The sequence below is a fragment of the Cibotium barometz genome, chromosome 59 (genome assembly GCF_041138505.1).
Source record: "Cibotium barometz isolate CiBa-2024 chromosome 59, ASM4113850v1, whole genome shotgun sequence".
In the NCBI taxonomy this organism is placed as follows: Eukaryota; Viridiplantae; Streptophyta; class Polypodiopsida; order Cyatheales; family Cibotiaceae; genus Cibotium; species Cibotium barometz.
Genome location: NC_141104.1, coordinates 35,385,310 through 35,514,587, shown reverse-complemented (window position 1 = coordinate 35,514,587; position 129,278 = coordinate 35,385,310). Strand labels below are relative to the sequence as shown.

The window sequence follows — 129,278 nt, the reverse complement described above, 5'->3', positions numbered from 1 at the left end:
ATAAGAAATGTAATGCAGAGTAATCCACATAGTGGAAAGACCAATGGGTCTTATATATCCATGCCCATACCATTCAAACAAGTCATCCATTCTATTGCTAGGCAACCATATGTCAATATACTAAGACCGTCACCATATTCCATAGAAGTGATGTATGATATATTGCCTTAGAATGCAAAGCACAAATAATGGAAAAAACAAACAAAGGGAAGCAACCAATAATAATCATGTAACTAAGTTCTAGTAATATATATAAATGCACCAGTAAGTAGATCCAACTAGCAATATATCATGTCAGGAGCATCAACCGATTACAAAAAACTAGATGTATATCCCATTGCTAAAAAATAGATCCAACTAGCAATATATCATGTCAGGAGCATCAACCGATTACAAAAAACTAGATGTATATCCCATTGCTAAAAAATATAAAAAATAATTCAGAGTGCCTAGTCGAAATTCAACCATGTTACTGCTGTAGACAGCATCACCCACATGTGTCTAGCTGATAATTGATTTATTAGTAATTCTAACAATCCAAGAGCATGCCATACAATTATCTCTACAACAACCACACAAGAGTCTATGTATCCACCATAAGCCCTCCAAAATCATGCAATGTTTTTAGCAATATATAATTAACTGGTTATGGCCAGATGAAGAGTTATTCAAAACAACATGCCAGCTTTGAGATTCAGTTATAGTACAGACATTCCAATATCCCCCTTCAACATTTATTTAAGGCTAATCAGTCAATTTATCCAAAAAAAGTGAAAATCCCCCAAAAAAACTCATTAAATGATATGCATCATGCAGTGTAATATAACCCCACAATCTACAATGTCGGGGGTTATTCGATATCTAAAACCTACCATCAGAATCGCCATCATCAAATATATACCAAATAGTTTGTAAACCAAGTAATCATAAGAATTTATAGAGGCAAAAATGAAATAATATCTATCCAAACAATGTAAGTGCAATTTTCAAGTTCAGACTCGCAGAACTTAAGGAGGTAAATAGTGATTATGCATGCAAGTTTTTTAGATATATGGTTTAGGGAAACGCCCCAACATCTCTAAGTTAAAAATGACTCAGGAAACAATGGCATGCAAACGCCATAACAAAATCCATAATATGGGATTCAAAAAGATTATTATCCCAAAAAGTACAGAGAATAGGACTCCGATAAAAAGTACCAAGTTACCTAAGAAGACGAACTCCTAACAAAAACCAACACCATTGTCATGGCTAAAAAAAACAATAAGACACAGCAAGCTAAGTGAGTATGTGAACTCACCTACATGTTAGCCATTTTATACCCGTCGTGTGGCCAAGGAAGCCAACTAACACCGTCGTATGCCATTAAAGGAGGATCCTTCAACAATTTTTTTGTAAAGCTCCATCATCACGGTTTGGTAATGCCTCATAAAATGGGTACTACCAAAAGAGAAATAAAACTAAGGTGTATATCTCTTAAAAACCTAAGTCAATGAAAGATAAGATATTTTGAATGTGTGTGTGTGTGTGTGTGTGTGTGTGTGTGTGTGTGTGTGTGTGTGTGTGTGTGTGTGTAAAGATGTACATACATCAAGTGTGTGTATTTGAAGTGAATTAATGCATTCATACAACTATCCGTATTTTAACTGAATTAAATGTATCCCATATATAACCTTCATCTCACAGCATAAATTGGATATATCTATAGAACATACACCTGACATCACCCATTGAATAAACTCTCTACCTTAGGCATTGAGACATGACATCTTTTCCAGTATCACAAATAGTAATTAAAGTCCAAGTATATTGAGTTTTCAAATACATAGGCATTTATCTCATAAACACCTAAGTTGGTTAAGATCATAGCTACTCGGAATGTGTTTTTGTGTGTGTGTGTGTGTGTGTGTGTGTGTGTGTGTGTGTGTGTACGCGCCCACCACCACCCAGGCACCATACACATTGAGGCAATAGGCCCAATGAGTATGGGCTACTACCTCAATACAACCACTTATTGTAGTCCAAATATTCCACCACAATCCTCAGAACATCAACCGTTGTTATAGAACTTATTGATTAGTTTAGATACACCTTCAAAGGCAACAAAAGGGTTACCGGAAGAGTATAAAATGAGCTTAAATGGCCCAAGAATGGTGTTCAGTGCCTGGGTAAAGAGATGATTACGTTTTCTTTTGACAAATTTTGAGGGTTTAATTGGTAGTTTTTCCCTTTTGACAAACCTTGACAAATTTTGAGGGTGTAATTGGTATTTTTTCCCATGTCATGTAACATAATTACAGTAAAAGAAATTAGGAGTGAAATTTCAATATTTAGATATGTGGTTTTGGTGAAAAAGAAGGATTGCCCAGAATTTAACCCATTTAACTATGTAGGTTCAATCGAAAGGTCAATTGGATAAATTTCTTTGAGAAGTGTACCAAACTTAGGATAATTAAGATTAAGGATATTATCCATATATCTAAGGAAATGTATGATGCTTTCAAGCATATTTTTATGAGCAATGTGTCTACATGAGAAGTGAAAAAGCAATATTCAAAATAAGCAAAAAATAAATATTACGCATAACCGGGGAACAAGAAAATCCCATAATGGGAATACCCTTCATTTGTCTAAATACTCGAGATCCTAGTTGAACAAAATTGTGATTAAAAAGCCAAAAGAGCAAATGTTGAATTTCTCCTGCATCAATTTTCCTTGCAAATACCGCTGATGATTGTTTAACCCATCTTGCATTGCCATAACATAGAGAAATCTTAGAGAAGCCATCTGCCTACGAGAAGATAGGAGTCCTCCATATTTTTGTTCTGATTTTCAGTCTTTTACAAAAGAGTTTACTAATTTTGGTTCACATGTATGCACTATAGATCTTAATATTATTTTAGATCTGACTGCTAGAAATCTTCTAGCAAAAGGGTTTAATCACATCTCTGTTGAACCACTCAATCCACATATGGCAATCAGTGTCTTACTAGAGTGTCTGGCTAACATTGCCACCAACAAACTCCAACTAGAGTCTTCGCAATGTAATATGATTTACTATGGCAGTCCCTCACATTTTTATGGATAAAATCAAAGGGATTCCTAAGAAATGGCTGTCAAATAATAACTCATGGACTAACCCTACTTCATGCTTTATTCATCACAACTACTTGAAAAATTCATGGGGATTGGGCTGGATAAAGCACCTAATAATGTATCTATCATTTTTTGCAAACATCTTGCATATGAGGCTGGGAAGAAAAGGCTATCTAGCGAAGAATTTTGCGGGCTTTCAAGTAATCCTTTTGAGATTGCTAAAGGTCTACAAGAAGAACTTAGGGGCAGGCATTTTGAATTATTTAATACTAGATTACCGGTGATTGTTCCTACTTTTAAAATCCATAAGACCAAATTTAGATGGATTTCTAATGCAGCCAATGGCATCTTCACATAAATTACTTCTATCATTAATAATGTCCTTAACCTGGTTCTTTAAGACTTCCACATGATCTATGGGATAAAGTAGCAAGAACTTAAAGTTTTTTAAGGTATCCATTGTAACCCTTTTTGGATCACAAGAAATGCAACTGAGGTAATCTTAAACCTTCTAGAATCTATCTTTCACATATTCACTGCAGACATCACTCAAGGGGCTATGAAAATATACCACTGATTGGAGATGTTTGCCTTATGAACATTTTATACAAGGTTTGTAATATGGTATTTGACAGAAGATCCTGCCTGCAAAATAATTTCTTTAAACATGCAGTATACATCCATCCAATTTTAACATTTTGTAAAACATCATGATTTTGTAAGACCAAATCAAAGGTAGCTCAAAATACTTCCATAGGTCAAGCATACTCCAAAATTTTATTCACAAATAGGCAATGAAAGAAATTATCTTTTTGTACATCATCTTTGGTACAAAGCATCCGTCTCCTAGTGGGACTTTTTAAAATATGTTAATCATGAAATCAACAATTAAGAGTCATGAAGATTACAGACAAAGAAACCACGCCCATGTCCTCTAGAAGTAAAAGATTTAGATTTGCTTCTAGTAGAACTAAAGCCAGAAGAGGGGGAGAGAAGAAGTAAAAGTACTAGGAGTTCCAAAAGATGTGATAGGTTTCTTTCTCGATGGGGAGAAAGAGGATTCAATATCAATAATTGGCTCATTAGAGAATGTATAAGCTTAATGCCTTTAAATTGTCCATAGCTAGTGAGTATGGTACCCGACTAAGTACCTTTAATTCATTGAGTACATCCAACATAATCTGTCTAAACTTGAGTATGGTACCCGACTAAGTACCTTTAATTCATTGAGTACATCCAACATACTCTGTCTAAACTGCATAAAGGCAATCTGTGCCAAGACCAAATTCCTAGCTTGTCCACACAGCCAAGAACATAGAAGAGAAATATGGAACACTTCCGGCTTATATGGAAATAAATCTCTCCGACCTCGAGCTCAACTCCAACCAGCTGAGCGGCTCCATCCCCACCGAGCTCGAAATGTTGCACAGTTGTCTTGTCAATCACCTCTCCTTTGATCATGGGCTTGCCAGCCACCATGACCAAGCCATGTGGCTGTCACACGGGATTGCACTTGCCAAATGCCGCCTTTCATTGGTAACTCAATCTCCTTCGGGGCCGTCAATCGCTTTATCGCTTCTTTGGATCGTCGATTAGTTTTCTCTTCTTATACCTTTCCCCGCTTTTCCTAGTCACTCATGAAATGGCACGCCCCATGCTACGTACACTCACTAGGGAGCAGTATTTCAAAATATTTCTTTGTTTTCCTACCCTGACTTGTCTTGAGAGGAGAACGCAGAAGGGCCAAGAGATGAGCTCATATAAGAGCCAAGGAGCATGAGGAGCAGTCTCGTCCCAGACATTGTAGGAGACTCATACTCTTAGAGGATGATGACAAGTTAAGAGATGTAGTTATGAGATTATCCCTTTGTGGATACATATATTGTATAAACTTCATTTTCATATTCATATATATATATATATATATATATATATATATATATATAGAGAGAGAGAGAGAGAGAGAGAGAGAGAGAGTGTGTGTTGTTTTCAACTTTTTTGATTGAAGTGTATAGATAAAATGTAGAATGGCCTATCACATGACCTGGAAAGCCTGAAACTCACTCTAAACACATGCAAACGATGCAAATAGAGCAAGGATCTTACCTCTTGCTATCGTGGGGGGAACATTGATTCAATCACTTGCTCACAAGAGCAACAACATCCTTGTGGGAAGCTTGCAATTTGTAGGAGCCTTTACTCCGTTGTCACCACAAAGCCTTCCAAGTAGAGCTTGGGTCATCTTTACTCCCATCATAAGAGATCCGTATTTGGCTTATCAATGCTTGTATTTGTGATTCATCATATGAAGGTATTCCTTCTGCAATCCTGTCCATAAGATCTTTTAATTCTTCAATACTATGACGCAGTAACTCGAAAGTGGAAGGCCTATCCAAATCACTTGTAGGGTCCACATCACATGTTGGCTCACACTCCACCCGCATTGCGTATGTTGTGTCAATGATGGGGAGAATGGCATGAAGGTGTGGGAAACCATTTTTCGAGATGAGACATACTCCATAGGGATGCTTACAGTCACTTGACCAATCCGGGCAATCAAACTATGCCGATTGGATGCTCACATGGTACTCAAGATCTTAAAGAGCATTGCTGATTTATCAATGATCTGAAGAGTGGATAAGTCACCTTCATACCTCCAAATTATACCCTCTCCACCAACTAGCCTAACTGTTTGTGACTTGTCGTTACCATAAATGTTGTATCATATGCAAGGGAAAGAAAGTCGGGTACTCAGATAAGCCTAAACACACAGATAAACCTAGGCACCAAAATAAACCCAGGCATAGTTGTCATCTTTACGTGTTTCCTACTTTTGCACGAAAAACTAAAGTGTTGTGCCCCCCATCCATGTGCATGTTCTTGAGTCACCCACCACAAGAGCATATAGAAGGTCCAGGAGGGAGGATGACCTATTGATCCATGCATCCAAGAGCGTCTACTTAACATACTGCCAAAGTATCTCAACCAGGTTTGTTGTGTCCACATTGCCATGTGGAAAAAGACAACCAAATTTTGGCCACATACATCGCCCAAGTGCACGTCTTGCTGCACCACCCATTGCTGATGTGTAACACACAACATGATTGTGCGCTGAATACTCTTGGATGAGTTTCTCATACATACGCTCAAACTCTACCTCGGTGTCAACGTGCATAAGGTTCGACAATGATGTGTACACATTATCCCACGTATTCTTTGGAACCTGTGAATAGAACGTCTTAGTTTGCTTACATATTCATTGGCCTCATTTAAATCAATGCAAACCCAGTCTCTGAATGTACCTGTGGAAGAAAATGCTCCATCCATGCCTTTTTGGTGTGAAACCAGCAAACAAACAAGCACCCTGCACGCAACCTGAAAACGAACCCCATTCCCATTTGCGGCCCAACAATGAGGATCATTCTCGACAACATCCATGATTGCTAGTAACTCTATGCGGCACTTGTCAATGACCAGCACTACATGGCAAATTTCATTCATTCTCAAACACCACTGTCACTGTGGTTTGTAAGGCAATGCTCTCTTGGCTTGTACCCGTATCATGGGTATGAACCATATAGGCATGCCAATCCCATGTTGATTTGGCAAAACTGCAGCATGTAAAGGCATCCCAAACACAGTTGTCTTGAATGTGGAATCTATGGCCCAAGAATTGTTCCTTGAGAAGAAGCACAAGGACATGTCCAACATCCAATCATCTTGGATAACAAGGATGAAGGGTCTATGCCTCTCATCCAAATCTTACGGGTTGCATGGTTGGTAGTACAACACCTTGTTTTGTGCCCTCAATTGTAGAGCCTCCATGTACATGGAGGTCCAATCGTCACCTACAAGCCGACCTGCAAGAAATGGTTGATGTTCAGAATTAGTTGTGCACATTCAAGACCTGCAACACAATATGGCACAATCTAGCCATACATTACCTTCGATGCACAATTTATTTTGTTTGCATTTTTTTCTTCTTATTTTTAGGATGTTTTGGAGGATGTCATTATCATTCAATTGGGATGCCTCTAAGAGATGGAAATAGTTGATTTTAGTTTTTAGTTTTATTGTCCCCCCTCACCCCCACCATGACTCGATGTCTCGATTCGGGCCCATGGTACTTCAAGAGACTTGCATGAAAAGCATTGTCATTCTCCAAGCAATTGACGGCCTTAAATAAAGGGCTATCTCATTATCGTGTGGCTAACTATAAAAAATTGTATTAGATACCAACAAAGAGCTTACGGTAAGCCCATTCCTTACTCTTTTTAATAAGCCCATTCCTTACTCTTTTTTAAAAAAATTGGTAGCACCCAATGCCCTTAAATGAGGTCTACCATCTACTTGACAGAAATGCTTATATGCCACCTCTTTGTAGAGCTCCATTATATTGTTCTTTTCAAGTCTACATAATATTTCTACCTAGGATAGATGGAGAAATTACTTATTTAGAAAACACCAAGGAACCTTCACATGTGGCGGAGTGTAGAGTAACAAGATTATCCCTTTTTTTTATGGGTGAAGTCATGTATATACACACACACACACACACACACACACACACACACACACACACACACACACACATATATATATATACATATATACATATATATATACATATATATGTTGATTTGAAGTTTCAAAAATGAAAAGTAGACTTGCATGTACAGTGGATTTTATTTAGGGTGTGTAGTGCGACCACGCCCATGTATGCTGAGGTGGTTGATGACAGTCCAAATGGTCACTATCCCTCAGATCATTACCCTTTTGTACAACATGATGAAAACCATATGAGAAATTTTGGTCCCTCGAGGGTGCCACATGTCAAGGCCAGCCAACCCTGAGACACCACCTGTGTGCAGCATTCTTAGCCAAGTTAACCAGGTCATGTCTTGGTTCAAAAACAAGAAAAATAACCTCCCCTAAAAATGGCAGTTCCTGGGCGGTTGTCATTACATTGACTTGATCACCTGATAACCTTTGCACAGAAATTTGGATTTGTCAAATTGTAAGCATGACCAATTACTTTTGATCACAATATAAACTGATTCTAAAATTTACAAGCATCGACACAATTTTACATATTACATTGATATCAATTTTTATCTTTGGTATGTCTACTTAATAGAATTTAGAAATTTGTAAGTAATTTATATTACTTTAAACCAAAAAGAAAATGATTGGTGACTTTATTGATAGATCCGGATTAGGGTCACTTTTTATCTTGCATTGTGGCTCTTCGTTGGGATCTCTTCAAGGATCTCACTAACCCCCTCCACAACTGCTAGGAATGCCTTCGTACATCCCCCAGTGTGGCCACCCCCACAAAAAGGTGTTTGGTCCTAAGGTGCTGTCCCTCCTATAATATCACCACACCAATACAATAGGGCAAGTGCATGGTTGAGTTACTTTCAAACCTGTTGTTGCAAAATCTGTACATCATGGTTGACCAATGACTGATATCACCTCTCCAACTCGCTTTCCCCCCCCCCTTGTTGTTCATCTCTTTTAGCCGTAGACAGTGATCGAGTCATCCAACCCAGCACATGTTCATCAGCAGGCTGGGCTAATGCCCCTCAAGCTAGAGCCTGATGGCAGACCGCCATGTCGACATTACAACTTTTTGCAGTCAAAAGTAACACAAAGGGAAGATAAACACGCATTTATACATTGAAAAACAGCAACACAACACTTGAACACAAAGGAAAGAACATGCGATCTTGAATCTTTTATGAGCAAAGCAGAAAAAGAACATCAAAGAGCATGCACACAGATGTGATCATATACTCCACCATGCATGCAGAGAGATGACATGGCAAATGACAAAAGCCAGTCTGATCATGTAACACCATAGACTGATTTAGGCCACCCAAGCCTTTTTCATACATAAATGAACTCTGCTAGATATAGTGTGGGCATTAAGGGCTTCAGGTAAGCCCTTGATCTTCATTGCATACATAAATATTCTGATGTTTCCACTCAGTTGTTGATAAACGAGTGCCATCTGAAGGATTCACATCTGCACGTTCGGTAGGCATGTTGCCCTGCATGACAAGGAGACAGTATACATACAAGGGTGCCCACTTACAAAGCGGAACTCAACTAAATATTTGCATTCTAGAAATGTTATTGTAATTGCATACACATGCCTGCACATTAAGATACTGAGTGATGGTCTGCTGATTTTTATAATTGTAAACCAACTCACTACTGCTCTTCAAAAGCTTCCAAGGGGAGTACACCACTTACAACCACATCATCCCCTTCATTTTTATCCACCACTTCTTCAGGAATGGGTGGCATCTCTACACAGTTGATTACAAGAGACTGTGGTCTCTCCTCCTGAAATAATCTGTAAAATAAACCAGAAATTAGGGACGAGAAGCGTTAATTGTGATGGATAAAATCAAATAAATCATTTTTGAATTGCAGAAGAGAAGAATCTCTTCATTTGTAAGCATATGCAGTTTTCTCTCCTTCTGGTGACACCTAGGTGGGTTGGTAGACCACACAACAGTTAGTTTGCCAGCCAGAATATTCAAGATCATGAAACTTCAGTCTTATTGGAAGAGCCCCTTTCTCTCCCTAAACCAATCACATCCTTCTTGTTTTTTTTTTCTTAAGAGTATATCCTTCTGTAGTTGCAATGTGGCACCCTCCCAGAGGTGGCTTTTCACATCCAAAGGCATGTTACAACTTGTGGCCGTAAAGTGGCCACAATACCAACAGGGGCCTGTGCGGATTTGAACTCGGGACCTCCCCAAGTCACAAGCCCACACCGCTGGGCTACACGTCCATTGGCTCCTCGTTTTTGTTTAGACGGGCATCAAAAGCTCTACGGTTGGGTGGACATAAGAATCTCATGTCAATTCTACGTCACGGTTTTGTTTCTACATGTAACTGAGATGAGACTCGTCGCTGTCCCAAAGTCTAAAGATGAGCATGACAGCAATGGTCTTACTTTTCATTTAACTTTAAAAAATAGAAGCCAGATTCTTATATGCTCCTGAATAACAAGGCCAGTTTATTGAGGAAAATGGATCTTACGGGTGTTTGCAAAGAACGGGTGCATGAAAAATGAGTGTGTATTTGCATGTTGAAGCTTCTGTGATTGAGTTGATCATGTTATTTCCAGTATCAGCGCAGACAAACCTCACCTACAAAATTTTGGAAAAAAAATCATGAGAACTTCAGCAAGAACTAAATTGACATTAATGTTGCCTCAAACTCTGCTCTCTCCTAATACCTCTGTTTCTCTTGGCTCGCTTGTAAGATCACACAACGTACCATTTGTGTATATTTGAGAATGATACCTGCAATAGAGATGATGATTATGTTAAACATGAAAAGGCACCTTTTCAGCTTCCACAAGAACAATCTACTGGACCTACTTTGCGAGTTAGAATGAAGGGAAAAAGTGATAATCACAATAGCCTCTTGGTACATGGATCATAGAAACAAAAAACAATTCAATTCCAGCCTGCAAAACTTCTGAAACATTCTAGTCCAAAGTTTTAGAAACCTTCTTGAAACCTGATTTTCCCTATTTTGCGTAATTTTATTTTACCACTTTGCTTTAAATTCCTCTTTTGCCTTGGTTTTTCCTTGTTTCACCAGGTTATACCTATTCTTGGAAAAGATCCTTCAATTAGTAACAAGAGAATGTTTGCCCCGGAAGCGAATTACAACACCCTCAAAGGAGAGAGATGCTAGAAGAAATGGAGGCACTCCCTCCATGGCTGGCTGAGGGACAGCATCCTTACGGGAGGAAAGCCACTTGGAGGCCTCTAATGCCAAAAAAAACCGCTGTTGTCCCGGGTGAGAAAAGGACTGATGCTTCACATGCATAAAAAAGCTGCTGCTGCATAATCTCTAAGTTGCCCTACAAGCGTTTCCAGCATCTCAGGAGGGTGTGGATGATGTCTGTCCAGATGAAGCGAATGGTCTCTCTTGGGGGGTGACCATACCCTCTATGGTCTCACTGCAGCACAGCCACCAAATGTGCCAGACCATGATGTTACTGATGAGCTCCCACGTCCGATTCGTGGGGAGTCAGTGTGATCCACGGGACCACCAAGACCACAGTAACGATGATGGTGATGGTCCAGAGTTGTATAAGTCTGAGGGCACGACTCTCATCATTCTCCATGGAGAGTGCCAGCCGTACTTCCATTGCCCATGCAATGGAGCCTCAGCCCTCAAGTAACATAACGAAAAATCTCTCTGTTCATTGTGAACAAGCACAGAACCTGCCACTAGACCAGCTGCGCCGTCAAGCGATCCTAAAGAACGGTGTGCCCTCAATCCATGACGCTAAATCCTCCTTTCCAATTGGGAAAAGTATGAGAAGAGGTGGCTAGGGTGCTTTTGGTGTGTGCATGTTTTTTTTTGGTTGTGAGGGAAAAAGGAAAAAGTTACTATTCAAACTCACTAGAGAGGTTGTATATGGCCTGATTGGAGTTTGCCACTATGGGGAATGGCTGAGTCTATGGGGGAGAGTTGATTGCAGTTTGCCACTAAAGGAGAATGGCCGAGTCAATGATGAGGATTATGCCGCGCACATCCCCCCCCCAACCAGGCATCAAAGTTAGATACCTCACTGGTTTTTTCTTTTTCCTGCGATGGGGGATGGTGGTAAGGCCAAGAGCTAGGGATTATGCCGGCATGGATCTCAGACAGCCCTAGGGAATGTGGGTGCGAGAACCAAGTGGATGTTGGTGGGGAGATGTATCATAGTGTTCCGAATCCAAGCTTGCCGCAAAGCATTGCTCATCCACAATTTGTAGCGGTTTTTTTTTTTTTTTTGGGGGGGGGGGGTGTGGTTGGTTGTTTGTTGGGCATAGTCACGTGGAACGGGGGTCTGTTCTGGAACGGCAATAGGAACCCGGAGAGAAAATGGGAACAATACGTCCTCACCATAGGTCCATATGGCTACCATTTGCAAGCTAAGGAGATGCAAGGGCATATATTTCCAAGCCTTTTAGATGCAAGGTCATACACCACTCTCATATGATATGATATGATCATCGAAAAACACAAAAATTCTCATTTACTAAAAAATTAGACCTAGAATGCCTTTAGCCGCCAAGGATGCACATTTGCGGAACGGGAATGGGAATGACACAGGTTATGGAATGTGTTCCCTCGTTCCCAAGGCTATGGAACGGCGTTCCATGTTACTATGGGGTGGGGGGGGTGGGTAAGCCTTGGAAAGATTTCCTACTTTTGTCGCAAATTTGTTCTTTAAAGGCGTGTGCTTGCACAGGTGGGACTCCATAAAGATTCCAAGGCCAAGGGCCACCTCTGGTGGAGATGCCATTGAAGATACAAGTAAGTAATCTTACCAAGTCTTACCCACCCCCCCCCACACAAAAACACACACCCCCCCAAAAGTTGGAGACTGCAGATGATGAGATTTCCCAAAAGCGCCCTACTTTGGATTGCCGGATCAATAATGCCTAACCCATCCTTACAAGGATGTTGAATGATGAAGTTTTCCAAGCCACCTTGGTACAGGCTGTGTGCATAGTTGCAATGAAACGTATTTCAAGCCATTTGAGACGTACGCAAAAACATTTCATAAATTTCAAACTAGTGTTTTTTTCCACCCCCTTTTTAAAACTTTTTTTGGGGGGGCTCCAATGATCCATTCCATACACACAAAAAAGCATACCTACATCTCAGTTTGCATAACGTGCAAGTTGCATCCCACTTGTTGTGCTGACTTGTGAGCGGAATCTTCTCCCTCCCCCCCTCCCCCCCCCCCCCCCCCCAAAAAAAAAAACGAAAAAATATGAAAAAGGTATGAAACGTGTTCCATGAAACACCCGAAAACTATATTTCTACAACTGTCACAGCCCAGTGATACGAAATTGTGGATGAGCTATTATACTTGCCCTATGAAAGAGCACAAGAAGGACCAACATGACCTGATTTACAATGATGTGCCACATTATGGCCAAGGAACCTGGTTGTTGGCCACAACAACTTGTCCTAACAAGAAAAAACAAGTTGTCCACCAATGCAAAAGCTTCTCACAAATTCTTAGGAGGGAGGCGATCCGCTACTCATGTTGAGAATTGTGATCTTGTAAACGGAGGGGAAGCATGCTGTCTTTATTTGTGTGTTTGGATCTAAGGTTATTCGTCACATTGGAAATGTAAGTGGATGAATGTAAATGGGTGAAAGTGAGAATCTAATTGTGTAAGCAATAATGAAAGTATCACATGGGAGTCAATAAATGGATCTTGAAGGTGGAGTTGTCTTGGAAGTTTTCTTGGAGGTGGAAGAAGAATAGTTTCTCTGTAAGTTGGCTAATTAAAGCCCTCATAGTAGTGGAAATATAAAGAAGAAGGTAAGGAATGGTACATGGCCTAGGCTCGAAAAGGCTGGCTCCAAATTTGTTCTTGAAAGGCATGTCAAGCTTGCACAGATGGGACTCTGTGAAGATCTGAAGGCCAAGGCCTATGCCACAAGTGGAGATCCCATTGACGATACGGGAAAGTAGGAAATCTTTCCATGCCTTGCCCACCCAACCCCCCCCCCCCCCCCCCCCCCCCCGCACACACACACACACCCAAAAGTTGGAGACCGCGGATGATGAGTTTGCCCAAAAGCGCCCTGCTTTGGATTTCTGGATCAATACGTTTATAGGGCCTAAAAAGGTACAAGTGAAAAGGCACATCCCCATTGTGGTTGTCCTTTCAAGACACACCTTTCACTAATAATCAGTGGGGTTAAGTTGTAGTTTAGAGACATTAAGAGAGATTAGTCACAAATCGTGAAACATTGTGCATCTCAGTCAGTGTGCAGCTGCTCCCATGACTATTGGATTCAGCACAATTGTGCAAGGTAGAGCCCAATGGGCTATATCATCAATCGTGTGAGTTTCCTCAATCTTTACACCCCTAACAGGGTGGTGGAGTGCAGAGTTTTGCATAATTCACTAAGACACTTTCAGGATAGCTGGCTCACCGCTGAGCAGCACTTTTAGAACGATGATCCTTTTGTAAAGATACATTTTTCAAATTCTGATGCATATATGCAGTCACGTCAGCATCATACACACCCAGCACAAACTCTTGAACAACCTGCAAAATCATAAGTGCAAATACATTAGCATCATTCAAAAACAGAGCAACAAAATCATAAGTGCAAATACATTAGCATCATTCAAAAACAGAGCAACAAAATCAAGCTTAAGAAAATAAAACCAGAATTGAGTGCAACACCATTAGCATCGTACAAAGGCAGAGCCACGAAATCAAGCTTACAAGATAAAACCAGGATTGAGTGGGACATTTTACTGACTATTAGCATCATTCAACGACAGAGCAACAAAATCAATCTTACAAGATAAAACCAGAATTGAGTGGGACATTTTACTGCCCATTAGCATCATACAAACCATTAGCAACAAAATCAAGCTTACAAGAGAAAACCAGAATTGACTGGGACATTTTACTGCCCATGTATAGATTGATACACCTCACTGTTAGCTGACATATACTTGGAGTGGGGTTGGATCAAAGGGTAGCACTTAGCAATCACCAGCTAAGCAATGGAGACAAAGGAGCATTTTCCATTATAGACAGCACCATTCACCCAACGATATCCAACCCTTCAAACAGTGGGAACAATTTAGGAACAAAGTTTTGGCATCATTGCAAAGTCATAATTAAGCACAGTGATAATCTCTAGTAGTGGAGAGCATTTAGCTTGAAGGACTTGGGGGTGCTCTCTACAGTCATGAAAAGAGATTCGTTTGCTTCAAATTTTTGTGTGAAAGGAATAACCCTAGCCTTAGTAATTTTTAAGCATGAGTGCAACTTCAAAGGAACCTTAATATGCCTTTAGAAAAGAGCCTCTAAGCATTAAAAAGAAGCCTTCGAACATCAAAAGCCCCAAACCACCCTTAGGCCACTAAAATTGTTGGTGAGAATCATGGTTTGAGTTTTCATGATCATTGTAAAAAGTAATAGACACTGACCTCAAATGAGTGTTAAGACCTCCCGGAATCTCCACACCATGGCTATTCTACTAATTTGATATAGAGAGGAGTTTCATCCTTGGCAAATGAGCATCAAGGTCCTCCTTATGGAGGAAAGATTATGGAGAACAGATGGGAGAGAGAAATCGCCAATGAATAAGGCAAAATACATGAAAAACATGTGATAAGAGAGCACTATCTATCATTGCATTTGGGCTCACATGTGACACACCTGCAGGCTAGCGGAAGCCTGCCCAAACAGGGATGAGCTGCCCCAGGGACTGGGCAGGTCGAACCAGTCAACAGCGTGGGCAGGCCACCAGATGCAAGGTGCTGATCTGGCAGGTTGGGCAGCCCAAGTGAGGTCGTAGGCTGGTCCGATGACTGACCAAACAGGCCGACCCCTAGAAAGAAGGTACAAATAGTCCTATGAATAGGCACGCCCCCCTCCCTCATAAATCATCATTAGATATTCAGCCTTCTAAGCCCAATTAAGGATGCATGAATCTAAGGTCAGGCAATATTGTTGAGCCAGTTGTCTCATCAGATGCCAATCTGAGCCGGTGCAATTTCTGGTTGATGAAGTGCACTACCAACCACCCATCAACACTAACAATGAGGAGGAACACCAAGATAACATGGTCTGGATGAGGTCTCAACATTTGTCAGTGTGTGCTCTTGATAGACCATGATATTACAGGCTGCTATCATTGTCTCTTCTTAGATAACTGTCACAGTTTTACAGATTTGGCCCATTGTCACAGTTTTATATATGATACCAGAGATGCTTAGCGCTATCAAGATTATTCAACAGCAATATGGTGTGGCATTACATCACACCAGACAGAGTGCCAGCTCCCAGGAAGTACGACGAGAGCACGAAGAAAACAAAATGATGCACGCCACTCATCCACATTCCATGGTGGAAGAAAACAATCAATATAAATCTTAACAGACTCCTTAATGGCTGCATGTCTTCTTGAAGGTGTTTACTGCTTTCTCTTATAAGTGGTGCACCAAATGAGACCACTTTGTATCTTCTCTTACAAAAAGTAGTTCTAATATTGAATATATATACCTGGATGAATCCAAGAACATGCCCAAATTCACCTTATAAGAAAGTGCAATTTATAACCTCATGGTAGTCATCCACAAGACAATAAATCATCAACTCCATCATGCTACATGCATAGTATGGACTAGATACTACGACATCCCCACCAACGTCATCAATGCCCAATAGTGGGTGTAAAACATGGTATCAATATATGCTCCCACACACCACACACCACCCCCCCCCCCCCCCCACGCACACACACACACACACATAAGAGCATACTTTCATACAAAGGTCTGTGTACTGAGTTTCTGTGTCAGAGCTCCGGAGATACACAGCAGACTCAGCCATAATGAAGCCTAGCACTAAGGATCATGACAAATAGAAAGAATTCTTACAACAAAAAGTTACTTGATAGGGCATATGCACCACTAAAGATAGAAAGAATTAACACAATATCAACTGGCTGCAACTTGGACGAAAACTTCACAAAGTGAAATCTGCATGTCCGCTAATACAACATAAAGATATACCTAGATGAATCCAAGAACATGCCCAAATTCACCTTATAAGAAAGTACAATTTATAACCTCATGGTAGTCATCCACAAGACAATAAACCATCAAGTCCATCATGCATAGTATGGACTAGATACTACAACATCCCCACTAACGTCATCAGATTGCATGCTAGCTAGGTGTTGCTAGAATTATTATCATGGAGTGCAATTTAAGTCTTAATGAATTAATCTCATGTATGTGAGTATAGCATATACATTCACAAGTAGCATATGTGCTGACTTTGTGCTATGCTTCTGTTAAAGAGAAAGAATCAGTAGCTGCTGACAAGGTTTATCTCCTTTCCTCTACATTTTCTTCTCAAGCTCCATATGAGAAGACTTGTAGGCTGTAGCTCATTCACTATTGAGAAATCAACCCACACACATTCACATAACACATGATTTTCAAACATCCAACAACATGGCTTTTCATAGAAAAGTGCACTTTAGCTTTTGTTACACCAAACCAACCTTCTTATTCTCGATGTGAATCTGTCTCACTTTTCCATGGTAACAGAACTCATAAGTCCACCACCCCTCATGCTACAAAACATACAATGCTATTGTCAAAGTGTGCTTGAGTTTATGCTTATTAGGCTTACACATAACAGAATTGAATTAGAAAAGTTAGGACCCAACGCACCCTATAAAAGCATGGTTCCTTCAGAATTGCAAGCAAATCATCTGGTGTCTTTAATATCCTTCTATCTGTCGTCAAACTGACACTGCTGCTATTTTGATGTGAAGATTCACCCTTAAAGATCTCTCGCTCTGCTGGCTTTGGCAAAGCACATTCATACTTCCGTTTGTCCCCATCGGTCATCACAATTATTTCCTGGTCAGGATCCTGTTGCAACTAATTGACACTCCTCAAAAACTAATCAAAATCAGCAAACAAAATTTTCAATGCCTCTAATGCCTTGTGTTGTGATGCATGAGTGTATTGAGTGGACCATTTCCAACAGAAAAGCTAGTATCAATGATGGGGATTTTTGAAAGGAGAGAAAGGTAAAGAATTTATTAAAAAATCGTAGCATATGCATATTGACAAGAGTTTCTCCCTATGGGAGTCCACATACAAAGAAAACACCCACAAGGGCGAAGATGAGGTCACAAGCACAGTGGTGTTGGTCTTACATCCCTCTTTCTTTCAGATCACCTGGGCCTTCGTGAGACAAAGTCTACTTAAAGAGGCCACAATTGCCATCTTTCACATCCATCTGTCTTCTATGCTTATCAGCAACCTTCTTGTGCTTTTCCATGACCTCTGTAGCGGGACTCCCACCACCTAGGCAAAGCAGTCTCAAGTTCACACACAGCAATAAAGCTCTTGTCCTTCATTCGAAAAATTGGTTTATCACCACGTAACCATAGAGAATCTTAAATGGAGCCTTTGCATGGAGGAATGCACAGCATCATTATATGCAAACTCCAATAGTGGAACTCCCACACTGATTCCCACTCCATCACACACAATTTCAGAAAACGTAATATGGCTGAATTTGCATGCTCTGTCCACCATCACTCAAAAATGATATGCAAATGAGAAATTCCGATATTATCAAATATCACCCTCCAAAGTACACTTGTTTCAGTCACTCAACCTTCTTGTGCGCCATATATTCAGAATTTTCTGTACTACTCGACATCTCCGCACAATGATGGCCAACAAAAATACCTCTCTGTGGCCTGTAGTGGCAAAAATTGTACGGTGTCCTGCATAGGGAGAAGCATGGCGTTTGTTCATTGCACTCTTTCTAAGGATGGCTAATAAGCATACCTGGTTTTTCATCATGAGAAAACCCTCTCTAAAACGTTATGATTCGATATGTTGTCCCTTGCTGTGTGGCTATCTAAACAGAAAAAATCACTCAAATCAGAAAGATATTCATGTTAAATCACTATAACTGCATGAACATGTGGTCTCATAGCACAAACATTGGGAACTGTGCTCTTACACCCAAGGGCATAAATTTGTAAGTGAAACATGGACAAGAAATTTGCCCATCTCATCTACTTCTCCAAAAGCTTGTCCAAGGGGATGCTGCCTGTCCAAGACAAGCTAGTCCAAGGAAGCCCAAGTGAGAGCCAAGATGACATCACTGCCAATGTTCAGCATACTGCCTCACAATGCAGCAGTTCCCAATCTTGCTGTTAGAATCCTTTGTATAAGCAGCTCCCATTTATGAAGCTCCACACAGGAAGTGAGAACATGCATCAGTTAGGCATAGAGCATGGGCATAGTATTTTTTCCAAGTACAGGTGAGATGCATCCTGGAGGTTAAGGAACTGCCTTAATTAGGAGGCAAAGGAACCACCTTACTGAGGAGGTTGAGAAACCACCCCTAGTGCCATACAAAAAGGCACCTTTTCCCTCCTCCAAAACACCTACTGAAAGGCCAAGATGCCACACAAGCGAAGGAGGCAGAGCAGACTTGATGTGCAGTTTTCCAACAAATCTGCAGAGACTTTTATAACAAAGTTAATTCGCATTTTTCTGCAAGTTTTTTCAAAGTTTCTGCTGTAATTTCTTCCATTACAGTACCCCTTCCTAGGCTTTCCTTTGCTGCATACTTCCACATTATTTCTGCATCGTTTTTGGGACCATTTCCACCTGGTATCAGAGCACATCAGCCTAGGGACAAATGAGGAAATGAAATCTGCAGAGCACCTCCTCTCTTCTTTCAGTCGTCTTTTAGGGAGACATAGCTTGCACCTTTGCCCATTGATGCGGTGAGTCTTTTTTGTATGAAAATCATAGTGGTAGTGCCGGGTGTGAACATGGGCTTATAAGGGGCACTTTTTACCTTCTATATTGAAGGGTTTTTTCCCTTGACTACCCAGTGTGAAAGGACACCATATGGACAGCATTTTATTAGTATGCCTTGTAACTTCTGGTTACACACAACCTTATCATCCTAATGCATTCACCTGTTAGAAGTCATCTCCTGTCTAGTTTTATACACCAGGGCCTTTGTTGTGGGTGTGCCCGCCCTTATGAGGTGTTTTCCCATTTTTCCCCACTCTCCGTATTTTTCCCCTATTTTTTCCCATTTTTCTGAGGCTTGGGAGGGCTGCCAGATGATGCCGGGAGCACCCCAGTGCTGGCCGACTGGATCTTCATCAGTCGTGGGCTTCAAGGCTGCTGGTCGACTGCCTTTTACCAGTCCTGGGCATCAGATAGCTGGCCGACTGCATTTATGCAGTCGTGGACCTCTTTCTTCAATCGTGGACACTTTTAGTGCTGGCCGACTGCCCTTCCAGGGAGGTATATATAGGTCCTCAGCCCCCATACCTCATTTGTATCATTCCTCGGGATCTTCTTGTGTATATGAGAGCAGAGTTACACGCCTACATCTCTCTCTCTCTCTCTTGTGCTGTTTTTCTGCCTGTGTTTTTGCTTTTGCTCGTGTTCCCAGATTTGGTCATCATCTCCGCTGCATATTCTGACATGGTATCAGAGCCTAGGCTCTAGATAGGTCTTGGGATTTGTGTGAGCAAGGGGGGGACTGTTTTGTGGCTGATTGGTGGACTGTTTTGGGCTGATCGGGAAGAGGAGAAGCAAGAGGAAGGCGGGCTGATTTGCTGGACAGCCACTTGCAGGTTTTAGTTCTTCTTTGTTCCCACCCACCCACCCTTTTCAGAGTACATCCCCGCTATGGCAGATCTGTTTGAGATGGCCGAGAGACATGTGAAGATCCCGACACTCCCCACGTTCCCGGTGGACCGTCAGTTGGACGGGAGCAACTACGGCATATGGAAGGTGATGATGGAATTCGTTCTGGAATCCTACGATCTCGCCGATTTCGTCATTGTTGGTGTTCCACGGCCGGAAGTAGAGGAAGGGGAGTTACCGTCGATCCGAAAGGACCGGGAGGCCCAGACACAGATGTGGGATCGTGTCAATGCCAGGGTCCGTTCGTTTATTTTCCTCAACTGCACACCACAGGTAATCAATCATGTAAAGCACATGACGCTGGCCAAAGGTATATGGCAGCATTTAGCCTCACTTTACAACAGGGTATCGCCCATGAAGAGGATTTCCTTGGAAGTACAGATGCGGGTTATGAGCCCTGCAAAGTTGTCGACGATGCGGGAGCATATTAACAAGCTGCAGGCTCTTCAGCAGGAAGTTCTTCAAGCTGGGAAGGAGATATCGTCAGAGGACATGGCCATCACGTTGCTGTCACATTTGCCCTCTTCGTACTCAGCATTTTACTCGTCTTTGATTACCAGTGGCAGGCTCAGCACCATCACGTGGGAGGAGCTTGTGCCCATGGTCCTGGACCATGAGGAACGATTCACGAACCCTCCTCAGGGTGGAGGTTCGGAGGCCTTTACTGGCCAACGGTCGAAAGGCCGTAACTCGGGCAAAGGGAAGGCTTCATCGGAGAAGTCTTCTGAGAAGATGTCCGACGCTGACCGCGAGAAGCTAAAGGCAGAGAGGACCTGTAATGATTGTGGCGAGAAAGGCCACTACTGAAGGCAGTGTCCCAAGCGGAAGACCAAGAAGGGTGAAGACTCCTCAGCAGCAATCATGAAGACTCCGGCTTTTGTGCACCTGGAGGTAATGGACACCGATGCTTCATTTTCTTCAGGCAAGGAGGAGATTGGAGGACTCTCCGCAACGGATACTCGGGAGGAGATTGGAGGACTCTCCGCAACGGATACTCGGGAGTGGATTCTCGATAGTGGTGCTTCCAGGCACATGACTCCTTCCCGTTCCGGTTTACAGGATCTCTGCAGGCTTTCTGGTCATATTCTTAATGGGGATACGTCCACTATCCCAGTTCACAGTGAGGGCAGGATGGAGATAGTTCCCGATGGCAGAGGGGGGAAGCATTCCTCCCAGGTATTGTATGTTCCGGCACTTGGTTTTCATCTGTTGTCAGTGCATCAGGTTTGCAAGACTGGCGTACGGGTGGAGTTTGATGAGCATTTTGTTGCTCTCCGGGACAAAGCAACAGGCCAAGTGGTTTGGGAAGGTGGAGTGGAGAATGGAGTTTACAAGCTTTCAGCACTCTCTCTCCCAGGTCCTCAGGATTGTCATGAGTGGCAGTTTGGTAATGGCTACTCAAGTGTGGATACGCTGCAGGTGCGGGCTTTCCGAGACCAGGTGGTGGATAGCTTGCCAATAGATGGCAACAGTTGGCAGGAACTTTCCAGTACTGATGTTGTTAGTTCTTGTGTTCGTGAGTCAGAGGAAGCTGAACAGGTCACTTATGCTCTGATGTCTCGTCATGTTCAAGACATAGAACTTCTAGTAGTTGAGGATGTTCTTTCCACGGGGACCTGTTGGAAAGCCAGGCAGGTGGCAGGTGCTTACTTGCAGAAGGAGGTGGTTTCTCCAGGCTTTGTGGTTCCGGATTCAGAGGGGGTGGTTGACAGGTTTCATCAGGTTTCCAGGACTTGCTTGTGCACCGTAAACAGGTGTTGATCCTTGTGATCAGTGTGATGTCTCTGAGATTCAGAAGCTGTATGGTTCATGGATCTGGTTGATGGACACCGGATTGGATGGGAGCTTCCTGATGAGGCAGTTGAGCTCTTGGTTGCAGATGTCTCTTTGTGAGGCAGGATTGCGTTTCCTGTGGTTTCTGCAGCAAGCGAAGGATCATGGACTCTTGTACACAGGAGGGGGATTGTTGGATGGAGTCCGACTCCGCGGTTGGAGTGACTCGGTTTGGGGAGGAGATTCAGACACGAGGAGATCTACTTATGGCCCAGGAGCAGTTTTACGGAGCAGGAGGAGGTTGCATGGCAGGTTTGGGCTTCCATTGGAGGAACCCATGGTCATCGAGAGGCACTTTGTTCATGAACAGATCGTTGCTGATGACATCTTGCTGGAGTTCTGTTCGACGGAGGACAGTACGATGCACCTCTTCACGAAGTCGCTCTCAGGATTCGCTCAGGCGGCACCCCAGCTCCCAGTGGTTGGTTTCACAGCCAGGAGCTGAGAGGGGGTGTTAGAAGTCATCTCCTGTCTAGTTTTATACACCAGGGCCTTTGTTGTGGGTGTGCCCGCCCTTATGAGGTGTTTTCCCATTTTTCCCCACTCTCCATATTTTTCTCCTATTTTTTCCCATTTTTCTGAGGCTTGGGAGGGCTGCCAGATGATGCCGGGAGCACCCCAGTGCTAGCCGACTGGATCTTCATCAGTCGTGGGCTTCAGGGCTGCTGGCCGACTGCCTTTTACCAGTCCTGAGCATCAGATAGCTGGCCGACTGCATTTATGCAGTCGTGGACCTCTTTCTTCAGTCGTGGACACTTTTAGTGCTGGCCGACTGCCCTTCCAGGGAGGTATATATAGGTCCTCAGCCCCCATACCTCATTTGTATCATTCCTCGGGATCTTCTTGTGTATATCAGAGCAGAGTAACACACCTAAATCTCTCTCTCTCTTGTGCTGTTTTTCTGCCTGCGTTTTTGCTTTTGCTCTTGTGTTCCCAGATTTGGTCATCATCTCCGCTGCATATTCTGACATCACCTATTAGCAATCATCTCCTGTCTGTACCATAGTGCTCACAAAGGGCCTTTGTTGTGGGTGTGCCCGCCCAGAGTATTTTCTCATTTTTCCCCATTTTTCCATGTATTTTTCCTATTTTTACTCGTCGTGGGGGGCTGTCTATACTGGCCGACTCACACTGTGCTGGCCAACTGAGCTTTTTGTGCTGCCCGACTGAACATGTGCTGGCCGACTGGTTTTAACCCAGTCGTGGACATGTGGGCAGCCTGTCGGCTGATTTTGGGCTGGCCGACTTGGTCCCATAGGGTGGTATAAATACCACCCTTGCCCTCACCTCCTTTTGTTGTACCGGATCTTGTATATAGCATAGTTTATACAGCTTCTCTCTCTCTCTCTCTTTTGCGTTTGCTCTTCTACACTCAGTTCTGCCTTTAGATTCAAGCTGGTGGTTCTCTCCTACATGTGCTTGTCTTCAGCATAGAGCCCTGCTGCGTGTGCTATCGGTTTCATATCCGCTGCGTCTTCCGCCATGGTATCAGGGCCCCAAGTGGCTTGAAGTTGGAGATATTGGAGAGCTTGCGGTACTAATGATTTCTTGAAGACCTTGGAGAGCCCCCGCGAGATTTGAAGAGCTTGCAAGACTGCTGGTTTTTGGTGCTGATTGGAGATCTCTTGGGCTGTTCGGGACGTGGAGATCGGGTAGAAGGCGGCCATCACCGTTGGACAGCCACCTTGCAAATTACTTGCAGCCCCTTCTTCATTTTTTTCCCACTCACCCTCCCTTCACAAGACCAAAGTAAACCCCCCGAGATGGCAGAATTGCTTGAGATGGTTTAGAAGCACGTGAAGATCCTTGGTGGATTGACAGTTGGACGGGACCAACTATGGCATCAGGAAGGTTATGGAGTCTGTATTGGAGTCTTATGACTTGCTTGATTTCATTATTGTTGGTGTTCCACAATCCGAGTTGGAGGACGGGGAGCTTTTACTCTCTACTCAGAAAGAACGGGAGGCTCACGCAGAGTTGTGGGATCATGTCAATGCCCGTGTGCGTTCTTTCATCTTCCTTAATTGCACACCATAGGTGATTAATCATATCAAACATATGACGCTGGCCAGAGGGATTTGGCAACATTTAGCTTCTCTCTATAACAAGGTATCAAAGTGCAGATGCGGGTTATGAATCCTGCAAAGTCTTTGACGATGCGGGAGCACATCAACAAGTTGCAGGCTCTTTAGCACGAGGTTCTTCAAACTGAGGAGGAGATATCTTCAGAGGACATGGCCATCACTCTGCTATCTCATCTGACCTCTCAGTACTCAGCTTTCTACTCCTCTTTGATCACTAGTGGAAGGCCCAGCACCATCACATGGAAGGAGCTTGTGCCTATGGACCTGGACCAAGAAAAGCGTTTCACGAACCCTCCACAAGGCGGAGGTTCTGAGGCCTTGACTGGCTAGCGGCGGTCACAAGGCCGCAGCAAGGGCTAAGGGAAGTCTTCACACAGGAGAAGCACTATTGGAGAAAATTTCCTAAGCGGAGTACCGAGAAGAGTGCAAATTCCTCAGCAGTAACCGTAAAGACTCCAGCTTTTGTGCACTTGGGAGATGGACACCAACGTTTCATCTTCTTCGAGTAAGGAGGCGGTTGGACTCACCGCTAGGGAAACTCGGGACTAGATTCTCGACAGTGGTGCTTCAAGGCACATGACTCCTTCCCGAGAGTTATTACAGGATCTTCGAAGGCACGCAGGTCGCATCCTAATTGGTGACGAGTCCACTATCCATAGTAACAGGGAACGGGGGAGGACGGGGGCCCAGAATGGGGGAACTTCGTCTCGAGTCGCATCTCCTGCAAGGACGGGTCTCCAAAATAAGGGGACGGCCCCTTGGCCGTCCCTCACAAGAGGACGCGTCCCCCTGTTAGGGGACGCGCGTCCCCTTGTGAGGGATGGCCAAGGGGAAGTTTTTAAAAAAACCCCCAAATGTGTACGCTTTTTGCACTTTCTACACCACGACACACAAACGCGATCCGTCGATATGCAATTTCTTCGCTCTCTACCTCGCACATCTTCTCACGACACAAAGAGTCACAGACACGATCGCTGATCAGCCTTCAGGGCCAACAAGACCGTAGGTGCCAAGGGGCCAAGGCCCAAACCTCCAAGGGTCCAATCACAAAGTCCAGACTCCAGTTTGCCACAGTGCCACATGTGACCTGTTGCCCCAACCTTGCGTCTGCACACAGGCTGCCTTGTTGCCCTACCGTCCTATCCATCAAAGTTTCAAACATGCAGGCCAGCCTTTCGGTGAAGCATTTTTCTGTATACCACCCCTATCCCCCCCAACCCCCCCCCCTGGCACGGTCCCTCGTTCCTTGGTTTGGGCGTCCCCCGTCCCCCCATCCCATGTGACTATGCCACTATCCCTATTCATAGTGAGGACAGGTTAGAGATTATTCCCGATGGCAAAAGGGGGAAGCATTCCTCCCATGTTCTTTTTGTCCCATTTCTTGGTTTTCATCTGTTGTCATTGCATGAGGTTTGCAAGACTAGTGTACGGGTGGAGTTTGATGAGCATTTTGTTGCTCTCCGAGACAAAGCAACAAGCTAGGTTGTATGGAAGGCAAAGTGGAGAATCAGATTTACAAACTCTCAGCACTCTCTCTTACAGGTTCTCAGTTAGGTGATGTGTGTCAGTTTCGTCATGACCACTTGAATGTGGATATGCTGCAGCGGCAGGCTTTCCGGGACCAGATGGTGGATGGCTTGCCAAATGATGGCAGCAGGCAGGAACATGTCAGAATACGCAGCGGAGATGATGACCAGATCTGGGAACACGAGCAAAAAACGCATGCAAAAAAATACAGCACAAGAGAGAGAGAGATGTAGGCGTGTAACTCTACTCTGTATACACAAGAAGATCCCCGGTATGATACACTAGTGGCAAGGGGACTGGGGGCCTATATATATGCCCCCACATGAGCAGTCGGCCTGCTGAAAAAAGGCTCCACGACTGCATCATCAGTCGGCCAGCACCATGCAGCCAGTCAGCCAGCTCTGAGGGTCCACGACTGCATCAAGTACAGTCAGCCAGCTCCAGTACACACATTTGATGTAGTCGGCCAGCAAATGGATCCTCCTGCCAACTCAGGGCTGCCTCCCAAGCCACAGAAAAAATGGAAAAAATAGGGGAAAAATGCGGGGAGTGAGGAAAATTGATAAAACACCTCATAAGGGCGGGCACACCCACAACAAAGGCCCTGGAGTATAAATCTAGACAGGAGATGACTTCTAACACCCCCTCTCAGCTCCTGGTTGTGAAACCAACCACCACAAGGAGCTGGGGTGCCGCCTGAGCAAATCCTGAGATAGCGACTTCGTGAAGAGGTCCACCGTACTGTCCTCCGTCGAACAGAACTCTAGCAAGATGTCATCAGCAACGATCTGTTCACGAACAAAGTGCCTCTAGATGACCATGGGTTCCTCCAGTGGAAGCCCAAACCTACAATGCAAACTCTGCATCCTCACCACCTCACAAGCAGCATCACAAACAGCTCGGTACTCTGCCTCTGTCCACAACAAGGCAAAAGATGACTGTCTCCTACTGCTCCAAAAACCTGCTCATGGGCCTGAAGAAGAGCTCCTCATGTCTGGATCTCCTCCGCAAACTGAGTCACTCCAACCGTGGAGTCGGACTCCATCCAACAATCCCCCTCCTGTGTACAAGAGTCCATGATCCTTCGCATGCCGCAGAAACCACAGGAAACGCAATCCTGCCTCCCAAAGAGCCATCCGCAACCACGAGCTCAACTGCCTCATCAAGAAGCTCCCGTCCAAACTGGTGTCCATCAACCAAATCAATGAACCATTCTGCTTCTGAGTCAAAGAGGCATCACACTGCTCACAAGGATCAACACCTGTTACGATGCACAAACAAGTCCTGGAAACCTGCTGAAGACCAAGCAAGGCCTTCTGAAACCTGTCAACCACCCCCTCTCAATCCGGAACCACAAAGCCCGGAGAAACCACCTCCTTCTGCAAGTAATCACCTGCCACCTGCCTGGCTTTCCGGAAGGTCCCCGTGGAAAGAACATCCTCATCTATCGGAGGTTCTTTGTCCTGAATACGACGAGACATCAGAGCATAAGTGACCTATTCAGTTTCCTCTGACTGACGAACACAAGAACCACCAACATCAGTTCTGGAGAGTTCCTGCCAACTGCTGCCATCTACTGGCAAGCTATCCACCATCTGGTCCCGGAAAGCCCGCACCTACAGCGTATCCACACTTAAGTGGCCATTACCAAACTGCCACTCATCACAAACCTGAGGACCTGGGAGAGAGAGTGCTGAAAGCTTGTAAACTCCATTCCGCCTTCCCAAACCACCTGGCCTGTTGCTTTGTCCCAGAGAGCAACAAAATGCTCATCAAACTCCACCCGTACGCCAGTCTTGCAAACCTGATGCACTGACAACAGATGAAAACCAAGTGCCGGAACATACAACACCTGGGAGGAATGCTTCCCCCCTCTGCCATCAGGAACTATCTCCATCCTGCCCTCACTGTGAACTGGGATAGTGGACGTATCTCCAGTAAGAATGTGACCAGAAAGCCTGCAGAGATCCTGTAAACCGGAACGCTAAGGGGTCATGTGCCTGGAAGCACCACTATCGAGAATCCATTCCCGAGTATCCGGTGCGGAGAGTCCTCCAATCTCCTCCCTGCCTGAAGAAAATGAAACATCGGTGTCCACCACCCTCCAGGTGCACAAAAGCCGGAGTCTTCATGATTGCTGTTGAGGAATCTTCACCCTTCTCGGTCTTCCGCTTGGGACACTGCCTCCAATAGTGGCCTTTCTCGCTACAATCATTATAGGTCCTCTCTGCCTTTAGTTTCTCGCGGTCAGAAACGGACTTCTTCTCAGAAGACTTCTCCGACGAAGCCTTCCCTTTGCCCGTGTTATGGCCTTTCGACCGTTGGCCAGTTAAGGCCTCCAAACCTCCACACCCTGAGGAGGGCTCGTGAATCGTTCCTCTTGGTCCAGGACCATGGGCACAAGCTCCTCCCACGTGATGGTGCTGAGCCTGCCACTGGTAATCAAAGACGAGTAAAATGCTGAGTACGAAGAGGGCAAGTGCGACAACAACGTTATGGCCATGTCCTCGGACGATATCTCCTTCCTAGCCTGAAGAACTTCCTGCTGAAGAGCTTGCAGCTTGTTAATATGCTCCCGCATCGTCGACGACTTTGCAGGGCTCATAACCCGCATCTGTACTTCCAAGGAAATCCTCTTCATGGGCGATACCCTATTGTAAAGAGAAGCCAAATGCTGCCATATACCTCTGGCCAGCGTCATATGCTTTACATGATTGATTACCTGTGATGTGCAGTTGAGAAAGATAAACGACCCTCGCGTTGACACGATCCCAAGTGTGTCTGAGCCTCCCGGTCCTTTCGGATCGACGGTAACTCCCCTTCCTCAACTTCCGGCCGTGGAACCCCAACAACGACGAAATCAGCGAGGTCGTAAGACTCCAGAACAGATTCCATCATAACCTTCCATATGCCGTAGTTGGTCACGTCCAACTGACGGTCCATTGGGAACGTGGGGAGTGTCGGGATCTTCACGTGTCTCTCGGCCATCTCAAACAGATCTGCCATTGCGGGGATGTACTCTGAAAAGGGTGGGTAGGTGGAAACAAAGAAGAACTAAAACCTGCAAGTGGCTGTCCAGCAAATCAGCCCACCGTCCTCTTGCTTCTCCTCTTCCCGAACAATCCAAAAAACAGTCCACCAATCAGCCACAAAACAGTCCCCCTCTTGCTCACACAAATCCCAAGAACTATCTAGAGCCTAGGGCTCTGATACCATGTCAGAATATGCAACGGAGATGATGACCAGATCTGGGAACACGAGCAAAAAACGCATGCACAAAAATACAGCACAAGAGAGAGAGAGATGTAGGCGTGTAACTCTGCTCTGTATACACAAGAAGATCCCGGGTATGATACACTAGTGGCAAGGAGGCTGGGGACCTATATATATGCCCCCACATGAGTAGTCGAAAAAGGCTCCACGACTGCATCATCAGTCGGCCAGCACCATGCAGCCAGTCGGCCAGCTCTGAGGGTCCACGACTGCATCAAGTACAGTCGGCCAGCTCCAGTACACACATCTGATGTAGTCGGCCAGCAAATGGATCCTCCTGCCAACTCAGGGCTGCCTCCCAAGCCACAAAAAAAAATGAAAAAAATAGGGGGGAAAATGCGGGGAGTGAGGAAAAATGATAAAACACCTCGTAAGGGCGGGCACACCCACAACAAAGGCCCTGGTGTATAAATCTAGATAGGAGATGACTTCTAACAGAACATTCTAGTTCTTGCGTTCGTCAATCAAAGGAGCCTTTACAGGTGAACTATGCTTTGATGTCTCATATCATTCGGAACAAAGAGCCTCCTGTAGTTGAGGAAGCTCTTTCCCAAGGGACTTGTAGGAAAGCCAAGCAAGTGGCAGATAGTGACTTCCAAATTTGCATGGGTTTACCCCATAAGGGAAACATCTGAGGTCTTCATTTGTTTTCAGCATTATGTTGGCATGGCTGAAAAGTGCAAACACTTCGTTCAAATAGAGGGGGGGAGTATATGTCTGACGCTTTCAAGGCATACTTGTCACAAAAGGGCATAAAGCATCAATATACAATGCCATATACACTGCAGCAAAACCGTGTTGCAAAGAAGAAGAATAGATCCCTCATGGAGATGGCACGGTGTATGGTGAAGGGCAAAGGATTGCCCCACAAGTTTTGGATGGAGGCAATTTTGTGTGCTGCTCATGTGTTGCACTGGAGCCCTACCAAAGCATTGAAGACTATTACACCTTATGAGGCTTGGTATAAGACGAAACCCAAAGTGGACTATTTTAGGGTGTTCGGTTGTCTTGCATATGCACATGTGCCTCAACAGATGAGAAACAAGCTTGATGATAAAGCCACAAAGTTCATATGTGGGTTACGGCAGTGAGAGTAAAGGGTACCGTCTCTACAATCCACTTAGGACAATGCCACTAACTTGTTCACAAAGGCATTGCCTCGAGATCAATTAGAGCACCTGGTATCAGCTCACAACCAAGATCTACAAAGGGGTAATAAAATCTTTTGGATATGCAGCTAGTGTTTGTTAGGCTCCAAGGAGGACAACGGGAACATGCACCATTTAGGCAATGGCATAGAACATGGGCATAAAAAATTTTCTTAGTAAAGGTGAGATGCATCCTAATTTTTAGGCAAGATTTTGCGGACCCCTCAGATGGAGAAAAGATCAGCCCGCGAGGTTATGGGAACCACCTTACTGAGGAAGTTTAAAGAATGCCCTTTCTTCGTTACAAAAAGGCACCTCTCCTCCAAATCACTTCTTGAAAGGCCAAGTTCCCATGCAGGTGGAGGAGGGAGAGCAAACTTGGTGAGCAAAGTTGCATAGGTTTATGTAGCTGTTTTCTTTCAGAACTGATTCACATATTTCTGCAAGTTTTATCTTCAAGTTTCTGCTGTAATTTCTTCAACCACACTCCCCCTTCTTGGGCTTGTATTTGCTGCATACTTATGCGTTATCACTGCATCATTTTTGAACCCTTTCCCACACTTTCTGCTGCTCCTTGAACCATTGCCACTACCATACAGCTCAAGATCCATTGTACAGCACAGCAGCATTCACCGGCCTATCCTATTCAGATCCAGCACAATTGTATCCGCTGACTTCAATTTTATGATAGCCGACTTCATTTCAAATCCCAGCCCTTCCTCGCCAGAGCTGCTTTCACAATTTAAAGTTTGAAACTTTAAGTGTTACAATCTTCATTTGGGTGCTCTCTCGCCCACAATCCTGGCAATCAGTGTAACTTCCTAGGGGTTCACATGATGAGAAGAAAAAGGCTCTTGCTTGCAGAAGCCTTAAAATATCCCCTCCTACTTGACCAAATGAGTGGGGAGCATCATACCTCCAACAGCAAATATCTAAGTTGCAGAATAAGAACCTATCATTGGAAGTAAGAATTCATGAACTCGAATAAGGACTGAGCGAAGCACAAGCATCACACAGAGATAATCTTGACTAAGGTAAAAGAAGTTGAGCAATTTATCTGTAAAAGCACGGGAAGCTTTCTGAAAGAAATTGCAGCACAAGTCAGCTCAATCTCAAGAGGATTTGGGGATTTGTGGGACGCCTAGTGCAATGCAAAGCCTAAGTTTAAAATTGTGAAGACATGCATTTGTCTTGACCCTATAGCCAAGTATGTGCATGGTCCACTCAAAACACCAACCAATAAGTATTTCAGTACATTCATTGTCCACTTCAGCCTTGCAAGTGAATTAAACTTCTAAAAAGTACCAATATTTCAACCTTGACGTGACACTCACCTTATCAAAAAAAAAAATCATACCTTTTGAAATCTTGACCCTGGTGAGTGGTACTGAATTTTATATCTTGGATCTTGAAGGCTTTGAACGAAGCCCACAATTGCTAATTTCACAAAACAGTTGTAAATTAATGCTAGTTCTCTCTCTCTCTCTCTCTCTCTCTCTCTCTCTCTCTCTCTCTCTCTCTCTCGGGGGGAGTCGGCCCAGGCCCCAGTGTGGTGTATTTGTGCATATTTCACTTTTCAGCTTTGCGTATGTTTTGTGCTATTTCCATTTCATTAAGTGTTTAAGTGATTGTTATTTACGAGACGGTACCCACTACGTGCTCACACCCAACGGGATGAATTACAATGCATCAAAGGCAGACCAACGGTGGGCACACAACGCAAGACCAAGGAGGGTATGAGGGTGGACGGACTCAGCATTCAGCAAGACTCTCTGCACAGCCAGCATTACCATCATCAGGGTGGCCTGTAGAAGCAAAACGCAGCCTTATAAGAGCAGTATAAGCACCCAAGCAAGGCCTTCAAGGGGCAGCTAGAGGGCTATAAAGGCAGCAGCCCAAAAGGGTAGCCATCTGAGCAAAAATGCAGCCCCTCTGTGAGGGCAGTCAAATTTGTCAAGCAAGGCTCATACAGGGCGGGCGGCCATGAGGCTATCAACACAGCCAGGATAGGAACGCACATATAGGCAGCCTGTAGGCGAGCGAAACACAGCCCAAACAACCAGCTAGAATGTGACACACCTCACCTATAGGATAGCATGTACAAGCCCATGGGCAGGCACAGGTGCCACGTGGCACTGCCACATTGCAATGACATGGTAATGATGACATGGCAGTGACGACTTGGTAGGTCATGGACCTTGCCGACAGCAATAAAACAAACCAACCAATAGCATTGGTACAAATATATATGTGGGTAGCAAAACCATCATAATCATCACTTTCCTCAGTGTCGGACTTCATAGAGCATTTCTCTATAGGCAAAGTGCTAGCCAGAAGTGTAAAGTAGGTCACAGGGCTGCAGTTGACGTTTTCACTCAGCCGAATCTATTCAGTTTAGGGCTCTTGTGTGTTGTGTGTGATTTTGCCAACTTGTGCTTGGGCTTGACAATTCGAAGGACAAAGTGGCGACGAAAGTTCCCACAGGAGGATTTTTCACTCCTTTGGATGCAGGTAGGAAAGTACCGGATGAGCTTCACTTCCGATCCAGCAATCATCATTCTACACCCATTCACCTTCACCCGCTCAATGTCAAGGTACTACCGAGTTGCTGAGTTCTTCCTCCATGCTTGAGGAACAAACTTAGTCATTGAAGCTTCTCAAGTCTCCCAAGTTCAACACGAAGATGGATGGAGAAGTCGTCACCAACTGGACCCACGAGATGGTAGTAATAGCAGGTTATTCCAATGTTTTTGAACTCCATTTGGTGCGTATAGCTTCATTGTGCCGCCCTCTTGTGGTGGGAAGACCACTTTAGCACCACTCCGTAACTTGTTGGGATGATTTCCACAAGGCCACTCTCCTCTTTTGCAAAAAGAGGTTGCAGAGTGCTCTGACTTGATAGTGGCAAGACTAAGTGCCACGGGGTCTTAAAGACCCTTTTCAGGTGACATCAATGGATGGCATTGATTAAAATCACAACACCTTTTTTGAACCATCGGACAAAGTAAATCGGCCGAGTAAACTAGGAAGTAAACTAGGGGTGAAAAACATAGAATATAATGGCTTGAAACCACATGGTTTCGTTGCTTGAAGGTATAGTGCAGTGGTAAGATGTTTCCAATGGTGACCCAAGGTCTCGAGTTCAAATCCTCTTTTGCACATAACATCTTGCTCCAAAATTTTCTAAGTCCCAAACCCAAATTCACCCTAATCCCATGATGTAAACTACGAAGTAAACTATGATTTGCTGAGTAAACTTGTCACATGCACTTTGCACTATAGTGCATGGTGACAAGATGGCTCATTGAAACCGGCCTCTGATAGAAAACCAGAGTGCGGTAGATTAGCAATCACCCGTCCACTTGTAGTCTAGAAGATAAAACAAAACAGATTGGAGCTAGAGTGCCCAAATCTGAAAACACAGCGACACCTGTTGGCCCCAAAGCTTGGCGCCCCTTGCGGTATTTCTTTATTCAATTATAATAAAATGAATGGCTGAGTACAACACAAAGATCAGCCAAGAGTTTACACCTGTAAGTCCAATCTGACGGCCCACAAATCCTTCTTAGCACAGAGGATCTATGCACACAGATCTGTGTCTCTAAATAACACACTATGCCTCCCTCTGATCAGCCAAGATCACTAAGCAGGCCAGCCTTGGGCATACATCTGGCATAACTCAAGTGCATGATACATCATCTCAGCTCAAACATACATGTGCTGTCCAAACTCTGTCTCAACCCTTGTCAATCTGCCATACCCCTCCTCTCACAAGGGGCCAGATAACACATATCTGCAACAGACATCAAGCAGTAGAAAGAGAGATAGATGAACAGAAACAAGGCTTACCAAGTTCAGCTCGTGAAACAGCACTGGAGGAAGCAACAGCACCAATCTCTACTTGCAGGCACTTGTATCCACAACCCTGCTTCACACATGTGCTTGTACTTGCCTGTATCCTCCTCCTGATGTTCACTCTTATGCTGTCCTTGAAAATACAGATCTGAAAATCAGCACTGTACCCGTCTGTACCACCTCGGGATACATGCCAAGAGTTGTACTTGCACAAACAGTCGGCTGTCCTGATTCTGGTCGCCTGAATCTGAGTAACCAGGCATGTCCAGCACCTGTCTACACCCCTGCAGCAACTGTACTTGCTGTACCTGGCTGCCCGTACACTGTACGACAGCCGTACAGTACTGTACTTGCTGAAAACCTGACTGTACAGCCTGTACAGGTCCTGTGCGCAGCCAGTCCAGCATAGAAGAAGAACACTTGCAGCAGATTTCAGCAGCAGCCTGTACTTGCAGTTGTACAGTGCTGTACGGACTGCACACGTGGGAAAGTACAGCTGATTAAGCAGAAGAAAACAGCAGCAAACACACAGAAATCAGCAACCGCCTCCTTCCTTGTGCTTTTCCACGCTTGTGTATCCCTTTTGCTCCACGACTCCCCAAAAGGGAAGAGTGAGAGAGAGAGAGAAGAGAGAGAAACTCTCCATAAGTGGCCCTCTTCCCAAAAATAATCCCTAGGGCCCCAAACTTTAATAAGTTCCCTAGGGCCACTAAGGCCTAGGGGCAAACTCCAATAAACATTAAAGTTTAATGTTTCTAGTTCCCCCCTTCACACCTAGGGATGTCCACACATCTTAAACGCTGTCCGGGCACCCCCCATGTGAATCATAAAATATTCTGACTCTGCAACCACCATGCCCACACTTGTACTGCTTCATTTTCACAGGGCCATGACATACCCCCCTCTTGAAAAATGGCAAGCGTCCTTGATTGCATTCTGGGGATGCATCAAAATATCCAAAGTGAAATATACAATATGGCAAGATCAGCGTTCCAATCTCTCTGAGCCATACACATGTATCAACATTCACTGCAAACCAATGGCATAGTAATAGTCCAAGTTGTATACCACTGTGAACCATACATATCCACAACAATCTCCATGTGACTAGTACACATATATCATAGAAGTCCCATAAACAGATGTACTGTCAGCCTCAGTACCTTCGGGTGAGATAAAAACTGCACCAAGCAACCTCTAGATGTCATCTGAGCCTGTCTGTATCAAGGGAGTGGAGGTGCTACCCCCCTCTTGAGCATCAGGTAATGCTCCAGACCCATGCTTTGCTGAACCTGAATGAGCCACAATAAGAGTCGGCTCTAACTCAAAGGCATCGAGATAAAGCTGCAAAACCTGAGGTGAATCTGTTAAGTCACCTTCCTCCATTCACTTCGCATCCATCGGTGAATAGTTCTTGAACTTCACAAGATAGCGACGGGAAACTTTACCTCGTACCTTCCTTTCTTTATGTGCCAGTATCTGCTCTGGAATCAGAACCTCATCAAGTTCCTCAACTTCCGGCTGAGCCTCATCTGATACATCCTCAGGCACATTCCCACAGAAAGGTCTAAGAAGACTCACGTGAAAAGCATTGTGAATCCTCCACTGATCTGGTAACTTCAAACGATAGGTTACCTCACCAATCCTTTCCAAAACCTGAAAAGGCCCATAATATTGCATGCTCAATTTAGGGAATAAGCGCTCTTTACCCTTCATCTTTTTGAGTCTAGCCTTTTCAAAGCGCAAAAGAACCCAATCACCCAATGCAAACTGTAAATCACGTCTGTGACGGTCTACGGCTTTCTTTTGCTTCTGCTGAGTTTTCTGGAGGGCCAACTTAACTCTCCGATAAGCTTCATCCAAGCTCTCCACATACCGATCAGCCTCAAAGATCTTATCCTTTGTATGCAAAATGGGTGGTACCTTCTTCCCTCCTTCTACAATCTCAAAAGGCGCCTTGCCTGTCGAGCTGTGTACAGTGTTTTTATATGCAAACTCCACCAAAGGAAGATATTTTTCCCATTGTTGCTTGTGCTCTGACACATAACACTTGAGAAGATCCAACACTGTAGAGTTAGCCTCTTCTGACTGACCATCTGTCTGTGGATGAAATGACGATGAAAACTTGAGAGTTGTACCCATGTTGTCAAACAACCCTCTCCAAAACAAACTCGTCATCCGTGGATCACGGTCACTAATGATAGACGTAGGCAAGCCATGATACTTGAAGATGTTCGCCATGAACAACTTCACCATATGATCCACTTTAATTGTCTTCCGCACGGGAATGAAATGTGCCTGCTTACTGAACCTGCATATGATAGTCCAGATGCCATCATTTCCCGTTTGTGTCCGTGGAAGATCAAATACAAAATCCATGGCAATGCTCTCCCAAGGTCTATCCGGAATAGATAAAGGTTGTAATAACCCTGGTGTCTTCTGACGGTCAAACTTTACCTTCTGACATACAATGCATTGCCTCACAAAGGCATCAACATCTCTTCTCAAGGTTGGCCAATAAAAGAAAGTCTCCACTGCTTTGACCGTGGCGTCAATACCTCTATGACCTGCATACGGTGGAGCATGACTTTCAATCATAACCTTGAGTCACAATGGCCTGGTAACACACAGTCTGCCATGCATCAATAAAAACCCATCTCTGAGAGTGTAATGCTCATGCCGCTGACCCTCAGACATCTGATCATACAACCTTTCAAAATCCTCATCATGGGCATACTGCTCTTTCATTTCATCAAGCTCATGATGATAAGCAAGTGAAACAGCAGAGACCTGTGGCTTGCGTGACAAAGCATCTGCCACTACATTCTTTTTGCCTTCCACATGCACAATCTGGAAGTGAAACATTGACAAAAAGTTTGCCCAACGCATATGCTTCTCTGAAAGCTTAGTCTGCGTGAGGAAATATCGCAAGGTCTGATGATCTGTCTGCACAGTAAAATCAGCCCCAAGCAAGTAGTGTTTCCAAGTAGAAAGAGCGTGAATTACAGCCAACATCTCTTTCTCATACACCTGTAAATGCTTCTCGGCATCTTGCAAAACTCTACTCTCATAGGCTATCACATGTCCCTCTTGCATGAGAACTGCACCAATGCTACTTCCACATGCATCACACTGGACAACAAAAGCCTTTCGGAGGTCCGGTAACACCAATACTGGGTCCGAAATAAGCTTTTCTTTGAGCTTTTTGAATGCTGTAATTTCCCGATCAGCCCATCTAAACGGAGTTGCTTTCTTCGTCAAAGCATGAAGAGGCGAAGCAATTTCAGCAAAGTGCCGTATGTAACGCCTGTAATAGGAACATAATCCTAGAAAGCTGCGTACATCATGCACGGTCCTCAAAGCTGACCAATTAAGTATTGCTTCCACCTTTGCTGGATCCATACGGACTCCATGACCAGACACAATATGCCCCAAGAAATGTATCTCCTGCAAGAAAAACTCACTCTTCTTGCCATTAACCACCAATCTATGGTTTCTGAGTTCTGCAAACACAATGGCCAAATGCCTTCTATGCTCTTCCTCAGTTTGTGAATGCACAATCATATCACCAAAGAATGTGCCCACAAACTCTCTATGAGGCCTAAAAATCCTGTCCATCATTCTGTTAAATGTGGCAGGCGCATTTGTCAAACCAAAGGGCATAACCAAGAACTCATACAACCCAAATGTGGTTCGGAATGCTGTCTTATGCACATCCTCAGGTCTAATGCGTATCTGATGATACCCGCTTTTCAAGTCAATACGACTAAAAACTGTGGAGCCCTGTAAGCGGTCCAAGATGTCATCGATCCTCGGTATGGGGAATCGATTCTTGATGGTATTCTTATTCAGCGCCTTGTAATCAATACACATGCGCCAAGAACCATCCTTCTTTTGCACTAAGAGCACAGGTGAGCAAAAGGGTGATGAGCTAGGCTGTATCAACCCTTTATTCAAAAGCTCCTGCACCTGACTCATAATCTCTTCCTGTTGGGCTGCACTAACACGGTACGGCGGTCTATTCGGTGGAGTACTACCAGGAATCAGATCTATGGCATGATCTTCTGGCCTCTCAGGAGGTAATTCTCCTGGCAATGACTCGGAAAAACAGTCTTGAAACCCACTTAAGAAATCAGCCCTGTCCTTATCTAACATTGACAAATTAGACTTAGACTCATCATCCTGTGCATCCTTTACATAAATCAAGTACGCGGAAAGATGCTTTTTCATTACTCATGAAATCGCCGAAGCGGATACAATAGGAACAGATTCCCCTTTGAGTTTTACATCCAATACATGCTCTTTCCCTCTATGAGTCAGAGTAATTTTCCTATTGTAAGTATCCACCACCGCATGTACCCTGTGGCACCATGGCATCCCCAACAAAACATCACAGCCATCCAAAGGCATGATGAAGAACTCTTCGCTGTCCACATAACCCTGCAAATGAAGCCGAAGCTTCCCAATGATAGGAGTAACGGGTTCTGCATACCCTGGACAAGCCATATTTGCCTCATGTAACGGCCCCATCTCCTTTGCGCAAATCCCCAATCGGCCAGCCAAATCTGGTGAAATGAAGTTGGCTCTAGCACCTGTGTCAAAGAAGATCAAAGCATTCTGATCTCTCACTTTGCCCCATGCCCTGCACAACTCTGTAGCTTCACCACCTAGCTGCTCCCCCACAAGATCAGGAACTAAGCCTACAGAAGGCTTTGGTTTCTTTGGCTTGGGCTCTCCTTTATTGTCAGGGTCCTTTTTGGACGTTCTTTTGGGACAATTGAATGACATATGCCCCTCTTCAGTACAGTAAAAACACTTTTGAGCATCTCTCAAAGCCTGTCTTTCCTCAGAAGTCCTCTTGGGCATTGGCAATTTCTTATACTTTGTCTCTGAAGACCCTTTAGTATCACGAGAAGCATGCCCAAATTTTTCAGCTTTCTTGCTCAATTTCTTACTGCCTTTAAACCCAGATGAACCACCTGTGAGTAACGCATTAGCTGTCATAGCATTTTCAATCATCTGTGACATGTTCGTTACTCTTGTCTTTATACAATAATCTCGTACCTCTTTGGGCAGCCCACAACAATACTTCTCTACCTGCTCAGATAATGGCACGGCACGATAAGAAGTCACTGGGAGTAAAGCTTCCCAGAACTTCTTGTTATAATCCTCCAAACTATCACACTTTGAAGCATCCAGCTTGTGCCATGCGGTCATAACATCCACCTCAAATGTAGATGTGAGCCATACGGAAGAGAAAACCTGTTTGAATTGGACCCATGTGGTGGGTGCTATGCCCTGCAAAAGAAGAGTAGACCACCACTGCAAAGCATTGCCCTTGAGAAAAGTGGCAGCTTTCCTCACCTTAGAGGACTCTGTGTAATTCCCACCAGAAAAAGCAGCATCAAACTGCTGTAAAAAGGTAAGTGCCTTCAATTTATCATTGGCCCCACTGAAAGTGTCAACTTCACTGCAGCTCCCCCTTCCTTGTAATCCTTCGCCTTTCCCATAGGCGTGAGATTGTCATATGGAAGCGGCTTCGCAAGATTGCTGCCTCCAACATTCATACCCATCATTGGGTCAACATTTCCCATTCCCACACCAGGCATACCATACATTCCAGCCATGTTTCCATACATTCCATTATGCATACCTGGCTGCATGCCACCAAACATATTGCCTTGCATCCCAAGTTGCATGCTTCCAAACATATTTCCTTGCATACCGGACTGCATACCACCATACATATTCCCTTGCATGCCAGGCTGAAAATTGGCTCCAAAAGGCCCATACATACCCATGCCTCCTTGAGGATAACCCCCAGTCATGGATTGGAACACCGAGCCACCACCAAAATAACCTGGATGCATATTCTGCTGAGGAATAGGTGGCTGTCCATAGAAGGAACTCTGAGAGTTTGCACCATAAGCATGCTGCATATTCGAAAACTGGCCAAAAGATGGTTCCTGTGGGATGGCACCACTATGACCCTGAGGAAGATTCTTCGAATGAACCTTCTTCTTCTTTTTCTGGGGCTCTGTGCGGGGCTCTGTGCGAGATCTCAAAAATTCAGCAAATCTCTCGCTTTGTGTGAGCTGCATAAAAGTATCCATAACACTAGCCAAGCGATCTTTGAACCGAGCATCATGATCCTCTTTACCATGCACATCTTCTGGCTGTGTTACATCCTCATAAGGCTCAACATCTGCAGCATGTTCTCTTGCAAAAATATCCTCAGATACATCTCTTTCAGGAGAAGTCTCTTGCTCTTCTTCTTCATGATAGAAGTACTCTTCCTCTGTATCAGACATGATTGCTGAATTTTCAGCGATGGCTTTCTTCAAAGCAACCACGAGCTCACCCCCTTCAGAAAGTTGATGATTGGTCCCGGGGACGGAACCTTGAAACCGGCCTCTGATAGAAAACCAGAGTGCGGTAGATTAGCAATCACCCGTCCACTTGTAGTCTAGAAGATAAAACAAAACAGATTGGAGCTAGAGTGCCCAAATCTGAAAACACAGCGACACCTGTTGGCCCCAAAGCTTGGCGCCCCTTGCGGTATTTCTTTATTCAATTATAATAAAATGAATGGATGAGTACAACACAAAGATCAGCCAAGAGTTTACACCTGTAAGTCCAATCTGACGGCCCACAAATCCTTCTTAGCACAGAGGATCTATGCACACAGATCTGTGTCTCTAAATAACACACTGTGCCTCCCTCAGATCAGCCAAGATCACTAAGCAGGCCAGCCTTGGGCATACATCTGGCATAACTCAAGTGCATGATACATCATCTCAGCTCAAACATACATGTGCTGTCCAAACTCTGTCTCAATCCTTGTCAATCTGCCATACCCCTCCTCTCACAAGGGGCCAGATAACACATATCTGCAACAGACATCAAGCAGTAGAAAGAGAGATAGATGAACAGAAACAAGGCTTACCAAGTTCAGCTCGTGAAACAGCACTGGAGGAAGCAACAGCACCAATCTGTACTTGCAGGCACTTGTATCCACAACCCTGCTTCACACATGTGCTTGTACTTGCCTGTATCCTCCTCCTGATGTTCACTCTTATGCTGTCCTTGAAAATACAGATCTGAAAATCAGCATTGTACCCGTCTGTACCACCTCGGGATACGTGCCAAGAGTTGTACTTGCACAAACAATCGGCTGTCCTGATTCTGGTCGCCTGAATCTGAGTAACCAGGCCTGTCCAGCACCTGTGTCTACACCCCTGCAGCAACTGTACTTGCTGTACCTGGCTGCCCGTACACTGTACGGCAGCCGTACAGTACTGTACTTGCTGAAAACCTGACTGTACAGCCTGTACAGGTCCTGTGCGCAGCCAGTCCAGCAGAGAAGAAGAACACTTGCAGCAGATTTCAGCAACAGCCTGTACTTGCAGTCGTACAGTGCCGTATGGACTGCACACGTGGGAAAGTACAGCTGATTAAGCAGAAGAAAATAGCAGCAAACACACAGAAATCAGCAGCCGCCTCCTTCCTTGTGCTTTTCCACGCTTGTGTATCCCTTTTGCTCCACGACTCCCCAAAAGGGAAGAGAGAGAGAGAGAAGAGAGAGAAACTCTCCATAAGTGGCCCTCTTTCCAAAAATAATCCCTAGGGCCCCAAACTTTAATAAGTTCCCTAGGGCCACTAAGGCCTAGGGGCAAACTTTAATAAACATTAAAGTTTAATGTTTCTAGTTCCCCCCTTCACACCTAGGGATGTCCACACATCTTAAACGCTGTCCGGGCACCCCCCATGTGAATCATAAAATATTCTGACTCTGCAACCACCATGCCCACACTTGTACTGCTCCATTTTCACATGGCCATGACACTCATCATCAGTGCAACACTGTACAGCAGTAGAACCCTTTAGGATTTGATATTTGTCGTACGTCGTGACCCCATTGTAATCCTCAGTCCCCAGGATATGTCAGGCACGAGCTACGTAAGTCATTCCTCAGCCTTAGAGAGTCAGTCAGTCAGTCAAAGTCCCTTAGCCCACTTGGAGAGAATCATTCATGCATGTAGAAGTTAGTAGAAGCCTTAGAGTTTGCATCAAGACATGTTTGCATTTTGCATAGCATTCATCCCATGTGCATGTAGATCACCTAAACCATTGCAGAAGCCTCAGGTTATCATCCAGTATTTTATACTAATTATTTGGCATTTTTTCCATATTTTTCCAGCATTTAATACCATTATTTCATATAATATTCATTCATATAGCTTTAGGGAACTAGTCAGCCAGCTCTACAGCCAACCGACCAGCCCTTAGACTCCATATAAATAGCATCATTCCCCATCATTCATTCATCTCATACTCTTCAGCCTTCAAGCGTTTAGTCTTCAGCCACGTGGAGCTTCATCGCTTGTGCATATAGAGCATAATTCAGCAATATTCAGCCAAGGAAGGAAGCGCTACAGAATCTGCGTTTTCAGCATTCATTCACTCATTGTTTTGCTACAGCCCTCCCGGTGAAGGTAAAACGCATTCATACATTCATTCTCAGCATTCATTCACAGCCTAGAAACAGTCCCAATCAGCCCATATCTCAGCCTCAGATTTGCAGCCTTCCTACATTCCATTGGAAGAGTGCATAGGCTTAAGATCGGTCATCATTGGTGCTTCTACAACCGTTTACAGTTCAGCCCGACTCTTGGTCTTTCATCTTGGTCTTTCACAGATCTTGTGTTTGGCTTATCTACAGCCCAAAGTCATTCTCTTCAAAGATAATAAAGCAAATACTCCTAGCAATAGGAGGGGGCTCTTCAATGGGTAATTTCGGACCCAATACGGTATACAATTCTATCTCTTTCTATCTCTAATCTCTTAAAGTTTGAAGTACTAAAAGTGGATTGCTAAAGACTCGCAAAACTCAAGATAAAGAAGGCCGTGTGAGACTTGTGTGACAATATCCTTCATTACGCATAATTCCGCGGCATGTTACATTGGCATCACATTCAGCTTGTCCACACACACCACATCCTAGCGTGAGAGCATCAGATTCAGCTTGTCCACACACACCGCATCCTAGCGTGAGAGCATCCTTGGATGGTCAAACTTCGCTCCGGCATGACCACCGACTTCAGTAACATGTCTACAGAGGAGAGTACACATCAGCAGGAAGATGTCTCCCCGAAGGAGACCTTACTCTTCCGCCTAACTACAGATACCATAGCTCTACTCCCAGCTGAGAACCAGCTTCTTATGGAGTGTCTCCAACTCTTGGAGACAACAACAACAAAAACCAACTCCTCCAGTTATCCCCGACTTCATCACCCTCTTCTTTCAGATGGAACAACAAAGACGAGAGGATGAAGCCAAGCGGCCGGGACTACGAGCAAGCCCAACGTAGGATCGATGAAGACCGGTGTTAGGCTGAACTCACCGCTCGGGAGCACCAATGAGAGCTCGATCGAGAACGCATGTTACTCGAACACCAAAGGGGAAAGGAAGCCATACATCTCAAGTATCAGCACCTCTCTTCAGTTTCCCCACCCATAGGTGCCACCAGCCAACATCCCACGACATCAACTACCGTCATCCGAACTCAACCGAGCTTTAGCAAGTATGATGGTAAGTGTGATCATTTAGCAATTAATCAATTTATTCATCAATTTAATGCTCATTTTCCTTTAGCTAGGATCACAGATCCTCAAGATAGAGTTGTCATGTGCATCACAGATGCCATGGACATTCTCAGGGCTAGATCCAGAAGAGGCAAACAGAAAAAGACCATGAACCAGTAGAAGATGAACATGGAGTAGGACTTGGAGCAAAACATAGAGCACTCTTGGCAGTGTAGACTGAAGCAAGGCTTGGAGAAGAACCAAAGGGATGCTGTCGGCTGCTCCCAGAACCAGTCGGCTGAATCAGAGGACATGGGCAGCATCAGGGCATCAAGGACGAGTAGATCCTCCAGTCGGGCAGCGTTTGCTAGTATGTGTGGACATGGAACTGGCCGACCAGCAGTCGGCCAGCACAAAAAGGGGTCCAAGACCCATATAAAAAGGCCCCCTTGCTCCTTGTTTTATTCATTCAGCCCACTAGGGGTTGGATCACTAGGGTCCTAGTCTAGGGCAGAATTTTGGTGTGTTATCACCTTTTCAAGAGGGCAGCCAAGGGCTGCAAAGATATGTACCTTTTTGTACCATAGTATATACTGAAATTCCAGCACCTCTCACTCTCTCTCTCTCTACTCTCTCTCTACCTGCGTTTTAGCATCAGATGGTGCGTTTTTGCATCAGAAGGTTTTCAAGAGTGTTTAGGGCTGAAAGAAGACTACCCAGAGCTTCCACGCGTTACATTGGTATCAGAGCATCAGGCTCAGCAAAGCTAAATGCTGAATCAGTCCCAGATGATGGTGTACGGGTCCAAGGTACAGGAAAATACACGGATTCGAAGCCCAAGGCGGGAACACAGATCGGGAAGAACTCCCAGGAGGTTTGTTGGTGGTGTTCCACAGTGCCAGATGGGGATGGCAGTTCCGAGAGCCAGATAGGTTCTCAGGTTACGGTCCCAAGGGAGGTTGATCCTCCAAGGGTGATGTGAGAGTGCCAGACTCAGTTCCAGGAACGAAGACCAAGACGGTGTTCAGAGTCAGGGCAGGAATGGATTGTGGACTAGAGGAAGACCAGATGCATAGATCTTCATCAGAGACAGAGTGGTTTAGAGAACAGAACGGATTTTCAGAGAAAAAAGGTTTGCCAGGGATGGATGATGACAGAGGGACTTCAGGACAGGATTGGGATGATGACAGTCAGCCAAGAGCAGGTTGGATTCCCGTCATCAAGTTTAGCAAAGGGGGATGTCATGTGCATCACAGATGCCATGGACATTCTCAGGGCTAGATCCAGAAGAGGCAAACAGAAAAAGACCATGAACCAGTAGAAGATGGACATGGAGTAGGACTTGGAGCAAAACATAGAGCACTCTTGGCAGTGTAGACTGAAGCAAGGCTTGGAGAAGAACCAAAGGGATGCTGTCGGCTGCTCCCAGAACCAGTCGGCTGAATCAAAGGACATGGGCAGCATCAGGCGCATCAAGGACGAGTAGATCCTCCAGTCGGGCAGCGTTTGCTAGTATGTGTGGACATGAAACTGGCCGACCAGCAGTCGGCCAGCACAAAAAGGGGGTCCAAGACCCATATAAAAAGGCCCCCTTGCTCCTTGTTTTATTCATTCAGCCCACTAGGGGTTTGGATCAGTAGGGTCCTAGTCTAGGGCAGAATTTTGGTGTGTTATCACCTTTTCAAGAGGGCAACCAAGGGCTGCAAAGATATGTACCTTTTTGTACCATAGTATATACTGAAATTCCAGCACCTCTCACTCTCTCTCTCTACTCTCTCTCTACCTGCGTTTTTGCATCAGATGGTGCGTTTTTGCATCAGAAGGTTTTCAAGAGTGTTTAGGGCTGAAAGAAGACTACCCAGAGCTTCCGCGCGTTACGAGTCCACGCGTAATGGCTCCCCACCTAACGGATGAGGCAGTCACTTGGTGGCAACATTGGTCTAGTCTTCATACAGACCCGACCACAGGTGTCACAGCTTTTAGCTGGGATACATTTGCCCATGACCTAAAGACCAAAATTCTCCCTCCCCAGTATTTGACCAGCCTGGCAAATGAGTTCTATGGACTTAGACAGAACGGGTCACCCGTGCTTCAGTTTTTCAGAAAGGTTATAACTTTAGCACAACAGTAGGGTTATCTGAGCAGGCTAAAATGGATCAATTCATTCGTGGATTAGATCCTAACATCCGGTTCACGGTTCGCAACTTTGAACCCAGCACATATGACCGGGCTTTGACTCTGGCTCAAAATGAAGAAATGAAGATGAACGGAGGCAAGCCTAAGCAATCACAGTCCAGTACCAAACTCCAGCAGCAGCAATCTGCTTCGCAGCCATGGAAAGGTAATGCATCTTCTAAAGATGCTAAGAAGGATGGCAGTACCAACTCTAGTTCAAGGGGTAAGAAGAATAAGGAATCCAAGCCTCCAAAAACTCATGAGGAAAAGGCTAAAGCAGGCATCACTGGAGACTATCTTAGCAAAGGAAGTACCAATCAGAGAACATATGTTTTTTCTATCATACGATTGGGCATGGTAAGAAGGATTGCCAGAAATGGCAAACAGAGCAAGCCTCCAAAGCACCTTCTTCCACAGTTGCCATAGTATCTCCTACTCCTCCAACCCCGCCTACTACCACAAACACAATTCAGCTTTTACCTTCTATGCATCCTATGCCATTTGTGGTATTTGATGCTAAACAAGAGGGTGAGAGCGATGCTGCACAGGAAAGCCTCATCCGAGCTTATGGCTTTGCCAAGGGCCGCCAGTTTATAGTTCTATTTGACATGGGCAGTTCTGAGGACGCCATCTCTCCCCAGTTGCCTAACAAAATGAGTTGTACATTCGTGATTTGGATGTGGACAGGTTCACACCTGGTCTCCGCACCCACATATCTCAAAAGGCACAGCAATTTGCCTTTGTAGTTCAAAAGGCCTCATTCCAACGAGATTTCATTCTCGCCTCTTTTGGGGTGTGACATGATCTTAGGAATCCACTAGTTTCGTCAATATGAGCCTATTCCTGATTGGGAATCATCTCTAGGCCCGACGAACTATCCACAAGGGTGCGGAAGGAGCATTGATTTATGTTCGTGCTCTAACAGCCTCTATCTCATCGGTAGCGGCCATCTCATCTTCATCCCCAGTCCCACAGTTAGCAGACCTCCTATCTAGACATCAGGACATTATGCTTAGGGACAGCTGGCCGACCTGCTCAGTAGGGGTCGTGGGTGATTTCTATGCTGGCCGACTGGAAGTACCCAGTCGTGTGGTCTGACGGCGCATCTCAGCACTGGCCAACTGCAATTTGGGGCCATATAAATAGGCCCCATTGCCCCCACATTGTTGTATTCAGTTTTCATTGCGGGATCTTGTGTATAGAGAAGAGCTACACGCCTATCTCTCTCCTTTTCTTGTGCTGTCTATATTCTGCACTCTACTTGCTCTTGTGATCTCAGATTTTGTTATCATCTCCGCTGCGTATTCTGACATGGTATCAGAGCCCAGGCACGTGTGGTCTTGGGCGGCTCAAGCGTTTGTGGTCCTGGGCGACCCCCTCGCGCCTCGGTGGCTTGCGGAGCTCGAATCGAGGGAGGGTGTTGGAAGGTTGGCGATTTCAAGCTTGTGATCTATGGCTAGAAGGTGCCTTCGATTATCCCATAAGTGGAAGCATGGGAAGTTGAAGAGCCATATATAGGCTAGAGTGGCACCTTGTCATAGTCATCTCCTCCGGCCGGTGTTTTGGGAGGCAACTCACCGGGAGATGGGAGCCCGATGGAGGGATGCTTCAGTGCCCGTTGGGGGTGTTCGTGGAGCTCGATGGTGATGCGTCTCCTACGTGCGTTATTCTTCCGTTGCGCATTCTGACAAGATAGGCGTGTAACTCTTCTCTATACACAAGATCCCGCAATGAAAACAAGATACAATGATGTGGGGGCCATGGGGCCATTTTATATGGCCCCATACATGGGGTCGGCCTGTGCAAAAGCAGCCGACTGGGCCTTCATGTCCACGACCAGCCCACTCCAGCAGTTGGCCAGCTGCGCACAGTCGGCCAGCAAAAGCAGGAGAGGTCGGGGACCAGAAGGGGGTAGTCGGCCAGCATCCAGATCCTCTGACCTGCAGTCGGCCAGCATCTCGATCAGCCAGGGTGCAGAAAACTGCCTCCCACACCGTGGGCAAAATAGGGAAAAATGGAAAAAAAAATACGAGGAGTGAGGAAAAATGAGAAAACACCTATAAAGGGCGGGCACACCCACAACAGAGGCCCTGGTGTCTGATAAAGACAAGAGATGGCTTCTAACAAGATCAACCTCAAGAGTGGTTACAATCAGGTCCGCATTTTTGAAGCTGACATCCCAAAAACAGCTTTCCGCACAAAGCGTGGTCACTCTACGAGTTCGTAGTCATGCCTCTTGGTCACTACGAGTTCGTAGTCATGCCTTTTGGGCTTACCAATGCACCCGCAACCTTCAATAAAATGATGTCCAAGATTGCAGTCCTCATTGGTAAGTGTATTTTCATATTTCTTGATGACATACTTATATTCTCAGCCGCTGCGGATTAAACCAGTGGGGGTTTCAGTTGGTAGCAGAAGCTAGACAATTGCTAGCGGCGGATTAACGTGGCCGCAGTCATTCGACCTCCCCATGCTATCTGAGTGGATGCACCTCACCCTTCCACTGGGCCAACGGGGACTGGACCGATGTGATCCCGCCTTGACATTAGCGGTCCAGCTTATGGAGAAGAGACCAAGGCCTTCTCCAACCAAGAGTAACACCTTCATGAAAATATTGCACCGCACTTGTGCCCGTTAGTTGACCGCGTTTCCAGCTAACGTTCCTTGTTATCGTGAATGACACCCGCGAAGCAGCATGAGAAAGAAGTGGAGAAAGTCTTACAACTTTTGCGAGATAATGGGCTCTACATAAACGCCAAAAAGTCTATCTTCGGTGTTAGAGAGGTTCAATACTTAGGCTATATCATTGCTTCTGCTGGGATTCGATTGGACCCCTCAAAGATTCAAGAGATCTTGGATTGGGACATCCCTCAGGCCGCCCAAGAGATCTGTTCTTTTGTAGGTCTTTGCCAAGCCTACGACACTCATGTTCACTAGTTTTCCAACCTTGCAGCACCTCTCACCGACTTACTCAAGCGGGTGAAGACTCGTAGACAAAAAGTCACAGTCACAGGCAAGACGCTCGATGCATTCCGTGCACTCCAGAAAGCAACCTCAGAAGCGCCTATTTTGAAGTTAGCATCTTGGGACAAACCTTTTGAGGTCATTACCGATGCCAACAATGTAGCCATAGGTGCAGTTCTCCAACAGGACAATAGACCCGTGGCCTACTACAGTCGAAAGTTGGATGTCGCCAAAAGGAATTATTCAGTTTATGACAAAGAGCTTTTGGGTGTGATCACAGCGCTCAAACATTGGAAGCCGTTCTTTTATGGACAGGTTTTCACAGTCAAAACAGACTACCAAGCACTTAAGTGGCTTCAAACCATGCCAAGTGCCTGGTGGAGTGATCAACAAGCCAAATGGAGTCAAATCTTCCAACAATTTGGCTGAATGATCGAGTACATCCCTGGTAAGCATAACCCAATCGCAGACCCTCTAAGTTGAAAGGCCAGCATCTAGGCCATGCAGGAGTCTACCATTCTCGAAATCATTGAAAAAGACTTAGATAGCATGAAAGATCAGTATGTCAATTCCTTTGAGTTGGATACTCAATACAGTTTGGCCCTCACCTCTGAGCCTGGCCATTACCCAATGCAGAACAGTTGGTTGTTCTACAAGAACCATCTCTGTGTCATTCGAAAAAAGCGAGCAGCTCTTCTCCATGATGTCCATGACTCCTTAGTTGAAGGACAAAGAGGTATCAACAGTACCCTCGAGAAATTGGAACGGTTCTTTTTTTGGCCAAAAATGAGGTGTGATGTTTATTCACATGTTCAAACCTGTAAGATTTGTCAAAAAGTTAAGGTTCCACATACGAAAAAGGCTGGGTTACTTCAATCTTTGCCTATCCCCGATGGACCTTTCATCGATATTTCTATGGACTTTGTAGAGCCTCTACCAGCATTCACCGGATCTCGTAACACTCAGTGTTTTACTATTGTGGATCACTTCAGTAAGTTCTGCATACTTATACCATGCAAGCATACGGCCACAGTTAAGGACGTATCCCACCTTTTTCTCAAGCATTGGTATTCCATTTGTGGTTTGCCTAGCACCATTACATCAGACAAGGATTCCAAGTTCACCTTGCATTTTTGGAGAGCATTATTCGAGAACTTTGGAACCACATTACAATTGTCTAGTGCATTCCATCCACAGACCGACGGCCAGACAGAAATCTATAACCAGTTAGCCTTTGATGTTCTCAAGTCATACTGTCATGACCAGCATTCCAAATGGGAACATTATCTTCCATTGTTCCAAGCCATCTTGAACGATACTTATCCATCCAGTGTCAGCAGACGGACTCCGTATGAGGCAACCTTTGGTCGCCGTTTCTCCTCTTTTAACAAGAATGGTATCTCCATCTGTTGAGGCTAACAAAACAACGGAAGCATTTTCCAAAATCTGGTTTTTTTTTTTAAGTTGGACGATTTTTATTACATGAGAGTCCCACATACCCGTCTTACAAACACACACACCTACGGGTTTAGGAGGTACAAGGTGACACCATGCAATGTAGGCAGCTGTGGATCGAACCCATGACCTTGGGTTACAAGCCATCCACTTTAACCAACTGGCCTACCGATTGCTAGTAGCATTCTTCAAAATCATTGAGTCAGTTAAAGACCGCTTGACCAAAGCCCAGGAAGCTTAGCAGACAAGCAAATAAGTCTAGACAAGATGTCCACTTCAAGGAAGGAGATTGGGTCTATTTGCGCATCATGAAACAGAGATTGAAACAAGTGACAAAAATTATCACAAGCCTTCTTTCCGTAGTTTTGAACCCATTCCTATAGTTAAAAAGATAAGTGATGTCTTCATGAAGTTGAAGTTGCCTAACAGTTGGACAATGCATGATGTTTTCCATGTTTCTAGGCTAAAACCATATGTTGGACAAGAAGTGTTTGATGTTTCAAATGAACAACAGCTAGACGTGGTAGACGAAACAAAAGTCATTGGGCCTGAGGAGATCCTTCATCATTGGAAGCATGGTTCGGATCAAAGACTCCGTCAGTTCTATACGAAGTTCCGAGATCGAGGTACCCACAAAGCAGTTTGGCTAGACGAATAGTTCTTTTAAGAGTACCCCTAGTTGTTGGCGGACTACTTGGAAGCCATGAACCTGCCGCCAAACTAAGCACGAGGGAATGTCACATGCACTCTGCACTGTAGTATCATCAATGCAACACTGTACAACAGTAGAACCCTTTAGGATTTGATATTTGTCATACGCCGTGACCCCATTGTAATCCTCAGTCCAAGATATGTCAAGTCATTCCTCAACCTTAGAGATCAATCCGTCAATCAAAGTCTTTTAACCCACTTGAAGAGAATCATTCATGCATGTAGAAGTCAATAGAAGCATTAGAGTTTGCATCATGACATATTTGCATTTTGCATAGCATTCATCCCATGTGCATGTAGATCACCTAGACCATTGCAGAAACCTCAGGATATCATCCAGTATTTTATCCTAATTATTTGGCATTTTTTCCATATTTTTCCAGAATTTAACACCATTATTTCACATAATATTCAATCGTGTAGCTTTAGGAAACCAGTCGGCCAGCTCTACAACCAACCGACCAGCCCTTAGACTCCATATAAATAGCATCATTCCCCATCATTCATTCATCTCATACTCTTCAGCCTTCAAGCGTTTAGTCTTCAGCCCACGGGCCCACGTGGAGCTTCATCGCTTGTGCACATAGAGCATAATTCAACAAACGCATCAACCATATTCAGCCAAGGAAGGAAGCGCTACAGAATCTACGTTTTCAGCCTTCATACAAAATTCAACATTCATTCACTCATCGTTTTGCTATAGCCCTCCCGGTGAAGGTAAAACGCATTCATACATTCATTTACAGCATTCATTCACAGCCTAGAAACACTCCCAATCAGCCCATGTCTCAGCCTCAGATTTGCAGCCTTCCTACATTCCATTGGAAGAGTGCATAGGCTTGAGATCGGTCATCATTGGTGCTTCTACAACCGTGTTCAGTTCAGCCCGACTCTTGGTCTTTCAGAGATCTTGTGTTTGGCTTTTCTGGAGCCCAAAGTCATTCTCTTCAAAGATAATAAAGCAAATACTCCTAGCAATAGAAGGGGGTCCTTCAGTGGTGGGTAATTTGGAGCCCAATACGGTGTGCAGCTCTCTCTCTCTCTCTCTCTCTCTCTCTCTCTCTCTCTCTCTTAAAGTTTGAAGTACTTAAAGTGGATTGCTAAAGACTCGCGAAACTCAGGACAAAGCGGTGTGAGACTTGTGTGACAGGATCCTTCATTACACATAATTCCGCTACATGTTACAAAACTAGGAAGTAAACTATGCTCGCTTAGTAAACTAGGAAGTAAACTATGCCCGTTTAGTAAACTAGGAAGTAAACTGTGATCGCTTAGTAACCTAGTTTACTCGGCCTAGTTTACTTTATCCGATGGCCCAAAAAAGGCATCACAATTTTTGATCAATGCCATCCATTGTTGTCACCTAACAAGGATCTTTAAGACCCCGTGGGACTTAGTCCTGAGGGGCAGCATGGTGCAGGTCCCCGCAAAGGCCAGCCAAGCCCCTTACATGCAAGCCCACAGGCGAGCCAAGTTATTGGGGCAACTCTTTGCTTTCACGTATCTATAAAGGCCAGCTATGATTAGCCACTTATAACAAAGCGCCTCAATACTTGATAGAATAAGTGCCACAGTATGCAATCCATACAGTAGTTGCCATCCAACTAAGATCTTGTCATCTGAGATGTGAGACGGGGCAATAGCATGGTAGATCTAACTTTGAGTGGGTGCTGGAGACTATTTAGACTACTTTATGAGAATGCCCAGCTTTTGCTACTATTTGTGCACGCTTCTCTCACTTCCTTGAGTAATGCATTGACATCTTTCCCAAAAGCAGGTTATCCATCCTTTTCCATTTTCATGTATAGACATGCACTTGCATGATTGGATCTCATACGCCATATTCCGCGTTAGAAGAAAATAATATCATCTGTCTATCATCTTGATCACATGGAAGTTCTGGAAAAGCCGTTGCATCTACTGGCTTCTGCAACGGGCGTCTGTGTTTCGTCGAGTTTAAAAGCCAATCCTCTCTTTTAACTAAATGGCATAATGTGGAAAAATACCTAAACATGAGCTTCTATTTTGTATTTATTAAAGCAAACAAGGATGCAATTAAGGGCAATGCTAAGCTAATTTAGGACAAGAAAAGTTCTCCCAGTGCATAGATTTCTCATTAGTATAAAACTAAGTTGCAATGCTTTCTTCTTCTTTTTTATGTGTAGAAATTTGCCTTGATGGGGTACCTGAGTTGGATGGCACGATGTCGGCTGCGGCCTTTCCGATCAGGGGCGAAACGACACAGATTAAGAGTGCAATTATGCTTGACAAGAGCTTTCGCACAGATAATCCAGCTGATCGAGGGGAAGCCATGGCGGCGATCTCTGTTGAAGAGACAAACACACAAGACTGAAAAATAGAGAATAAGAAGGCTCCGTTGATGAGACAAACATACACGTGTGAAAAAATTACTTATACACATAATAATAATAAATTTCGATCAATAAAAATAATTTAGACCATGTTAGCCCCATTACACATCGCCATACACTTGCCTGCCCATGCTGATGTGGTGGGGGTATCCACCGCCCATAATTCATGGGCAGGCAATCTCCCCCGCCCATACATGGGCAATGGGGTATGTGTAACAGGCCTTAGTGTAAGTGATCCATAGAGAGTAGAGTGTTGTCTTGCCTTTCACCCCCTACAGGCTAGGCCCTTTACAAACAGCCTACCCACCCATCCATCACTTTTCCAACTACCACAATGGGAGTGCATGATTAAGTATGGCGCACTATCCCGTTTACACAAAGCCTAGGGTAGTTGCCACTCACTTTTTAAGTTGGATGCCACCTGGTGCCCATAAATCAAAAAAGTATGGGCAATCATTTTCCCTCGACATAAACGAGCAAAGGGACTTGCATTTTCCAACATTCAATGGGAATGCACTATTGAGCATGGCCAACGGTGTCCCTTTTCATCTATATAAATGGAGTGACCAAGCTTAGGTGCCCATGTCAATGCTTTTCATGCCTAAGAAATGGGCAATGCTTTGGGTGCCGTAGCCCTCTGTAAAGGCCTTGGGTCAACCAACCAAGCCCATTCCATAGGCAAGAGTTCCCGATTCTGTTCATGCAACATGAGGGTGTATTCGACTCTCCCTTTAGGCACACTTCTGGATTCTAAGCGTCCATGGGAATTCCAAGCTGCATGATAGAATTGAAACGAAATCCTACTACAGATTGATTGGTGTGAGGTTGTTTGCCTCATCTCATATTGGATTGAGCACATGAGCAACATCTAAACAATGGGGAGGAACGCGATATAGGTACACATTGCAAATGACACCATTAACAAGGTCAAGCAATGGATTGAGCACATGAGCAACATCTAAACAATGGAAAGGAACTCGATATAGGTACACATCGGAAATGACACCATTAACAAGGTCCAACATCGCAAATGACACCATTAACAAGGTCCAACATGATGATTTAAAGTGGATTTCAAGTCTATATCAACCAAAGGTAGGTTCTCAATGCCAACATGTTAGAAAATGAAGTCATTTTTTGGCTTGAAGCTTCAATGAAATGGGTGATTGTAATGCTATACACCCATGATGGCATAAGTGCGATGCCCTTTATTTAGGGGCATGTATAAGTGCGATGCCCTTTATTTAGGGGCATGTATCTTTACACTCGATGCACTTCTAAATGCCATTTTTTCCTTTCAAAGCCCTGTTACCCTCTTTCCCTCTTTTATATGATCCTAACTACTATTCTTTCTCTCTTGGTATTTCTTGTTCCATGGTGAGTGCTTTATTTTTCATGCAAGCTCTTATCTTATTGCTTTTTACATGACTTTGTGGGTTTGCTTGAGATTTAAGGTATGTGTAAGTGTGGAAAGCTTGCATGAGTTCTCTAGCTAATATCGCATACAAGGGTGGAGTGAAGCTTGAGTATGGAAAGGGAGTGGGGCTAGGAAGAGAAGAGATTTCTTTAAGTCTATTAGTTAATCGCTATAGGGGATTTCAACATATGGTAAACGCCAAAGTTTATAGATATGTCCAATCAAAACAACTTATTAGAGGGTCTAGTAAGAAAGCATGGACATTTCATAAAGTTCATTCTTATGTTAATTGGTTCTTCCTATTAAAAACTTGACTTGGTCCACTAGACAATTTAGTCCCACATTAAAAAATCTACACAATAAAGATTATCCATGAAAAACAAAACAACCTCATCTCTTCATGAAAAAATTAAATGATGGGGAACCTTACAAACAAGAATACTCTCTTATTAGATATACATATCTATCTTTAGATTAGAAATTGTAGGGTAGAAACATTTGATAGACTCACTAAAGAAATGTTCAAGCTTCTCAAGGAACCTTACAAATAAGAATACTCTCTTATCAGATATAATGTCTATCTTTTACTATAAATGGCATGGTAGAAATATTTGATAGGCTCACTAAAGAAATGTTCAAGCTTCTCAAGGAAAAAGCACCTAAAAGCTTAATTCCTCATCTCTTGAAGCCTTATAACACTAGTAACGCCTTATGAAGAACAAAACATCTTACTTATCAAAGATTATTCAATCAATGTATCTCCTCTCCCTATAAAGTTTTGGAGGGCACACAAATAGCTAGAAAATCATTTAAAAAAGACACCACATACTAACAAAATCTGTAAGTGTGCATATTAATTGGTGCCCACCACGAATTAAGGTGAAGACTTTAGCTAAAGCTACGGTGGAAAAGAGGGTGTTCGAACATTACGCAACAACATATTATATTGCATTTTTTTTAAAGGACATATGATACTGCACGATAGATCTCTGTAAGGGACCCACACAAAGACCACGACATAGGGCCCATGTTTTATTCATAGTAAAACACATGGAAAAAAAACATCTCCTGTAGAGACCATACAGATTATTTATTTATAGCATAGTGGGGCAAAACGACTGCACTACGGAAAGGCCTTGCTGCTGCTGAGATCATGCCGTGGGGGGACAAGTATAAAGTCTTCCCCTTCGCTCATAGCTCTGAGGAACTCAACAGCCCTCTCTTCAAAGGAGTTGATGTACGAATCGTTGGGGTCGACGTCTGATGGACTTTCCTCGACAAAGATAGGATTGGCCGGACCACTAGGTTGGTCGCTTGAGAGGTTATCGGGCTACTCCTCCAATTGGCCATCTCCTTTCTCTGCATGCTCATCTTTCTCTTGATTCTCATTAAGAAAGTACGTGGTTGCTTCCCCCTCTATGTAGTGATCAAGAAGACCTTTCTGATATCCGAGATATCAGCGAAGTCCGGAGTTTTGAGGCACTTCCAAACAGCTCGAGCTCTAGCAGAGCCCATGCCATTCCCAGTTTTAGGGATTATCCATTGTGCACTAGGGAAGTATTTTCCACTTCTCATCATCTTCAAGAGTGTGACACCAAGAGTGACAGGCCACTTATTGAGAATATAGTTTTCCATGTAGACGAAAGCTCACTCAAACACATTTACCAGTGTTAGGCATACCCAGTATTTGAGGTCTCCCTGACTGAATTGCACCTACAGTGTCCTTCCTCTGGACATCTCATCTACAAACACATTATGAGCATGAAAACGAATACGAGGTTTGTGCAGATCCTTGAGGAGACAATAACCCACCATTCCCTCAAACGTGTGCATTTTAATTTGGCGAAGCACCCGACACACAATCGCTCCAGCGGACTTGCTTACATTCCACATGAGGTGCTGCTTGACAGACTTGCCAACCGCAATGATAGAAGTAGACAAGATGCAAGCCACCATTTGAAAGTGCAAATGGTGAAGCGTTCCACCTCTTTCGAGAGAGAAAAGTGCTTGTGTACACTGTTGCTAGGAAAACTCGACGAGGTTATCCCACAAAGAAGTGTCGACATCGGTGTTGCCAATGCCAATGGTCATAGACACCTCGAGCATCTTTCGATTGCCACGAGTCAGGAACTTCGGACAGGGGGGAGGAGTATCGATCAGATGAACAATACACGAAACTGATAAGTCCTCCACCTTCTTCCTCTTCGTCATGGCACACGACGTGTTGCTGCTGCCTATAATCCACATTCACATACAGTCAAAGATTAAACACAGAATATACATAATATTATACATGTAATAGTAAGCATCACAACACAATAGCACCTAAAGAAAGGGCTCTCCGTTTGACACCCTTGAGATTCTGCAAACCTACCGAGCCTTCAGGCGATGTGAGGATGCGAGGAGGAATATTTTCCTTGTTAGCCTCACATAACGTGGCTTCACAAGGAACAGGGTTGACAGTCAGAGGCATGGAGAGCATAGAAATGCCAGCAGGCGCGTTAAGGTGGCGGTACCGGAGAGAGGACCATACATGCAAGAGTAGATACACACACACTTGGACTGACACATGACAACAAAGCACTTGGACATAGTGCAAACATCATGGAACATAGTCTGCCCAAAAGCAGCAGATATAGCTTGCCGAAAGGCACCAAACATAGCAACATGACGCTAATGTGAGGACAACGTAACGCATCTAGAGAACTCCAACCTACACTGAGAAGGCGAATCTCGGTGAGGCATGAAGAGCGTGCATGCCTACTTCGCGCATCCAAAAAACTCCAAAGAAGCAGAACCTGCATCGAGAACACGAATCCCAACAAGGTGTGAAGAGCATGCACGCCTATGAAGCAGAAGCTCCATCGAGAGCATCCAGAGAACTCCACCCTGCATCGAGAACTGCATCGAGAACACAAATCCTGACGACGCATGAAGAGCATGCAAAAGATGATGCTGACACGTGTAAAGAGCACATGCTACTCACATGTGTCAGCATTATGCTCTCTTTGAATTTTCAATTAAGGCTCACACATGGAATCGATGCCGCATCATATTTGTTAATTAAATAAATGTGAGCCTAAAACAACATTTGTTCACATATTATGTAAGGCTCTTGCTAGATTACTAGACACTCCTTTCTACCATAAATAATTTGATTCTACAATAGCGTGATAAAAGTGTTGTGGAAGGGGATCATCAAATAAACATCATCGCAAACAAGCTAGAGTTCACTCATCATGAATAGAAGAGCATAAACTTAACTCATTTCTTGTGTATTGAGTGTGTGTGGTGTATATCAAGAGGAATGTCAAACTCTGCTTCCTCTTCTAGAATAATGACTCTTGCTCCACTAAGTTGATCCATTAAGCACCTGACATCATTTATATGAGAAGCCATAGAAGTCTTCTCATCATTTTCTAATCTGTATAGTTTCTTTCTTAAAAACAATCGTGTTGCTGCATTGGTTTGACCAAAGATTACTATGAGACGAACCCATGCTTCATTGGGACTAGAGGATGAACTCACTTGATGAATTTGAGTCCACTAATTATGTAGGATATTGCTTTGGAGTCACTTTTCTCCCACTTCCTCATCAAGTTTGGGTTCCTACTTGACGGTTTTCTCTTAGATCCATTTATAATGCCCCATAGTTCTCTATCCATTAGTGCCATTTGCATTTTGATAGCCCAAGTATGATACTTGGATCCATCAAATCTATTGGCTTTATCAAAGAAACCACCCATATTGCTTGTCATTATGCTAAAGGATAACCCTTTATAAACGAGGGTTTATACAAAGAGAATGTGAATGACATGCAATGAAACAACTAGAAACTTCCCTCCATATACAAATGAAGATATTTATTTTAAAAATTTGAAAAACCCTAAGCGTTTTTGTTAGATCTCCGTAGCGCAGGTTTGCTTATAGGTTTTGATCCTGGCATAACTTCGATGCCATGGTCTACTTCTCTAGATGGTGGTAAGCCATCTAGCAAATCATCAGGAAAAACATTCTGAAATTCCTCTAGTAGATTCATTAAAGTATCTATGTACTTTTTCTTTAATGTCTCTTTCGCCTTGGATTTTTTCTTGTTTGAATCGCATGCATGCCAAACAGGGTTTTCAAACAGTGGGTCTCGTCCAAGGCTATTCTGTTTTCAAACAGTGGGTTTCGTCCAAGGCTATTTTGTTTTCTTTGTTTGTCTACGCAAACATCATCTACAGTTTCATCTACGGAAACAGAATTTAAAAGAGGGTAACAAGCATATACCTCTGCTATCTGGCCTCTGCGGACCGCTGTGCACAGCTCCATGGAGGAAATAAGTGGTTTGGCGAGGACAATACGGTCGCCCTACAGCTGTCGTCGACTGTCGATTTGTGTTGCGCTGCGAGCCTCTACAAGCGTCGCTACTCCGGGATGCTCCGATCCGAGAGAAAGGTGCCTCAAGATGAATCTACATTCCCATTCTAGTCTGCATTAGAAACTTGAGAGACCTCAGCACGAGCAGCCATTTCACATCTGGGTGCTCCTTGACTTTTGTTGATATGCCAATGCACCTTCTGCTTTCTAGAAGATGGACCACCTCCGATGCAAGACATTCCAAATACCCGATGCCAGGCCCAACATAATGTCATATGAATCCGGTTGGCGCAAAAAGTCCATTACAATAAATGTATGATGGTAGCGGAATGAAAAGATATTAAGTTTGATGTTTTTTAATAACTCGATAGGTCTTGAAGATGTTTCATCTGCCATTTTGACGATTAGATCTGCTCCATCCAATTATGGTTTACCCGAGTTTTCCCAACATCGTTTTGTAATGATGCTCACCCCCGCTCCTCCATCCAAGATAGCCAGTGTGATTGGTATCCGTTATGGTGAATTGGGATCATAGCATTTGTATCATCACTCTCATAATACATCGGCCCAGTTGATTACCAAGTATTTTGACAAATCTAGGAGTTCCTTCCTCCTCAATAATAATAAAACTCTAGTTTGATCTCTGCGGGCTCCTCATAGTAATTATTATTGATTTCTACCGTACGCATGACTTCACCCTCGTCCAAGGGCTCCTCAATCAACACTTGGTTGATTTTAGCATGTGGTGGTTGTGGTGGTAGAACACATGGCGGCAAAGACGACGTCTTGGATTTTGGAACATCCTACTTAGTAATACGTAGGATGGGTTTGGCTACCTTGCAGCCATAGTGGTTTGCACTGGTGGTGGTGGTAAGGCTAGCGGCGCTCTAGGTTTGGCAGTTGTGCTAAGCGCTGGACACACTTGGATATCGTCACATGGCAATGTCATGGTTCCCCAGTCTCACACAATGAGCACAATAGAGTATCTACCTTTGTCTTAGGTGAGGGCATTCGGTGCTTGTGTGATTTTGTCTGCAAATAGAGCTCCAAATCATATCTCTCCGGCGGGGGTAGAGATGAGGATTCCTTAATGCTTCTCTCTCATCTGTGACCTTTAATTTCTCTAAGATGGCACTATTGAGCTCTTCCACTGTCATATTTCCATCTTGGTTGCTCCGGGTTCCTGTGTCCTGGTGACTTAAAACTCGCGATGCTGCCACTACTGAAGTTTCCTTGGCATCTTCGAGTTGTGGCAATTCATGCATATTGTCCTCATATTCTATTGCCAGCTTACAGCACATATCTAAAGTAGCCGATTGAGCTAACACTAGATAATCATGCATTTTTATGATCTCAGACTCCTCTCTAGAAGCAAGGCAATAACTGATCATCAGTTAGCCTCTCCCTTAACTTGCGTCTTGAATTCAAGTGCTTGAGTCGAGATACATAAAATCACATGGACTCATTTTCTTTTTGTTTGATATTGTGAAGCTGAGCCATAGGACTCCATTTGCCACCACTTCGAGCAAAGCTTGGTATGAACACATTCTTAAGCCTAGTGAAGTTGACTTTATCCTTTGGCTTTAGGGTTCAATACCATTGGTGAGCCTTTCCTTCTAGGGTCAGCCAAAGAAGCATGGATCATGGTTACATCACTCACTGATCCACGAGTTTCACAAATTGACTCAAAGACGTCTATATGCTGGATCGGGTCCCCATCGCCTGAGAACTTTTACATAAGCTTGAAAATAATATGTGGCTTCATTTGGGATGGTTTGGATTCTAGGGCAGTGCCTAGTTCCCTAACCATACCTTGGCCCATTTTCACAGCCATATTTAGCAAATTCGCCCTTCTGACAACGTTCAAATCTGTATTTGGATCCACAATTGGTCTTAGAGGAGATACTCTCCCCCTACCTAGACCTCTTCCTCTCCCTACATTGGTTCTTCTATTTAATTCGGGTCTATGGCTAGGTCTAGCCAACTCGTCTCATCGCCTCGCTCATTATTAGCGGCTTCGGCGCCTTTGTTAGATTAAGAGCTCCATGCCCTACAAGAATGTGGGATCATTGATCATTTCTTATATATCTTTTCTTGTATAGAGGCGATCCTCACCTTCTGCACATACCCTAGGTAATTGTCCTCCTCTTTTTGCATCTCAAGGCCTTCATTCACCCTTGATTCCTCATTGATGGGTTCTAGAGTTGGTATTGCTCCTTTTGTTATGCCCATCCACATACTATCAGTGGCATTTCTAGATGTTTCTGGTTCTTTGCCACGTGATTGAAATGGATTTACGTTCTCCATTTACCTATGTTCCTCCCTTGTTCTTCGAGTAACGAGCTCTTGTTTGCTTAAGCTCAATAATCGTAATTGTTGCTTTGCCTCAACCCTCTTCAAGTCTGTTTTTATTTCCTCCAATTTTGGGAAGAAGACTTGACTTGTCCTAGCCGCACTTTCCTTATCCCTCCTAACCCTGGGGGTCATCCCACTAATCCTCATTATGTTAGTATGCCTGGAGCTAGAAGGCTGGGTTGGTAATTTTGGTTGGTAATTTTGGTATTAGACCATGTCCAGCGCTGGTTGATAGGCCCGTGCCCACCACAGATTGCGTGTCATCTTCCATGCCATGTTGGAGTCCAAACATTCCCATGGCCATATCAAAGATTCCACTAGATCTTGCAAGGAAAGATGGTTTTTCTTACTCTCCAAGGTCAGAGAATCGTAGCCCTTCTTCCATGGATTCTTCACTTGTATCAGATTCCTCCGAACTGAAACACTCAATTGAGTGCTCTCGCTTGAGCGGCTTGAACCAACACTCCTTTTGTAGGAAGAACCTGGCTAGTTTGATGCACTGTCATTGGGAGTAAGGTCGTCTCGAATGCATTTACCGGACCTCAAGTGCATGAGAGTGTATTTCAATAGGTAAAATTACCACTCCAACATTTTCAAATGGTTTTCTGCTGAACAATCTCTTCTGGCTGTGAACTAGCAGTAATCTGAGAATGATTCACATCGTGAAGTAGTAGAGAACAGTTCATGCCATGAAGTAATAGGCAATGGTTCACGTCATGAAATGTTCCTCGCACTGCGGGTGGCTAAGAGTTCACATTTCAAATTTTTTAAGCTCAAAATTACTTCAATTTGAGTCGAATAGACCCAAATAGTGCAATTAGAGTACCTCTTTTACAACTGATATGACAACCCTTAATTCATGAAAACTAAGTCTGTGAGAGCTTAACTCGTGAACTGCTAATGTGTGAAGTGTTAAAGCATGAACTGTTAGGCTGTGAAGGCTTAACCCATGAAGTAATAGGCCATGGTTCAAGTCGTGAAACAAAAAATGATTCACATCGTGAAACGCTTCACTGCTATCTCACGTGATAAGATTCTTCAGTTTCATTATGTGAGATGTGTCAGGATAAGGCACCCTATTTTTAGCAAGGTAATCCCAAAAATCTTGATGCTGATTGCGGAATGCGCTTCACACCCCGTGAAGTAACAGGAAATGGTTCACGACATGAACCGTTTTCTGCACTTTCACATGTTTAACTACTTACATAAAGAGAATGATGTTTTGGAGTGTTATTTCCCTATCCAATTGATCTAGAATGGTCGTGCTAAGGAGTGGAAATGAAATGCAAGTTATTAATACAACCAATGGTTCTTTATTTTTGTAATTTTTATGAATTTTTAGAAAAAACAAAAAACAAGGTGTCACCCCTACTAGCTCACGGTAGCACGATTGGTGACAAAAGTATCCAAATTGAAAGAAAAAACCAATGTAGCTTTCCTCTAGGCTCTAAAAACCAATGTAGCTTTCCTCTAGGCTCTTCCAAGTACTCACCCACACATTCAACACACGATTTTCTGCAATTTTTTTATCTACTATTCAAACCTTATCTACACAGTTTCTTCACATTCTAAATGCAAAGGCAGTGGTGAATCTTGCATAGTGGGAGCTGAAGCTCTAAGAGAGTGGAAGAGACAAAGGTGTTTCCCCAGCAGCAATGCCAAAAACGTTATGGGCTACCGCACCTCCCAATCACAAACAGGAGAAGCAATAGATACAACAATCATTGGGTACTTATTACCAATGCTTCGAGCTGCATCCCTTGAGGCTCCCCAAGCTCACTTTGGAATCTCCATTCCTCCGAATACCACCTCCATGATGTCGCCGCCGCGAAGTCGCTCACACCACCAATGCAAGGCAATCAACCTCTCACTCTCTCACACACATGCGTGCATGAAAGGGGGACATGTACTAGCTGGTTGCCGATTGTACCATTTCTCTTTTTGGGTTGATATAAGCAAGATCGTTCTTTTTTGTTCTCTCTCTTGTACATTTATCTTCGTGATTACATCTTTGTGTATTCATTTGCGCGTCATATCTTCGTGATTACATCTTTGTGTATTCATTTGCGCTTCATATGTTATGATTACTAGAGTTATCTGTGAAGTTATCATGTTTTTGCAATGTTGCAATCAGTCTAGTAGTTTTTAGTGATATGTGTGGTGCATTTGTTTTGTGTTAGATCCCTATTTGTTTGGTGTATGTTGCATGCATAACCAACGATTCTCACAGTAGGTTGTTGTGGGAATAAGCGGTGATATTCCCCTGCCAACACTTTGGCGGTCTTGTTGCCATTTCGCTTATTGCCTGATTGCCGTTGTGTTTGAGTCTCTTCCTCTTATTTTCAAACCTATCCCTCATGTCAGCATGTGAAAAGCACTACTTGGAGCGCAACCAAGCTTGACAGTTGAAGACCAACCCATCGTATCTGAACTAGAACAACCCGCATCCCACTCAAAAGAAGAACCACTCACCCCTACTACCCCGACCTCACCACCACTGTTCATACCACCTCCACTCACCACCACCCCCTGCTGCTGCAGCCTTGCACCCTCCGCTACCACAGCATGATGCACCAACCAGCTGTCAATGTAAAGTATTCCAAATTTTATGGAAAATCCTTGGTTGGTGTAGATGCTCACATCCTGATGCTCGACACTGCTTGGTATAACAATGTACCTGGCCCGATTGACTAGTATCTCAAAAAGGCTACCTTTGTTGCCATACACCAGAAGAGTGCCGCTCTTTGGGTTGCTCAATATGAGTATGCCTATTTCCCCACTTATTATGCCATCTGCCTTTAACGCTTCAGAGAAGACAAGACATCCGTGCTTGTGCTGGATAAGCTGTGCAGAATGAACCAGAGGAGAATGACAGTGGAATATTATGCTACAAAGTTTTGGAAACTCATCCGCAGGCTAGATGTAGCTAACTGGCCTATGGAGGAAATTCTGAATTCTTATTTCATGAAGGGCCTCAACAAGCAACTCAAATGCTCCATTGCTAGCGCTGACCTTGCTACCATCACCATGGAGCAGCTCATAGACTTAGCTCTCAGAGCAAAGAGGGTGTTGGTAAGCCTGGGAAAAAGCAAGGAAAAGTCCAAGAGTAAAAGGAAGTCCAAGACGTCCTTATCCAGAACTTCGAACGAGGATGATGATTCCGATGATTCAACACAGCGAGTGAGGAATTGGAGGAGGAGGAAGATCGCAAGACTAGGTCCAAGAGCAAGAAGGCTAGGAGGACAGCCAAAGAACTGGCTGCTGCTGTGCAGTCATGGCTCAGTTGGCCAGTGAAGGTGGGAAGCCCACTCCTATCGTCCGGTCACACATTTGGTGTGTGAAGTGTCGCAATTATGGATCAATGTGGCTTGAATGAACTCTAGTGCACCATCTGTAGCACAACCACACATACAACTAAAGCTTGCCGCCGCTACAATGGTAGGAGAGCCCCTCTGTAATAATCGGTAATCCAATCCCCCATGGTGGCTATAGTCCAATCCACCCAACCAATGGCTACGCCTGACCAGTACTACACACCCCAATTCCGCCCACACAGAAACTTTCCACCCAAGGACATGGTTGGTTCCCCAAGGCATGTCCTCACATGCTTTTATTGCCATGGCCAAGGCCACCAGAAGTTTGAGTGTGAAATATGGAGAAAGCATAAAGTAGAAATAGAGGGAGCCCAGGCTTCCGCACCCGATCAACCTATAGTAAACGTGATGGAAATCCAAACTTTGGATGAGCAAGCAGTACCCCGACCAACCACACAAGCGGCCAAATCATCAGCCATGGCGGTGACCAGATCCATGCAACCCAAGACTCTAGAGGTGTGCAAGAAGCGACCTCAGATAAGAAGGGGAAGCAAAAAAGGGTCACTTGGCAGGGACAACACAAGGTCTGGAGGATGGAAGCAACAAGCCAAAGAGGCGCTGCAAAAAAAGCACTCGAAAAAGTAGAGGCCAATCTGTTGGCCAAAATCACAACTCAGTTTTATGGAGATGAGCCCAAAAGAAGAAGGCAAAGTGTCCTCACTAGTCAAGATGCAACGGCCAATATAAGGTGCAGAGACACCAGGGCCAGAAGAATGTGCGAAAGCACAGAAGCGGGTGGATTACCTACCAAGAAAGCTCACAAAAGCAGAACTATTATATGTATATTATGTGTGCTATGTTATATACACATTATGTGTGCATATACTAGGAGGCTAACCCACATTAGGCTTGTGAGCATGGGAGCATGGGAACAAGCTCTAGTGGAGCATGGGTTAGGACTAACCTTAACGGTTAAGGTTAGGGTCAGGCATCCAAGGGTCACACATGAGAAATGGAAAGTCAAGAGTCACTTGAGGGCCCTCCTATATAATAGGGGCATGGGGCACACTCAAGGGAGCTTGGGGGCTTGGAGGCTTAGGCTTATGAGGCCAAGGCTATGTTATGCTCTCTTGTGTAGAGGTTCATATCTACTCTTCTACCATTTCACACTTTAGCTACATGCTATTGGATTGGAGTTATACCTCTTGATGGTATGGAACATCAAGGTAGAGGTATGATGGTAGAGGTATGATGTATTTCATTATTATTCATGTGTGCATCCCTTGGGCTTGTGGTTGGGTGGTTGAGTTTATGCCTGATTTATGCATGTTTATGCATAACAATTATCAAGAGAGATCTTAGGGTTTTAACATTGGTATCAGAGCAATCTCTATTTAATTGTTATTGTTTGATTTTTTTAGTAAATTTTAATATTTATTAATAAAATGTTATTTTGTTGATTTGTATTGATGAATTGCACGTGGATCATCGATATGGTTATTGGAACGTGTGTTACTACAATTCAATGGACGAATCGACGTTGCGGGAGAATTCCGTGAGTTAATGCTATTTTTTCCTTTTTTTTATGGTTAAAATCGAGCATTAATAGAATTTTTTTACAAAAATACCATAAAGTTTATGGTGGATATTTTTGATAGAATGGATTCCCTGAATTTCTATAATTTTTATTTCTAATTTTTTAATGAAATTTTTGGAGCATTTTATGATTAAAAATGTATTTTTATACATTTTCGTGAGTTCTTTCCGCGAGAATGCGATCAAATTTGTGTCAATTTTCTACTAAAATTCAGTAGTAGGGGACAGCGTGTTGATGCATGAGATGCTCTCCTGTGTGCATGGGACTCTCTCCGCCTCTCAAATATGATTTTCCCTTCTTTTTTTCGTGAGAAAATCTCTTAAAGATGATTTTTTTAAAACATTAATCATAATTAATGATAATTATGATTAAAAAAAGTTTAATTAAAAACTTTAATCATGGATTAAAGTTAATCTCTCTGATTAACAGAGAGAGAGAGAAGAGATAGGAGGAGAAAGAATGAGGGTGGAGAGGAGAGGAGTGAAGAGCTCTCTTCACTCATCTTCTACGCGCAAGCGACCGGGGGGGGGGAGCTACGCTGCAGTTGGGCGAAAAATATCGCCCCCCCCTTAGAAAAATCAATTTCCAAAGTAAAGCTTAAAGCTTTTTTATTTTTTATTTTTTTAAAAAATAAGTTTTTTATTATTTCAAAAAAAAGCTTTTGAATTTATTTCAAAAAAAGCTTAAAAAAGCCTGGAAAATAGTGGAAAATTACTAGATTTGAGTAAAAAAATCAAATTTCTGTCAATTTTCTATTGAAATTCAGTAGAGGGGACAGCGTGTTGATGCATGAGATGCTCTCCCGTGTGCGTGGGACTCTCTCCGCCTCTCAAATCTGATTTTTTCTTCTTTTTTTCATGAGAAAATCTCTTTAAAATGATTTTTTAAAACATTAATCATAATTAATGATAATTATGATTAAAAAAGTTTAATTAAAAACTTTAATCAAGGATTAAAGTTAATCTGTGATTATAACAGAGAAGGGAGGAGAAAGAGAATGGAAGGGAGAGGAAGGAGAGGAAAGAGGGGAGAAGAAGGAGGGGAGGGATTTATTATTTACTCCCTCCCTCTCTCCTTCCATGCGCGCAGACACCGCCGGGGGGAGGGGGTGTGCTACAGCCGAGCGAAAAAAATCACCCCCCCTTAGAAAAAAATCAAAACCATGCAAAAAAGCTTAATTAAGTTTTTTTAAATTTTTTAAAAAAAAAGTTTTTTATTTTTTTTAAAAAAGCCTTTTGATAATATTTCAAAAAAAAGCTTGAAAAAAGCCTGAAAAATATGGGATTTGAGGAAAAAATCTCTGAATTTTTTTTGAAAATTTCTTCTTGAAATTTTTTGGCTTTTCATCTTTCGGAAAACCTTTCGCTTTCCGGTTTCCCGAAACCTTTTGGCTTTCCGAATTCCGGAAAAACTCTTGACCTTCTGTATTCCGGAAACCTTTGACCTTTCACATTCCAAAATTTTTTTGCCTTTTCATTTTCCCAAAACTTTTGGCTTTCCGTATTTCGAGAAAACTGTTGGAATTCCGAAATTTTTTGACCGTTCGTATTCTTAATGCGTTCGAGGCAATTTAAAAATTTCAAAAAATTCTTGAAAATTAGTGAAAAATTAGACAAAGGTTATTTTAAATTTTGGAAAAATGTGGGGTTGGTGTTTGGCATGTGGTGTGTCCATTCTGGCACCCGTGACCTTTCAAATTCCTTTAAAAATATATTTTTTGATCCAAAAATTTAGAAAAATCCATTAAAATTAAAAATTTTCATTGGATTTGAGAATGTTGGACGAAATTGAAAATTTCGTGAACGATGGGATTCTCAGGAAAAATTAAGAATATTCTAGATATTATTTTTAGAAATCCTAAAAATTGGTATATTTTAAATATCAATGGTATTTTGGTAAATTAAATTGCTAAATTTTTTTTGAAAAAATTTAGGTTTGGAATGCCATAAGATAGGTTTGGTAGAATTCAAAATTATTATATTTTGAGGCCCTAGAAAATTAGAAAAAAATAGAAAAAAATCATGATAATTCTTTTTCTCGAGAATTTAATATTTTCGAGGGTTATTTAATGTTGAAGTACGTTTTCTCGTGCTGACATTAGATAGATGCGGGTTATTCGCATATTATTAATAGGATTATATCTCGTATTAATGGATATTTATGTTTGGATTAATTCTAAACAATGTATTCACGATTTTTTACCATTGTTTAGCCATTCTTTTTGGACATGTTCCTTAATTTCTTTTGATGGCTATAATTTGCGTTCAAAGTGTGTTTCACCTTTGACACTTTTTCATGATAACTTATTTTGCACTTGTTTAAGTGTGGTTTGTGCTTAATTTCTTAAGCCTAAGACAAATTCTATCATGGGTCAGTTGATCGGTTTGTTTTTGGTGGATTTTATTGGATGTTTTCCAAGTTTTATATGGACTCATCAGGTTCTGCTTAGATCACTTGTGTCTAGGGGTTTTTTATTGAGTGCTACACACATGTGTTTCACTTGTTTACTTTGGAGTTTTGCTTAAACGACACCACGTTCATATACTTCGGGGATTGATGAGTTGGCCTCTAATTTTAATGCTTCTTTTGGCATGATTAATGTCCATTAGATGGTATGCATTGATTTTTATGATCAACTAAGGTTTTTATGGATTCAAGAAGCTTCTATGCTTTTATCCATGGTTTTATAAGAATCTTTTGATCTTTTGGATAATTTCATGTGCTTTGAAGGTAGCATTTGCCTTCATTTTTTGCACGTAATTTTGGACTCTGTTCCTTGTACTCTTGTACATATTCCAACTCGGATACCTACTTGCTTATATATCTAGGTGAGTTATTTTTCTATCCTAGCTTTATTGTGTTTTGGGTAGTTATCATTAAAAAGGTGCCAATAATTCAATTTCTTTTCTAATGATGTACTCAGAAGGAGTTATTCCTTGATGTAGTCTCAAGTATATAGAAACAGGTTTAGTATGTGAAAGTCTGGATAAGGCCATCCTATTCCTTTTATACAGGATTTTATTCATATTTTCCTAGACGGCATACTAGGGAGTTTCAAATTGTTAAGGTATGTATGGGTGGTATCATGGTGGTATGGGACGCTAGTGATCCCTCACATATATTATCTTATGGGATAATTTGGGCTCAAGATTGTTGCTTTGCTTACATCACTTAGCATGTTGACCTCAACATTCAAAGACAATCTTATTTTCTAAATTCACTAGAAGTTATAGTGTGGGCATTCTTTAGATAAACTTCTTTTATCTATAGCCTGCATGTTTTGATGAGGGAAATCTCGTCGGTATTTTCACTTGTTGAAATCTTTTTTTTAGAGTTCAAACAAGTTTATCTTATTGTGTTCGGATAAGGAAATTTGGATTCTTTCTTTGTTGGCATTTCTTTCTCTAGTTCCGTACTTTAGGTGATTTATATAGTTAACCTGATTGTTTACGAATGGACATATGTAACTCATCGAGACGTTGATGACTCTCTATGTTGATATGGATAACTTGAGACGTCGATTATTCCATATGCAGATGTGGGTATGTCGGGGTGCCGATGAATCCCTGGTTTCTGCTGTTATAATGCCATGCTTTCCTACTTTATTCCGAAAGGTTTACAACAAGGAAGTTACTTTGAACGTGAATTGCTCTGATCATCCGCAGTCTAATGGGCAAACAGAGTGTATGAATGAGATTATAGTGTATATGCTTCGTGCATATGTCTCTAGAAAATCATCATATTGGGAAATATTCCAATGATGAAATTTACCTATAACAGTTTTAAATATACGGCTATTGGTTTTAGTCCGTGCATACTTATGTATGGGTATTAACCCAGGGCACCTATTGATGTCGGTCTTAAGGACATCGAGCTTGATGCATCGAGGGATTTCTTGCGTGATATACAGGAAATGCTGACCAAAGCTCGGGATTCTATTAGGAGTGCTCAAGATAGGGCACGGTTTTATGTTGATAGGGGACGCTCATCTCGGTCTTTTGAACCAGGAGCGTTGGTTTATTTTAATGTTCCTAAAGATTCTCAGACTTTGTCAATGGAAAATGCTTGAATTTATCTCCTAGATATTGTGGTCCATTTTCGAGTTATACATCGGATTGGCACGGTTGCGTTTGAACTTTATCCAGTCTTTCATATCAATATATTGAAAGGGAAACTGGGAGGTGAGGATAACACAATTACTCCTCAAGAACTCGTTGAAGTCAAAAATTTATCTTATGTTCCACATGAACCTGATATAGGTACTTGAATTCAGGGAAAGGAAACTTTGTAGTTGACTAATCCCTAAGATAAAAATTAGGTGGAAAGATAGAGAAATTGAGGATTCGACTTGGGAGTCGGTTGAGATTGTTCATCGCAGTTCTCCTTCTTTTCATTGCAAGAGTGCAATGTTTTGAGAGAGGGGAAGTATGTTATATGTGCATTATGTGTGCTATGTTATATGCACATTATGTGTACATATACTAGGAGGCTAACCCACATTAGGCTTGTGAGCATGGGAACAAGCTCTAGTGGAGCATGGGTTAGGACTAACCTTAAGGGTTAAGGTTAGGGTCAGGCATCCAAGGGTCACACATAAGAAATGGAAAGTCAAGAGTCACTTGAGGGCCCTCCTATATAATAGGGGCATGGGGCACACTCAAGGGGGCTTGGAGGCTTGGGGACTTGGGGGCTTAGAGGCTTATGCTATAATCTCTTGGGGGCTTGGGGGCTTAGAGGCTTATGCTATAATCTCTTGTGTAGAGATCCATATCTACTCACCTATCATTTCACACTATAGCTACATGATGCTATTGGATTGTGTTATACCTCTTGATGGTATGGGACATCAAGGTAGAGGTATGATGTATTTCATTTATATTTCATGTGTGTATCCCTTGGGCTCGGGGGTGGTTGGGTGGTTGAGTTTATGCTTGATTTATGCATGTTTATTGATAACAATTATCTAGAGAGATCTTAGGGTTCTATTTTTGTGTTTCGCTTCTTAATGTCTTTTACATACAGCAACAATGCGTGATGTAAGTACTAGTATATATAAATATAAGACATACTTAAAAAAATAAAACGAGAAGATTATTGTTTACAAAAATTTAGGATATCGATCGGGTTTAACGAGCTTAGCGAGAAATAGTTTTTTTGTGATGCGAGATTTTTATTTGTGCCAAGCAGTGTCGTTACAGATGAGAGGTGGAAGTAATACTTGATCACAAGACCTTATTTGTGCCAATCATCCCCTTACTGAGAGGTGGAAGTAATACTCGATCATCACTGGACCTTACCCCAAACACACACACGCTTCATATAGAGTTTTTTTTTCCCCAAAGGTACAAGAAATTTTAAGAAAACACACACTCAGCCTCCGTGAGGTGAAGGCGGCCCTGCCGCCCTGCCGAGACGAGGGCTGGCGAACCCAAAGTACAAGCTTATAATCAACCCATCAAGGGTAGACTTGAACCAAGACCTTGGGAGCAGAGACCAACGCTCTACCAGATAGCACTCGTTGGTTCATATAGAGTTCATATAGGGACAACGACTGCAATAACGAGAGAGAAGGCAACAGAGAGAGAATGCAGCAGCCGAGCCCTGCCTTGTCGTCGCCAAGCACGGGCTTCTTCGGCCCGAGGGCCTCTCCGCTCTTCACACAGTCGGTGGATCAGCTGGACCCTCCGTTAACAGGCGATGCTTCTTCCGCCGCTCCGTTGTCCGCTGTCCTTTCCTCTACCTCTTCTTCCACAGAGAACGGGCAACAGGCGCCGCCCAAGCAGCTAGCGCAAGCCATGGAAGGTCTCGCCCACGCCCTCCGGCTAATCGCCGAAATCCGTCTCGGCTCCGACATCCTTCTGGAGGCCCTCGAGCGTGCTACGTCCCTCAAGGCCGCAGAGCCCCCTACCGCGGCCGCTGCCTCCGCGAAGAAGGCTAGTGACTTCGTAGTCCGCATCGGTGATGCCATCGCTGCTTCCATGGAAGCTCTCCGAACTACCGGTGAGTGTGAACCTTGCTTTTCTTCCTCCCGCTGTTTACGTCTTGGGTAAAGTTCATAAGGAAACCATACACCTTTAGAATTTAGGGATCCATTTGGACGAACTCAAAAGACGTTAAAGTAATGAATTTTACAGACATACAAACAGCCCCTCCCCAGTCCTTCCCTATTGCAGAGCCGTCCATGCTAGTTCCGCGGGGAATCTCCTCTGTCTGTCATAGGATGGGCGGGGCTTTTGTCTGTAAGAGCAGCACTTGCTAGGCATGGCATCATCAGGGTCTATCATGTATTACTGTCATTTCTTTTTGTTTAAAAAATCCACATTTACCACACGATGTTTGCAGTTCTGTTAGTTCAGCTTTAGAGGTCATGGCCCACAAGCAAGGGATCATTTCTCTGTTACCCCATACTTGCACTTAGCTTCTTGCATACTAGCATAGTCTGGTTCCACAAGAGAGCCGATGATTTCTCTCGGTGTTACCCAAGACTGGCACTTAGCTTCATACATGCTAGCATAGTTTGGTTCCGGCCTGAAAGATTTAGTAGAGGATCTTTCCTGCAGGCAGTTAGTTTCTCTGTTCTTGCTAGGCAACCTCAATTCTCCCAATATCCCTTTGATTTGCGGTGAGATTCACACACACTTTTTGGGTTGCAAGTTTTATGGTTATCCAATGCAATGTAAGTATGAAGACAAGTTACCCAAACAAAAGTATGTCGGAGACTTGTCGAATGAGTCAAAGTGACGTGACGGCCAACCTCAGACACCTGGAGCCGAATGAATGTGTAAGTGTCGCTTTGAGACCATGCACAAATGGGTGCTCTCGTACTAGGGCTTGGCTCACTCAACTCGCAAAGATTGTAGTACAAGTCTTTAGGGTTTGAGTACACAAACAAGTACTCATACAGCATCAAGTACACGAACATGCACTTGTTAAGGAATTGATACTCAATACATATAGAGTTATCGTCATTGGTACTCAAACAGGTACACGAGTATCCCATACCACTAGGCCGAACCACCACCTAACTGTGTACCTGGTGTACTTACAATACCTGTGTTGTACTTGCAGTACCTAATTGCACCTGGTGTACTTGACATGTACCTAATGTGTACCGGTTTCATTTGACCGGTACTTACAATGTACTTGCTCCGAATGTACTTGCAATGTACTTGCTCTGAATGTGCCGAGTTAGCATCTGTAATTGTACTACTATCTACATCAGTTGTATTTGCTGCCGTCGGTACCAAGCAGGCTCACGAGCAAATTAGACCTCAAGCTCGGGGTTGGTTCGAGGCAGTGAAACTATGGTTGTGTGGTGAGTCACTAGCCACAATCCATCGTGGTCATGCGATGCATACGACGATGTTGGGCCTATGCAACCTTGTTAGGGTTTTGGTTCTAGGTCAGATAATCCTTGGGTGTGGTCTGTGGAGACCTTACTGTCAGAGGGCAGCGGAAAGAATGCCAAAATCGCTGAAGCTCCAAGAGAGAGATGAGAGAAAACAACAATATGTTGATGCACTAATCCTCAAGAGAAAAGAGTGGATACAACCAACCTGTAGGTGAGGAGTGGACTCCGTAGGCAGAGGGTTGAAGGTGCTCACCAAAGTGATCAAGAAAGAATATATATATATACCGAGATGAATCGAGGAACATGCCCAAATTCACCTTTTAGGAACGAGCATGTTATATACTCGTGGTAGTCAACCCACAAGACTATATAACTATCAACTCCATTATACATAGTATGGACTAGATACTACGACATCCCCACTAACGTCATCTGTGCCCAATAGTGGGTGTAGAACTCTGTATCAAGATATACTCACACACGCACTCCACACACACACACACACACACACACGAGCATATATTCACACAAAGCCCTTTGTACTGAGTTTTTGTCAAACCTTCGGAGATGCAGGGCATGTTGAGCCATAATGAAGCCTAGAATGATCAAGAATGATGAAAAGTGAGGAAGAGGGCAACATATATATACACTCCTATATGAGCTGGCCGATTGCCTCCTAGGCTCCTACACGACCTGAAAATAGGTAAAATATCCATAAAAAGGGTGGGCAACCCACATCAAAGGCCCATAAAATAGGAAAAAAATGGGGAATGCCAAAGCATGGAAATGGCCCCATAGACACCAGAAAAGCCACCACCAAGAGATGATATATGCTAGCACCCTCTCTCAGGTCCTAGGTCCTAGGGGTGGCCCAAGACCCAAGGAGTTGCTATGAATGCCGATAGCTGATTGAGATAATCCTTTGGTGAATAAGTTTGTAGCGTTGTCGTGGGTAGGACAATATTCAAGGATAGTGTCTTCCTCACAAAGTGGTACTGGATCTCGATATGCTTGGTATGCACATGAAATACCAAATTCTTAGCAATAGCCAAGCAACTTTGGTTGTCTCATGAGATAAGGGTAGGTTGCTGCTGTTGAAAATTGATCTACTTAAGCCGCCGCCGCAACCAAATCACCTCACAAGCAGTTGAACAAGCCGCTCGATACTCTACCTTAGTCGATGAAAGCGCCACCGCAGGTTGCTTTTTACTTGTCCATGAAATGGCTCTAGATCCAAGAGTAAAGTAATACCCTGTAGTAGATCGTCGGGAATCCACATCCCCAGCACAGTTGAAGTCGCTCCTATCAGAATGCATAGCGGAAAAATGAGACAAGTGCTGTAGAGAACAAAACGCAGAAGTGTAGAGAGAGAGAGGCTGTATAAACACTGCTATATACACAAGATCCGGTACAACCTGGAGTGGGAGACTAAGGGTGGTATTTATACCACCCTCAAGTGCTGGTCGGCCAGCCTAAAAGCAGTCGACAGCCTACATATCATGTCCATGAGTGAAGAAAGCTAGTCGGCTAGCGCACAAACAATTGGCCAGCAAAAGACATGTAGTCGGCCAAATCAGAAGGAGTCGGTCAACACAGGACAGCCCAACGACCAGAAAAAAATAGGGGAAACATGGAAAAAATGGGGAAAATGAGAAAAGCTCCGGGTGGGCACACCCACAACAAAGGCCCTCACTATATAGACAGGAGATGACTGCGAACACCCCCTCTCAGCGGGGCTGGATGTGGAACCAACCCCAGTGAGCTGGAGTGTTGCCGGAGCATAGCCTGAGGTAGAGACTTCGTGAAGAGGTCCACCGCATTGTCCTCTATCGAACAATAAACAAGCAAGATGTCACCAGCCAAAATCTTCTCACGAGCAAAGTGATATTGTTGTTAGAAGTCATCTCCTGTCTAGATTTATACACCAGGGCCTTTGTTGTGGGTGTGCCCGCCCTTATGAGGTGTTTTATCAATTTTCCTCACTTCCCGCATTTTTCCCCTATTTTTTCCATTTTTTATGTGGCTTGGGAGGCAGTTCTGAGTTGGTAGGAGCATCGAGTGGCTGGCCGATTGACCCATCAGCAGACAGGTGATTGGCCGACTGCCCAACAGTAGTCGTATACCTCTGTACTGCTGGCCAACTGGATGTATGTAGTCGTGGGCCTCATTTAGTGCTGGCCGACTGATGATGCAATCGTGGAGTGCCTTTTTCAGCAGGCCGACTGCTCATATGGGGGCATATAAATAGGCCCCCAGCCCCCATACCATTTGTGTATCATACCCGGGATCTTCTTGTGTATATAGAGCAGAGTTACACGCCTATATCTCTCTCTTTCTTGTGCTGTATTTTTTTGCATGCGTTTTTGCTCGTGTTCTGAGATCTGGTCATCATCTCTGCTGCGTATTCAGACATGGTATCAGAGCCCTAGGCTCTAGATAGTTCTTGGGATTTGTGTGAGCAAGAGGGGGACTGTTGTGTGGCTGATTGGTAGACCGTACGGGACTGTTCGGGAAGAGGAGAAGCAAGAGGACGGCGGGCTGATTTACTGGACAGCTACTTGTTGCAGGTTTTTAGTTCTTCTTTGTTCCCACCCACCGACCCTTTTCAGAGTACATCCCCGCAATGGCAGATCTGTTTGAGATGGCCGAGAAGCACGTGAAGATTCCGACTCTCCCCACGTTTCCAGTGGATCGTCAGTTGGACGGGTCCAATTACGGCATCTGGAAGGTCATGATGGAGTCGGTGCTGGAGTCATATGACCTTGCTGATTTTATCATCATCGGGGTTCCACGGCCGGAAGCAGAGGAAGGGGAGTTACTGTCGACGAGGAAGGACCGAGAGGCACAAGCACACATGTGGGATCGTGTCAACGCTAGGGTCCGGTCGTTTATTTTCCTCAACTGCACACCACAAGTGATCAATCATGTAAAGCACATGACGCTGGCGAGAGGCATATGGGAGCACTTGGCTTCTTTGTATAACAGGGTATCACCCATGAAACGGATTTCCTTGGAAGTGCAGATGCGGGTTTATGAACCCTGCAAAGTCCTCGACGATGCGGGAACACATTAACAAGCTGCAGGCTCTTCAGCAAGAAGTCCTACAAGCTGGGAAAGAGATATTATCTGAAGACATGGCCATCACTTTGCTTTCCCACTTGCCTGCTTAGTATTCTGCTTTCTATTCCTCGTTGATTACGAGTGGCAGGCTCAGCACCATAACCTGGGAGGAGCTTGTGCCAATGGTCTTGGACCAGGAGGAACGTTTCAGGAACGGGCAACGGGAAGGCGTCGACGGAGAAGTCTTTTGAGAAGAAGTCCGTTACTGACCGCGAGAAACTAAAGGCAGAGAGGACCTGTAATGATTGTGGCGAGAAAGGCCACTATTGGAGGCAGTGTTCCAAGCGGAAGACCGAGAAGGGTGAAGATTCCTCAGCAGCAATCATGAAGACTCCGGCTTTTGTGCACCTAGAGGTGGTGGACACCGATGTTTCCTTTCCTCGGCTACTGGAGGTTTTGTCCCGAATACGACGAGACATCAGAGCATAAGTGACCTGTTCAGTTTCCTTTGACTGACGAACACAAGAACTACCAACATCAGTACTGGAAAGTTCCTGCCAACTGCTGCCATCTACTGGCAAGCTATCCACCATCTGGTCTCGGAAAGCCTGCACCTGCAGCGTATCCACACTTAAGTGGCCATTACCACACTGCCACTCATCACAAACCTGAGGACCTGGGAGAGAGTGCTGTTGTCATGTGCACAGTGGGTATCTACCGTGTGCTATACGCATGCAAGACTAGTTTCGAGGCTTGGGGAAGCTTGGAACTAGGCAGGCTGATTGACGAGCTGAGTTAGGGATATACTAACGGGCGGGCACCCAAGTATGGACGGGCGGGCGGCCAAGTGTGGACGCCCGATGACCGGCCAAGAGCCTATAAAAGGGTGGCCAAGGTTAGTTATTGTATTATAGAGAGTCTCGCGAGTTTGTGAGAGCTCTATGGTCTTGGAGCCTGGATCTAGTGCAGACGTGCACCTGCTTTATGCAGCCGAGGCTCTTGGCCGGTCATCGGGCGTCCACACTTGGCCGCCCGCCCGTCCATACTTGGGTGCCCGCCTGTTAGTATATCCCTAACTCAGCTCGTCAATCAGCCTGCCTAGTTCCAAGCTTCCCCAAGCCTCGAAACTAGTCTTGCATGCGTATAGCACACGGTAGATACCCACTGTGCACATGACAGCTGTTCTTTCCACGGGGACCTTTCGGAAAGTCAGGCAGGTGGCAGTTGATTACTTGCAGAAGGAGGTGGTTTCTCCAGGCTTTGTGCTTCCGGATTCAGAGGGGGTAGTTGACAGGTTTTAGAAGGCCTTGCGTGGTCTTCAGCAGGTTTCGAGGACTTGTTTGTGCACCGTAACAGGTGTTGATCCTTGTGAGCAGTGTGATGCCTCTTTGACTCAGAAGCAGAATGGTTCCCTTGCTCTGGTTGATGGACACCAGATTGGACGAGAGCTTCCTGATGAGGCAGTTGAGCTCATGGTTGCAGAAACTCTTTGGGAGGCAGGATTGCGTTTCCTGTGGTTTCTGCGGCATGCGAAGGATCATGGACTCTTGTACACAGGAGGGGGATTGTTGGATGGAGTCCGACTCCACGGTTGGAGTGACTCAGTTTGGGGAGGAGATCTACTTCAGGCCCAGGAGCAGTTTTTTGGAGCAGTAAGAGGCAATCATCTTTTGCCTTGTCGATGACAAAGACAGAGTACCGGGCTGTATGTGATGCTGCTTGTGAGGTGGTGAGGATGCAGAGGTTGCATTGCAGGTTTGGGCTTCCACTGGAGGAACCCATGGTCATCCAGAGGCACTTTGTTCGTGAACAGATCGTTGACATCTTGCTAGAGTTCTGTTCGACGGAGGACAGTACGGTGGACCTCTTCACGAAGTCGCTATCTCAGGATTTGCTCAGGCGGCACCCCCGCTCCTTGTGGTTGGTTTCACAGCCAGGAGCTGAGAGGGGGTATTAGAAGCCATCTCCTGTATAGATTTATACACCAGGGCCTTTGTTGTGGGTGTGCCCGCCCTTATGAGGTGTTTTTATCAATTTTCCTCACTCCCCGCAATTTCCCCCTATTTTTTTCATTTTTTCTGTGGCTTGGGAGGTAGTTCTGAGTTGGCAGGAGCACTGAGTGGCTGGCCGACTGACCCATCAGCAGACAGATGATTGGCCGACTGCCCAACAGCAGTCGTGGACCTCTGTACTGCAGGCCGACTGGATGTATGCAATCGTGGGCCTCATTTAGTGCTGGCCACTGATGATGTAGTCGTGGAGTGCCTTTTTCAGCAGGCCGATTGCTCATATGGGGGCATATAAATAGGCCCCCAGCCCCCATACCATTTGTGTATCATACTCGGGATCTTCTTGTGTATATAGAGGAGAGTTACACGCTTATATCTCTCTCTTTCTTGTGCTGTATTTTTCTGCATGCGTTTTTGCTCGTGTTCCTAGATCTGGTCATCATCTCCGCTGTGTATTCTGACAATAGCTATACAGCTCTGGTTATCGCATTGGATGACCATGGGTTCCTTTTGTGGAAACCCAGTCTCGCCAAGCAACTTTCGTAGCCACACAACTTGCAAGCAGCGCCACAAGCAGCCCGGTACTCTGCCTTTGTAGATTACAAGGCAATAGTTGGTTGCCTCTTGCTGCTCCATGAAATAGCTCTTGAGCCAAGGGTAAATCCGTAGTCTGATGTAGATCTCCTCCTCAATGTAAGTCACTCCAACCTTGGAGTCCGACTCCATCCGTCATTCCCCCTTTAGTGTCATAGAAGAGTCCAAGATCCTTCGTACCCTGCAGATACTGCAAGATCCGTAATCCTGCATCCCAATGAGTCTTCAAAGTGAGCGAATGTGCAGCGGAAGAAGGGAAAGTGGAAACACAGGAGAGAGAGAGAGAGAGAGAGAGAGAGAGAGAGAGAGAGAGAGAGAGAGAGAGAGAGAGAGAGAGAGAGAGAGAGAGAGAGAGAGAGAGAGAGAGAGAGAAAACTATATTAACGTCCTTTAGAGGCCACATCTGACCTATAGGACTAATCAGATACATCCATGTGATTACATTCCACGTCGGGGGCAACAAAATGAAAATAGAGATAAAACTAAAAATAGTTCAAATTCCCTACATGACCGTAGGAGAATCCTAGATAACATGAAGGATTTCTCTAGCAGCTACTCTTCATTACTACCATGTTTGGTTGTCCTGAAATCTGTTTTTTAGTTGTGGCTGTGAGTTCATCCGCCATCCACACCTTCGTTCCCTTAAGTGACCTTGTTTGCTTCATGACTTTAATTTTGTCTTTCATATCTGCGTACCTCAAAACCACATGTTTTCCTTTGATTGCCACTGAGGGATCTCCAATGTCGATGAAAGGGATAGCTCTCCACAGCTTTCTTTGTAGAATCTCGCATTCCGGGACATAAGTATCATTTGCAATCTCCTCGTCCTCCAATACCTCCACTTGTTCCCAACCCTCTGACAAACCACCCACCCTTATTTCTTTTGCAATCCATTGCTGCTCGTTCTCTTCATTAATCTGTGATATTACTTCTTTAATGAGAATTTCTTTAGGCTGTGGATCAAGTAAATTTACCTCTGTGATTTCCTCCTTGTTTTCTTTTTCGTGTTGTTGTTCCTTAATCTGTTTCTCCAGGGTTGAAAGATGTTGTTTTGTCTGATGTAGTTCATTTTGCAAGGCTGAATATGTTTGCTGAAGATGTTGAATCATGCTCAGGAGGTATCGCTCCCATGGTGATGGTTTTTCATTGGGTTTGGTAGGAGGGGAGATAAGGGTTTCGGAGAAGGTTTTCTTGCTGGCCATGTCAAACTGCTGGACTGTTTGAGAGGTTGCTCTTCACGAACCCCACTAATATGAGGTGCAAGCCCTTACTTGCTTGGGGGTGGGTTACAACCCTACCACTAAGGTGCGCAGGTGGGCAATAGGTGCACAGGTGCGTATGTGAGTAGCAGGAGAGATGGGCAACGAGAAAGAGAGAGAGGGAGAGTTATGTTGCTGCCTTGGGGGCATGGGCAAGGGCTGGTGGAAAAGGGTGGGAAAGCGACACGAGTAGAAGCGGGGAGAGAGAGAGAGAGAGAGAGAGAGAGAGAGAGAGAGAGAGAGAGAGAGAGAGGGCGGGCGGCGGAAGCGAACAGGGGCGGGTGGGAAAGGCGGGGAGGCGACACGAGCAGAAGCGAAGAGAGAGAGAGAGAGAGAGAGGGAGAGAGGGGGGGGGCGCGGGGGTGGGAAAGGCGGGGAGGTGACACGAGCAGAAGCGAAGAGAGAGAGAGAGAGAGAGAGAGAGAGAGAGAGAGAGAGAGAGAGAGAGACTCAGGTGAGAACTTGCTTTCAATATCATCACCAAAAAGAATACATGTCCCGAGCAAGAGGGGAGAACCTCGTAAGTGAGGGACTGCAGCTAGGCAAGGAGTGAATATGTGAGGGAGGCATGCCGGCTATAGATACTACTACATGTAGGTAGCCGATTGGAGCAAAAGGCCTCCATGACTGGGAAAAATACCCAGGACAATAAATGGGGAATAAATATGGGTAAAATATGAGTGAGGGGTGACCAGGCCCTCTGACTAACATGGTCAGTACTAGAGGCTAAAATAGAACACCAAATAGGAAGCCAGCAAGTAGGGGATGATGTCTAACACCCCCTCTCAGCACCGGATGCTGAGCAAACTCCAAGAAGCCAGAGACGCCGTCCTCGATCAAAGATGAAAGACTGCAGAAACAGGTACCAAGAAAGCTCCACGAGCAATCTCCTCAGCAACTCAGCTACAAAAGCAAGAGAACAAGTTGCCAGGTACACCGCTCCTCTGTAAGAAAACAACCATATAGGGTGCGATGTGCTGCTCCAAATAATGGTTCCAAACCCAAGTGTAAGAACACTCCCCGAAGTCGAATGTCGTGTATCCAGCCTAGAGAAGGTATGAAAAACCTCAAAACCAACCAAGATCAGATCTTGTATATAAGCAATCCTGGGAGAAGCAAACTGCTCCTCACTGGAACCCTCAAAAGAAATAGAGTCAATCTGCTCCCAACTTTGTACAAAGAGTAGCCAAATGCTGTATAAAAGCATCCTCTGAAAAGGTCGGCATCACAAGATGTAAAGACTTTGTAGAAAAGATGGGGTCCATCTGCTCAAACTCAGTACCATGAGTTGCCCAATGCTGTACATAAGTACACACCATTGAGGTGGGCATCGCAAGATGAAAGGACTCCACATCTCCCTCTGAAAACTGATGTCGTCGGACTGGTACAAGCCCAACCTGATTCTGATCGAAATCCAAAAAACTCTGGAAGTACCATGTGCCCCAGGCATAGTTAGCAACTGTGATATGCAGCGGAAGTCTTTGTATTGGAAGATCCTGTCACACAAATGCTCACACCGTCTTCTGTATCTTGAGTTTTGTGAGTTTAGCAATCCACTTTAATACTTCAAACTTTAAAGAGATGAGAGAGAGATATGAGAACTGTACACCAGATTGGGTCCCGAATTACCCATTGAAGGGCCCCCTATCCCGATTGCGAGATAGTATTTGCTTTGTTTCTTTAGAGAGAATGACTGTGGACTGTAGATAAGCCAAATGCAAGATCTCGGAGGATCGGAAGCTTGGCTGAACTTTACACGGCTGTAGAAACACCTCGATGAACTGATCTCGAGCCTATGCACTCTTCCCAAGGGCATGAGGAAGGGCTGCACACCTGAGGCTGAGAAAAGAAGGCGGTGGACTGTTCTAAGCTATGTTAATATGCTGAAAATGCTTATGAATGATATGTTACCTTCACCAGATGACTGTTGCATGTATGGATGATGCACAGAAGGCGGGGTACTGCTGTAGAACTGATGCAAGACTGAAAACGCAGGTTGTAGGACTGAAACGCAGGGCTGTGCTGATACTGGACAGAAACGCAAGCTGCAGGCTGATGCTGGACAGAAAACGCAGACTGTAGGCTGCTGCTGGACAGAAAACGCAGGTCTTCTTGCTGATTCAGGCCTGTAGATGCACTGTATGGCTGCGCTTATGGCTGTAGGGACTGCTGAACTGCATGTGTTGGAGAACCAGGGCTGGCTGAAGCAAACTTAAGCAATCCATGGGTTGGATGAGACTAGTCTAGTGCTGAAGGCAAGGGAACTCCTAGGGGTGAGGAGGAAAGCTCTTAGCACACTGAAGATTGAATGAGAAACTAAGCCCTATGCAAGCCTATTTATACTAAAACTAGAGGCTGGTCAAGTTGGCTGGTTATTTATTTAATAAAGTTTATATTTATAAATGACAATAAATGCTAAATAAATACCAAAAAATATGGAAAAAATACCAGATAAATCCTAGTAAATTCCTTAAGGCTTCTGGGATGTTCTAAATGATGCACAGGCATATGAATGCATATTATGCAGGATGTAGAGTGCTTTCTGATGCAAACCCTAAGGCTTCTACTGACTCTACATGCATGAATGATTCTCTCCAAGTGGGGTAAGGGACTTGACTGACTGACTGACCCGCTAAGGCTGAGGAATGACCTACGTAGCTCGTGCCTGACTTATCCTTGACTGAGGACGTACAATGGGGTCATGGCGTACGACAATTATCATCCTACTGGGTTCCAATTGTTGCACTGCTGATGATGAGCCAGTTTGTCACCATGCACTGAGTGCAGAGTGCATGTGACAGCAACCACAGATCCAAAGTACCCCACCGGGTCCAAAAAACCATCCTCCAAAACAACAAGCCTGCAGAACTGACAGGGGGAGGGGCATCCTCAGAAGCATCACAAAGAGATGTAGAGATAGACTCCTCACAACGAGGAAGGGAAGCAGGAATAAAACTGCAGTGGTAACAAAGTCCTCAAAAGCATCACAGATAGCAGAAGACTGTTCCAAAAGTAGAATCAGATCCCAAGAATCAGCAACAAATAAAGGATCCATGTGAAAGGATCACACCGCAAAAGGGCAAAACACTCTCCTTGTTTTGCGAATACTGCAAAGAACACAAGCTTGGACAAAATAAACTCTGCTCAGGATCTCTGAAAAGATCACTGCTCTCCTCCCAATAACTGTAAACTCCTGTCACAAAGAAAGTCTCCACAAATACAAAACAGCTCCCGAAACTGATCCTCAAGTGAAGTAGTTGGAGAAAGGTCCCCTGTCAAATCCCCACCGGATCTCCTCGTGGAACGCTCCTGGTACGAGACTCGAAACCTGCAAACAAACCAAACAAACAAGAAGGGGGTGCAAGCCTGACTCACCTCCCAACCATGACAGTCGTGGGCAAGCCCACAATTGTCCCCACCGAGCCACGAGCTGAGCTAACTAGGTTGACGTACCGACCAATCCCCACCTCGCGACGTCCCATACTTCCACGAAGCTACCCTCGCGGGCCTCGAGATTGTTGCCGGTCTCGACTGCGTAAAGTAGGTGCACGTCTGCACTAGATCCAGGCTCCAGACCATAGAGCTCTCACAAATCTCGCGAGACTCTATATGACTAATGACTAACCTTGGCCACCCTTTTATAGGCTCTTGGCCGGTCATCGGACGTCCACACTTGGGCGTCCGCCCGTTAGTCTATCCCTAATTCAGCTCGCCAATCAGCTTGCCTGGCTCCAAGCTTCCCCAAACCTCGAAGCTAGTCTTGCGTGCGTGTAGCACACGGTAGATACACACTGTGCACATGACATACTCCCCTTCCTCTAAGAGCTCACTCCTGAGCTCACTAAAAAGCCAGGGTAATCTCTCTGAAGAGTAGTCAATGTCTCCCATGTAGCGTCCTCCTTAACACGATCCTTCCACTTGATCTTGTATTCCGTGATAAGCGTATTACGCAATCTTCTTTCACGAAATCCAAGAATCTTTTCAGGTTCGTGTGGAACAAATGTCATGTCCTTGACATCTATGATTTCTTGAGGAATAACTAACTGGTCTGTTCCACCTAGTACTTCCTTAAGTCTACTGACATGAAATGGTCCACAGTATCTAGGGGATAATTTTGAAGATCGACCTGCCCGTTAAGTCTCGGAATCTTTCGGAACTCGCAAATACACCATCGTTCCTTCAGAGAACTCTCTGGGTGAACAATGTCTATTGGAATAAAATCTGTCTCGGTCTTGAGCACTTCTAATAGATTCCTTCGTAACTTGTAACATTTCTTGCATATCTTGCAAAAAATTACGTACTGCATCATGCTGAAGTCCTGAGAATCCTACTGTAACAGGTGATCTAGGTTGAAAACCATACTTAAGCATGAAAGGACTAAAACATGTACTCGTATGCTTAGTACTGTTATAAGCAAATTCTAACATAGGAAGATAATCCTTCCATGAACTCTGTCTTTTTTTTTTCCCCCCCTGAAAAACGATCCTTCTATTAGTTAATGAGAAAACACGCCATAAGGCTACAAAGCTCACCTCACAAGGAGGGATAAAAAACACACAGTGAACACCTGAGCTCCACCCCCGCCGTGGCTGGCCGCTCTCTGGGGGGGGGGGGGGGGGGGGGGGGGGGGGCTACCTAGTAGTACATGTGGGAGGTGAGAAAAGCCAAACTGGAGGCCTATAGTGCCAAGTGACATCCTCGCCCCTCGCGATGAGGAAAGGGCCAGGCTGCCAAGTGCGGAGGAAAGCCTTGCGGCGACCTCTCATGCGATCCGAGTCGCCCTGAAGCTTCCCCCAGGTGTGAATGATGTTCACCCAGAGGGCCTGTATGACCTCCGCCGGTGGAGTCGCCTGGCGGTCAATGGCCTCCCTGCATCGGGCTCTCCATATGTGCCTAGCCGTCATGCTGCTGATCATCTCCCATCTGTGCCCGTCCCCCTCGTGAGGGACTGCCGAAGAGAAGTCTGGCGTCGGAACCACCGCCATCGCCTTGTCAGAGACCTGGATGGTCGCACTGCCAGGGACGTCCTCATATCCAAGGGCCGGGCCGTTGTCCGTGGCCCAAGCCACCGCACCCCACGTCACCGGCATCTCACCTGGTGAGCGTGCAAAAACCATCCTGAGAGCGCGCTGCCAGACCTGCTGTGCTTGTGGGCAATCCCATAAGCAGTGCCGCTGCGACTCATGTGCATGGCCGCACCGAGGGCAGGACGCTGGGTGTCTGCCAAAAGCTAGCCAGGCCCCCACAGCCAATCCTCTATGCGCTGTGAGCCAGAGAAAAAGCGTCACCTTCCGGGGCCGGAAGCTGGCCCAAAGGCGCTGCCAGAAGTCCCTAAGAAAGGCAGGGAGAGCCCCTGTCGCGTCGCCAATGCTCGGCCGCCGTCGGGGTGCTCGCTATCCTGTGCCTCTGAATCCGCTGCCCCAGCCTCGCTGTGTACTGAAAAAAGGGGATGCCTGGGCTGGTAGGGGCCGAGTAGGGATTTCGCCAAAACCACTCACCTGGATCCCACTGAAGGCGAATAAGAGGCCTGCTGTCCGAAGCCCATAATCTCCAAGAATAGTCCTCCCCTATCGAGGCCGGTGAGGGGTCTACATGCCATTGTCTCTGATGAAAGCCGACCACCCGCACCCTCTGAAAAATACAACCTTGGAGCTCATCCAAATCTAGTCGTGTCCTCTGAAGCTCGCCACCCTCTCCCACCTCAAAAGTGAGTGGGGCGACTCTCTCCGCTGTGCCGCAGACCGCTAGAAGGATCTCATGCCGAGTAAAGACGCCCATCCACTGTGGAGGTGGAGGGTCCTGTACTGGGGTCCGCCACTCCCGGGGGATGGCCGTCTCAATGTCCTGTCTCATCAACTCTCTGCCCCTCATCCCACTGAGTCTCCTCTCCTGAGCCTCTAGAGGCAGCTGCTGAAAACAAATCCAGTCGTCTAAGGACTGGGCTGGGCCGGAGCTCAACGGGCCCCACGACACGTGAGACCGCGATCCAACCATATGGCCACCGGGAAGTCGGATCAAGGGGTTCCAAATCAATGGCTGCCTCAGGCGCTCCTCATCGGTGCTCGGGGGAGTCTGGAAGAGTGACAGCCTCAGATGCGCCCAGGCCCTCAGAAGGCTAGCTGCAAAACGCTCCTCGAAGCCAAGGCCCACTCCTCTGGATCGCTGCTCTGTAAAGATCCACCTGATGCTGGGGGTCCAGGGGCCTCTAAGAGAAGGAGTGCGGCTGAGCATCCTGGAAACAAGAAACTCCTTCCACGGCTCAGCGCCTGGTAGGAGGCCACGAACCACCAACTTGCCAAGCAAAGCTCGGCTTTGGCAAATAGGATCAACAATGCCCAGGCCGCCTCTCTCCCTCGGCTGAGTGATCACAGCCCATGCCACCTTGGCCCTGGCGGGCCGGCCATTGCCACCGGACCAAAGAAAGGTCCTGATGAGCCTCTGCACCTGGCCAATGCACGCTCGAGAGAAGGCCCAGCAAGAAGTGATGTACCACATGGTAGCAAGCAGAACTTGGTTGGCCACAACTACTCGGCCAGCTAGAGATAAACGAGCGGTACTCCAATACAGAAGCTTCTTCCGAATGCTCAGAAGAAGGGGGGCTATCTGCTGCTCCGGAGATATGTCAATGCCCACATAGCATCCCAAATAGCGCACTGTGGTGCCAGGGGGCAGCCAACCACTGAAAACCATCAACTGGCCTCCAAGTCGGGGGGGACATAGAACTGACCCACAACCCACATGACTTGTGCCAGTTGATCAAAGCGCCCGAAGCTCTGCAAAACCTGTCCATGGCTGAGGCGAAGCGGCGGAGGTTCTCCTCTCCTCCCTGAAGATAGACAGCAGTGTCATCCGCAAACTCCGAGTCTAGGAGCTCCTCCGAGGTGCGGATGGGGAGCTGGAGGCCCCGCAAACCTGTATCCTGTGCCGTCAAAAAAGTGCTCATGGCCTCCGCCACAAAAAGAAAAAGAAAGGGTGCCAAGGGGCACCCCTGCCGCACCGAGCGCGAGAGCTGGAACCTCTCTCCGCGCATGCCCTGTATCATGACCTGGCTATGAGCCGATGTGTAGAGTGCAGAGACCCCACGGATCCAGTGAGGGGGGAAGCCCATCCTCTCCATAGTGCCTTCCAAGAAGGCCCAGTCCACCCGATCATATGCCTTCTCGAAGTCGAGAAGGAGCACTGCCAGATCCTCCTGCCGAAATCTAGCCAAAGCCGTAGCCTCCCAGAAAGAGAAGATGTTATCCAGGATGCTCCTATCCTGGATGAAGCCTGTCTGCGTGGAGTGGATGATGTCCGGAAGGTGAGGCTGAAGCCGCTTGCTGATCGCCTTAGCTAGGACCTTGTAGGCCGTGCCTAGCAAGGTGATCGGTCTCCACTGTCTAATCTCCAGTCTGTCTCCTCCCTCTTTGGGGATCAAGTGAATCAACCCCTCTGCCATGCTGTCCGGCATGACTCCCGACTCCATAATCTCCCCGAATGCCAATCTGAAACCCCTATGTAAGAGACCCCAGTACCTCTGGAAGAAAGCCACTGAGAGATCGTCCTCTCCTGGGCATTTGCTCCGAGGAAGTGCCTGAAGAGCCTCCTCCAGTTCCGTATCCGAGAAGGGGGAGAGAAGGGAGTGCTGCAAATGGGCCGGCACAACCGGTCTCGTGAAGCTCCAGACTGCCTCCCGAGCCTCTCTCACCCTTTCATCTGCTGGCTCAGCAGAGAGCAGATCCCCGTAAAAATCTGTGGCTATCGCCCGAACCCTGGGGGGATCCACCACAACCTGGCCATCAGCCTGCCGAAGACGCCTGAGACCCTCTCGTCTGAAGCGAGGCCCTGTCGCCTCAAAGAAATCTCGAGTCACTCTGTCTCCAGCCTGTGTCCAAAAAGAAGCTCGAGCATGGAATCGGAACTCCACCCTCCTCTCCTCGATGGATCTGATCTCTGTGCGAGCTGACTCCATCTGCTCTGAGATCCAAGGGCTCGTAGGATCCCTCTCCTGGAGTCTCTGAAGGGACGCTAGACTCCTCCGCAGGCTCCTCTCTTGCTCTCTGAAGGCCTCCAGACGGTCCAGGGCAGCCTGTCTGAGCATCCGACTGATCTCCTGCAAGCCCCTGGCAAGATCGCTGGCTTCCGATCCTCTCCTGAACTGCAGCTCCTGCCAGACCTGCTCAACTCTGGTCGCAATCTCGGGCTCCTCTATGAGACAATCTGGAATCCGGACGCTCTGGCCTCGCTCTCCTCTCGTAGGGTCCTCGATCTGGAGAAGCACTGGAAAGTGGTCTAAAAACGAGGAGCCTGCAAGTATGCCCACAGTGCCACCTCTATCACAAGCCCACTCATCAATGTAAAACCTGTCGATGCGGGAAAGGTTAACTCCTGTGGCCTGTCTATCCAAGCGCGAGAAAGATAAACTCCCCTGCAACCTGCCAAACTCCGGGAGAGTCCACGGATCTTGGCCTCTCACCTGCAGCACGAGTTCCTCCCAGGCAGCGAGCTCCGGCCCATGAATGGTCTCCTGGCTGCCCCCCATCCTGTCCTCTGCATCCTCCAGCATGTTGTCCAGAACTCGGCTCTCCCGGTCGCTCCATTAGGGGCGTAGAAGTTGAGGAAGCCAATGCGGTCTTCCCCAACCCGAAGGATGATCCACTGCGCTCGACCTTGGACCAGAGTGCCAGAATCCACAACCTCGGATAGAAGCTGCTCGCTGACTGAGATGCATACTCCACCCTGGTTCGCCTGGGAGCCATATGCTGGTGACCAAAAAGTGTGACTCCTGCCTGGCAAGATCTTCCCGCAAGTGCGGGTACGCCCGGCAGAAAGGTGGTGCTCCTAGATGAAAAGGATATCTATGGGTCCTCCAACGAGAGCCCTCTGGATCTCCTGGCGAAGTCTGCCCCGACCAATGTAGCAGCGATGTCCACCGAGACCCTGGATGAAACCGGCCTCTGATAGAAAACCAGAGTGCGGTAGGAGCAATCACCCGTCCACTTGTAGTCTAGATGAGAAACAAAACACAGATTGGAGCTAGAGTGCCCAAATCTGAAAACACAGCGACACCTGTTGGCCCCAAAGCTTGGCGCCCCTTGCGTTATTTCTTTATTCAATTAAAATAATATGAATGGCTGAGTACAACACAAAGACCAGCCAAGAGTTTACACCTGTAAGTCCAATCTGACGGCCCACAAATCCTTCTCAGCACAGAGGATCAATGCACACAGATCTGTGTCCTCAAGCAACACACTGTGCCTCCCTCTGATCAGCCAAGATCACAAAGCAGGCCAGCCATGGGCATACATCTGGCATAACTCAAGTGCATGATACATCTTCTCAGCTCAAACATACATGTGCTGTCCAGTCTCTGTCTTAATCCCTTGTCAATCTGCCATACCCCTCCTCTCACAAGGGGCCAGATAACACATATCTGCAACAGACATCAAGCAGTAGAAAGAGAGAGAGATGAACAGAAACAGAGCTTACCAAGTTCAGCTCGTGAAACAACACTGGAGGAAGCAACAGCACCAATCTGTGCTTGCAGGCACTTGTATCCACAATCCTGCTTCACACGTGTGCTTGTACTTGCCTGTATCCTCCTCCTGATGTCCACTCTTATGCTGTCCTTGAAAAATACAGATCTGAAAATCAGCACAGTACCCGTCTGTACCGCCTCGGGATACGTGCCAGGAGTTGTACTTGCATAAACAGCCTGCTGTCCACTCCTGTAGCAACCTGAACCTGTGTATTCAGGTCTGTCCAGCCACCTGCAGCTACAGCACTCAGAAAAGCGTGCGTCAGCCCTGTCCGTACACTGTACGGCTGTCGTACAGGGCTGTACGGGCTGTGTACTTGCTGGTACAGCCTGTACTGGCCTGTGCGCAGAGAATTCCAGCAGAGAAGAAGAACACTTGCAGCAGATTTCAGCAGCAGCCTGTACTTGCAGTCGTACAGTGCTGTACGGACTGCACACGTGGGAAGTACAGCTGGTTATACAGAAGAAATCAGCAGCAAAAACTCAGAAAACAGCAGCCGCCTTGCTTCTATGCTTTTCCACGCTTCTCCCCATGCGCATGAAGGCCTCTCCACTTTTGCTACACGACTCCCCAAAAAGGGAAGAGAGAGAGAGAGAAGAGAGAGAAAACTCCTCCCCAAATTAATCCCTAGGGCCCCAAACTTTAATAAGTTCCTAGGGCCACTAAGGCCTAGGGGCAAACTCCAATAAACATTAAAACTTAATGTTTCTAGTTCCCCCCTTCACACCTAGGGATGTCCACACATCTTAAACTCTGTCCGGGCACCCCCCATGTGAATCATAAAATATTCTGACTCTGCAACCACCATGCCCACACTTGTCCTGCTCCATTTTCACAGGGCCATGACATACCCCCCTCTTGAAAAATGGCAAGCGTCCTCGATTGCATTCTGGTGATGCATCAAAATATCCAAAGTGAAATATACAAAATGGCAAGATCAGCGTCCCAATCTCTCTGAGCCATGCACATGTATCAATATTCACTGCAAACCAATGGCATAGTAATAGTCCAAGTTGTATACCACTGTGAACCATACATATCCACAAAAATCTCATGTGACTAGTACACATATATCATAGAAGTCCCATAAACAGATGTACTGTCAGCCTCAGTACCTTCGGATGAGATAAAATCTGCACCAAGCGACCTCTAGATGTCATCTGAGCCTGTCTGTATCAAGGGAGTGGAGGTGCTACCCCCCTCTTGAGCATCAGGTAATGCTCCAGACCCATGCTCTGCTGAACCTGAATGAGCCACAATAAGAGTCGGCTCTAACTCAAAGGCATCGAGATAAAGCTGCAACTGAGGTGAATCTGTTAAGTCACCTTCCTCCATCCACTTCGCATCCATCGGTGAATAGTTCTTGAACTTCACAAGATAGCGACGGGAAACTTTACCTCGTACCTTCCTTTCTTTATGTGCCAGTATCTGCTCTGGAATCAGAACCTCATCAAGTTCTTCAACTTCCGGCTGAGCCTCATCTGATACATCCTCAGGCACATCCCCACGGAAAGGTCTAAGAAGACTCACGTGAAAAGCATTGTGAATCCTCCAGTGATCTGGTAACTTCAAACGATAGGTTACCTCACCAATCTTTTCCAAAACCTGAAAAGGCCCATAATATCGCATGCTCAATTTAGGGAATAAGCGCTCTTTACCCTTCATCTTCTTGAGTCTAGCCTTTTCAAAGCGCAAAAGAACCCAATCACCCAATGCAAACTGTAAATCACGTCTGTGACGGTTTGCGGCTTTCTTTTGCTTCTGCTGAGTTTTCTGGAGGGCCAACTTAACTCTCCGATAAGCTTCATCCAAGCTCTCCACATACTGATCAGCCTCAAAGATCTTATCCTTTGTATGCAAAATGGGTGGAACCTTCTTCCCTCCTTCTACAATCTCAAGAGGCGCCTTGCCTGTCGAGCTATGTACAGTGTTGTTATATGCAAACTCCACCAAAGGAAGATATTTTTCCCATTGTTGCTTGTGCTCTGACACATAACATTTGATAAGATCCAACACTGTAGAGTTAGCCTCTTCTGACTGACCATCTGTCTGTGGATGAAATGACGATGAAAACTTGAGAGTTGTACCCATGTTGTCAAACAACCCTCTCCAAAACAAACTCGTCATCAGTGGATCACGATCACTAATGATAGACGTAGGCAAGCCATGATACTTGAAGATGTTCGCCATGAACAACTTCACCATATGATCCACTTTAATTGTCTTCCGCACGGGAATGAAATGTGCCTGCTTACTGAACCTGCATATGATAGTCCAGATGCCATCATTTCCCGTTTGTGTCCGTGGAAGATCAAATACAAAATCCATGGCAATGCTCTCCCAAGGTCTATCCGGAATAGGTAAAGGCTGTAATAACCCTGGTGTCTTTTGACGGTCAAACTTTACCTTCTGACATACGATGCATTGCCTCACAAAGGCATCAACATCTCTTCTCAAGGTTGGCCAATAAAAGAAAGTCTCCACTGCTTTGACCGTGGCGTCAATACCTCTATGACCTGCATACGGTGGAGCATGACTTTCAATCATAACCTTGAGTCGCAATGGCCTGGTAACACACAGTCTGCCATGCATCAATAAAAACCCATCTCTGAGAGTGTAATGCTCATGCCGCTGACCCTCAGACATCTGATCATACAACCTTTCAAAATCCTCATCATGGGCATACTGCTCTTTCATTTCATCAAGCTCATGATGATAAGCAAGTGAAACAGCAGAGACCTGTGGCTTGCGTGACAAAGCATCTGCCACTACATTCTTTTTGCCTTCCACATGCACAATCTGGAAGTGAAACATTGACAAAAAGTTTGCCCAATGCATATGCTTCTCTGAAAGCTTAGTCTGCGTGAGGAAATATCGCAAGGTCTGATGATCCGTCTGAACAGTAAAATCAGCCCCAAGCAAGTAGTGTTTCCAAGTAGAGAGAGCGTGAATTACAGCCAACATCTCTTTCTCATACACCTGTAAATGCTTCTCGGCATCTTGCAAAACTCTACTCTCATAGGCTATCACATGTCCCACTTGCATGAGAACTGCACCAATGCTACTTCCACATGCATCACACTGGACAACAAAAGCCTTTCGGAGGTCCGGTAACACCAATACTGGGTCTGAAATAAGCTTTTCTTTGAGCTTTTTGAATGCTGTAATTTCCCGATCAGCCCATCTAAACGGAGTTGCTTTCTTCGTCACAGCATGAAGAGGCGAAGCAATTTCAGCAAAGTGCCGTATGTAACGCCTGTAATAGGAACACAATCCTAGAAAACTGCGTACATCATGCACGGTCCTCAAAGCTGGCCAATTAAGTATTGCTTCCACCTTTGCTGGATCCATACGGACTCCATGACCGGACACAATATGCCCTAAGAAATGTATCTCCTGCAAAAAGAACTCACTCTTCTTGCCATTAACCACCAATCTATGGTTTCTGAGTTCTGCAAACACAATGGCCAAATGCCTTCTATGCTCTTCCTCAGTTTGTGAATGCACAATCATATCATCAAAGAATGTGCCCACAAACTCTCTATGAGGCCTGAAAATCCTGTCCATCATTCTGTTAAATGTGGCAGGCGCATTTGTCAAACCAAAGGGCATAACCAAGAACTCATACAACCCAAACGTGGTTCGGAATGCTGTCTTATGCACATCCTCGGGTCTAATGCGTATCTGATGATACCCGCTTTTCAAGTCAATACGACTAAAAACTGTGGAGCCCTGTAAGCGGTCCAAGATGTCATCGATCCTCGGTATGGGGAATCGATTCTTGATTGTATTCTTATTCAGCGCCCTGTAATCTATACACATGCGCCAAGAACCATCCTTCTTCTGCACTAAGAGCACAGGTGAGCAAAAGGGTGATGAGCTAGGCTGAATCAACCCCTTATTCAATAGCTCCTGCACCTGACTCATAATCTCTTCCTGTTGGGCTGCACTAACACGGTACGGCGGTCTATTCGGTGGAGTACTACCAGGAATCAGATCTATAGCATGATCTTCTGGCCTCTCAGGAGGTAATTCTCCTGGCAATGACTCGGAAAAGCAATCTTGAAACCCACTTAAGAAATCAGCCCTGTCCTTATCTAACATTGACAAATTAGACTTAGACTCATCATCCTGTGCATCCTTTACATAAATCAAGTACGCGGAAAGATGCTTTTTCATTACTGATGAAATCGCCGAAGCGGATACAATAGGGACAGATTCCCCTTTGAGTTTTACATCCAATACATGCTCTTTCCCTCTATGAGTAAGAGTAATTTTCCTATTGTAAGTATCCACCGCCGCATGTACCCTGTGGCACCATGGCATCCCCAACAAAACATCACAGCCATCCAAAGGCATGATGAAGAACTCCTCGCTGTCCACATAACCCTGCAAATGAAGCCGAAGCTTCCCAATGATAGGAGTAACGGGTTCTGCATACCCTGGACAAGCCATATTTGCCTCAGGTAACGGCCCCATCTCCTCTGCGCGAATCCCCAATCGGCGAGCCAAATCTGGTGAAATGAAGTTGGCTCTAGCACCTCTGTCAAAGAAGATCAAAGCATTCTGATCTCTCACTTTGCCCCATGCCCTGCACAACTCTGTAGCTTCACCACTTAGCTGCTCCCCCACAAGATCAGGAACTAAGCCTGCAGAAGGCTTTGGTTTCTTTGGCTTGGGCTCTCCTTTATTGTCAGGGTCCTTCTTGGACGTTCTCTTGGGACAATTGAATGACATATGCCGCTCTTCAGTACAGTAAAAACACTTTTGAGCATCTCTCAAAGCCCGTCTTTTCTCAGAAGTCCTTTTGGGCATTGGCAACTTCTTATACTTTGTCTCTGAAGACCCTTTAGCATCACGAGAAGCATGCCCAAATTTTTCAGCTTTCTTGCTCAATTTCTTATTGCCTTTAAATCCAGATGAACCACCTGTGAGTAACGCATTAGCTGTCATGGCATTTTCAATCATCTGTGACATGTTCGTTACTCTCGTCTTTATACAATAATCTCGTACTTCCTTGGGCAGCCCACAACAATACTTCTCTACCTGCTCAGATAATGGCACGGCACGATAAGAAGTCATTGGGAGTAGAGCTTCCCAAAACTTCTTGTTATAATCCTCCAAACTATCACACTTTGAAGCATCCAGCTTGTGCCATGCGGTCATAACATCCACCTCAAATGTAGATGTGAGCCATACGGAAGAGAAAACCTGTTTGAATTGGACCCATGTGGTGGGTGCTATGCCCTGCAAAAGAAGAGTAGACCACCACTGCAAAGCATTGCCCTTGAGAAAAGTGGCAGCTTAGGACTCTGTGTAATTCCCACCAGAAAAAGCAGCATCAAACTGCTGTAAAAAGGTAAGTGCCTTCAATTTATCCTTGGCCCCACTGAAGGTGTCAAACTTCACTGCAGCTCCCCCTTCCTTGTAATCCTTCGCCTTTCCCATAGGCGTTAGATTATCATATGGAAGTGGTTTCGTGAGATTGCTGCCCCCAACATTCATACCCATCATTGGGTCAACATTTCCCATTCCCATGCCAGGCATACCATACATTCCAGCCATGTTTCCATACATTCCATTATGCATACCTGGTTGCATGCCACCAAACATATTGCCTTGCATCCCAGGTTGCATGCCTGCAAACATATTTCCAGCCATACCGGACTGCATACCACCATACATATTCCCCTGCATGCCAGGCTGAAAATTGGCTCCAAAAGGCCCATACATACCCATGCCTCCCTGAGGATAACCCCCAGTCATGGATTGGAACACTTAGCCACCACCAAAATAACCTAGATGCATATTGTGCTGAGGAATAGGTGGCTGTCCATAGAAGGAACTCTGAGAGTTTGCTCCATAAGCATGCTGCATATTCAGAAACTGGCCAAAAGATGGTTCCTGTGGAATGGCACCACTATGACCCTGTGGAAGATTCTTCGAACGAACCTTCTTCTTCTTTTTCTGGGGCTCTGTGCGGGGTTCTGTTCGAGATCTCAAAAATTCAGCAAATCTCTCGCTCTGTGTGAGCTGCATAAAAGTATCCATAACACTAGCCAAGCGATCTTTGAACCGAGCATCATCATCCTCTTTACCATGCACATCTTCTGGCTGTGTTACATCCTCATAAGGCTCAACATCTGCAGCCTGTTCTCCTGCAAAAATATCCTCAGATACATCTCTTTCAGGAGAAGTCTCTTGCTCTTCTTCTTCATGATAGAAGTACTCTTCCTCTGTATCAGACATGATTGCTGAATATTCAGCGATGGCTTTCTTCAAAGCAACCACGAGCTCACCCCCAGGAGTTGTACTTGCATAAACAGCCTGCTGTCCACTCCTGTAGCAACTTGAACCTGTGTATTCAGGTCTGTCCAGCCACCTGCAGCTACAGCACTCAGAAAAGCGTGCGTCAGCCCTGTCCGTACACTGTACGGCTGTCGTACAGGGCTGTACGGGCTGTGTACTTGCTGGTACAGCCTGTACTGGCCTGTGCGCAGAGAATTCCAGCAGAGAAGAAGAACACTTGCAGCAGATTTCAGCAGCAGCCTGTACTTGCAGTCGTACAGTGCTGTACGGACTGCACACGTGGGAAGTACAGCTGGTTATACAGAAGAAATCAGCAGCAAAAACTCAGAAAACAGCAGCCGCCTTGCTTCTATGCTTTTCCACGCTTCTCCCCATGCGCATGAAGGCCTCTCCACTTTTGCTACACGACTCCCCAAAAAGGGAAGAGAGAGAGAAAACTCCTCCCCAAATTAATCCCTAGGGCCCCAAACTTTAATAAGTTCCTAGGGCCACTAAGGCCTAGGGGCAAACTCCAATAAACATTAAAACTTAATGTTTCTAGTTCCCCCCTTCACACCTAGGGATGTCCACACATCTTAAACTCTGTCCGGGCACCCCCCATGTGAATCATAAAATATTCTGACTCTGCAACCACCATGCCTGTCACCAATTGGCCGACCATTTGGTCCATTCCCACATTTTTGCGTCTCGTTCACTTGAGGCCAGGCCAGTGTCTCGTGTGAAGAGGCCAGTATTTTGCTGACATGGACGGGAGCCAGACTGGTGCCACCCGTGTGTTAGCAGGATGGTGTCGTATGGACGGGAGCCAGATCAGTGCCACCCGTGTATGACCTGGACTGTGTTCGATCCATGGGACTGTCACGCCATGGAAGAGCCAGTATTCGTGCCGTGTTTTACCTATGGGACTGTCACACCTAGGGAAACTCGTGCCTGGAACTGTGTCTTACCTATGGGACTGTCACTCCATAGGAAGACCAGGATTTTTATGTAATAAATGTCGTGCCAGTTTTGTGCCGACAAATATTTTGTACATGTTCCATGAACGGGAGATATGTCCATGTTACTTTTTGCACATGCACACATATTTTGCATGTTTGAAACTGTTTTCGCATGACATGTATTCGTGTGTTTGCCTGCCTGACGTGTTACTTACTGAGCGGGGACGCCTGCCAGTGAGTCGTGAAGTGTGCCCTGTATTCTGACAAGTTTCAGTGCATGTGAACAGGTGGTAAAGTATATCGTACATGTTTGTTTTAATGTTTTAAATACTAACCCTTTGATTTATAAGGTTAGGGGTCCACACTTATTTAAAAGTGGGCACCCCCTTTGGGCACCCACTTTGGGGCCAAGGTGGGGAGCCTCACTTTTAAGTGAGTGTGGGGGTGGGCATGGTCACCAACCCCCACTAGTCCCCTTCATGCATGCGTGGGAAAACTTTAGTGAAACCTTCACTTAAATTTTATTAAAGAAATCCCTCTCTCTCAAGTGTGGATGCATCGTTTTTCTATTTGGCGCATGATCATCAACCTGGAGTCACCTTCGTTGGCTTCCTGGCGGCTGGAGTTCACCTTGTTGCTGCTTCAGGATACTACAGCTACACAAGAGGCGGCTGCCCCTCCATAGGCTGGCTGCAACTGCCCCTCTACAGGCGACTTTTCCCATCTCTTCTGCTGGCGTTGAATTACCTACAGGCTGCGCTGCCCTCTGTGCGCTGGAGTTACCTACAGGCTGCGCTGCCCTCTGTGCGCTGGAGTTACCTACCGGCTGCGCTGCCCTCTACTGTGCGCTGGTGTAATCTGCAGGCTGCAAACTGCTCTCTTTTCCCTCTCCAACGGGCGGCTGACTACCCTGCACAGAAGTTGCCACCTTTTGAGGGCTACGCCTCTAATCCTACAGCCAGCCGGCTCTTTGCAACAAGGTGCTTCCTAGTGGTTGTTTTCCCTCATCCTCTCAGGCGGCTGTGGTTTTCTTTTACGGAGATATCTGCTTTGGTGGTTCACCACGAGGCAACTGCTTCTTCATCACCTGGAAGACTTCATCATTCCACAAGTCTTGGTCTTTTATCAACCAATTACAAGTAAGTGATTTTCAGATTTGAGTAAAGCATTTAATGTTTAAAATCTGGTAAAAGATTCGTCCCGCTCGGCCTACACCCGTTCGGTGCCGGGTTGTCCAAGCTATATGGGCGAACCTCGGTCCAAAGGTGCTGAGATCGGGAGAGCCAGGCGTTAGTACGAGAGCGCCTGTCTGTGCGTGGTCTCGGAACACCAGTGTGGTGCTCTCCGCGGAGTCCAGTGAAAGCACAGGACCGTAGCGATTGGACCACACCAGTGGTCGATCTTCTTCGAGTTTCTACATCGAAATTCGAGCTATTTGTTTAGTACTGTTTTCATATGTACATGGACATTATCTGGTTCTCAGAACCCATGGAGCATTGTATTCTTTAAATACTCCCAATAAATATATCATATATTGAGGGGGGGGTCGGCCCGTTCCGGCCCCAGTGCTGGTGTCCATCTTTCCATTTCTGTTCATTTAAAGTTCAAGTTATTTTTAAGTTGTCCATTTTATATTTGTGGTTTTAAAGTTGTGCTATTAAACGTGTAGGTGTCCAATTGAGTCTTTCCCACTTGACGGGATCGGTTTCATTGGTATCAGAGCACGGTTGTTTCCCTCTTCCTAGTGGGGAAACGAACCTGTGTACTGGACATCCCGCTTTTAGCAAACTTTGAACACAATGGACAGCCAAGGCAACCCTTTGGAAGTACCAAATTCGAGGGGTCCCTCTAGTGCTTCTCGTGGGTCTGATGCCCTGCGAGGTAGACACAAGCCCCTTGAAAGGGTTATGGATAGTGAATCCAAAGGTCAACTGTCTCCAGGAAAGACGGTTATGCTTGAACAAGACCCTGATGCTATGAGGGCTGAAATGGAACATATGAGAAAACTTTTGTAGGCTCAAGAGCAAGAATTGAAGTTTTTGCATGAAGATCCTCATCTGCAAAGTGCTATTGAAGCCAGGAAGGCTGAGGCTATGGTTGATGTAACCTTTGAATCTATGGCTCGTGAAGTGGGCAAGAAACCAAGGGAGTTGGCACTTGCCTATCTCCTTCGCAAAGGTGATATCAAAGAGGGGGATGACGGAGAGCTAAAATTCAGAAATCCACCTCGTTTAAAGCATGGAGATCCCGCATCCCAGAGGCTGAAATCTTATATGCAAAAGGAAGAGGTGACTGTCACCTCTCGTCATGCATCCTCTCCCCAAGGCACTAAGCCTGACAGATTTATGTATGCCAGTGCTCATGGAGGGCACGAAAGTCACATGCATGCAAGATTTGTATCTCATGGTGACAGGTCTGCTTCCAGAAAAATTTTGCCTTCTGAGTTGTCTCATGGAGAGACCATGCCATATGCAGGTAAGTCACATGCATCTGAGCTTCGAGTTCGTGGAGCACATGCCACCGTGCCCCATGAAGCTTCTATGACGGCCCATGGAGCCCATGCAGACAGGGCTACCCCGTTGGATAAGGGGAAAAGAAAAAGAGAGGACCATGAGCCTCATACCAGGAAGCTCAAGGAGTTCAAAGCAGGTGATAAATCTGTCAAATTTGATGTCTTTCATGGTGAACACGATGCTTCTAAGGTGCTAGCGTTTGTGGCACAGTTCGACATTGCTTTTAGCGATGAAGACTTTACAGAAAAGTCGAAGGTGCGCCATGCTAGTATGTTTCTGAAAGGCACTGCTGCTCATTGGTGGATCACCGAAAAGATCACCAAGGATCCTATCTCTACTTGGAAGGAATTCAAAGATAGGTTTTATGCTCAGTTCCTGCCACCCAATGCAGAGCAAACTCTCACTCAAAAGTGGGACAGGCTGGAACAAAAAGATAATGAGAGTGTGCAACAGTATGTGAATAAATTTTGGAAAGTGTTGCTGGAAGTGACTCCCTTCATGCTAATCTCTGAGGAGGAAAGAAAGAGGAAGTTTCGTTCTGGATTGCAACCTGCTTATAGATCGGGTATTGAATTGCACCCAAAACATACGTTGCAACAACTCACAGCTTCTGCCCTTGCTACTGAGCAATTGGTGCTCAAGATCAAGCAAGATCAAGGAGGTTCCAAGGCGAAGGACAAGGCTGTCCCAAATCAGCAAAAGGGCGGACAGCCATCTAAAAAGAACTTCCGGGAGCCTTACAAGGGTGGTAAAGCTGAAAATCAAGAACAGGGCCCAAGAAAGAACAAATTTGGATTAACTCCGGAGCAAAGAGAGCAATATGCTAAGGATGGAAAATGCTTTTCTTGTGGTAGCAAAGACCACATGTTCCGGCAATGCCCAGATCGCAAACCAAAGCACGAGGACAAGAACACCAAAGCAAATGTTCATGCAGTTCCTGATGTGCAAGGTAATACAGGTCATGATGCTAAAGAGAGAATGGTTTGCAAGGCATGGGGGCAAGTTAAGGATCAGCCCGCACTTTTCATGTTTGATGACTGTGCAACTGACAATTTCATCTCTATGCAAATGGCAGCTGCATTGGGTATTGAGGTTGAAAACATGGGACCTCAGATTGAAGCTGAAGCTGCATTTATTGGCAAAGAGGTGCAGGTTACCCCTTTGATTGGGAAGTTGCGTATTCATATACAGGGCTATCTTGACAATGAGCATTTCTTAGTTGCTCCTCTGAATGGATGTGATGTATTGTTGGGCAAGCCGTGGCATCATAGGCTTGAGCCCCACAAAGACTACAAGTCTAATATGATCTCTTTTATGCATAAAGGCCGCATGCACTTTATTGATGCTGGCAAAGAAGGGGATTCTATCCCAGTTGTATCACACATCCAGATTAATAAAGCAATGAAAAAGAGTCTTTCAGCGTACTTGGTTTTTGTGCGTGATAGTCTTGTGCCAAATCATCAAAATGTGGATGCTATGTCTAATGATAGGCTGAATTTTCTTAATGCATTCAAAGACTGTTTTGCTGACTCATTGCCAGGTGAACTACCTCCCCAAAGACCCGAAGATCATTGCATAGATCTTGTGCCAGGTAGTTCTCCACCTAACAAACCCGCATACCGAGTGAGTGCTCCACAACAAGAGGAAATTATGAAGCAGGTAAACGAGCTTTTAGAGAAAGGTTTGGTTCAGCCCAGTTCCTCACCTTACTGCTCTCCTGTGCTTCTAGTTCAAAAGAAGGACGGATCATTCCGTATGTGTGTGGACTATAGGGCTTTGAACAAGCTTACCATCAAGAACAGATTTCCTATTCCACGTATTGATGATATCTTGGATAAGCTTGATGGCTCAGCTTGCTTTAGCAGACTTGATTTGAAGAGTGGTTATCACCAGATACGTGTGGTGCCACAAGATGTCCATAAGACTGCATTCAGGACAGCCTTCGGATTATATGAATTCTTGGTAATGCCTTTTGGTCTCACCAATGCTCCTGCTACTTTTAATCGTATGATGGATAGGATATTCCGATCCCATCGCAAGTTTACAGGAGTCTTCTTTGATGATATCTTGGTTTTCTCCAAGAATGAGCAGGAACACAGAACTCATTTGGTCACAGTGTTCGAAGAGTTGCGGAAGCATAAACTTTTCGTCAATGCCAAGAAAAGTGAAATTTTCCTTTCAGAGATTCATTATCTGGGACATATTGTATCCAAGGATGGAGTTACAATGGATCCTGCAAAGATAGAGACTATTCGGAATTGGCCCGAATTGCAAAACGTACATCAAGTACGTAGTTTTCTGGGATTATGTTCGTATTACAGGCGTTTCATAAGGCATTTTGCTATGATTGCAACTCCTCTACATGATCTCACGAAGAAGAAAACTGTTTTCAAATGGACTTCAAAGGAACAGGATGCTTTCTTGCAGCTCAAGCATGCGATCATAAGTGGTCCAGTATTGATTGTTCCTGACTTGCACAAGTCATTCGTGGTTGAATGTGATGCTTGTGGTGATTGCATAGGAGCCGTCCTAAATCAAGAAGGGCATGCAGTTGCATACGAGAGTCGTCGTTTGCATGATGCTGAGCTTCATATGGATATCTATGAGAAAGAGCTCTTGGCTGTAATTCACGCCTTAAAGATTTGGAAACACTACCTTCTTGGGGCTGAATTTGTGGTCAAGACAGATCATCAAAGCTTGAGATACTTTTTATCTCAAACCAAGCTTTCAGAGAAGCAAATGAGAATGGCGAATTTTCTTTCCATGTTTCATTTTCAGATTGTGCATACTCCAGGAAAGAAAAATGTGGTGGCCGATGCATTATCTAGGAGGCCTTATATTGCTGCAGTCTCAGTGGCCTCTCATGGAGATCTATCTGCTATGAGAGATTTGTATCATTTGGATGCTGATTTTTGCCATATATGGACTGATTTGATGGCTGGTCATTCACATGCCTCTTATGTTATCAATGAGGGTTATCTCATGAAGGATAATTGCCTATGTGTGGTGAAGGATTTGCGTCCAAAGGTTATGGACGAATGTCATGCTCCACCTTATGCTGGTCATAGAGGTATTATGCCTACTACTCGCATGATCCAGAGGTATTTCTTTTGGCCAAGCATGCGTAAAGACATTGAGGCTTATGTGCGTGCATGTATCACTTGCCAAAAGGTGAAATTTGATAGGCAAAAGCCTCCAGGTTTGCTTCAGCCATTGCCTATTCCCTCGCAACCTTGGGAAAGTATCACGATGGATTTTATTATGGATTTGCCTAGATCCCAGCATGGGAATGATGCTATTTGGACTATTGTGGACAGGTTTAGCAAGCAAGCTCACTTCTTGCCCGTCAAGAAAACCATTAAAGCTGATCATATGGTAAAGCTTTTTCTTGCTAATATTTTCAAGCATCATGGTATGCCTAAATCCATTGTTGGGGATAGAGATCCCAGGACTACAAGCCTATTTTGGAGGGCTCTATTTGATAATATGGGTACTAAGCTTGAATTTTCATCAGCTTATCATCCCCAAACGGATGGCCAAAGTGAAGCTGCAAATTCAGCTGTGTTGGATTTATTGAAGTGTTATGTGGCAGATCAAAAGAGTGCATGGGAGAAGTATCTTCCACTTGTTGAGTTTGCCTACAACAATACAATCCATGCTTCCACAGGAAAGGCTCCGTTTGAGATTATTTATGGCAGAGTGGTCTTGCCACCCATCCTTCGTACCAAGGATGAGATTTTTGCTGCTGATGAATATGTTCGTGACTTGGATGTTGCCTTTGGACAAGTGCGGACAGCCATTGCAAGATCTCAGGATAAGCATAAAAAGGCTGCTGACAAGCATAGAAGGGACATGGAAGTCAAAGAAGGTGATTGGGTATTGCTGAAATTTGAGAAGGCTAGGCTTCGGAAGAGGCCAGGACGAGAAGGATCATATCCTAAGCTTTCTCCTCGCTATTATGGACCCTTCAAGGTGATTCACAAAATCAATGAAGTGTCATACAGGCTTGCTTTACCTAGTCATTGGAAGATTCACAATGCTTTTCATGTGAGTCTATTTCGGAAATATGTGGGGCCAGATCCTGATGAGCCTGTCACAGAAGATCCGCCAGAAAGTGAAGAGCTTGAGGAGATCCTCCAGCCAGAACAGATTGTTTTTCACAAGGAGAGAAAGCTACCTGCAGGAAAGCTTTCCAGGAGATACCTTGTGAAGTTTAAAAATTATTTGCCTATTGATGCCAAGTGGGTAAATGAGGATTATTTTGCAGATTATCCACAATTGTTGCAGGCATATCTTGAGGCTTTTAAGTTGAGGTCAACTCTTTAGAAGCCCGGGGGGATGTCACCAATTGGCCGACCATTTGGTCCATTCCCACATTTTTGCGTCTCGTTCACTTGAGGCCAGGCCAGTGTCTCGTGTGAAGAGGCCAGTATTTTGCTGACATGGACGGGAGCCAGACTGGTGCCACCCGTGTGTTAGCAGGATGGTGTCGTATGGACGGGAGCCAGATCAGTGCCACCCGTGTATGACCTGGACTGTGTTCGATCCATGGGACTGTCACGCCATGGAAGAGCCAGTATTCGTGCCGTGTTTTACCTATGGGACTGTCACACCTAGGGAAACTCGTGCCTGGAACTGTGTCTTACCTATGGGACTGTCACTCCATAGGAAGACCAGGATTTTTATGTAATAAATGTCGTGCCAGTTTTGTGCCGACAAATATTTTGTACATGTTCCATGAACGGGAGATATGTCCATGTTACTTTTTGCACATGCACACATATTTTGCATGTTTGAAACTGTTTTCGCATGACATGTATTCGTGTGTTTGCCTGCCTGACGTGTTACTTACTGAGCGGGGACGCCTGCCAGTGAGTCGTGAAGTGTGCCCTGTATTCTGACAAGTTTCAGTGCATGTGAACAGGTGGTAAAGTATATCGTACATGTTTGTTTTAATGTTTTAAATACTAACCCTTTGATTTATAAGGTTAGGGGTCCACACTTATTTAAAAGTGGGCACCCCCTTTGGGCACCCACTTTGGGGCCAAGGTGGGGAGCCTCACTTTTAAGTGAGTGTGGGGGTGGGCATGGTCACCAACCCCCACTAGTCCCCTTCATGCATGCGTGGGAAAACTTTAGTGAAACCTTCACTTAAATTTTATTAAAGAAATCCCTCTCTCTCAAGTGTGGATGCATCGTTTTTCTATTTGGCGCATGATCATCAACCTGGAGTCACCTTCGTTGGCTTCCTGGCGGCTGGAGTTCACCTTGTTGCTGCTTCAGGATACTACAGCTACACAAGAGGCGGCTGCCCCTCCATAGGCTGGCTGCAACTGCCCCTCTACAGGCGACTTTTCCCATCTCTTCTGCTGGCGTTGAATTACCTACAGGCTGCGCTGCCCTCTGTGCGCTGGAGTTACCTACAGGCTGCGCTGCCCTCTGTGCGCTGGAGTTACCTACCGGCTGCGCTGCCCTCTACTGTGCGCTGGTGTAATCTGCAGGCTGCAAACTGCTCTCTTTTCCCTCTCCAACGGGCGGCTGACTACCCTGCACAGAAGTTGCCACCTTTTGAGGGCTACGCCTCTAATCCTACAGCCAGCCGGCTCTTTGCAACAAGGTGCTTCCTAGTGGTTGTTTTCCCTCATCCTCTCAGGCGGCTGTGGTTTTCTTTTACGGAGATATCTGCTTTGGTGGTTCACCACGAGGCAACTGCTTCTTCATCACCTGGAAGACTTCATCATTCCACAAGTCTTGGTCTTTTATCAACCAATTACAAGTAAGTGATTTTCAGATTTGAGTAAAGCATTTAATGTTTAAAATCTGGTAAAAGATTCGTCCCGCTCGGCCTACACCCGTTCGGTGCCGGGTTGTCCAAGCTATATGGGCGAACCTCGGTCCAAAGGTGCTGAGATCGGGAGAGCCAGGCGTTAGTACGAGAGCGCCTGTCTGTGCGTGGTCTCGGAACACCAGTGTGGTGCTCTCCGCGGAGTCCAGTGAAAGCACAGGACCGTAGCGATTGGACCACACCAGTGGTCGATCTTCTTCGAGTTTCTACATCGAAATTCGAGCTATTTGTTTAGTACTGTTTTCATATGTACATGGACATTATCTGGTTCTCAGAACCCATGGAGCATTGTATTCTTTAAATACTCCCAATAAATATATCATATATTGAGGGGGGGGTCGGCCCGTTCCGGCCCCAGTGCTGGTGTCCATCTTTCCATTTCTGTTCATTTAAAGTTCAAGTTATTTTTAAGTTGTCCATTTTATATTTGTGGTTTTAAAGTTGTGCTATTAAACGTGTAGGTGTCCAATTGAGTCTTTCCCACTTGACGGGATCGGTTTCAATGCCCACACTTGTCCTGCTCCATTTTCACAGGGCCATGACACTGGATGTTCCATGAGAGGATCCTCATGGATGAGCTATGGCAAGTGAAGCAACCGCCACTGGCTCACCCCTCTCAGTCGGCGCGGATGATCTGCCCTCCACTCTGTGAGTCTTGGGCGCCGGCTTGGAGGGAGAATAGTCACTGTCTGTCCGGGTGCGGAGTCTCTCCAAAAAGAGGGTGACCTGTCTCTGTGTCCAGCCCCACTCCACCTTCGCCCTGTCCAGGGCATAGGCGTGAGACCAATCCTCTTCATATATGTATCTAAAGGTAGGCTGCACCCTCGGGGCGGCATGGAGGAGAATCAGTAGCACCGCCTCAACTGAGGTGTGTACCGGATCTGCCCGCCAATCTCCTATACCAAACAAGCTCATGCGGGTTGAGTGTAATCGGGTCTGCAAAAGGTCCGTGAGCCCCAAGTCACTGAAGTGGTGAGAAAACTCCAGTATCTGATCACGCAAAACTTCCTCTATAGAGTTGCAATCCCATGCTGTGTCTGGGGCAACACTGAGAGGAAAGGAGAAGGCCACCATGCTGCTCACCACTGAAGGAGAACGAGAGGGATGGCACACCACGCAAACTCGCAAGGGCGCGACCAGTGTCTCGAACGGGCCAGCATCCAACTGGAGACACCTGAAAAAACCGTAATCCACTAGGAGCCCCATCACTCGCGGGGGCCCCCCAGGGGAGGCTGGAGAGAACTCTGTGGCGGGCGAAGCTAGGATCGCCATCTCCACCGGCCCGGAGTGGCGGTGGAACAGCCGTTGGACTGAACTCTGGCCTACCCAGCTGCGCTGCCCCGGGGCAGTGGGTGGTCTGGTGAAGTATCCTGGAGAGGCCGAGGGAGGGATGGGGGCTCGCAGAGAGGAGGGGGGAGAGCGAGGAGAGGATGGAGAGGCATCTGCCAGAGGATAGGTGTCAGGGGGGCCGCCGGGGGAGGCGGGAGGGGGGGGGCTGGGGAGGGAGAGGGGGGGTGGAAGGAGTGCTCTCCGGGTGAGGGGAAGAGGAGCCGGGGGTCGCAGAGTGCGGCCCAGGATCCTCAGGAATCTGCTCCATGGAGGGGGCCGGGCCCCCCACGGGGGGAGGCGGGAGCGGGGTCTCCACGTGGGAGGCTCCATCGGCGGCCTCAACGGGCACTGAGTCTGAATCCTCGTCCATCGGGGTGGGACCTGCTGGCCGCCTATCCCTGACTGGAGCATAAGTGCGGGTAGGTGCCTGTCCGCCAGCCTGTGCGGCCTGCTGGCGTCGGTCCCTGCGGGCCGGGCGTTTCTGCCGGCGAACCTCCTGCCATCCGCCAGCCGCTTGGGTCTGCTCGGCATCCTCCGTCGGGGCCTGCTCGTGAGATGATTGTGCCTGCTGAGGCGAGCCAGGGATGTCCGGTCTCTGAGGTGCATGGCCACCCCTCGGGTCTCCTGCAGGGGGTCCAGAGGCGGCAGCGCGTGAAGGATGAACCCCCTTGCGGGGATAGGCGCGTGCGAGATGGCCCATCTCCCGACAGGTGTAGCACTGGCCGGGGAGGCCCGAATACTCCACGCGCTGTATCAGATGTCCTCCAGAAAGACAAGGGAGGAGGATCGTCTTCGGGAGGGACTCCGGTGACAGAACCACAACACGAATGGCTGGGAGTCTTGCTGCCCGAGCTATCACTGAAGCCGCTGTCTGAGGCGTCTCCACCACCTGCCCGAACGCCTTGCCAATGGATGACAAGAGGGGCAAGTACTCCCTACGGAGTCCAGGAAAGCAGATAGTGACGGGAAAACTGGTCGCACCTGCTAGCGGGTCAGAAGCGGGGTCGAAACCGTGAGTCCATCGCACCAGGAACGCCCGGGAAGAGCGGAGGGCAATGGGGCTCCGAGCCAGCACCATCTGAGCTGCCTGGGGGGACTTGAAATCCACCTGGTAGTAGCCACGTCCCAAAAAATCTACGCTGACGATCTTGGCAGGCACGCCAACAAGGCTGCCTTGCAGAAGGTCGCGAAGCTCTCTCCGCATCGGACGGCTACCCACTATCTTGCAGACCAAGGAGGAGGCCTCAAGAGCGGAAACTGTGGAAACAAACAACTGATGATCTTCAGCTGTGAACTCCAGACGGAGACCGGAATCGGCAGGGGTAGTCGGAGCGGCTTCCATGGAGTCCTCCAGAGGGAAAAGGCCAGAAACCGGGGTCACCAACGGGAGGGACACAGCCCTGCGAGGAACAGGAGAGGCGGAAGGTTACAGGATAGCGGGGGCGGGGCGGGGGGGGGAGGGGGGAGTTGAGGCGGGGGAGCTAGCGGTGGGGGGAGGGGCGAGACGGAAGGGGAGGGGAGGGAGAAGGCGGGGGGGAAGAGCCGCGCAGCGGAGGAGAAGGCGGAGGGGGCAGAGGTGGCGGGGGAGAGAAGCGAGGCGGAGGAGGAGGCGGCGTGGGGGGTAGAGAGGCGGGGGAAGAGATGGCGGGGGAAGGAAGTGAGGAAGAAGGCGGGGGAGGAAACGTGGAAGGAGGCGGAGGAGGAGAAGGCAGGGAGGGAAAGAAGGCGGGGGAGGATGCGAGGAAGGAGGCGGGGGAGGATGCGAGGGAGCGATGGCGGAGGAGGATGCGAGGCTGAAGGCGGGGGAGAGATGGTGAGGAAGGGTGCGAGGAAGGAGGCGGGGGAGAGGACGGAGGAGAAGACGGGGGACAGGCGGGGGGGAGAGGGGGGCGCGACGGCGAGAAGCAGCGGGAGGGGGGGAGGCGGAGCTCGCAGGCGCAGATCACAGTCGCGTAGGCAGTCGTTGAAGCACACGCTACAGATCCTTGAAAAATCACATTTTTTTCCAATCTTTAGAGTCTTGTTCATTCCATGAACTCTGTCTTTTGGATACATATGCACGAAGCATATCCTCCAAAATTTTATTCACTCTTTCTGTCTGGCCATCAGATTGAGGATGATCTGAGGAACTCAAATTCAACGTTGTTTCCAACTTCTCAAAAACAAGTTTCCAAAAATCACTCGTAAACTTAGAGTCCCTATCACTGACTATGTCTTGCGGTAACCCGTACAGTCTAAACAATTGCTCGATAAACTGCCGTGCTAATTGCGTAGCTGTAATAGTCTTCCGGGTCGGTAAAAATCTAGCCATTTTTGTCAAGCGATCTACCACAACCCAAATAAAATCATGGCCTTGATGTGTTCTTGGCAATCCGGTAATAAAATCCATGGAAATACTTTCCCATTTATTACCTAGGATTTGCAAAGGATGCAACAACCCAGCCTGTCTAAAGCGTTCAGTTTTATTTGCCTGACAAATTTGACACTTGAGAACATAATCTTCTACATACCCTTTCATCTTTGGCCAATAAAAAGTGTGTTTCACTAACGATAGCGTCCTTTGTACCCCAAGGTGTCCAGCAGAAGGGGCGTCGTAACACTCCTTAAGAATCTTGGACCTAAATGTCCGGGATCTGTGGTACACAAATTTTGTCATTTTGAAACAGTAAACCATTCCGAATCATCCACTGGCCTCCTGCAGCTTGAATGGTAGGTTGTTCAGTCATTGAGTCTTGGTCAATCAATGAGCTCCCGTCCTGGATCTTCTGCCAAAATGGACAAAAATAACTATCAGTCTTGCAAAGCCCTCTCAATGACTGAAATCAGTCAGTAGAAATCTCGGTGAACGACAAAGTATTCACCGGGGGGTCGGCCCATTCCGGCCTCTATGCGGTGTCACGTGTGCAAGCTCCATTTTCAGCATTTGTGGATGTTTTGTCCAGCTTTTATGTTTTATGCAAAATGATGATGGATATGTGTTAAGACTGTGGCCATGTGGTATCAACAAGTGTGTCAAAGGCCCTATTCCCCCGGGCACCTGCCGCGAGTTTCATTGGTATCAGAGCATAGGCTTTCTTGGAAGCGAAGGCTTCCTTCTATCAATAAGGAAGAGAAAAGATCTTGAGTGGAGACCACACTTACCATCATTGCTATTAAGCATGGCCAGCCACTTCAGAGCGTATGAAGCAAGAGCATGAGCAATAGACAGCTTGGTCTAAGGATTTATGAATTCACAAAATTTATCTTGGAAGTATGGAGTTGGCTTTATGTGCACACGTTTAGCACTCTTTCCATATGGATATTGTGGATTATATTATCAAGCTTACAGGCAAGCTGTATGGAGATATATATCTTAGGATATCTTAAGGATATGGTGACGAGATATTTCTTCTGGCTTCATGACCAGCCTGGCAAAGAAAAGCTAAGTATACTTTGAGTTTGCAAAGTTAGTGCTTTTGCTATGAAGTGTTTTTGATGTTCACTAACCCTTGTATAGCTATGCAAGGAGAAAGGTGTTGTTGTTTGCCTTGAGATGGTTTCAGGGAAACATTGTCTATGGCTCCCTTTAATGAGATGAATTCTTTTCATGGCTCCCTTTATTGGGATGGAATATATCTATGGAGATTTCTTTCTTGGACGAGATTTATATAGATATTGGGCTTCACAAGCAATTTTTATGGACGAATCTGTCCGAGTTTATAGAGAAGAAATCTTTGGTTATCTCATGGATATGATGCTTTTATGGATAAAGTCCACCTCTACTCCAAGGTGTGTGGTTAGCACGGAGTATGTGGTAAGAGTTATGGTATACAAGGATTATGGTATACAGGTCTATGGATTCCTGGACTTCTTTTGTAGGGATTTGGATCCATCCTCAAGATTATGGATTATGTTTATGACGCCCTTTTACTAGGATGGATTATTCTTTATAGCTCCCTTTATTTGGGATGCATTGGCCTTATGGAACTCATGGTTCACATACCTTGTGTTATGGAACTCATGGTTCACATACCTTGTGTAGTGTTCTCTTGAAGATTGTTTCTACCATGAGGGTGGAACAATAGAGAGCAGATGGAAGGGAACATGGACACTTCAAAGGGTAGTGACAAGCACAACATACCCTGTGTAGTGTTCTTCTGTCCTACGTGCTCTCTTGAAGATTGTTTCTACCATGTGTGGGTGGAACAATAGAGAGCAGATGGAAGGGAACATGGGCACTTGAGAGGGTAGTGTGAGTTGGTGGCCGAAATGCCTATAAACTATGTGTAGCAGAAATGCTTATGGAACACCAGGTTATCTATGCTTGCGAGTGATTGTTTTATCTTGTTACTTGAGCCCACCTCTCATCCAAGGTGTGTGGTGAGAGTACCAACACGGAGTGCAAGTGGTAAAGTGGACATGACGGGACTTATGTCTATGCCAAGGGTCATGTGGACCGATGTCTTATTGGCAGGAGACTTATTTTGTCTCGCCCATTTACTTGGAACATGGATTATGATATCTGGACTTATAGGACTGTTTTGTCTCGCCCATTTACTTGGGACATGGATTATGATATCTGGACTTATGGGACTGATTTGTCTCGCCCATTTATCTTGGGACATGATTATGATATCTGGACTTATGGGACTATTTTTGTCTCGCCCATTTATCTTGGGACATGATTTTGATATTGGTATGATGGAGACTTATTTAGTCTCGCCCATTTCTTTGGGACATGGATTCTTCAGTTATATTGGATTTTTGAGACTGTCTCGTCTCGCCCAATCGATGGGACATGATTATATCTTGAATATATGGCTTGAAGCTTAAAGTTGCGGATAACTTTTAAGAAGTTGGGGAGGATGTCACCAGCCTGGACATTTCCCAGTCTGAAAGGGGTCTGGTGGACTCCAGGATGTTTAAATATTTGGAAAGTACAAGCTTTGGGAATGGGGGATTATCCTAGAATACAAAGGACCGCACTCCTAAAATTTAGGAGAGTTGCTATTTTTGGCCCGACTCCGATGGAAATTCTGTTCACGTCATTACATCTGGAATTGAGCAGATACCAAGAGTTGGCAAAGTGCCTATGACAGTATGTCTAGGAGTTGGGATGTTTTTAGAGATAAAGTTTATGGAAGGACCCATCTCTTAGATTGGGACATGTGGCAAGAAAGTGGACCAAAGTGAGACAAGTGGCCTGACACTTGTTAGAAAGTGGATCAAAGTGAGACAAGTGGCCTCACACTTGTCACTTCAGCTATTGTGTGGCTCTCCACTTGTCATTGTAGCCTTCTCTTGCCATTTTAGCTCATGGGAGGCCCAAATCTATAAATTGGAGCCCTCTCTCTTCATTAATGGAGGCTCTCTTGCTGCACACTAGCCTCTACCACCGTTACAGGCTGCCCTAATGATGGCTACTCTCTTTTTCTCTCTCTTGAAGGCTGCCCATGAAGAATACCGGCTGTTGGGGACTGTTTTGGAGGCTTCCATCACGAAGAAATATTGAAGGCAAGGGTATTTAATCATTTATTATGTGACGCTCCACATGCGAAGAAGAGGACCACCAATTGTTGTCCAGAGATCTGCTCCAAACGCCAACACCACGAAAGCGCAGGACCGACAATCCCCTCTCAAGTGAAGGCAAGGCTGAATGAAGCACATGAGAAGAAACACCTCCACTGCTGCCCAGGGCTGAAAACGCAGCCCACGCACCACCACCACCAACAGATGATGGAGAAAATAGCATAGGAGAGAGAGCTGCTGCCACCACAAAAACGTAGGCACCAAAAGTGAAGCACAGCACTCTAGAAGAAAAAAACGCTGCCACCAATGTGAAAAACGCAGCGTTCAGGATGAAAACGCAGCAGCCAGAGGAAATCGCAGCCACTAAGTGGTGAGGAAAACGCAGCCGCCTGGAAATTTGCACAAAACGCAGCACTCTGCTACATATGTACCAAAAAAGCAAGCCGCCTTCTGCTCCCAAAAACGCTGAACTTCTTGCAGAAAGGAAACTCACTGCCTCCTCTTTGAAGTGCCGGTCATCTAAGTGACTGATACCATGATAAAGCTGCACAATGCGGAAGCAAAACATAGGAGAGAGGGAGAGCAAAGGAGAGAGAGAGACATCAGACAATGAACATCATGTTATGTAGCAAGAGGCTTTCACAATGGCAATACCAGCCGACAGATGGTGTAGAACATGTGCCTGTGAATTGGTTAGATGGATAACAAGTGAATATGGGAGGGCCCCTTTTAAGTGATGTTGGGAAGCTGGCCGACTGCCCATGACCAACTAAAAAGGAAGAAAAAAGGATAAACCCATAAATAGGCATTCCCCAAAATACACTGAGATGCACAATTTCTAATGCGTATCCCCTTGAGAAGTTTCTCATATGTGAGAAACATGGGGAAACCCACCGTTCCTCTCCATAGGTGTCATGTGCAAGACCATAGTTGTTACGAGGCGCGCCTCTGACCGTTAAGGCGTACGAGTCTTCCGAGGCATTCCAGGTGTCTAGGCATAGTTGATTTTTTTTTTGACCGTTTCTAGATTATGCCTGTTTCTGACCATTTGGGATTTGCCCGTTTTTGTCCATTTGAGTCCCTAGATGGGGGCTATAAGGGCCCCTCTAAGCTCTCAACATTCACACACACTCTCTCTTGAGTCTCTCCCTCTCTCATACACACTCTCTCTCCCTCCCTTAAGGCTTAAACCTTGCCCAAGGCAGCCCCTCTCTCACACAGTCTCTCACTCTCTCTCACACTCTCTCTCCCTCTCTCATACACACCCAAGTGACACCCTCTCTCCCTCGGGCCTCCCTCAAGGCTCTCTCTCTCTCTCTCTCTCTCTCTCTCTCTCTCTATCTATCTATCTATCACTAACTATCTATATATATCTATCATTATATATATATAAATAATATAACAGACTCCTCTGACACACCTCTAATGTCTCTAAAAAATACCAGTCTTTCGAGGCGCGTACCATACCCGCCTCGTACCAAACGCCTCTGACGCCTCTAACAACCCTCTGCAAGACATGCATTGGCTGAACTCAGAGCTATTGATAAGGAGAGCTACCATTAAAGACAGATCAGAACCAAAGATTAGGTGATGGATTGTTGCTAGACATAGAGGGCTGTCGTCCAGAATTATACAGGTTATATCCAGTCAACTGCAGCAAATAGTCGGGTATTTGTCCAGGTAGCTGGTCGGCCAGTTTATATTGGCTTTTTCCAGCCTATAAAAGGCATCTATGCTCATTGTTTTGACGATTCAGCCCTATGCTTGGCTGGGTCATAGGATTAGGTCTAGAGTAGGGTTTACACCTTTTCATGGAAGGCAGCCAAGGGCTGCAAGATAGATGTACCTTTTTATACGATATGAATATACTGAATACTCAGCTCTCTCTCTCTCTCTCTCTCTCTTTCTTCTCTCTTCCCTCTTCTCTCTTTTGCTTGCGTTTTGCATCAGCATGTTCCCAGATGGTGTGTAGGGCTAGATGGTGTGTAGGGCTGAAAGAAGACTCCCAGAGCTCTCGCATGTGACATTGGTATCAGAGCTTCAGGTTGGTACTGAAATATTGTTGTTACCCATGTCCTACCCACCCTTACTGCATCGTGCATGGATGAAACCATCGCATGTGTCTTGATCTTGTGGTGGTGTGGGAGCCAGGCAACATTGTTTCAGCATCAGGCTCACCAAGACTAAACACTGATTTAGTCCCAGATGAAGGTGCATAGGTCCAAGGCACAGGAAAGTGCACAAGTATGAGGCCCAAGGCAAGGAACACAAGACAAGGAAGAACTCCCAAGAGGTTGGTTGGTGGTGTTCCACAAAGCGCAAGGGGATGGCAGTCCTGTGAGTCTATCAGGTGCCACTTGGGGAACACCAGGAAAGGCTTTTAGGCAACGGTTCCAGGGGAGGTTGATCCTCCAAGGGGTGGAGTGAGAGTGCTAGACTCATTTCTTAGGAAAGAAGATCAGAGATTGTGTTTAGGGATAGGGCAGGAATGGAATGGGGACAAGATGGAACAGATGCGTAGATCCTCCATCAGAGTTAGAGTGGATTTGGAGATCGGGCCCGGTTTTTAGTGAAAAGGTTGCCAGAGTAGGAAGGATGACAGGGGGACTCCGGGAATAGAATGAGATGATGACAGTCATCCAAGAATACATATTGGAATCCCGTCATCAAGTTTAGTAGAGGGGGATGTCATGTGCAAGACATGCACAGGCTGAACTCAAAGCTATTAATGAGGAGAGCAACCATTAAAGATAGATCAGAACCAAAAATTAGGAGCATGTGTTGCTAGTTTTGGCAGGTGATGGACTGTTGCTGGACACAGAGGGCTGTTGGCTAGAATTATACAGGTTATATCCAGTCGGCTGTAGCAAATAGTCAAGTATTTTTCCAGGTAGCTGATCGGCCAGTTTATATAGTCTTTTTCTAGCCTATAAAAGGCATCTATGCTCGTTGTTTTGACGATTCAGCCCTTTGCTTGGCTGGGTCATAGGATTATGTCTAGACTAGGGTTTACACCTTTTCATGGAAGGGAGATGTACCTTTTTGTACCATATGAATATACTAAATACTCAGCTCTCTCTCTCTCTCTCTCTCTCTCTCTCTCTCTCCTTCGTTGGTGTGCCAATGGCGTAAACCTGTGCACCCTTGCTTGCGCTTCGCGCTGCTGGCGTTTGCACTTCGCTGCTCGCACGCTATTGCACATGCCCGCTTCGCACCCACCTGCGACCTGCGCGCTGCGCTAGTTGGCTCCCCTTATCCCACCCACCCTTCCTCAGCCCCCTGCTCGCGCTACGCGTTGGTGGCCTCTCCCTGTTCGTATCCACCTGCTCGTGCTGCTCTGCTCGCGCTACGCACCCTGGCTGTGCTGCGCTTGGCGCTGCCCTGTCCACGCTGTGCTGCGCCTATTAGTACCCACCAGCCTGAGCTGCGCTGCTTGCGCTGTGCACTCCCTATTGTGCTGTGCCTGGCGTTGCTGTGCTCGCGCTGTGCTGGCCTGCTTGCACTGTGCTTGTGTTGCCAGAAATACTCTCTCTCATTTCTCTCTCTCTCTCTCTCTCTCTCTCTCTGTGCTTGCCTGCTTGTGGGAAGCACTGCAGAATAATCTCGAGGAATGGCTTCGAGTCTCCAAGAGAAGCTCGAGGCTCTCGAGACAGCAATGAAAGCACTAATCAAGGAAAACAAGAAGACATCTGATTCCAACCTCAATGAGGTGGAGAACAAGTTACACCGGCACATCATGGCCCTCGAAGTACGGGTCACGGAACTTGAACAAGAGAACACGACACTCAAAGAGGAGGTGTACATTGAAAGTGGAAGTGGTAGCCGTCAAGAACACCGAGAAGGAAGAAGGGGAGATCAATGGCAACACTCTCACGGCCATCAAAGAAGAGATCTCCAAGGAGATCACAAAAGACATGGAGGGGAAACTTGAAGCCAAGCAATTAGGATGGGTTGAAGTGGTGAAGAAGAATATCCATAAAGAGGTGAGGGAGGAGACTCAAAGGGAAGAACACCAAATCATTCACACCACCATTGAGGAGGAGAAGATGAGGCAGGCCTGCCGCCTCAACATTGGAGTCACAGGTATAACCGAGACACCCGACTCCACTCTCGAGAAAGATGGACAGCTTCTATGCACGAAGCTTAGCTACATGGAAGAGGATGCTCTCCCCTTCACCAAAGCATGGAGAGCCGGGAAAGACTCAACACACAAGCGAGCCTCATCCAACAGTTTGCAGGGGAGACGGAGAGAGCCACCTTCATGAGGAGGAAGAGGGTGATTATACGAGGATCACAGGGAGATCCCATCTATTTAGATGACGACCTTACGAGGATGCAGATAGAACACAGGAAAACATGCATGCCGAGAGTCCTACAGGCCCAGAAAGAGGGCAAGAGAGCATTCTATCAGGATGATCGTGTCATCATCGATGGCAAGGCCACCGATTAGCGCCAGGCGGCCTATGGGACATCGGCTATGGAGGATCTAGATTCACAGATACACACAGTAGTTTGGAACTGCAATGGAGCACTTTGGATACATCCTGGGAGGATGGAGGAGGTCATGGAGGGATGGGACATCATACTACTTACAGAGACACACTAGAGCCCAGAGAGGGGGCTACCCAAAGTAGAGGAGTGGGAGTCTACATACAGGGGGACCACACGACAGAGCACATCGAGAGGATTTGGAGGTATAGCGGTACTCTTCAGGCGAGAGCTACATGAGCGCCTACGGGTGGTAGCACGTGACCAGGAGGCTAGTTACATGTGGATCAAACTGTAGCTCTCGGCAGAGAGGGTGTTATACATTGCTCTATGCTACTTCTCTCCTAGAGGATCGAGATATGCCATGATAGCAGAGGAGGAGAGTAGAGAGGAGGAGGAGGACACAGGGCCATCGGGAGAGTCACCATATGCAGCCCTTTCAGATGAGATCATACACTACTCCAACCTATCATACACTACTCCAACCTGGGGGAAGTCCTCCTTATGGGGGACTTCAATGCACGGACACAGAGGTGACAGTGCGACATTTATGATTATGAGCACCCCGAGGTGATGCACACACTAGAGGTGGAGGACACGGGAGCTTGCAGGGTGTCAGAGGACATGGGGCCGGATAACATCAGATATGGTCATTACCTACTTGAGTTGGGAGCCCGACACCATCTCGTTATTTATAACGGGATGAGACAGTGGCAAGATTCAGGAGCATTGACATGCTTTCCACGGTTAGGGGGAGGTAGCATAGTGGACTACATCATGGGGTCCATGGAGACCACAGAGGCAGGGACATTTTTCACCATCCCTCCCCTTGTCCTATCGGTGTGGATCCACATACCTCTTGCTGTCACTGGCGAGCTCCACACTAGCACCCCCACATCCCACACAGGCATCGCATACCACTTTCTACTTCAACCATGACTTGGCAGACATATATGAGCATCATGTATATGACGGGCTACTCCAGATGGACCCCTGGACACACTCACCACTTAGATGTCATCTCTACTACATACGACCGCCACCCGCAGCTTTCCCCATCATACACACAGATAGATTTGGGAGCATGCCCGAGAATCGGTGGTATGATGATGAGTGCAGAGAGCTATATAGACACCTCCGTGCCCAGAGAATACTGGGGACCATTACACAGAGACAGGTGAGCCGACAGATACGGATCCTCACACGCCGTAAGAGGCGTGCATATATGAGGAGGCACAATACTGGGATATGTACCACCTTCTCATGAGCAGAGATACAACCTTTGCATGGCGCAAGATGAGAGAGCCTCGCCCTCGTACCCCGATTGAGGATCCACACACATGGCGCACATATGCAAAGAGCCTCTACCATATCCCTCAGCAACTGTCACCAATTGGCCGACCATTTGGTTCATCTCCAGATTTGTGTCTCGTTCACTTGAGGCCAGGTCAGTGTCTCATGTGAAGGGGCCAGTATTTTTGCATAACATGGACGGGAGCCAGACTGGTGCCACCCGTGTGTTAGCAAGACGGTGTCGTATGGACGGGAGCCAGACTGGTGCCACCCGTGTATGACCTGGACTGTGTTCTATCCATGGGATTGTCACGCCATGGAAGAGCCAGTATTTGTGCTGTCTTGCCTATGGGATTGTCACTCCATAGGGAGGCTCGTGCCTGGATCTGTGTCTTACCTATGGGACTGTCATTCCATAGGAAGACCGGGATTTCTGTTTGTCTGTCATGCCATCATTGTGCCCGACAGATGTTTTGTACTTGTTCCATGAACGGGAGATATGGGCATGATACTATTTGCACATGCATTCATGTTTTGCATGTTTGGAACTGTTTTCACATGACTTGTATTCTTGTGTTTGCTTGTTTGACGTGCCACTTACTGAGCGGGGACGCTTGCCAGTGAGTCGTGAAGTTTGCTCTGTCTTCTGACGAGTTTTGTTGCGTGTGAACAGGTGGTAAGTGTATTGCACTTGTTTGTTTAATAGCTTTCTTTCTAACCTTTATTTTTATAAGGTTGTAAGTTCACATTCATTTAAGAGTGGGCACCCATGTATGGGCCAAGGTGGGGAGGGAAACCCCACTCTGAACCTTTTATGTGTGGGGGTGGGTGCATGGCCACCTACCCACACCCCACCTTGAAACTGGCCGCCCCCATGCAAGCTAGGGGAGCCGGCCAGCTGTGGTCGTGTGCTCTCCCTCCAACACCTACATATGCATGACCACCTCATCGGCTGGGATACACGATTGAGCAAGCGATCATCTCCTCTCCGACGCTCTCCATAGCCGGCTGTACTCTCTACACACAGGCGGCTGCGTGGGGCTGCACTTCCACAGGCTGTACAAGTGGCTGTTCTATTTACACAGGCGGCTGCCCTCTTCCACAAGCGGCTGCGCTCAGACCTCCAGGCGGTTGCATACTCTTCCTTCGTGCCAGTAGACTGCTGCGCCCTGGTGTCCATCTCTAGTAGCTGCACCTCGGGTATTTGTTTGCCACTCGCGAGCTACAAGTAAGTGGATTGAGATTTAAGTAAAGGATATTGTTGTAAATCTGACAAAGGATTCTCTCTACCGCTAACACCCGTTCGGTGCTGGGTAGTCCAAGCTTTTGGAGAACCACGGTCCATGGGTGCCGAGATCGGGAGAGCTAGGCGTTAATATAGGAGCGCCTGTTTGTGCGTGGTCCTGGAACACCAGTGGGGCGCTCTCCGCGGATTGCAGTGAAGGCAGAGGACCGTAGAGACTGAACTACACAAGTGGATTGCTCTCCTTCAAACGTCTACTTCGAGTATCTTGTTGAACCCATGGAGCATTGTATTTGTTAAATACTCTGGTTCTTTGAACCCATGGAGCATTGTATTTGTTAAATACTCCCAATAATATATCATATATTGAGGGGGGGGGGGTCGGCCCCAGTGCTGGTGTCCATTGATCAACATTTCATTTCATTTCAATTTTCAGTTGTTATTAAGTTGTCCATTCAAATTGTGATATTTAAGTTGTGCTATTACGCGTGTGGGTGTCCAACGGAGTCTATTCCCACTTGACGGGATCGGTTATAGCAACCGCCGATACCACAGCTACAGGAGCCTCGCCCTACCACCACCTCTACTTTCTGTTACCGCCTCAATGGTAGAGAGAGCTATTCGCCGGTTATAGCATGGGAGATTGGCTGACCACATAGGTATACAAAGTGAGCATCTTATTTATGCAACTGACACACTGGCACCCTTTGTTGCTCACCTCTTTAATAGGGCACTAGTGGAGGGCCTACCTCTGAGATGTTTGATTGATCAGGCTAGGGCGCGGGAGAGGAGATTATACTGCTGCTTTGTGGATTTCCGCAAAGCATTTGACACGGTGCCACGGGAGAGACTCTTCCAGCGCCTCCAGTTATTGGGGATCCCATTAGAGATGGTCTGGGGCATCATGCTTTATATGAGCAGGTCCTCGGACACATACGATGCCTCGGGGGGCTATCTGATGTTATTGCTAGCACCACAGGTGTGAAACAAGGATGCCCACTCTCTCCTACACTATTTGGGCTATACATTGATGAGGTGGCTGACTTCATTGTTCACGGCGGTGGGGACGGGGTAGACATCTCAGGTACCACAATCCACATTATGCTATATGCAGATGATATTATTTTGGTCTCTGAGTCGCAGATGGGACTACATCATCATCTCCATGCACTCCATGACTTCTGCACACAGAGGGGACTTACAGTGAACCTTGGGAAAACCAAGGTCATGATTTTCCACACCTCAGGGCTGGTTCGACGACGATAGGCCATATTCACACTAGCAGGAGGACAGGTAGAGGTGGTAGACTCATATGTGTACTTGGGGATTACATTCGCGACTCCGCCAGGAAGATTTACTATGGCACAGGTAGCCAGGGAGACTCACATGAGGGTATGTAGCTTTGGCCATGCTAGAGAGACAATGTCACGAGGCACAGTTCTAGGAGCCCCGCATGAAGGAGTGGTTGTTTGACACACTAGTCACCCTTGCTTTGATGTATGCTGCAACAGCATGGGAACCTGGGCTCGCCACCTCCACATGGTCTCAGATAGAAAGGCCTCAGATTCTCATGCTCTAAAGGATGATCCGCAACAAACCCTCTGTCCCACATGACATTGTCCGAGGGGAGTTTGTTGCACCTCCTATGCTAGTGGAGGCCCTCTTCCAGACGATCTGCTTCATACAGAGGATCAGAGATATGCCATCAGATCGACTCTCACATAGAGCTTTTGAGGCGTCCAGGCAGCTCACCGAGAGTGGAGATAGGAGATCATGGTATTCACAGATGATATAGTGGCTCACTTAGCATGGTCTCAGCATAGATCACCTGCCACCTTTCTAGTATGATATACATGAACCACACACCTAGCTCTCACAACGAGAGGAACAGAGTCCTTCGGTAGGATTTATGGCTGCGATACACTTAGGAGGCTTGGATTACACCCAGTCAGCCTCTACCGCCGAAGATGCTATACTATAGAGATCAGTTTATGCGTATCTGAGCGGATGGATTCATTCATCGACCCGAATATATGGATGTGTACATGCCTCACAGTGCCCGAGTGGCAATTGGCCAGCTTAGAGTGTCATCACACCAGCTTGAGATTGAGACAGGTAGGGCAGCACGGATCCCCAGAGCAGAGAGGATATGCAGACTATGCCAGGAGGAGGTTGAGAGTGAGGAGCATTATGTATGCAGATGTAGAGCATATAGTGTCAATAGAGAGAGATACACCACCATCTTCAGTGGACATCCCTCACTCCGCCAAATCATGGAGTCCACAGACCAGCGCAGATTTGGCCAGTTCTTGCTAGAGACAGCGCGCCATAGAGAGACACTGCTACGGACTCATACCACGTAGAGGTGGGCGACAGCTCCAGCTCACTGATTTCTTCCAGAGATCTATCCTAGTGCCTACCCTGACACAAGAGGGGGCTACACTTCAGCGCGCTATGGACCTCTGAGCCAGACGGAGACCAAGAGCACTAGGCTACCAGAGTCCCAGACTACATCAAAGGGAGATCACAGAGATACGGGCTCGACATTAGCACCATTTTCAAGAGCGGCTCGCTCACTTATCTACATTGCATTCTTGTATACCCTACGCATATAGGTTGCATACTGAGCCTCTAGCAGTAGTGCTCCATCCATCACACCCCCCCACTAGCTCAGTACTTTCATAGTTTATTTCATGTTCATTTTGTCCTTTTTTCTGGACATCTAGAGGACATCGACAATTGTACATTGATTTGTCTCATAGGTCGAGTTCGGCCTCTAGTAGACGTTAATACAACTTTCTTTCTTTCTCTTCTCCCTCTTCTGCTTGCGTTTTGCATCAGCGTGTTTCGAGATGGTGTTTAGGGCTGAAAGAAGACTCCCAGAGCTTCCGCATGTGACAACAGGAAACGTTTTCCCCATGAAAAACCGGTTTCCCCATGTGCGCCTTCCTAAATGGTGTTTCATCTGTGTCTAGTTGTTGTTTCCAACGTTTTTGGAGACTGGAACTACGATTACAAGGGGGGTCGGCCCTTTCCGGCCCTATTGCAGTGTCATTTTTCAGCATTGCTATCTTGTTTTGGCATTACTAGTTTAAGGGTGTGTCAAGATTATGCTCAATCCCAATTTAGGGAATTGCTCTGTGTGTGTATTGTTGGTTGGGGCGCGTGGGGGGGTGGGGGGGAGTATCTTGGTCATTAGGACTTAGTGCCGGTGTTTGTGTGGTTAATTGTGTGTGGGTGTTTTGGGGGTAGGTATCTTGGTCATTGGGACTTAGTGCCGGTGTTTGTGTGGTCAATTGTGTGGATGTTTCAAATTTAATTGTTGTCTAATATCAAAATGATAAGCATAGGATGATGTGTCTGCAGGATGGAGAGCATGTATGGTAGACAAGACTTTTTATAGGCAAGCTGAATACTCCTGTTTTTTTTACTAGGGAGAAAATTGGAGGCGTTAGGAGTATTGAGTGGTGCACAACAACGCTTTGAAGAGAAACATCCATGGGGTTTGCAGGTTCCGTTGATTTGCTCAGATGGTGCCATTGTTGCATATTCATGGAAGCGCCAAATTGCAGGTCAAGCAGCAGCCTCAGCAGTTGAGAGAACTAGGTATGGTTTACTTTGTAAGTCATCTTGTTGCCACTGGATTTTCTGAAATTTTATGCAATAAGTGAATCACATGTTTTGTCTATTGGGTGGTGTGAAGGTTGGCGTTGAAGGCCTTCACAGAGCAGAAAAAACGTTTTTTCCCACGTTTTGGTGATGCTTGCGAGGAAGGGAGTGATGCAGTCGTTGCTTTGCCAGCAGACAAAAGGGCCAGAATTGCTAGCGTGGATGGGAATATGCCGGATCAAGCAAAGGCTGATCAGAGCTGTCAGGGCCCTCTGCTTCTGGATCTTCTCAAGTCCTGGCAAACAGAAGTACCAGGAATGACCATTGCTGCTTTCACCAGGTTGGAGTGGGTGAAACACAAATCTGCAATGACACTTCAGAAGAGCAGTGGACCTGTTGCATCTGGCTTGGACAAACCAGCATCTGCCTTCAAGCCAGGCTTGGATGCATCTTCAGTAGAAAAGGTTGCCATTTTGGAAGTGACAGTGCCTGCAGTTTTCAAAGCCATCATCTCCTTGTTTCCTTCTGGTAGTACGGCCCCAGATGCAGTCTCTGTGTTTTCTGCTGATGAGGTAGCTGCATGGCAATGCTTTTAAATGGGTTGAAACTTTAGAGTGTTGGCCATTGATGTACTGTCTGGCAGGTCTGCAGTAATGCTCACTTAGGGGGGACATCTTCCCATGCGATATTCCGGCGAGTGTCGGTAAGTGACCTGTATGGGAATTTCCCAAGGACTGGACTTAAGTACAGTTCTCGTGGTTGAACAATATGATTTTTTGCATTGATTACTGTTCATGCAGGAGTGTGCCACGAGTGCACTGCAGTGCTTTCTTCAGTCGGCTCGTCCATCAGCAGTATCAGCACTAAATCTTCTTCTGGTATGGCCTTGATAAGGGATGTTCTTGTGATTGGTCACGTGCAGAAGTTAACACATAAGTTGCTTAGTTGTTTTTTTGTTTGGTTTTATGGTGAAGTGTTCACTTGCTGACTACTGAATCCTTTAAGATATGTAGGCTAGGGCCTTTTTGAAAATAACTGTACCCACTCAGTAAGCTCCAGCATTACAAGTTCAAATTTGTAGGAGAAAAGACCGAGTTGCAGGTAGTAGGAACTTCTGTAGCAAGAGAGAGCCTTAAGGATTGTTTGGGCAGTTTGTGGGACAGTTACAAAAGAGGGCTGGCTGATGCTGACCATAGCAATGGTGCACTGTTAGCATCCCCCCTTACAAAGAAGACATTTTCTCTTCTGTACGTGCTGAATAGCAATGGTGTACACTGTCAGCATGAAGAGCTTAGCATCCTCCCCATCCTCTCTCCCCCTTACAAAGAAGACCTTTTCCCTTCGGTACTTGGTACGCCCCACAATGAAATGTGCTGGATAGGCAAGCCTTGACCACTTTCTGCAAAATCTTAGTGCCCTCTTTAATGACACCTAATGGCATTCCAACTCTGCTGGCTTTAGCATCCCCTCCATCCTCTCCCCCCCTTACAAAGAAGATATTTTCTCTTCTATACGTGCTGGATAGCAATAGCGTACACTGTCAGCATGAAGAGCTTAGCATCCTCCCCATCCTCTCTCCCCCTTACAAAGAAGAACTTTTCCCTTTGGTACTTGGTACGTGCCACAATGAAATGTGCTGGATAGGCAAGCCTTGACCACTTTCTGCAAAATCTTAGTGCCCTCTTTAATGACACCTAATGGCATTCCAACTCTGCTGGCTTTCAAGAAATTTTCTCCCTTCAAAAACTGCACAGAGCCTTGTGCTTTCATATGCCCAAGATGGGCTTAAAAAACTAAAAGAACATCAACAATTTTGCATGGGTTGCATGCAATTTGCAGGACACAATCCCAAGGTCACATAATGTTCTTCTTTGACAAAAGTAAATCCACCAGGGTGCTGCTTTAGTGTCTTGCATGAGGAGAACCCACACTTGGGTCATGAAACAGATAAAGTACATACTTCCTGCAAAACAATTGAAGGTACTGTACAGAGATATGAAGCATCCAGAGATGATTGAAAATTAACCTGGAAATTTCGTTGTCACATGCATCACTGCCTCTCAGAACATGCACTTGGACATGGTAAACTGACAGCTAGATCAGAATGATATGAAAAAACGGTGCAAACGATGCTGAGAGGGGAGTAAAGATTGCCACAGAACGAAAAGAGTGTTTGTGTGGCAGGGATGGGGTAGGCTCCTTTTTGTCTTCTGCCTTCAGCGACTAGTGTTTGCGTCAGGGTGGTGTGACCTCTGCATTCCTCTCAATTCACTCTGTTGATTCACATTAGGGCTTGTGTTTTTCTGCCTATCTGACACCAATAGAATATTATTTTTCTGGTTTTTAATGCAGCACTGGCTATGTACATATCGGTCTCTTTTCTCAAAGCCTTGCAGGTGAGGCTGTTTATGAGTTTGTGGTTTAAGAGCTCTTGCGTTGGAAAAATTCTGGATGAACACAGGGTCTTTACAGACAAAAACCCTGACTGTGAAAAGGGGAGATTTTACTTGCCTGTCCTTCACGGGCAGGCGATATTTCCTGTGCGGTCCAACGGGTTGGGGAAAAATATGTGTGTAAAGACCCTCATTCTTGTTAATTTTTTTTATCATATGCTTATGTGGCTGTATTACCCGTGTTTCTTGCAGTCAATGCAAACGGGTTTTGGCTCTTGATCGCCCGTCTGATCTCCTTTTACCACCTGTGATCAGGCCATTTCAGCAAGTGCTGAAGGTTTCTCCTTCCTTGCTGTCAGTTAAGGTAGAGGATTTGAACGACGAAAATGTCGTAGCATATCATCTGTCATGTACACCCAAAGAAGAAATTATCAGTAGCTAATTTTACAAGCTTTTAGTAATGGCTAACTCCTTTTGAAGGTAATGAAAAGCTAAAGATGATAACGAGTTTTTCTCAAGTAGGTTATCTTACATGTTTATACTTATGTTGTCAGTCTGCCCTTTCTTGGGTCAAAGAACAGCCATTGAAATCTTAGTTTTCACTTGAAAGTCGTGAAAACTTATTTTTTAATTCCCTGGTATTAAGTTTTGTGTTTAATGTAACTTGAGGTTGCTAACGGTATGCTTGCCTAGCATGGTGTCGGGTTGCTTTTGTTTCTCCTAGGTGGCTTCAGATTAGTCACGCTTGACTTAAAAATTCTACCAATTATCAAAATCATCTGAAAACTCTCTGAAGCATTTAAGAATCCCATTTTGAGGGAGTCGTGAGAACCCTTATGTATGTGATACAGTAATAACTGATCAACTTTAATTACAACTTTATTCAGTTACCTGCATATTCTTGTGAGGTTTCAGGGCTGCAACCAACCAAAAACCAAAAAAAAAAAAAAAAACAAAAATCGAAGTAAGAAACATAAACAGCCTTCATGTCTATTTACTGAAATTTAAGTTGATGGCCTCACAAATTGAGTGAAAAGGAGAAATATAATTATGTAATGGGGAGAGGAGATTTGATAAGAAGAAATATAATTATATTTATGAACGTATTGCCTTCAGTAGCACTGCGGAATTTGTGGAGAACCATACTTTCTGGATTGAAAAAAATGTTTTTGTACAAGCTCAGCAACTCATGAAGAAATTTTTTTTTTGGGGTGCACATCATTAAGTAGTGAAGGACTAGACATTTTTGACCAAATAAAGAGTATTCTGGCCTTACTGGCTGTGTATTTCTTGAATGGAAGAATAATAAAGCATAGCAATTACGAATTTCAAACCATAGCCATAATTGAGTAGTGAGCTTCAAGTTGATTTATTGCCCATAACATGAGAAATCACATATTGCTATATGATACATGCATGGGACTATGTAAGCTACTCCATGTGGTGTTTGCCAGTAAATGCAACTCTCTTTTTGTCATATGTAGCATGCTAGTGTAGTGATTTTTTGCATCATAGGATTTCTTTTGTAGTTGTTACAAGCAGAGCATGTAGGAGTTACTGTTGTGCCTGATGGGGATACCCCAAGGCCAATGGGAAGAAGAGTGAAGAAAGTCAGAAGAGGAGATGACAAAGTTCTTGTCTAGAGCCTGCTATGATGAGGATACATCTACAACTTCTTTAACTACTTCAAAAAAAGATCCATTGTTGGAAATGGTTAAGTACGCTTTGATCAAGTCTAAGCCAATTATAATGTCATCAAAAGAAACTCAAACTCAAGCTTCTAAGGGAACATGTGATCATCCTAATCCTAAACAAAAAATGAGATGGGGTGTTACAATTATTATCAAGCATTGCTAGAAGAAATGGGGCATACCTCATAGTTGAAATGGCGCACATGGTACTATTACCACACTTAAGGAATTCTTGGTGATTTGAAATTAAAATTTCTCTCATTTACGTATCATCATGCTTGTGGGGTGATAAAATTCCTCAAACAAACAAACCCATACGATGTGATTACATTGGGATTAATGTGATTACATTCAATAAAAATAAGCATGTGATTACATTGGGATTAATGTTATTGAATGTGATTACATTCAATAAACACAAATACATAACACCAATGTGATGACCTTCAATAAACACAAACACAGAACACCAATAACACTAGCTCAATATTTATCACGGAAGATTATCTAACACCTATAAAACTAGATCAACATATCACGGAAGATTATCTAACACCTATAAAACTAGATCAACATTTCACGCGCAGAAGATCACTTGCATCTATCAATAACACTAGCCCGTCAATATTAATGTGGTATCATCCATGATACCAACTACAAGCATGGTACAATAGTACCTTAATGAGTGTAACTTTACAAGTAATGCAAGGCTTCATCATCTAGGATGGAAGGTAATGATCCACCAAATGAGGAATCAGATCCCTCTTAACTTTTTTCTTCCTCCTTCCCATTTCCAACAACGACTACTTTCCTGTTTTGCTTATTTACTCGGCATTTGGTACTCTTTGAAGTAGACTCCTCTTTTACTCCCACGTGATGGATCAACAGAATCATTCTTGGTGGAGTAGGCTGAGGTGATAAAGCAAGTGGAGGCATTTCAACATGCATATTTAACTCCCACATGATGGATCAGTAGAATCACTCTTGGTGGAGCAGGCTGGGGTGATAAAGGGCAGCAACATCTGGTGGTGGTGATAAAACAAGTGGAGAAATTTCAATAGGCCTCGCTCCTCCATAGCTCGTGGACTTATAGTTGCAGCAACTGGTGATGTAGGGAAAACAAGTGGCCTATGAGGAGAAAGTATGCTCCTGATGCCTGCACTGCTTCACATAAGCCATCATATAATGTAGTTCTAATACAACATTAGCATCACCAAATCTTGAGTTTGCAAACAAAGATCAATTCATAGTTGAGGTCACAAACATCATAGGCTTGCATGATGCTTCCATATCTTGGGAAATCTTCAAGAATCATCAAGAAGGTAGCAAGAAGCTACAATGATTGCATTCTTGATCAACAATAATCCACTACTTGCTCAAAAGAGAAAGCCCCATGCCCATGGCATCAAGACAACTAAACAATCACAAAACCTTGCCCATTTGATGTAGATCAAGAAATGTAGTTTTATGCTAGCCTTTTTTTAGGGTTTAATGGACTCTTGTATGAGTTAATAGGTCAATTAAACCCCAAAAAAGGTGTTATATGGCTATGATTAGCTATGGATCTATAGATCTAAAATTGCTACCTACTATTGCACACTACCTCTGAGCTTCTCTTACACTTACAGAAATAAAATGCTGGATCTGCAGATCTAAAATTGCCAGCCACATTGCTGCACCATAAAAACACCAAGCAATGCTAGGACTGTAGACCTACAAATCAAGTCAATGTTTCCTAGCATCAAGCCTATGAAGCCATAGATAGCTAATGTGCAAAGATTTAAGCCTTATGATCAAGATTTATAGGGTTTCTTCATGTGCAAGAAGACGAAAAATCAAGAAACTCAAGAAAATGGAATCCAAACCAAGCTTTGATACCACTGAAAGAAAGGGGAACACTCATGAACCGGAGTTTT

At 45.5% G+C, this 129,278-nt stretch overlaps 2 protein-coding genes across 3 annotated transcripts; one reads left to right on the top strand and one right to left on the bottom strand.

Moving 5' to 3' along the window:
* Positions 1-8,925: 8,925 nt before the first annotated feature.
* Positions 8,926-53,433, bottom strand: OS9 (ER lectin-like protein). 2 transcript variants are annotated; one of them, XR_015265130.1, is made up of 9 exons: positions 53,182-53,433; positions 31,609-31,688; positions 17,354-17,557; positions 17,182-17,253; positions 14,080-14,195; positions 10,352-10,418; positions 10,153-10,262; positions 9,255-9,457; positions 8,926-9,149 (listed from the first exon to the last, which is right to left on the bottom strand). XR_015265130.1 is itself a non-coding variant. In XM_086793127.1 (8 exons), the coding sequence occupies exons 1-8, from the start codon at positions 53,306-53,308 to the stop codon at positions 9,313-9,315; spliced, it is 921 nt and encodes a 306-aa protein (XP_086649253.1). In that variant the 5' UTR covers positions 53,309-53,433; the 3' UTR covers positions 9,195-9,312. The 2 variants fall into 2 exon arrangements, 1 of the variants encoding a protein (XP_086649253.1); XM_086793127.1 differs by lacking the exon at positions 8,926-9,149 and having other exon boundaries at positions 9,195-9,457.
* An 18,462-nt stretch (positions 53,434-71,895) lies between these two features.
* On the top strand, positions 71,896-126,189 carry LOC147605758 (mediator of RNA polymerase II transcription subunit). Its single transcript, XM_086793592.1, has 7 exons — positions 71,896-72,412; positions 123,104-123,275; positions 123,373-123,850; positions 123,922-123,981; positions 124,079-124,156; positions 125,631-125,674; positions 125,924-126,189. Exons 1-7 carry the CDS (start codon positions 71,998-72,000, stop codon positions 126,111-126,113), a joined length of 1,437 nt encoding a protein of 478 aa, XP_086649718.1. The 5' UTR covers positions 71,896-71,997; the 3' UTR covers positions 126,114-126,189.
* The last annotated feature ends 3,089 nt before the right edge of the window (positions 126,190-129,278 follow it).

Bases quoted from the DNA above. Each gene is read 5' to 3' on its own strand.
- OS9 (XM_086793127.1), bottom strand. From the start codon at position 53,308: ATGGCTTCCCCTCGATCAGCTGGATTATCTGTGCGAAAGCTCTTGTCA. The intron at 31,689-53,181 runs GTACCCCATCAA...TTGTGAAATTAG, and splicing joins CATCGTGCCATCCAACTCAG to CAATTGTGGGCTTCGTTCAA. The intron at 17,254-17,353 runs GTGCGTTGGGTC...TATGTTTTGTAG, and splicing joins AGGAACCATGCTTTTATAGG to CATGAGGGGTGGTGGACTTA.
- LOC147605758 (XM_086793592.1), top strand. From the start codon at position 71,998: ATGCAGCAGCCGAGCCCTGCCTTGTCGTCGCCAAGCACGGGCTTCTTC. The intron at 72,413-123,103 runs GTGAGTGTGAAC...TTTTTTTACTAG, and splicing joins GGAAGCTCTCCGAACTACCG to GGAGAAAATTGGAGGCGTTA. The intron at 125,675-125,923 runs GTGAGGCTGTTT...TGTTTCTTGCAG, and splicing joins CTTTTCTCAAAGCCTTGCAG to TCAATGCAAACGGGTTTTGG.